Source organism: Pelophylax lessonae, assembly GCF_965119305.1.
Source record: "Pelophylax lessonae genome assembly, chromosome: 4".
Taxonomy (NCBI): domain Eukaryota; kingdom Metazoa; phylum Chordata; class Amphibia; order Anura; family Ranidae; genus Pelophylax; species Pelophylax lessonae.
In genome coordinates, this window is record NC_138771.1 from 56170680 (window position 1) to 56314858 (window position 144179).

At 43.4% G+C, this 144179-nt stretch overlaps 1 protein-coding gene and 1 pseudogene across 2 annotated transcripts; one reads left to right on the top strand and one right to left on the bottom strand.

Moving 5' to 3' along the window:
* Positions 1–46475: 46475 nt before the first annotated feature.
* LOC309555254 lies at positions 46476–47279 on the bottom strand (annotated as a pseudogene). The gene has a single exon. The product of its transcript is annotated as an uncharacterized misc_RNA (transcript).
* Positions 47280–65302: 18023 nt separating this feature from the next.
* On the top strand, positions 65303–121200 carry LOC309552339 (aminopeptidase N-like). Its single transcript, XM_082253252.1, has 20 exons — positions 65303–65936; positions 68564–68706; positions 70154–70278; positions 72106–72235; positions 74384–74538; positions 75708–75821; positions 78176–78319; positions 82631–82696; positions 83636–83701; positions 86866–87044; positions 91773–91849; positions 95742–95875; positions 99493–99548; positions 102687–102834; positions 105153–105244; positions 106839–106946; positions 109181–109348; positions 116473–116610; positions 119063–119144; positions 120683–121200. The coding sequence occupies exons 1-20, from the start codon at positions 65320–65322 to the stop codon at positions 120836–120838; spliced, it is 2898 nt and encodes a 965-aa protein (XP_082109378.1). The 5' UTR covers positions 65303–65319; the 3' UTR covers positions 120839–121200.
* The last annotated feature ends 22979 nt before the right edge of the window (positions 121201–144179 follow it).

Genomic DNA, 144179 nt, shown 5'->3' on the forward strand with positions numbered 1-144179 from the left:
AGGTTGGGACTGAATAGGGTTCAGACCGAACCCAAGCTTTTCCCTAATGAACAGCAAAAAAAACACTAGGTCTAAATAAGACAGGTTTTGCCTGCATACACCTAATCTGAAACACCAGATTCTAATTCCATGGGTATTAGGTGATGGAAAAATCCCACCTCTGACAGTTCTCACTGGAACAAATATCCCTACTGGAAGATATCCTCTCAACTCCTGTTCTGCTGACAACTGTAAAGTTTTCAATTTCCTTTTCCTTTCTCCCTTGATTACAATGGTCCCAGAAACAAACAGCGAGGTTAGATCTCCTCAGAGTGAACACAGATAGTTATAGGAACATGACACAGTTCCAAACCCTTTCCTACTCTAGAACTAGAAAAATATTTTACCTGGAGCTCTGTTTGAAATAGATACATATATTTAATGCATTTATGTTTTTTGGATTTATATGGGGGGTTTTTAGCTTAGAGTTGATGATCATTTTCAATGGGTCGTGCCAGTTAGAACTGCAGTACAGTGAAGAACTTTCTGACCCACTTTTATTAAAAGGAAAATCAAAATCTTGACAAAAGGTTACTCGTGCAAGGTTTTCCAACAGCAAAACTAATGCTAAGCAAACTGACTCTCTATAGTAGCACCAATGCTCTTGTCTCCCAGACCACAGGCTCTTTATGCTCACTTAGCTTTAGTAACAGCACCTTGCTGCGTGAGCCCACTCCTGGCCTCTAGATAGGTTTCTTCTAACATCCCTGGGTCTCTTTGTGAGACTTACAGACCCCCCCCCCCCAGTCCCCTGCACTCACTAGTCCCCTCAGCTTTCTCAGTCTCCCCAGACTTACTCACCGGTCCCGACTCTATCAGTCCTGTGGGCCAACAAGGGGTGAAATCTCTTGGAAGGGATACCACTCCTCGCTGGAGCCAATGCTCTATCTTGGCCTAGGCCAACAAGGCCCAGGCCTAGGGTGGCACTTTGCAGGGGGGGGGGGGGTGACAAAAAAGCCGCCCCTGCATGAAAAAAACAGCCTCCTCCCGTGTCCCGGACTTTTTCCGAACTTTACCCGGACACCGAACCCCATTGAAGTCAATGGGGACCCGAACTTTCAGGCACTAAAATGGCTCTAAAACACCAATGGAAAGGGCTAGAGTGCTGCAAATGGCAGCAAAATGTAGTTAAGAGCATGGCAAGTGCTCTGCAAACAAATGTGGATAGGGAAATAACTTAAAACAACAACAAAAAAACAGAAAAATAAAACAATTTTCTTCATCTGTGAAGGACGAGGCCTATATGGAGTAGGAGGGAGGTTGAGGTGGCGGTGGATGTGGCGGTGTAGGTGGAAGCGGCGGTGGAGGGGACGAGGTAGCCAACACTTTTTTTCAGTCATTTTAAATTAGTGTACACCCCAAAAGAGTGAGAAAGATCAAAAATATAACAATGGCTGGGTAAGGTCGGTATCCATCTCTATTCTGCACAAGGTACGAAAAAGTCCCGTGGGATCCATGCCTGGTTCATTTTAATGAATGTGAGCTTGTCCACATTGTCTCTGGACAGGCGGCTGCGCTTGTCTGTGATAACTCCCCCAGCCATGCTAAATACACGTTCAGATAATACACTGGCTGCAGGGCACGCCAGCACCTCCAAGGCGTAAAGGGCAAGCTCAGGCCATGTGCCCAATTTGGAGACCTAGAAGTTGAAGGGTTCTTCTGAGGTGCTGGCGGTGCCCTGGCTGCGTTGGTGACCTCTTCCTCCTCCTCTGCCTTGGCCTTGTGCTTCCACTGTGGCCCGCTGTCAGGTGGGAATGCCAGCAGCATCGCGTCTACCAGCGTGCGCTTGTACTCGCGCATCTTGCGATCACGCTCCAGTGAGTGAATTAAGGACGGTACGTTGTCCTTGTAACGGGGATCCAGCAGCGTGGCCACCCAGTAATCAGCACAAGTTAGAATGTGGGCAACTCGGCGGGCGTTGTGGAGACACTGCAGCATGTAATCGCTCATGTGTGCCAGGCTGCCCAGAGGCAACGAAAGGCTGTCCTCTGTGGGAGGTGTATCGTCTGTGTCTTCTGTATCCCCCCCAGCCACGCACCAGTGATGGCCATGAGCTGGTCTGGGTGCCACACTGTTGTGAACATGGTTCCATCTCCTCCTCCATCTCCTCCTCCTCATCCTCCAGAACTGTGCCCCTGCTGGACAATTGTGTACCTGGCGTTTGTGGGTGCAGGAACCCACCCTCGGAGCCACTTGTGAATGACTGCCCTAAAAGCCATGGAAATGATCCCTCTTCCTCCTCCTCCTGTGCCACATCCTCTTCCATCATCGCCCGATGCGTTTTTTCAAGGAGGCATAGAAGTGGCATAGTTAAGCTGACAACGGCGTCATCGGCACTGGCCATGTTGGTGGAGTACTCAAAACAGCGCAACAAAGCACACAGGTCTCGCATGGAGGCCCAGTTATTGGTGGTGAAGTGGTTCTGTTCCGCAGAGTGACTCACGCGTGCGTACTGCAGCTGAAACTCCACTATGGCCTGCTGCTGCTCGCACAGTCTTTCCAGCATGTGCAAGGTGGAGTTCCACCTTGTGGGCACATCACATATGAGGCGATGAGCGGGAAGGCCGAAGTTACACTGCAGCGCTGACAGGCGAGCAGCAGCAGGGTGAGAACGCCGAAAGTGCGCACAGACGGCCCGCACTTTCTGCAGCAGCTCTGACATATCGGGGTAATTTTGAAGGAACCTCTGCACCACCAAATTCAGCACATGCGCCAGGCAAGGGATGTGCGTCAAACCGGCTAGGCCCAGAGCTGCTATGAGATTTCGCCCCTTATAGCACACCACCATGCCGGGCTTGAGGCTCGCTGGCACCAACAACTCATCGGTCTGCTGTTCCATGCTCCTCCACAACTCATGCGCGGTGTGGGATTTTTACCCCAAACATGCAAGTTTTAAAACTGCCTGCTGTCATTTACCCCTGGCTTTGCTAAATTTGGTGGTGAAGGTGTTACGCTGACCGGATGAGGAGGCGGTAGAGGATGAGGAAGCGGAGTAGGAGGAGTTAGGAACAGGATGTAAACTGAAGCGCCCTGCAATCCTCGGTGGTGGAAGGAGATGCGCCAAACAAATTGAAAGGGTGTATCTCACACGTACACATACAGACTATGCCGCAATTTGATTTTTTTCACCTGTATGGGTGTATATTGAATAGCGGAATAGAACAAAAGTATATAAAAGGGTGTATCTCACACGTACAGACTAGGCCGCAATTGAATTATTTTCACCCGCATGGGTGTATATTGCATAGCGGAATAGAACAATAGTATCTAAAAGGGTGCATCTCACATGTACAGACTATGCCGCAATTTAATATTTGTCACCCGCATGGGTGTATATTGAATAGCGGAATAGAAAAATAGTATCCAAAAGGGTGCATCTCACACATATAGACTATGCCGCAATTTAATTTTTGTCACCTGCATGGGTGTATATTGAATAGCGGAATAGAACAAAAGTATATAAAAGGGTATATCTCACGCGTACAGACTAGGCCGCAATTGAATTATTTTCACCCGCATGGGTGTATATTGAATAGAGGAATAGTTCATCCAGGAGGAAACTGCTTTGCAGGTTTTCTGGGAGTGCCCCTTTGCACAGAGCCTGTTTAGGGCCTTGGAACCTGAACTTAAGGACTTTGTACCACAGACTTCCATCACACACTTTGGTGTGCTAAATGGATTATTTGGTGGAACTTTTTCCCAAGAGGACATTGACAACGCCTGGCAGGTTCTGTGTTCCTTTAAGTACGCTTTATGGTGCGCCAAAAAGTGCCTTATCTACCAACGAGAGAGGATGCCCATTGAGGACTGTCGCAGACTGGTCCATAGTCTGCTCAGAGACTATAACCTAATGGATCTCATGGAGGAAGAGGAGGTCTAGCGATTTCCCCTTCCCCAACTCTCCCTTGTGTGTTTTTGTCCTTTCATTAAAGCTTCGGGCTTGCACTTCTCCACCTCCCTTCCCCCCACTCTTTATTGTTTGTGTGTTTCATGTTTGTCTTTTTGTAATGTGGCGGTACACTTTATTTGCACACATAATCTGATTAGTAGGGTGTAGGTCCTTGGGACTGTCCCTAAACGTCTTGGGGGGGGGGGGGTATGGATATGGCCTTTTGGCTTGGTTCACCCACCTAGTACTTTGCCAGTGTAAGTACACCAGTCCCTGTCAGCAGCCTTGCACCCCGGGGGATCAGGGTCAGGGTCCTTCCTCTTTCGGGAGGAGGACCATGTGTACACCCTGTGTACTTTTTTATGCACCCGCCGGGTGATAGTCTGAGTGTGTTCACACACCACGGGCTTATAAAAAAAAACGGCTGGTGGTCCTGGTTTTTGTGGCATGCCGACAAACCTTTTCCACATTTCATACATGCTAACCCTGCTCTCTGAGGTGCCGGCGGTGCCCTGGGTGTGTTGGCGACCTACTCCTCCTCTGCCTTTGCCTTGTGCTTTCAATGTGCCCCTGCTGTCATATGGGAATTCCACCAGCATCGCTTCTCGACCTTTTGGCTAAGATCAAGTTTAGTATCAGTTTGTTATAAGTTATACAGTGGGGGGGCTGTGATGTCATTCTGCCTGACCAAGATTGGGTGGCAGCTATGGAAACCTGCTGGAGTGATGGGGGCTTGGAAGGTTTGATGTGTGGCCCTCAGGTTCCTTCTTCCTGGGGGGGGGGGGGGTTATGGTGGGGGGGTGGTGGGGGGTCTCTCTTTGGGAGAGCACCCGTGACCTAGTATTCGAGGTGGCTTCGGCTACCATGAAGAACGGGGTTCTGCAAGGCCTTCTGGCTAGGCAGATCATGGAAACCCTATGTCCCCGTCAGGAGAATTGCCAACCAGTAATCAGCACAAGTTAGAATGTGGGCAACTTGGCGGTCGTTGCACAGACATTGCAGCATGTAATCGCTCATGTGTGCCAGGCTGCCCAGAGGAACGAAAGGCTGCCCTCTGTGGAAGGTGTATCGTTTGTGTCCTCTGTATACCCCCAGCCACGTACCAGTGATGGCCACGAGCTGGCCTGGGTGCCACCCTGCTGTGAACATGGTTCCTCATCCTCCTCCTCATCTATCATCCAGCAATTTTTCAAAAAGGTATACAAGTGGGATAGGAACGCTGAGAACGGCGCCATAGGCACTGTCCATGTTGGTTGAGTACTCGAAACAGCGCAACAAGACACACAGGTCTCGCATGGAAGCCCAGTTATTGGTGAAGTGGTGCTGTTCTGCAGAGCGACTCAAGCGTGTGTGCTGCAGCTGAACCTCCGCTATGGCCTGCTGCTGCTCGCACAGTCTTGCCAGCATGTGCAGGGTGGAGTTCCACCTTGTGGGCAAATCACATATGAGGCGGTGAGCGGGAAAGCCGAAGTTACGCTGCAGCGCTGACAGGCGAGCAGAAGCAGGGTGGGAACGCCGAAAGTGCGCACAGGCGGCCCGCACTTTCTGCAGCAGCTCTGACATATCGGGGTAATTTTTAAGGAGCCTCTGCACCACCAAATTCTGCACATGCACCAGGCAGGGGATGTGCGTCAAACCGGCTAGGCCCAGAGCTGCTATGAGATTTCGCCCGTTATCGCACACCACCATGCTGGGCTTGAGGCTCGCTGGCACCAACAACTCATCGGTCTGCTGTTCCCTGTTCCTCCACAACTCATGTGCGGTGTGGGATTTTCCCCCCAAACATGCAAGTTTTAAAACTGCCTGCTGTCATTTACCCCTGGCTTTGCTGAATTTGGTGGTGAAGGTGTTACGCTGACCGGATGAGGAGGCGGTAGAGGATGAGGAAGCGGAGTAGGAGTAGTTAGGAACAGGATGTAAACTGAAGCACCCTGCAATCCTCGGTGGTGGAAGGAGATGCGCCAAACAAATTTAAAAGGTGTATCTCACACGTACTGATACAGACTATGCCGCAATTTAATTTTTTTTACCCCAAAAGGGAGTAGATTGAATAGCGGAATAGAAAATATGATATAAAAAGGTGTATCTCAGATGTACAAACACAGACTATGCCGCAATTTAAATTTTTTTACCCCAAAAGGGTATATATTGAATAGCGGAATAGAAAAAAATTTATAAAACGGTGTATCTCACACATACAAACACAGACTAGGCCCCGATTACAATTTTTTGTACCCTAAAGGGAGGATGAGGAGTAGGAGGAGTTCGGAACAGGAGGCAAACTGAAGCACGCTGCAATCCTCGGTGGTGGAAGATGCACCAAACTAATTTAAAAGGTGTATCTCACACGTACCGATACAGACTATGCCGCAATTTAATTTTTTTAACCCCAAAAGGGTGTATATTGAATAGCGGAATAGAAAAAAGTATATAAAAAGGTGTATCTCACATGTACTGATACAGACTATGCCGCAATTTAATTCTTTTTACCCCAAAGGGAGTAGATTGAATAGCGGAATAGAAAATATGATATAAAAAGGTGTATCTCACACGTAAAAACCCAGACTAGGCCCCAATTACAATTTTTTGTACCCTAAAGGCAGGAAGAGGAGTAGGAGTTCGGAACAGTAGGCAAACTGAAGCACCCTGCAATCCTTGGCGGTGGAAGATGCGCCCCAAAAATTGGAAGGTGTATCTCACACGTAACGATACAGACTATGCCGCAATTTAATTCTTTTTACCCCAAAGGGTGTAGATTGAATAGCGGAATAGAAAATATGATGTAAAAAGGGGTATCTCACACGTACAAACCCAGTCTAGGCCCCGATTACAATTTTTTGTACCCTAAAGGCAGGATGAGGAGTAGGAGGAGTTTGGAACAGGAGGCAAACTGAAGCACCCTGCAATCCTCGGCGGTGGAAGATGCGCCCCAAAAATTTGGAAGGTGTATCTCACACGTACCGATACAGACTATGCCGCAATTTAATTATTTTTACCCCAAAGGGTGTAGATTGAATAGCGGAATAGAAAATATGATACAAAAAGGTGTATCTCACACGTACAGACCCAGACTAGGCCCCGATTACAATTTTTTGTACCCTAAAGGCAGGATGAGGAGTAGGAGGAGTTCGGAACAGGAGGCAAACTAAAGCACCCTGCAATCCTCGGCGGTGGAAGATGCGCCCCAAAAATTTGGAAGGTGTATCTCACACGTACCGATACAGACTATGCCGCAATTTAATTATTTTTAACCCAAAGGGTGTAGATTGAATAGCGGAATAGAAAATATGATATAAAAAGGTGTATCTCACATGTACAGACCCAGACTAGGCCCCGATTACAATTTTTTGTATCCTAAAGGCAGGATGAGGAGTAGGAGGAGTTCGGAACAGGAGGCAAACTGAAGCGCCCTGCAATCCTCGGTGGTGGAAGATGCACCAAACAAATTTAAAAGGTGTATCTCACACGTACCGATACAGACTATGCCGCAATTTAATTTTTTTAACCCCAAAAGGGTGTATATTGAATAGCGGAATAGAAAAAAGTATATAAAAAGGTGTATCTCACACGTACCGATACAGACTATGCTGCAATTTAATTCTTTTTACCCCAAAGGGTGTAGATTGAATAGCGGAATAGAAAATATGATATAAAAAGGTGTATCTCACACGTACAAACACAGACTAGGCCCCGATTACAATTTTTTGTATCCTAAAGGCAGGATGAGGAGTAGGAGGAGTTCGGAACAGGAGGCAAACTGAAGCATCCTGCAATCCTCGGCGGTGGAAGATGCGCCCCAAAAATTTGGAAGGTGTATCTCACACGTACCGATACAGACTATGCTGCAATTTAATTATTTTTACCCCAAAGGGTGTAGATTGAATAGCGGAATAGAAAATATGATATAAAAAGGTGTATCTCACACGTACAGACCCAGACTAGGCCCCGATTACAATTTTTTGTACCCTAAAGGCAAGATGAGGAGTAGGAGGAGTTTGGAACAGGAGGCAAACTGAAGCACCCTGCAATCCTCGGCGGTGGAAGATGCGCCCCAAAAATTTGGAAGGTGTATCTCACATGTACCGATACAGACTATGCCGCAATTTAATTCTTTTTACCCCAAAGGGTGTAGATTGAATAGCGGAATAGAAAATATGATATAAAAAGGTGTATCTCACACGTACAGACCCAGACTAGGCCCCGATTACAATTTTTTGTATCCTAAACGCAGGATGAGGAGTAGGTAGAGTTCGGAACAGGAGGCAAACTGAAGCGTCCTGCAATCCTCGGTGGTGGAAGATGCACCAAACAAATTTGGAAGGTGTATCTCACACGTACCGATACAGACTATGCTGCAATTTAATTTTTTTAACCCCAAAAGGGTGTATATTGAATAGCGGAATAGAAAATATGATATAAAAAGGTGTATCTCACACGTACAGACCCAGACTAGGCCCCGATTACAATTCTTTGTACCCTAAAGGCAGGATGAGGAGTAGGAGGAGTTCGGAACAGGAGGCAAACTGAAGCACCCTGCAATCCTCGGCGGTGGAAGATGCGCCCCAAAAATTTGGAAGGTGTATCTCACGCGTACGATACAGACTATGCCGCAATTTAATTCTTTTTAGCCCAATGGGTGTAGATTGAATAGCGGAATAGAAAATATGATATAAAAAGGTGTATCTCACACGTACAGACCCAGACTAGGTCCTGATTACAATTTCTGTACCCTAAAGGCAGGATGAGGAGTAGGAGGAGTTCAGAACAGGAGGAAAACTAAAGCCCCCTGCAATCCTCGGCGGTGGAAGATGCGCCCCAAAAATTTGGAAGGTGTATCTCACACGTACCGATACAGACTATGCCGCAATTTAATTCTTTTTACCCCAAAGGGTGTAGATTGAATAGCGGAATAGAAAATATGATATAAAAAGGTGTATCTCACACGTACAGACCCAGACTAGGCCCCGATTCAAATTTTTTGCATCCTAAAGGCAGGATGAGGAGTAGGTGGAGTTCGGAACAGGAGGCAAAGTGAAGCGCCCTGCAATCCTCGGTGGTGGAAGATGCACCAAACAAATTTAAAAGGTGTATCTCACACATACCGATACAGACTCTGCCGCAATTTAATTTTTTTAACCCCAAAAGGGTGTATATTGAATAGCGGAATAGAAAAAAGTATATAAAAAGGTGTATCTCACACGTACCGATACAGACTATGCCGCAATTTAATTCTTTTTACCCCAAAGGGTGTAGATTGAATAGTGGAATAGAAAATATGATATAAAAAGGTGTATCTCACACGTACAAACCCAGACTAGGCCCGATTACAATTTTTTGTACCCTAAAGGCAGGATGAGGAGTAGGAGGAGTTCGGAACAGGAGGCAAACTGAAGCACCCTGCAATCCTCGGCGGTGGAAGATGCGCCCCAAAAATTTGGAAGGTGTATCTCACACGTACTGATACAGACTATGCCGCAATTTAATTCTTTTTACCCCAAAGGGTGTAGATTGAATAGCGGAATAGAAAATATGATATAAAAAGGTGTATCTCACACGTACAGACCCAGACTGGGCCCCGATTACAATTTTTTGTATCCTAAAGGCAGGATGAGGAGTAGGTAGAGTTCGGAACAGGAGGCAAACTGAAGCGCCCTGCAATCCTCGGTGGTGGAAGATGCACCAAACAAATTTGGAAGGTGTATCTCACACGTACCGATACAGACTATGCTGCAATTTAATTTTTTTAACCCCAAAAGGGTGTATATTAAATAGCGGAATAGAAAATATGATATAAAAAGGTGTATCTCACACGTACAGACCCAGACTAGGCCCTGATTACAATTTTTGTACCCTAAAGGCAGGATGAGGAGTAGGAAGAGTTCGGAACAGGAGGAAAACTAAAGCACCCTGCAATCCTCGGCGGTGGAAGATGCGCCCCAAAAATTTGGAAGGTGTATCTCACACGTACCGATACAGACTATGCCGCAATTTAATTCTTTTTACCCCAAAGGGTGTAGATTGAATAGCGGAATAGAAAATATGATATAAAAAGGTGTATCTCACACGTACAGACCCAGACTAGGCCCAGATTACAATTTTTTGTATCCTAAAGGCAGGATGAGGAGTAGGAGGAGTTCGGAACAGGAGGCAAACTGAAGCACCCTGCAATCCTCGGTGGTGGAAGATGCACCAAACAAATTTAAAAGGTGTATCTCACACATACCGATACAGACTCTGCCGCAATTTAATTTTTTTAACCCCAAAAGGGTGTATATTGAATAGCGGAATAGAAAAAAGTATATAAAAAGGTGTATCTCACACGTACCGATACAGACTATGCCGCAATTTAATTCTTTTTACCCCAAAGGGTGTAGATTGAATAGCGGAATAGAAAATATGATATAAAAAGGTGTATCTCACACGTACAAACCCAGACTAGGCCCGATTACAATTTTTTGTACCCTAAAGGCAGGATGAGGAGTAGGAGGAGTTCGGAACAGGAGGCAAACTGAAGCACCCTGCAATCCTCGGCGGTGGAAGATGCGCCCAAAAAATTTGGAAGGTGTATCTCACACGTACTGATACAGACTATGCCGCAATTTAATTCTTTTTACCCCAAAGGGTGTAGATTGAATAGCGGAATAGAAAATATGATATAAAAAGGTGTATCTCACACGTACAGACCCAGACTAGGCCCCGATTAAAATTTTTTGCATCCTAAAGGCAGGATGAGGAGTAGGTGGAGTTCGGAACAGGAGGCAAACTGAAGCGCCCTGCAATCCTCGGTGGTGGAAGATGCACCAAACAAATTTAAAAGGTGTATCTCACACATACCGATACAGACTCTGCCGCAATTTAATTTTTTTAACCCCAAAAGGGTGTATATTGAATAGCGGAATAGAAAAAAGTATATAAAAAGGTGTATCTCACACGTACCGATACAGACTATGCCGCAATTTAATTCTTTTTACCCCAAAGGGTGTAGATTGAATAGCAGAATAGAAAATATGATATAAAAAGGTGTATCTCACACGTACAAACCCAGACTAGGCCCGATTACAATTTTTTGTACCCTAAAGGCAGGATGAGGAGTAGGAGGAGTTCGGAACAGGAGGCAAACTGAAGCACCCTGCAATCCTCGGCGGTGGAAGATGCGCCCCAAAAATTTGGAAGGTGTATCTCACACGTACTGATACAGACTATGCCGCAATTTAATTCTTTTTACCCCAAAGGGTGTAGATTGAATAGCGGAATAGAAAATATGATATAAAAAGGTGTATCTCACACGTACAGACCCAGACTGGGCCCCGATTACAATTTTTTGTATCCTAAAGGCAGGATGAGGAGTAGGTAGAGTTCGGAACAGGAGGCAAACTGAAGCGTCCTGCAATCCTCGGTGGTGGAAGATGCACCAAACAAATTTGGAAGGTGTATCTCACACGTACCGATACAGACTATGCTGCAATTTAATTTTTTTAACCCCAAAAGGGTGTATATTAAATAGCGGAATAGAAAATATGATATAAAAAGGTGTATCTCACACGTACAGACCCAGACTAGGCCCTGATTACAATTTTTGTACCCTAAAGGCAGGATGAGGAGTAGGAAGAGTTCGGAACAGGAGGAAAACTAAAGCACCCTGCAATCCTCGGCGGTGGAAGATGCGCCCCAAAAATTTGGAAGGTGTATCTCACACGTACCGATACAGACTATGCCGCAATTTAATTCTTTTTACCCCAAAGGGTGTAGATTGAATAGCGGAATAGAAAATATGATATAAAAAGGTGTATCTCACACGTACAGACCCAGACTAGGCCCAGATTACAATTTTTTGTATCCTAAAGGCAGGATGAGGAGTAGGTGGAGTTCAGAACACTAGGCAAACTGAAGCGCCCCTGCAATCCTCGGTGGTGGAAGATGCACCAAACAAATTTAAAAGGTGTATCTCACACATACCGATACAGACTCTGCCGCAATTTAATTTTTTTAACCCCAAAAGAGTGTAGATTGAATAGCGGAATAGAAAAAAGTATATAAAAAGGTGTATCTCACACGTACCGATACAGACTATGCCGCAATTTAATTCTTTTTACCCCATAGGGTGTAGATTGAATAGCGGAATAGAAAATATGATATAAAAAGGTGTATCTCACACGTACAAACCCAGACTAGGCCCCGATTACAATTTTTTGTACCCTAAAGGCAGGATGAGGAGTAGGAGGAGTTCGGAACAGGAGGCAAACTGAAGCACCCTGCAATCCTCGGCGGTGGAAGATGCGCCCCAAAAATTTGGAAGGTGTATCTCACACGTACCAATACAGACTATGCTGCAATTTAATTCTTTTTACCCCAAAGGGTGTAGATTAAAATGGCGGAATAGAAAATATGATATAAAAAGGTGTCTCTCACACGTACAGACCCAGACTAGGCACCGATTACAATTTTTTGTACCCTAAAGGCAGGATGAGGAATAGGAGGAGTTCGGAACAGGAGGCAAACTGAAGCACCCTGCAATCCTCGGCGGTGGAAGATGCGCCCCAAAAATTTGGAAGGTGTATCTCACACGTACCGATACAGACTATGCTACAATTTAATTTTTTTTACCCCAAAAGGGCGTAGATTGAATAGCGGAATATAAAATATGATATAAAATTGGTGATTTTTCAGTAGCACATGTGAACACAGCAGTGTCTTATATTTTATGTCACGGTCAGCTCAGCAGCAGGCTATGAAGGGAAAAAAAAAATTCCCCTTTAACTTTGTAATTTTTAAATAGCAGATTAGTACAGACTATGCCACAATTTAATTTTTTTTAACCCAAAAGGGTGTATATTGAATAGTGGAATAGAAAAAAGTATATAAAATTGAAAATCACTCAAAAGCACATGTGAACACAGCAGTGTCTTATGTCACGGTCAGCTCTGCAGCAGGCTATGAAGGGAAAAAAAAAATTCCCCTTTAACTTTGTAATTTTTAAATAGCAGATTAGTACAGATATGCCACAATTTAATTTTTTTTAACCCAAAAGGGTGTATATTGAATAGTGGAATAGAAAAAAAGTATATAAAATTGAAAATCACTCAATAGCACATGTGAACACAGCAGTGTCTTATTTCACGGTCAGCTCAGCAGCAAGCAGGCTATGAAGGGAAAAAAAAAAAATTCCCCTTTAACTTTGTAATTTTTAAATAGCAGGTTAGAACAGCAATCTGTAGTAAAATATAGCTGAACGCTGCACACAACAGACTGATAAAAATATATTTTTTTCTCCCTCCTCCTCCTCCTCCTCCTCAGTGGGCTCAAGTGATGGCAAAAAGATTGTTAATTGCACCACCCCCCACACTGCAAAATCGATGTAGATCGCTAACAGACGATTGTTCTGTCCCTGCCTAATCTCTCCAGCCTGTCCCTAAAATGCTCAAATATCTTTCCCTGCCTACACTCCGACCTGTCCCTGCATTCTTTTCGGGCACAATTTTTCACTGTCTGTCCCTAATCAGCAGCCAGCACATATGATGTGTGCTCTCTCCCTGTACTACAGCAGAATGACGCAGCGGCGCTCGGTCTCGAACTTATAAAGACTTGGTCACATGCTTCAGATGGCCAATCACAGCTACTAATACATTAGTAGGCATGGCTGGGATGGCTTAAGGCACACCAGTTAAACGCTTGTTGATTGGCTGTTGAAAGCCTGCCATTAAAAGCGCGCCATTACATACAAAACAGGAAATAAAATTACCGAACACGGATTTTAAACCCGAACATACAGTAAAGTTTTTGGGTCCGTGTCCGGGTAGCAAAAATCCAGTTATCCGGTACGAACCCGAATAATACAGTCCGTGTTCGCTCACTCTTGCGAAAGTATTCGGCCCCCTTGAACTTTGCGACCTTTTGCCACATTTCAGGCTTCAAACATAAAGATATAAAACTGTAATTTTTTGTGAAGAATCAACAACAAGTGGGACACAATCATGAAGTGGAACGAAATTTATTGGATATTTCAAACTTTGTTAACAAATAAAAAACTGAAAAATTGGGCGTGCAAAATTATTCAGCCCCTTTACTTTCAGTGCAGCAAACTCTCTCCAGAAGTTCAGGGAGGATCTCTGAATGATCCAATGTTGACCTAAATGACTAATGATGATAAATAGAATCCACCTGTGTGTAATCAAGTCACCTAATAAATGCACCTGCACTGTGATAGTCTCAGAGGTCTGTTTAAAGCGCAGAGAGCATCATGAAGAACAAGGAACACACCAGGCAGGTCAGAGATACTGTTGTGGAGAAGTTTAAAGCTGGATTTGAATACAAAAAGATTTCCCAAGCTTTAAACATCCCAAGGAGCACTGTGCAAGCGATAATATTGAAATGGAAGGAGTATCAGACCACTGCAAATCTACGAAGACCTGGCCGTCCCTCTAAACTTTCAGCTCATACAAGGAGAAGACTGATCAGAGATGCAGCCAAGAGGCCCATGATCACTCTGGATGAACTGCTGAGGTGGGAGACTCTGTCCATAGGACAACAATCAGTCGTATACTGCACAAATCTGGCCTTTATGGAAGAGTGGCAAGAAGAAAGCCATTTCTTAAAGATATCCATAAAAAGTGTTGTTTAAAGTTTGCCACAAGCCACCTGGGAGACACACCAAACATGTGGAAGAAGGTGCTCTGGTCAGATGAAACCAAAATCAAACTTTTTGGCAACAATGCAAAACGTTATGTTTGGCGTAAAAGCAACACAGCTCATCAACCTGAACACACTATCCCCACTGTCAAACATGGTGGTGGCAGCATCATGGTTTGGGCCTGCTTTTCTTCAGCAGGGACAGGGAAGATGGTTAAAACGATGGGAAGATGGATGGAGCCAAATACAGGACCATTCTGGAAGAAAACCTGATGGAGTCTGCAAAAGACCTGAGACTGGGACGGAGATTTGTCTTCCAACAAGACTATGATCCAAAACATAAATCAAAATCTACAATGGAATGGTTCACAAATAAACATATCCAGGTGTTAGAATGGCCAATTCAAAGTCCAGACCTGAATCCAATCGAGAATCTGTGGAAAGAACTGAAAACTGCTGTTCACAAACGCTCTCCAGCCAACCTCACTGAGCTTGAGCTGTTTTGCAAGGAGGAATGGGCAAAAATTTCAGTCTCTCGATGTGCAAAACTGATAGAGACATACCCCAAGCGACTTACACCTGTAATCGCAGCAAAATATGGCGCTACAAAGTATTAACTTAAGGGGGCTGAATAGTTTTGCACGCCCAATTTTTCAGTTTTTTATTTGTTAAAAAAGTTTGAAATATCCAATAAATTTTGTTCCACTTCATGATTGTGCCCCACTTGTTGTTGATTCTTCACAAAAAATTACAGTTTTATATCTTTATGTTTGAAGCCTGAAATGTGGCAAAAGGTCACAAAGTTCAAGGGGGCCGAATACTTTCGCAAGGCACTGTACCTAGGAGGTCTGGCGCCCACATAAAGCAGCCGCACTTCTGCCAGTATGATAATACTGGTCAGCGGCCGATGACTGGCCTGACGTTTGGACAGACCGGCGGCCACACTTAATACAGCTGGCGGCAGCCAATACTAGTAAGTGTGGCACTGGAAGCAGGTCTTAGCAGCCTAATGCTCCGCCTACCCTCCTCTGCGGCATACCGGGCTTTTGTAGTCTTCTGGATGAGACGTAAAGCTGGAACATATATTTTTATTGCTCATGGTTTTTACAACCTGCTTATTTGTCTTAGGTTTTTCTCTATAGGAACATCTCAATGCCAATTAATCCTGTTTTATTTAGCAAAATGTATTGTAATTAACCATACACAGGTAAAAGATCTTTCAGTCTGTGTGTTGACATATTTTAAGGTCATTTTTGGCTTGATTGAGTGCTAATGCTTTGACTATTAAACTTGTTTGTGTCACATGACCACCTTCAAATGAAACTGTAGTTTGGAAGGTCCCCATCCCCAGTGTTCCTCCTTGGATAAGTGGCACTGACAGCCAAGAGTGGTACCTGTGTTGTCAGATCAGCATTGTATGTCCAATAATCCACAAATATGGATTTAGCCCAACCCTATCTGCTGACCCAATGTGATGTCATTTAGGGGTATTTTAGCAGGTGAAAATTAGCACTTCTGTGTGACGGTGGCGGGTATCAGATCCCTGCCTTTCTCACTAACTCGTGACCAAGGACCAGCCAATCTCACACCCTGCCGTCACTTACGTAACAAAGCCACTCTCAGCTGCACCCGGCACAAAGATTTTCCAGCTTGCGGGACCACCATCTACATGCCAGCAGGCTGAGAGCGCTTGTCACCGGGCTAATTAAGCAATTAACCCTTTCACTGCCCCCACCGCTATGTTATGAGCCCAGTGGACGCTCGTAATTTTAGAAATACCAATTATGATTTTAGAATAATCGTCTGTAACACACACTGTCACCACAGACAGGAATGTTCAGAGGATTTATTCTATACAGCAGCACTCTTCAAGAGACAGGTTCGTTGTTAGTTTGCATTAAGAGCTTAGGGACAATATTAACACTTTTCAAAATAAAGTCTAATAATAAAAAGTTTAAAATTGATGCAAATAAAATATTTACAGAAAAAGCTGTTTCAAAGAAATAGAGACATAATTCAGCAATTAGAGAAATAAGATAGAATTGAGAAGTAAGGATACTTGCATTCAATGTCCTTGGTGTTACCAGAGTTCAGAAGCTGAGCCAGTGTGATTGGTTCTCAAACTTGATAGATGTTCCTTCTTGATGTTACCCTGAGAACTCTAACCCCGTCTGCTTCTCTCTCTTTTTTTCAGAGACCGCAGGGGGTGTTAACAGATGCTCCTGGCCAATAAACACAGTGGCCATGGGCTGCCCCTAAGGTTTATGACACTACCAAGGAACCTCCCGTATAGACAGATTTATAACATAATTCATATCTTCCAATATCTACCAGTTGCCTTCTTGAAACTGATAGATTATTGTGCAGCATTGAATTTTATATCCATAGATACCAAACACCGGCTATCTCAAAGTAACCTCTGACCTGTAAGGCATCTGACAGCTAGCTTGCCTCCCATAGGAGCTAAAGTGGTCATGTATGATCTCGTTCCATTCAGTATTTTATTTAGCATTTAACTATACACTTTCTAGAGACATATCTTGTTTGTGTTTAAAGTTATGAATTTGTGTGTGAATGTGTTCAATTAACAGAGCTCTTGAATGACTCTGTTTAACGACTGTTTTGCTTGTGTATCTAGCAAGGTTACTTTGCGGTACAAACAAGGAAACTTAGACCTTTTGTGGTGTATAAATGTGCTTTTACTATGCAAAAGCAATCTGTACATACAAAAACTATTACAATATTAGGAGCATACTACAAGACTAGCAGATACAGATAAAGATAAAGCAAATATACTTAACTAAAAGAAGTTTGTAGCCATGGAGTCCCCTTTGCTTTCACGCACATGGCACAGAGAAGTCAGGATCTCAGGTTCTTGCTTCATGGATGTTTCTGTGTGAGACTGACTTCTTGCAGCTTTGAGCAGTCATTTAGACTTGTGATTAAGGAATATACCATCCCCCCAAACCAACACCCTTTGTCCTGAGGAGAAAAGGGCTTGCTTCTCCATTGTTTGACTTCACCTTAAAGGTGGGGAGGTAGGCTTTGTTATATTGCATTCCAAGTCTTAAGGAAAAGAAAGGTATATGGCTTCTTGACCAGAGATTACAATGCATTGGTGAGCCACTGTATTAAATGAGAGAAATATGTAATATGCAATTTCCACAACACTTCACCCCTTGGCTTACAAATGTCATATAATGCCTCCAACTTTACATAAAGACATCTAATAGTTCTCCCACCCCCTGGTTTATCTTAAATAAAACACAATGGGGGAACTAACTAAAATACAACCCCCTCCTATAACTATGAAGGTGTTTCAGTCTTTGGCTAAAAGTTCATTAGAAAAGTCCAATCTAACTTTCTTTAGAAAACAAGTCCAGGCTTGTAATACATCAAAAGGCCTTGCTCTCCATAGCTCTTGCGGTCTTCCATCATTCTGTCCATCATGTAACCACTTTCTCTGGTCTTTCTATGGATTAAATCGGAGACAGCCTGTGGAGTGGAAAACAAAGCAGATTATCTGTTCCTTCTAATAATACAAATACAGTAGACCCCGGCCCTTCAGCTACAATCTCTCCTCTAACTGACTTCTTGCCTGGATCTCTGACCAACACTTTTCCACCTGCCTGTATCCACTTCTGACCCTCCCAAAGAACATCAATAGGCAGGAGAAGACATATACTGATATTTCCTAGAAGATCACTGCGGTTTATTTTGGAAGGTTTGATATTATAGAGCCTCACCTTCCACTCTTGCTGGGAAGTATCCACTAACCAATCAGAGTCCCAGCCACTGTCCTGAAGCTCATCTGCCAATGCAAATATAACTTCAAACCTTCCTGCCAGATTCCCTCTCATTCCTAGATAGGCTTCAGCTTCAGATACGTTGCTCTTGGTTTCTATGTCATGGGAAGCAGTAACTTGGTACCTGTTAAACCCTGTTCTTTCAGGAACCTTGTGTAAATACTGAACTCTGCACTCTAGTTGTGGAATCTGCACCCCAGCCCCAACCATCCTTTCATATGGTGTGCTTTTTGCTAGTGGCCTAGAATTTAACAACATGACTGCCTGTGTGAGGACCCGATCCCACCCCCTTAGTGTACGTGTGGGTGTAAGTTTGCGTATCTGGTCCTTCAATAACCCATCGTATCTTTCAATCAAACCAGCTGCCTGTGGATGGTATGGGATGTGGCACAACCAGTACACTCCAGAATCTTTGGCCCATTGCTGTACTGTTGATCCGTTGAAGTGTGAGCCGTTATCACTTTGGACTTGTTTGGGACAGCCATACGCAACAACAATTTTCTGTAGCAGTTGAAGTGTTGCGGCTTGATCTGCACGTTTGCAAGGATGAACAAACAAAAGTCCTGAATAGGTGTCCACTGCAGTGCAACAATACCTCAGTCCATTGTTTCCCCGGGGCAGGGGACCAATGAAGTCAATCTGCCAAATCTCTGCAGGCCTCTCTCCACTCCTAATCGACCCGGTGGAGTACTTTTGCAATGGCCATTGTCGCACTTCTCCACACACTGTACAGTTCCCTATTACAGTCCTTATCATGTCCATTGATATGGGCAATCCTCTTTGCTGTGCCCATTCATATGTGGCTTTCTGCCCCAAATGTCCAGATTGCTTGTGGGCCCAGTTGGCCAAGTTCATCAAGACAGGATCAATTGGCAGAACTGCATTCACCTTGACAATTTTGTCTGCCACTCTGTTATAGTTCTCAAAGTCTGGGACCAGGGGCACATGTGCATCAACATGCCCCACTTTTATGGTGCGGGAGTGAGCTTCCTTACAGATGAAGTCCCAGACTTTCTTGCCTCCCCACACCACCTTTCCATGAATCAACCATTCATTGGACTTCCATGTGGGCATCCAAGTTGTCAGTCCTTTAAAGACCGCCTAGCTGTCAGTGTAGATAGTGACATGGGAAGAAAGATCCTCCTGAAGAGTCTTTACAACAGCTTTGAACTGTGCATACTAACTGGACCCTCCAATTCCGGTCTCCTGCAGGACTGTGTCTGTACTCAGGTTGTAGGCTGCTGCTGTCCATTTTCGTCCAGACGAGGTGACTATGGCTGAACCATCAGTGAACCATGCTGACTCCTTCATCTTATCTGACAGAGACTCAAAGGGTGGAGCCTCTTGAATGGGGGATGACTGCAGCACAGGAATTTCTTCTTCTGTATGGGTGCTGGTAAAAGTGACAAGCCCAGCCAACTGTTTTGAAATGTCTCTGACATCCCCAGCTGCAATACCCCCTCTTTCTTGAAGGTACCACTTCCATTTCATCAGTGTTTGGTTCTGGGCTACAGCTGCCCTAGTGGTCAGTCCATTATCTCTCACCCATCCTGCTATTGGCAATGCAGTATGGATGGTGACTGTGTCCTTTCCTGGAATGGTCTCTACCTGTTGAAGTACTGTGTAGGCCCCAAACAGGTACTTCTCTAGGGGCGTGTATCTCTTCTGTGCCCCTGTAAGTTGTTTGGACCAAAATCCAATGGGTATTGCTCTCAGACCCTTCTTTTCATTTGGCTGCCACAGACTCCAAGATATTGTACCATCCTGCTCAACTACCTCCAGCTGAAATGGTACTCCTTGTCTCACAGGTCCCAATCCTTGATGCTGCAAAATGGCTTCTTTAGCAGCCAGGAATGTGGTCCGCTGCTCTGAACCCCATGTGAACTCGATCTTTTTCCTTGTAAAATTGTATATAGGCCTCAGAATCAGTCCAAGATGTGGGGTGAAAGATCTCCAGAATCCCACAACTCCAATGAACTTCTGCGCCTCTTTTTTGGTAGTAGGTGGCAACAATGCCTGGATAGTTTGCACAACAGTCTCTGGAATTTTCCTCTGTGGCCCAGTCCACATCATTCCCAGGAATTTCACCTCTGTGGCAGGTCCTTGGACTTGTCTCTGTTGATAGCCCACCCTCTGTTCTCCATGTGCTGTATCAGCAGGTGCAGTGCTTCAGTTACATCTTCCTTTGTTCCAGAGATCATGATGTCATCAATGTAGTGAAACACAGCGACTTTCAGATTCAGGGTGCTTAAATCTCGGGCAATCAGTCCATGACAAATCATTGGAGAATGAAGGTAGCCTTGAGGGAGGACAGTGAAAGTGTACTGGCGGCCGTTCCACACAAAGGAAAACTGGTTCTGACACTCTGGGTCTATTGAAATCGAAAAGAAAGCATTAGCCAGGTCTATCACAGCATGATATTCTCCTGCCTCTTTAGCAATTTTCTCAATGATTGAGATCATATCAGGTACAGCTGACTTTAACCACTTTACCACTAGAGCATTTTGCTGTCTTACATCTGGGCCACTTTTTGCGATTCGGCGCTGTGCGACTTTAACTGACAATTGCGCGGTCGTGCGACCCCATACCCAAACTAAATTTACGTCCTTTTTTTATCACAAACAGAGCTTTCTTTTGGTGGTATTTGATCACCTGTGCGATTTTTACTTTTTGCGCTATAAACAAAAAAAGAGCGTAAATTTTGAAAAAACAACAATATTTTTCACATTTTTTTTTATATGAAATTCCCCCCAATTTGTTTTCTGCTACCTATGTTTGGTAAAAAATTCACAATAAGCGTATTTTGATTGGTTTGCGCAAAAGTTATTGCGTTTACTAACAAAGGGAAAGATTTCTGTCATTTTTGGTGGGTTTTTTTTAACGCGTAATGGCGGCGATCTGCGATTATTTTTGCGGGACTGCGACATTGCGGTGGACAGATCGGACCCTTTTGACACTTTTGGGGGTACCAGTGACATTACTGCAGTAATCAGTGCTATATATATGCACTGTTACTGTAAAAATGACACTGGCAGGGAAGGGGTTAATTTTATTGGAGAGGGAGGGGTTAATGTATGCCTGGTGCTTACTGACGTGTGGGGGGGGGAGGTGACTGTGTGACACAAGGACAGATCCAGGGTTCAGCTATGCTGAACCCTGCAATCTGACCCTGCCTGTCACTTGGGAGATCCGCCCGCTTGTGTTTACACAAGCAGGCGGATCTCCACACTAGATCCCCGACGATCGGGGAAGAGCAGAGGCGATCGCCGCAGCTCCTCCCCTGGCCCGACTCCCGCTGTGACTGAAAACAGCGGGAGCAAGCCTCAGGCGGCGCGCGAGCGCCGCCCACAAGGGGAGTGTCTGACGACGTAGTACTATGTCGTCAGACGATAACGAGCCACTTTGCCGCAGTAGTACTACGGTACTCAGCGGTAAAGTGGTTAATGGAGGTGCCACTTTTTTTAGCCCTCTGTAATCCACGGTCATTCTATATGTCCCATCAGGTTTCTTTACTGGGAACACCGGAGATGAGAATGGACTTACAGCAGGTCTAAGGCTCCCTACTCTTAACAGTTCATGAATAGTCTCCCCAATTTCTTTGTGGCCTCCAGGAAGTCTGTATTGCTTGAGACAGACTGGCTTCTCTGGTGGAGGAATAAAGACAGGGGTCCATTTTGCATGACCTCTGACCACAGCCTTCACCGCCCTGACCAGATACGTTTTATCAGGATACCCGAATGTGAATGTACCTTGTTCAGTCTGAATAGACTGACCTTGAAGTACATCCATCCCAAGAATATTTTCAGGTAACTCTGATACCAAAACATTTGTCCAAAATCCTGGTCCCTTGCCAATAGCCAATTTCACCCGTGTCCTAACTGCTGGTGTGGTTTGCCCTCCCAAACCTTCTACATAAATCACTTCTCCTTTGTGATGGGAAGGATCTCCTTGCAAAAGTGTAACTTCAGCTCCAGTATCCACTAAAGCCATGACATGTGTAGGAGGAGACGACTTCCCCCACCATACAGTGACAGGTGCATATGGGCGTCGGCTTCCTGCTGTCACTGTTCTTATTGCTATTACAGGAGACCCACCTTCCCTTCATAAACGATAAGGGACCTCCCAATCCCCTTTTCTAATTCTCTCTAACTCCTCCCCAGGATAAAGGGATTTGGGTTTGGGTTCATGTTCAGTTTTGGGAATGGGTTTGGGACTAACAGGAGGGGTCTGCTCTGTTGTCTCTAAATCTAGGCTGATGTTATCTTCACTAGGAGTAGTGTTTCTAACCCTGACAGTTTTCCCCACTAAATGTTTCCACCGCTTAAAAATTTCTGCAGTAGAGATCCCATCTATCTCACTTTTAGGTACTCCTGTCTTTAATAGGTCCACCCACATTTGTTTCCTAGAGATAACTAGCCTGGTTTTCTCTTCACCTCCTGTCTTCTCGCCCACATTCCCTTTCTTCTCTTTAAAAGTCCCTTTCAGCCTGTTCTCTGCTTGTCTGACCTTATCTACTGCCCTGACAGGTTTTGTTTTAGTCTTCTCTAGCTCCCCCAACTGGCTTAAAAGGGTTGTTGCTTCGTGAATCTTGCTGTTTAAACCCAGGCCTCCCAACAAGGACAATAAAGGAGCCCTGAGATTAAATGGTGCAGACTTCATTAGCTTAGAGCGCAGAGCAGACGTGAAGGGTTCCATATCTGGACCCATCCATTCTGGAAATGTGTTTAGTCCGGTTATACAACCCATCTCACGTAACCTGGTAGGTATTTTCCAGGTCACTAGGATTAGCGTATACTCGGACTATACCATCTCTCACGAGGTCTAAGAGTGAAAAATTCACACTAAACTCTCTGGCTTTTCACATGGCCTGACACAATTGTGGATCATGGGTTAACACTCCCAACGCCACTGCTTCCTTGCCTGACAAAACAACCATGTCCACCCCTTCATCCCACAAACGTAAGAGCCAACTCAATAGGGATTTCCCGGACCTTTGTTTGTATTGTTTTGTTTTGCCAGCTCATGGAGTTCAGTTTGTGTAAACTCCCTGACTTCTTCAAATTCAACATCTCTGGGGTTGCGATAATGCACCTCCCCATCTGCCATATCCTCTCTATCATGTTTGCCTTTTCCTATGCTTAGTAATGAGAGGTCTGGCACACTTTTTCTTTCCCATTGGATGATCATCATCAGAAACATCAAATTCTATCTCCTCATCCTCACTATCATTGGAGGAGACATCCTCACAATCCCAGTTTTGGGATGTGACAATGGCACGTACCCTGGCTTTACTAGGGTAAAGAATGGATCCCCAGGATTAGGTCTCCTCAAAAGAATGCATCCCCAGGATTAGGTCTCCTCAAAAGAGGTCCAGAGACAAAGGCCTGTGAGTATTGATTGAAACTCCACTCCAATCCACTGTCTAGCTTTTGTCTAGATATTTTTTCTCGCGTGGTTTCTTCTCCGTGATACAGAGTAGGGAGCCTTAGACCTGCTGTAAGTCCATTCTCATCTCCGGTGTTCCCAGTAAAGAAACCTGATGGGACATATAGAATGACCGTGGATTACAGAGGGCTAAACAAAGTGGCACCTCCATTAATCACTTTACCGCTGAGTACCGTAGACTTTTTTCGAACTTTACCCGGACACCGAACCCCATTGAAGTCAATGGGGACCCGAACTTTCAGGCACTAAAATGGCTCTAAAACACCAATGGAAATAACTTAAAACAACAAAAAAAAAACTGAAAAATAAAACAATGTTCTTCATCTGTGAAGGACGAGGCCCATATGGAGTAGGAGGGAGGTTGAGGTGGGGGTGGATGTGGCGGTGTCATAGGCGTGCGCACAGGGTGTGCCGGGTGTGCCTGGGCACACCCTAATCACCTAGGGCACATTAGCATTATCGCTCTGTTTGCCAGTGAGGAGATGGGAAAGATCTCCCTCGGACCTGCTCTGCCATAAGAGAAGTGCCACACACTTCTATTTTACTTTGCCAGCAGGGAGAGTAATGTACCGGGGCCATATACATGTAGGAAAACACATGCATGTGTATTTAAACTTTGGGGTGCACACCCTAATGCAATAGGCTGAGCACACCTATGGGCAGTGTAGGTGGAAGCGGCGGTGGAGGAGGACGAGGTAGCCAACACTGCTTTTTTTCAGTCATTTTAAATGAGGGTACACCCCAAAAGAGTGAGAAAGAGCAAAAATAGAACAATGGCTGGGTAAGGTCGGTATCCATCTCTATTCTGCACAAGGTACGGAAAAGTCCCGTGGGATCCATGCCTGGTTCATTTTAATGAACGTGAGCTTGTCCACATTGTCTCTGGACAGGCGGCTGCGCTTGTCTGTGATAACGCCCCCAGCCGTGCTAAATACACGTTCAGATAATACACTGGCTGCAGGGCACGCCAGCACCTCCAAGGCGTAAAGGGCAAGCTCAGGCCATGTGCCCAATTTGGAGACCCAGAAGTTGAAGGGGGCAGACCCGTCATTCACTACATGTAGGCGTGTGCACACATACTGCTCCACCATGTTGGTGAAATGCTGCCTCCTGCTAAGACGTTCCATATGAGCTGCTGGTGCTGCTGTTTGTTGTGGCGTGCTGACAAAGCTTTTCCACATTTCGGCCATGCTAACCCTGCCTTCTGAGGTGCTGGAGGTGCCCTGGTTGCGTTGGCGACCTCTTTCTCCTCCTCCTCCTCCTCCTTGGCCTTGTGATTCCACTGTGGCCCCGCTGTCAGGTGGGAATGCCAGCAGCATCGCGTCTACCAGCGTGCGCTTGTACTCGCGCATCTTGCGATCGCGCTCCAGTGAGTAAATTAAGGACGGTACGTTGTCCTTGTAACGGGGATCCAGCAGCGTGGCCACCCAGTAATCAGCACAAGTTAGAATGTGGGCAACTCGGCGGTCATTGTGGAGACACTGCAGCATGTAATCGCTCATGTGTGCCAGGCTGCCCAGAGGCAACGAAAGGCTGTCCTCTGTGGGAGGTGTATCGTCTGTGTCCTCCCAGCCACTCACCAGTGATGGCCATGAGCTGGCCTGGGTGCCACCCTGCTGTGAACATGGTTCCATCTCCTCCTCCATCTCCTCCTCCTCATCCTCCAGAACTGTGCCCCTGCTGGACAATTGTGTCCCTGGCGTTTGTGTGTGCAGGAACCCACCCTCGGAGCCCCTTGCGAATGACTGCCCTGAAAGCCTTGGAAATGTTACCTCTTCATCCTCCTCCTCCTCATCCTGTGCCACATCCTCTTCCATCATCGCCCGAATCGTTTTTTGAAGGAGGCATAGGAGTGGGATAGTTAAGCTGACAACGGCATCATCGGCACTGGCCATGTTGGTGGAGTACTCAAAACAGCGCAACAAGGCACACAGGTCTCGCATGGAGGCCCAGTTATTGGTGGTGAAGTGGTGCTGTTCCGCAGAGCGACTCACGCGTGCGTGCTGCAGCTGAAACTCCACTATGGCCTGCTGCTGCTTGCACAGTCTTTCCAGCATGTGCAAGGTGGAGTTCCACCTTGTGGGCACATATCACATATGAGGCGGTGAGCGGGAAGGCCGAAGTTACGCTGCAGCGCTGACAGGCGAGCAGCAGCGGGGTGAGAATGCCGAAAGTGCGCACAGACGGCCCGCACTTTCTGCAGCAGCTCTGACATATTGGGGTAATTTTTAAGGAACCTCTGCACCACCAAATTCAGCACATGCGCCAGGCAAGGGATGTGCGTCAAACCGGCTAGGCCCAGAGCTGCTATGAGATTTCGCCCGTTATCGCACACCACCAGGCCGGGCTTGAGGCTCGCTGGCAGCAACCACTCATTTGTCTGCTGTTCCATGCTCCTCCACAACTCCTGCGCGGCGTGTGGTTTTTTCCCCCAAACAGGCAAGTTTTAAAACTGCCTGCTGTCATTTACCCCTGGCTGTGCTGAAGTTGGTGGTGAAGGTGTTACGCTGACCGGATGAGGAGGCAGTAGAAGATAAGGAAGCGGAGTAGGAGGAGTTAGGAACAGGAGGCAAACTGAAGCGCCCTGCAATCCTCGGTGTTGGAAGGACGTGCGGCAAATTGCTATCCGCCTCAGGCCCATCCAGGACTGCATTTACCCAGTGTGCCATTAGGGAGATAAAACGCCCCTGACCGTGCTTACTGGTCCACGTATCGGTAGTTAGGTGGACCTTGGCACAGATGGCGTTGCGCAGTGCACACCTGATTTTTTCCCTCACTTGGTTGTGCAGGGAAGGGATGGCTTGTAGTGGCGGCTGGGCACGACGTACTGTGGGACAGCCACCGACATAAGGCTTTTAAAACTGTGCGTCTCCACCAGATGGAATGACAGCATTTCAAAGGCCAAGAATTTTGAAATGCTGGAATTTAGGGCCAGGGATTGCGGGTGGGTAGGGGGGTACTTCCTCTTCCTCTGAAGTGTTTGGGAGATGGAAAGCTGAACGCTTCCACTGGACATTGTGGAGATGGTTGGTGACCCAGGTGGTGGTGTTGCTGACAGATCGTCTGTTTGCGGGGTGGCAGGTGCCGGTATCACTACAGAGGTGGATGGAGAGGCCGAGACTGCAGCAGAAGAGGAAGCAGGAGGAGCCAGAGACCTTTCTTGGTTTTGAAGGTGTCTACTACACTGCAGCTCATGTTTTGCACTTTGATGCCTGATCATGCAGGTTGTGCTCAGGTTGAGAAGGTTTATGCCTCGCTTCAGGCTCTGATTGCACAGGGTGCAAACCACTCGTGTCCTGTCATCAGCACATTTTCTGAAGAACTTCCACGCTAGAGAACTCCTTTGAGCTCGCTTTGGTGCGCTTGTTCCCTTGCTGCGTTGGGCAGTAGCAGGCGTAGTGTCTAGGGCACGGCCGCTCCGCTTCTGCACCCTGCTCCCTCTTCTGCTGTGCTGGTGGCTCTGTGCGACCACCGCCTCTTCCTCCAAACTACTCAGGTCACCTGCATGACCTTCATTCCATGTGGGGTCGAGGACCTCATCGTCCTCCACATCATCTTCCACCCAGTCTTCACCCCTGCCCTCCTTGTCGGTCTCCACAATTCTGAATGCCGCAGCAGTTGGCACCTGCGTTTCGTCATCATCGGAGACGTGCTGCGATGGTCCTTGCATGTACTCATCTTGAGAAATAAGTGGTTGGGCATCGCTGCACTCAATCTCTTCCACTTCTGGGGCAGGGCTAGGTGGATGGCCCTGGGAAACCCTGCTGACAGAGTCATCAAAAAGAAGAAAAGACTGCTGTATGGCTTGGGGCTCAGACTGCTTGCCTGATTTGCAAGAGGGTGAGGTGAAAGACGGTTGGACATTGGCTGCAGGTGCCAACTCTGACCTTTCTGCAGTAGACTGGGTGGGAGACAATGTGAAGGAACTGGAGGCACTGTCAGCAACCCAATCTAGTATCGCCTCTACTTCTTCTGGCCTCATCACTTCTAGAGGCGTATGATGCCCTACCAAATACTGCTGCAGGTTCTGTCGCCTACTCACACTTGAGGAAGGCGTTTCACTTGTGCATGTAGCTGGCACAGATCGATCACGTCCTCTCCTTGCAACAGGAGCTCTACCAGCAGCCCCTATTTGATGGTCTCCTCATATTTCTGTAATTTATGATCTTGCCCTAGAAAGGTGTTTATTGAATAGCGGAACAAAACAACAACAGTATCGCACGGGTGTATCTCACAGTCAAATATGCAAACTATGCCGCAATTTAATTTTCTTTTACCCCAAAAGGGTGTATATTGAATAGCGGAATAGAAAAAAAAGGATAAAAAACGGTGTATCTCACACGTACAAACACAGACAAGGCCCCGATTAAAATTTTTTGTACCCTAAAGGGAGGATGAGGAAGAGGAGTAGGAGGAGTTCGGAAAAGGAGGCAAACTGAAGCGCCCTGCAATCCTCGGCAGCAGAAGGAGATGCGCCAAACAAATTTAAAAGGTGTATCTCACACGTACCGATATAGACTATGCCGCAATTTAATTTTCTTTTACCCCAAAAGGGTGTATATTGAATAGCGGAATAGAAAAAAAGGATAAAAAACGGTGTATCTCACACGTACAAACAAAGACTAGGCCCCGATTACAATTTTTTGTACCCTAAAGGGAGGATGAGGATGAGGAGTAGGAGGAGTTCGGAACAGGAGGCAAACTGAAGCGCCCTGCAATCCTCGGCGGTGGAAGGAGATGCGCCAAACAAATTTAAAAAGGTGTATCTCTGTAACGTTCATGCGTTTTTGTTAGTGGATGGATTTACAGCTGCAGAATTATTACACTCAGTAGCCTTGTAGAGAATCTGTTGAACAAACATATCCAACTCTCAGGACTTCATCACCGTGTACAGCCTGTTATATACCATATATATATTAATAGATGTTTAATGGAGGGATAGAATATATGAGGATATATAGATGAGAGACAGGCTATTGTATGGTGAGCACTAGAAGTAGTATTAGGAGAGTTGCAGGTGATGGTAAAGCAGATAGGTTCTGATGTCAAGTATAGTGCAGATGGTAAGAGGACACAGATGGAGTATACTTAGTAACCTAGTGCAAGGATAGTTGAAGGTAGTCCCAAGAGCTAACAGTCTATGCAGATGATAGTGAATAGATAGATACAGATAGTCTTGGTAATTGCAGTAGATGACAGTAGGAGATTGGTTAGTAAGAATCCCCTGCGGGGTACTTATCACTTAGATAGGTTTAGGAGTAACAGTGTCCATTGGAGAGGGGTGATCCCGTAGCGAGATACGGATCACCAGCGAGGTCTCCGGCTTCAGTTCAGCAAGGGAGAATGTCAGCAGCTCCGACTTCACAGGAGTAGGTGCGGTGAACATGCGGTTTGAACGAGCGATGAGTGAGAGCAAACCGGAGATTGAAATAGCCGCTCATAGCGGCGCTCGGCAATGATGTCATCCGGTCTTAAAGGTATATGCGTCCCTTGTTACACAAGATGGGACGCAATTAGGAGAGGAGAAATATGGAGACAAGGGTACCAGAGGTACCAGAACATTACAATCTCACATGTACCGATACAGACTATGCTGGTGTATATTGAATAGCGGAATAGGAAAAATTTTACAAAACGGTGTATCTCACACGTACAAACACAGACTAGGCCCCGATTACAATTTTTTGTACCCTAAAGGCAGGATGAGGATGAGGAATAGGAGGAGGTCCGAACAGGAGGCAAAATTAAGCACCCTGCAATCCTTGGCGGTATGAGATGCGCCCCAAAAATTGGAAAGGTGTATCTCACACGTACCGATACAGACTATCCCGCAATTTAATTGATTTTACCCCAAGGGTGTAGATTGAATAGCGGAATAGAAAATATGATATCAAAAGGTGTATGCATCTCACACGTACAGACCTAGACTAGGCCCCGTTTACTATTTTTTTGTACCCCCAAAGGCAGGATGAGGAGTAGGAGGAGGTCCGAACAGGAGGCAAACTGAAGCACCCTGCAATCCTCGGCGGTATGAGATGCGCCCCAAAAATTGGAAAGGTGTATCTCACACGTACCGATACAGACTATTCCGCAATTTAATTGTTTTTACCCCAAGGGTGTAGATTGAATAGCGGAAAAAAGAAAATATGATATCAAAAGGTGTATGTATCTCACACGTACAGACCCAGACTAGGCCCCGATTACAATTTTTTGTAACCCCAAAGGCAGGATGAGGAGTAGGAGGAGGTCCGAACAGGAGGCGAACAGGAGGCAAACTGAAGCACCCTGCAATCCTCGGCGGTATGAGATGCGCCCCAAAAATTGGAAAGGTGTATCTCACACGTACTGATACAGACTATCCCGCAATTTCATTGTTTTTACCCCAAAGGTGTAGATTGAATAGCGGAATAGAAAATATGATATCAAAAGGTGTATGTATCTCACACGTACAGACCCAGACTAGGCCCAAATTACTATTTTTTGTACCCCCAAAGGCAGGATGAGGAGTAGGAGGAGTTCGGAACAGGCAGGAGGCACACTGAAGCACCCTGCAATCCTCGGCGGTATGAGATGCGCCCCAAAAATTGGAAAGGTGTATCTCACACGTACCGATACAGACTATCCCGCAATTTAATTGTTTTTACCCCAAAGGTGTAGATTGAATAGCGGAATAGAACATATGATATCAAAAGGTGTATGTATCTCACACGTACAGACCCAGACTAGGCCCAAATTACTATTTTTTGTACCCCCAAAGGCAGGATGAGGAGTAGGAGGAGTTCGGAACAGGCAGGAGGCACACTGAAGCACCCTGCAATCCTCGGCGGTATGAGATGCGCCCCAAAAATTGGAAAGGTGTATCTCACACGTACCGATACAGACTATCCTGCAATTTAATTGTTTTTACCCCAAAGGTGTACATTGAATAGCGGAATAGAAAATATGATATCAAAAGGTGTATGTATCTCACACGTACAGACCCAGACTAGGCCCAAATTACTATTTTTTGTACCCCCAAAGGCAGGATGAGGAGTAGGAGAAGTTCGGAACAGGCAGGAGGCAGACTGAAGCACCCTGCAATCCTCGGCGGTATGAGATGCGCCCCAAAAATTGGAAAGGTGTATCTCACACGTACCAATACAGACTATCCCGCAATTTAATTGTTTTTACCCCAAAGGTGTAGATTGAATAGCGGAATAGAAAATATGATATCAAAAGGTGTATGTATCTCACACGTACAGACCCAGACTAGGCCCAAATTACTATTTTTTGTACCCCCAAAGGCAGGATGAGGAGTAAGAGGAGTTCGGAACAGGCAGAAGGCAGACTGAAGCACCCTGCAATCCTTGGCGGTATGAGATGCGCCCCAAAAATTGGAAAGATGTATCTCACACGTACCGATACAGACTATCCCGCAATTTAATTGTTTTTACCCCAAAGGTGTAGATTGAATAGCGGAATAGAAAATATGATATCAAAAGGTGTATGTATCTCACACGTACAGACCCAGACTAGGCCCAAATTACTATGTTTTGTACCCCCAAAGGCAGGATGAGGAGTAGGAGGAGTTCGGGACAGGCAGGAGGCACACTGAAGCACCCTGCAATCCTCGGCAGTATGAGATGCGCCCCAAAAATTGTAAATATGTATCTTACACGTACCGATACAGACTATCCCGCAATTTAATTGTTTTTACACCAAGGGTGTAGATTGAATAGTGGAATAGAAAATATGATATAAAATTGGTGATTTTTCAATAGCACATGTGAACAGCAGTGTCTTATATCAGTGAGCTCTGCTGCAGGCTATGGAGGGGAAAAAAAAAGAAAATTCCCCTTTTAAGTTTGTAATTTTTAAATAGATTAGTACAGACTATGCCAGAATTTAATTGTTTTAACCCAAAAGGGTGTATATTGAATAGTGGAATAGAAAAAAGTGTATAAATTTTTAAATCACTCAATAATAGCACATGTGAACACAGCAGTGTATTATCACAGTCAGCAGCACTGAAGGAAAAACGCTGCACACAACTGACTGATAAAAAATATTTTTTCTCCCTCCTCCTCAGCGGGCAAAAAGATTGTGTTCCCACCACCCCACACACAGCAAAATCAATTGTAGAACACTGACCCTGCCTATCTCCAGCCTCGCCCTAAAATGATCGATAAGATCGGTCACTGCCGGCACTGCAAACCCCCCCACACAGCAAAATCGATTGTAGAACACTGACCCTGCCTATCTCCAGCCTCGCCCTAAAATGCCCTAACAACTCGCCCTGCCTGCAGCACTCCGACCTGTCCCTGATTCTGAATTCTTTTCGGACACAATATAATTTATGACTGTCTGTCCCTAATCAGCAGCCAGCACGTATGATGTGTGCTCTGTCCCTGTACTACATGTGACCAAGTCTTTATAAGTTCGAGACGCAGCGGCGCTCGGTCTCGAACTTATAAAGACTTGGTCACTTGCTTTAGATGGCCAATCACAGCTACTAATACATTTGTAGGCATGGTTGGGATGGCTTAAGGCACACCAGTTAAAAGCTTGTTGATTGGCTGTTGAAAGCCCACCATTAAAAGCGCGCCAATACATACAAACACGGAAATAAAATTACCGAAAAAAATCCAATTATTCGGTACGAACACGAATAATACAGTCCGTGTTCGCTCAACACTAGTCATGAGGGCTGCACACCGCTCTTGCAAATCATCAGCCCTGCTAGCTGATCTTTTAATACCTTAACTTCTGCCTCTGCCTTCTCCCTTCTCTGTAATTCTTTATAGAGAGCATGAAGAAAATACCAACCCACTGTGGACACTGTCCTCTTCTCTGCTTTACTTAAATCCAACCCCTTAAGGCTAAAATCTACAAAGTGATCTGAGATTTCATCACCCCAAGTTTTATTCAAGGGAGAAGCATACTTTACAAATACTTTAGCAAGAGGCTCCCACTCATTGAATCTGGCCCAGATAGGTAAGCTGCACGCTTCCTTCTGGACACCAGAAACCTCTGCAGCCTTGCTTTTCCTAAACAGCTTACGCAGCATTTTTTACCTAGCACAAGCTACACAATACACCACAGAAAACAGGTCTGTTTCAGTTGAATTTATAGCGCAATACCAGCATGAGCCCCCAACTGTTTTGCTTGTGTATCTAGCAAGGTTACTTTGCGGTACAAACAAGGAAACTTAGACCTTTTGTGGTGTATAAATGTGCTTTTACTATGCAAAAGCAATCTGTACATACAAAACCTATTACAATATTAGGAGCATACTACAAGACTAGCAGATACAGATAAATATAAAGCAAATAAACTTAACTAAAAGAAGTTTGTAGCCATGGAGTCCCCTTTGCTTTCACGCACATGGCACAGAGAAGTCAGGATCTCAGGTTCTTGCTTCATGGATGTTTCTGTGTGAGACTGACTTCTTGCAGCTTTGAGCAGTCATTTAGACTTGTGATTAAGGAATATACCATCCCCCCAAACCAACACCCTTTGTCCTGAGGAGAAAAGGGCTTGCTTATCCATTGTTTGACTTCACCTTAAAGGGGGGGAGGTAGGCTTTGTTATACTGCATTCCAAGTCTTAAGGAAAATAAAGGTATGACCTTGTATGGCTTCTTGACCAGAGATTACAATGCATTGGTGAGCCACTGTATTAAATGAGAGAAATATGTAATATGCAATTTCCACAACACTCCACCCCTTGGCTCACAAATGTCATATAATGCCTCCAACTTTACATAAAGACATCTAATAGTTCTCCCACCCCCTGGTTTATCTTAAATAAAACACAATGAGGGAACTAACTAAAATACAACCCCCTGCATGAACCAACAAGCTGATCCTGACTCCCCTGAGCCATGTGCATGAATGGGACTCCATGGCTGCAAACTTCTTTTAGATAAGTATCTATCTTTATCTGTATCTGCCAGTCTTGTATTATTGTAATAGTCTTTGTATGTACAGATTGCTTTTGCATAGTAAAAGCGCACCACAAAGGTCTAAGTTTCCTTGTTTGTACCGCAAAATAACCTTGCTAGAAACGCAAGCAAAACAACGACCCAATAGCCATTATTCTTCTTTGCCCGGTTATGGCTTTACGACCGGCCTGAGTATCAGAACAGATATCCGTCCAGACATCTGTTCAGATAATGGCTTGTTTGAAGTCAAAACTCTCTGCATTCCAGGAATTAATTGAGGGAGGGAGAGGGGGAAGAAAATCACTGAGTACACATTTGGCTTGCTAGACTGTGTTACTGAACAACATGGTTGCCCGTGGTGACAAAATGGTTGCTTGCGACAGCTTTTAGTATATCCAGTGCAGGATATCATTACACCTCCCCCCTTAGGCGGTTGCATAAGAGGGAACTGCAATTTCCCTCCTGACGCAACCAACTGTTGCAGGCTCAATTTGTCACCCCACAGGTCCACTTTGCTACGGCGTTCACCTGTGTGCGGTCTGGTCCAATAGTATTGTTGGAGAACCAGGTTCCCTCTGAGGAGTGGGTTGTTCTTCCTAGCAATAATTTGGCAGAAAACGTGGTTTGTGATGGGCGAGCTTCCGTGGTCGTCACCGGAAGTGACGAAACGCGTCAGCTTGGACCGCACAGCGCCATTGCATCACGACGTGGGTGGAACGCAAGCCGGAAGTGAGTTGCCTTTTTGTTTGCTCCGCGAGGAAGACGAGCAACTCGCACCGCTAGACCACCAGTGACGCTGTATTTTTAACTTTTGTTCACCTAATGGTAAAATAAACATTTTTCAAAACGTACTATACCATTTGGAGCCTTTTCTCTTCTCCCCTTTATGGTGTTTGAGACCGAATACCCCAGAACACAGAGGCATTCCAGGACTCCGGAGGACTGCAATAGAGGGAAAGGTATCCTTTAATCCCAGAGGGCTTTACAAGCCTGAAAGGTTCTGGTGCCACATGGCACTCAGAACCCACTTCATCTGGTAAGTGATTCATTTCACTCATTCATAAAGGAAACTTTGTCAAGGATAGACTATTTACACCGTGAAATTGAGGATATATTTGCCATTAAGGACATTTCTGGGAGCACAAAAGTCATTTTAATATTCTGGAGTCAATGTAATAATTTGGATTTTATCATTTTGGAGCACAGCAGTCACTTTATATATAGTGGACATTTTTACATATGGTGGACATTTTCTCTATGACTATATATATATATACAGTGTGAAAGAAAACCCCAAACTAAATGGTGACTTCAAGAAAAGATAAGATGTAAACTCACCAGATGTGGTGGGTCTCAACTGCCTTACGACAAAGAGACCAATAATGCTTTATGACCCTCCAGGTCAGAGAAATGGTGACTGCTGGGCTCTGATCCCCCTAGACCGGAATCCCCCACGCTGAACGAATAGGGTCCTCAAGGTCCTCCAGGTCAGATTAGGGAAAAAAGATAAAAAGGCTCCGGATGGTGCAGTACCATTTTAAAAATTCCTTTATTCAGGTTAAAAAGGCAAACAAAGATAAGACACGCTGTTCACCGCCCGCCGGTAAAGTGTCTGTAGCGTGGGGAGCGGTTTGCGTTCCAGGCTGACTTCCGGGCTGACAAAGCATTATTGGTCTCTTTGTCGTAAGGCAGTTGAGACCCACCACATCTGGTGAGTTTACATCTTATCTTTTCTTGAAGTCACCTGTATGTTTGGATTTCCTGGACCATTGAAGGATCCAGCACCAAGCACTTGCACTTTTTTCTGGCACTTTTTTGGACTATTTATCACTGAGTCACCTATGAACTATTTTGGACTTCACTTGGCACATTTCTTGTATTGATATATATTTATATATTTTCTCACTGTGCATATTTTTTAAGGGTATAGATTTTAGATATTTATGATGTTAGCCTTATTTAATTGTAATTTTATCCCTACTTGCTCCTGATCCTACCAGGAAGCGCTATATTATCCCATTTAGTTTGGGGTTTTCTTTCATACAATCACTTTGCACTTTATAGCAGCTGCTTTTATACTCAATATAATTTTATTAATATTTCATATTTATTAGTGTATCCACCCGTTTAACTAGGCACTCCTAGGCACGAGGAATATATTCGTTTGAATATATATATCTTTAATATATATACAGTGCCTTTGCGAAAGTATTCGGCCCCCTTGAACTTTGCAACCTTTTGCCACATTTCAGGCTTCAAACATAAAGATATAAAACTGTAATTTTTTGTGAAGAATCAACAACAAGTGGGACACAATCATGAAGTGGAACGAAATTTATTGGATATTTCAAACTTTGTTAACAAATAAAAAACTGAAAAATTGGGCGTGCAAAATTATTCAGCCCCTTTACTTTCAGTGCAGCAAACTCTCTCCAGAAGTTCAGTGAGGATCTCTGAATGATCCAATGTTGACCTAAATGACTAATGATGATAAATAGAATCCACCTGTGTGTAATCAAGTCTCCGTAGAAATGCACCTGCACTGTGATAGTCTCAGAGGTCCGTTTAAAGCGCAGAGAGCATCATGAAGAACAAGGAACACACCAGGCAGGTCCGAGATATTGTTGTGGAGAAGTTTAAAGCCAGATCTGAATACAAAAAGATTTCCCAAGCTTTAAACATCCCAAGGAGCACTGTGCAAGCAATAATATTGAAATGGAAGGAGTATCAGACCACTGCAAATCTACGAAGACCTGGCCGTCCCTCTAAACTTTCAGCTCATACAAGGAGAAGATTGATCAGAGATGCAGCCAAGAGGCCCATGATCACTCTGGATGAACTGCAGAGATCTACAGCTGAGATGGGAGACTCTGTCCATAGGACAACAATCAGTCGTATACTGCTCAAATCTGGCCTTTATTGAAGAGTTGCTAGAAGTAAGCCATTTCTTAAAGATATCCATAAAAAGTGTCGTTTAAAGTTTGCCACAAGCCACCTGGGAGACACACCAAACATGTGGAAGAAGGTGCTCTGGTCAGATGAAACCAAAATTTAACTTTTTGGCTACAATGCAAGAAGTTATGTTTGGCGTAAAAGCAACACAGCTCATCACCCTGAACACACCATCCCCACTGTCAAACATGGTGGTGGCAGCATCATGGTTTGGGCCTGCTTTTCTTCAGCAGGGGCAGGGAAGATGGTTAAAATTGATGGGAAGGTGGATGGAGCCAAATACAGGACCATTCTGGAAGAAAACCTGATGGAGTCTGCAAAAGACCTGAGACTGGGACGGAGATTTGTCTTCCAACAAGACAATGATCCAAAACATAAAGCAAAATCTACAATGGAATGGTTCACAAATAAACATATCCAGGTGTTAGAATGGCCAAGTCAAAGTCCAGACCTGAATCCAATCGAGAATCTGTGGAAAGAACTGAAAACTGCTGTTCACAAACGCTCTCCATTCAATCTCACTGAGCTTGAGCTGTTTTGCAAGGAGGCATGGGCAAAAATTTCAGTCTCTCGATGTGCAAAACTGATAGAGACATACCCCAAGCGACTTACAGCTGTAATCGCAGCAAAAGGTGGCGCTACAAAGTATTAACTTAAGGGGGCTGAATAATTTTGCACGCCCAATTTTTCAGTTTTTTATTTGTTAAAAAAGTTTGAAATATCCAATAAATTTCGTTCCACTTCATGATTGTGTCCCTCTTGTTATTGATTCTTCACAAAAAATTACAGTTTTATATCTTTATGTTTGAAGCCTGAAATGTGGCAAAAGGTCGCAAATTTCAAGGGGGCCGAATACTTTCGCAAGGCACTGTATATATTTATTAATTTTGAAGCCCAGAAGCCTTTTTAACATTTGGAATAAGTATTCTTGGTTATGTGTAGAATTTATTAACTGGAAGCACAGCAGTCACTTCATACATTGTGGACAATTTTTTCTGCCATTTATACATTTATAGAGAGATTTATCATTTATTCTATTATATTTATTGTATGGTGTTTTACTCTCTATTTATTCAATTTTGTTTTTATATATTTATGCTGTGTTATCTTGCACTGATTTGCACAACCTTGCACTGACTCGCAATAGTATCTTGTGGTAATTGTATGCTCTGATATTTATATTGGCATTATATTCACCGAAAATAGAGTTTTTAAGCAAGCGCTGTATTTGATCTCTCATCGAGATCATATATATTTCATTCACTCCCCATACATACAGCAGCTGCTACTTTTATCTCTTTTTAGCCAGAGTCTATTTTTTAATAAATATATTTACCATTTTAAAAAACTCCTAGGCGCGTGGAATATACTCTGTATATAATTTTTGAGCTTACGTGGTGCCCACACGATCACAAGACACCTCTGCTCAAGGATGGTATATGCTAACTTCCTAGAAGGTGCCTTCTGGCATAGGTAGAGGATGAGATTTTCCTCTCCTTTCACATCCCTCTGGCCCTGGGCTGCATCTGGCCCAAAGGTAGTGGCATAGGGTTGTGCCGGGACTGGCGTTTAAATTCCGGGGCCCATGTCCCAGGTGCACTGGCCAGTACCTTCGTCAGGGCGGGACGGTCCTTTTTACACACTGGCGTCAAGGATGCCATTTTAGTCATGGTACCGTTGGATTGGTCAGTCCCAGGTTCAGCTGAGCCACTATAGTCGCACCCCAGCATCCTCCTGTAGCCAGCTGTACCCAGGAATGACGTAACCAATGTTTTGGTTTGAGGAGTAGGCCAGGTCCCGGTAGCCTCAGTTCCAGATCTCGGGGTGCCCACTCCTCCCTGCTGTTCCCAGTACAAAACAGCTGACATGTCCATCTGACAGTTACTGGGCAGAACTGTCAAACCAGGCCGTGCCAGATTGTTTGGGACTGCTGACAGGAGCCCTGGGTGTTCTACCCAGAAAGGGCCAAACACGACCAGGCCCCTAAAGCAGGCCACTGCACAAGGTTCAACCCCTCACCGTAGATCACACATGACCCTTAGGGAGGTGTCTGATGCGTTCTCAACCCCATCTAGCATTGGCGTAGATGCAGTCAAGCCACTTGGGGTGGTGAAGGCTGGCTTGTCCTGAGCCTTCCGGGTTAGAGGGTTTGGTCCACACCCAATGCTCAGGTTCAGGATGATTAGACAGCGGGCACCAGCCAGCTGCTTTGACACCTCATGGTTCCTGGGCACGTGGTAGGCCACAATTGCAGGGCTGACGTTCAGCCTGTTAAAGGCTCCACAAAGCCTTCTCTCGGTCTCCCTTTCCCCATCTGCCTGCGCCTCCTGTGAGACAAGGGAGGTTGCAGGTATGGGGGGAGCAGACACCCAGGCGCCCACCTCGTGGAAGTCATGGTGTGCCCTCCCAGGGTCTTCAATATCTCTGACGCGGCATGCTGTAAGCACTACCAGCAGCATAGATACCTGGAGGGAGAAGGGTGGATTCAGCTGAAGGCCCAAGCCCCCTCCCTGAGTGTCAGCTACCGCTAGCAGGACACTTGTCTTTCCCAGTTCAGGTGTACTACTTATGCCCATGGCATGTGCTGTGCTAGGATGTTGTGTAAGAATCTGGTTAGGCCACTAACCATTGTGTTCCACTCCAGGCCTGGTCCTCCTGATCTCACAGGGATCCTTACAGACCAGATCAAGTGACACCTTCAATGCATGCCTTTGAGGTTGACTGGACACAATGAGCAGCTGTTTAACCCTTTCAGTCTCCAGGCCTCCTGCCTGTTGGCCTGTCATACCTATCTGCTCACTGTCCCATTCAAACTGTTGTTTACTCTCCTCAGCAGGGGGGCGATCAGCTCCACTCCTGAGTTGCTTGAGAGCTTGGTCTATCTGCAGTGCTGGCTTAAAGGCGGAACAACAAGTCCCAGCCAGCCATCCTGCGGCAAACAAAGACAGCTGCTGAGGCTTAACAGAGGTGGAGTCCACTGGGTCAGAACAAGGAGAGGGCACAGAGACCTCCTCCTGCTGTTCTGCGACCAGGGCCTGTATCTCAGCTGCCTTTGCAGCACTGCGAGTGGCCACCAATATTGGCAAAACATCATTATCATGTCATCATCATCATTAGCATCATCATTAGCATCATCATAAGCATCATCATCAGCGTCATCATCAGCAACATCATATTTACTCTTTGTAGCATTATTAAAGCATACCCCTGGTAACTTTACAGGCAAGGGGGCCTCCTCTCCTTCTTCAGAAGATGGAGGACTTTGTAATTCAACTCTACCCTTCCCCTCCCCTTCCTCTGTCCATCCATAGGTTGCCCAGACATTAACCCAATATTTGCACACAGTACCTTGTTAAGTCCAGAGAGTTCCGTGGAGGCATCAAGGGTGCTCTTAGCAGGGGTGTAGTAAGAAACAAGGGTACCTAAATCGGCACCCAACAAAACAGCTGTGGGGATCTCATCTGAGACTCCCACCTCTCTCATCCCACTTCCAGCACCCCAATCAATGAAAACATAGGCACGGGGTACTCGTGAGCGGGTCCCCCTGACTCCCGTGAGGGTAAAAAACTTTCCAGGGATGATGTCCCTTCTTCTTATCACCTCTGGTCTGACCAAGGTGACTTCAGCTCCTGTGTCCCGGAAACAGTGGCGATCCGGTTGCCCACGGTGACTGGCTGCAATTTGGCGGCGGTCACCCGGGATTTCCTGCGGACAAACAGCACTGAGGAAGAGTTACTGGCTGGCTGACCAGGTGATGTCGGCTTCTTCTGCTCAGGGCACTGCATCCTGAGATGTCCAGCTTTCCCACAGGTGTAGCATCTGCGGGTGTCAGTTGCAGTTGAGGTGACACCAGAGACTGCAGGTGCTGGTTGCTGGGGAACTTGACTCATAGGTGCAGGAGGTGTTGCCATGTGTGATTTCCCTCCTTTCAGGGCCATACAGAGGAGCCTTGCGATGGTTAGATACCCGAGTGTGGATGTAGGTATCTGCCAATTCTTCTGCTTCTTGGGCAGAGGTTGGCTTCCGTTCCAACACAAACTGTCTGACGTCTGTAGGACAGATGTGCAAGAGTTGATCTCCAATCATAAGATCCTCCAGGGACTCAAAAGAAATGGCTTTCAAGCCTTTAGTCCACTGCCGGAATGTGATGCGTAAGCGACTTACCACATCCATATATGAGTCCCCAGGCCCCTTTTGCAGGGACCTAAATCGCTTCTGGTACACTTCTGGGGTCAACTGGTATTTTTGAATGATCGCAGCCTTAATGGCCTCATAATCGCCATCCTGCGCTGCGGGCAATTCGACATAAGCATCCAGGGCCTTGTCTCGCAGCCCTGGCGTCAGGTACCGGGCCCACTGTGCTTCAGGCAGATGGTACTGACGGCAAGTCTTTTCAAACGACAGTAGATACACATCAATGTCACTGTCCTTTCCAATAACTGGAAATTTGGCTGCCTGGATTACAAGCAGAGAGGTGTTCCTGTGCTCTAGGGATCCGAGGTTCGGAGCCTGTCACTGCGGCTGGAGCTTAGCCATCTCCAGGTTGTGCCAACGTTCAGCCTCCCTCTGCGCAGCCTCTCTCTCAGCCCGGCGTTCCGCAGCCTCTCTCTCAGCCTGGCGTTCCGCAGCCTGGCGTTCCAGAAACTGCAGGTACGCCATAGGATCCATCTCCCTGATACGTTGTAGTGTTTCCTGCATTTGAGGAGAGTCTATGCTGGTTGCAGGCAATCTGGGGCTGGTCTGCTCATGCTGTGGGTTGGGGGTGACTTCCAGTGGTACTCCAGTGTCAGTCTTTGCTGGCCCATCCTGCAAGGCCGTTCCTGAATCACTGGGCTCTGAAGTAACGGAAACCTCTTCTTCTGGTTCCGCCAGGTTCTGGCTTGGATGGATATCATGCTCCTGCAGGGCATGAATCATTCCTTCACGATTTTTGCCACTGACGTCAAGTCCTCTAAATGTGCACTCAGTTCACTTTTGCTCATTTTCTTCTATTCCGATAAACCAGGCATGTTTGCAAGCAGAAAAGATAGAACAGAAAGCAGAGATAGGAAACAGCTGTAGAAAGTAGAGGTTGCTGTATGTCTCTTTTAAAAAACAAAAAATATGCAACGGCTTGTCTCTAAGGACTGTTTTCCACAAATGTTACAATCCTTCAGTGCAGAGCTAATTCCTAACAGTGCACTGAATGATCTTAATGCAAGACTATCCCACATACGCTGACAGCCAATATGTGACAGTGGCGGGTATCAGATTCCTGCCCTTCTCACTAGCTCATGACCAAGGACCAGCCAATCTCACACCCTGTCGTCACTTACGTAACAATGCCACTCTCAGCTGCACCCGACACAAAGATTTTACAGCTTGTGGGACCACAATCTAGATGCCAGCAGGCTGGGAGCGATTGTCGTCAGGCTAATTAAGCAATTAACCCTTTCACTGCCACCACCGCTATGTTATGAGCCCAGCGGACGCTCGTAATTTTAGAAATACCAATTATGATTTTAGAATAATCGTCTGTAACACGCACTGTCACCACAGACAGGAATGTTCAGAGAATTTATTCTATACAATAGCACTCTTCAAGAGAAAGGTTCGTTGTTAGTTTGCATTAAGAGCTTAGGGACAATATTAACACTTTTCAAAATAAAGTTTAATAGTAAAAAGGTTAAAATTGGTGCAAATTAAATATTTACAGAAAAAGGTGTTTCAAAGAAATAGAGACATAATTCAGCAATTAGAGAAATAAGATAGAATTGAGAAGTAAGGATACTTGCATTCAATGTCCTTGGTGTTACCAGAGTTCAGAAGCTGAGCCAGTGTGATCGGTTCTCAAACTTTTTTTTTTTCATTTATCTAAAATATTTTATTAAAAAACGAATAGTTTTGATAAGATACAGAGTCAGACTACACAGATTTTTAAACCGTAGGGTTCACATGTTTAACAATAGTGCATATAATAAAACCACACATTTTCGTGTCAGCCATTTAAAAAAAATAAGTGGTCCTTCAACTATTTTACAGGTTATATGCAAATTAAGAGCCAACCACCATTTGTAGGTTTGTGAAGAGTGCATTTGTGCAGGAGGGGGCGCAATTAAACCAAAAAAAAAAAAAACACCATACCAAACACATGGAAAAGGCATGAGAAAGTCATAGTACATTTATACCACCTGTGCGAGTGCAAAAAAAAAAAGTGTAAAATAATGTGCATGCAATCAAAGCTTCAACAGTGAAATATGTGATATTGATGGTATGGCTTTTAGTAGAGATTCCCAGTGGTCAACCCAGACCTCAGGCAAAAAACACTGGTTTGATTTTAAAGACCAGTCTCCCAGTACCATATAAGCATGTTTTTTCCCCTGTCATGAGTAACTAAAATACCCGATAGTTTGATTCCTTATGATGGGGGCCAGTGCCATCACAGAGGAGCAGGAGACAAATGTGCAAGCTCTGACTTGAGATTATACCCAACAGCTAAGCAAAGACTGGTTCTTTACCTGGACATTTAAGTTGAACTGTGCTTGTCCATGGAGGGCAAACTAGGAGAGGAACCATGAAAATGTATTTCTGCACTCTACACTTGACAGGTTAGTGCACAATTGCAGGTTCTCTGAAATCTAAAAATATTCAAAAGACATTTACAGTAGAGGCAACTAGACCTGATTAGATCAGGTTCCCACAATAAATATTGACTATAGTGATTTAGGGGGGGGGGCTCAAAAACAAGTAGGTACACACCAATCAAAAACATATAGACATGATCAGGAGCAATCTTCTGTGCTTAATCAGTGAGCTTTTGTGTCACGGCACTGCCGCGTACTCACCTGCGTCTGGGCGCCTGCGGCGTTCTTGCAACAGAGTCTCGGTGCTTGCCGGTCACAGAGACAACCCCTCCGGGTCTGCGGTGGCTCCTTCTCCTCCCCTCACCTCTGAGGACTGCAGCAGCACACTGTCATGGCAAGATGGCAGCCGGCATGCGGTTACAGTGTTTTACACAGAGGGAGAGAGGAGAGTTGAAGATCTGGTAAGATCAGGTTCTATGAAGCAAACCAAGATGGCGCTGGGTCTCTGACCTCCCTTTATAGCCCCTGGCAGCCCCACCTACTGGTGGGAGGTGGTGGATCATGTGATCCTGGCTCCCTATATAAACCAAGCACACCTTCCAGTCAGTGCTTGGTTATTTTCCTTGCTCCTGTGTGTCTGCTAATTGCATTGTCTGTGTTCCTGGTTCCTGATCCTTTCTCCCTCAGGTGGATACTCCTTGATTGCCTGCCAGACCTGACTCCAGAGTTGTCGACCTTACCTCCTCCTCTTCATTAAAGGCCACCACAGACCCTACGTGGCCCTGTTCCCACTTCCAGGGACTCCTGAGGGTCGTGATTGTAAGGGAGTGCTGTTCCACTGCAACTGGGTTCCCTCTCCACTGCAAGACCCCAGGTGGGTTGTGACATTTTGTGAAGGTTTATGTGTCAGATATGGATAAATTAAGTGCTGCGCTAAAAAGATATATATGCATAAAAACATAAACACCTTCAAATAAAATGAAGAAAAATTATGACACATTAAATCTCATAACCAGAGTGAAAATCCTTGTGAGAAAATGTCCATAAAGAAATGTCCTTATAAGATTGCAGAAAAAAAGTTCCATGTGAAAAAGGTGACTTTTGAAGTAAATACTGGTGACAATTGTGATATAATCCAACACCCATAGGTAATAAGAATGCGCTCACCAGAAGCAATGGACCCAAAATTCCATATAGAATATGGGTCATTAAAGCAGATTATGGTAATACGTCCTCTCTCTCAGCATACAGTTGTCCAATGTACATGCCAGGATGGATGGGGTGGTCAGCAATGGAACGCCCGAACTTCCCAACCGATGGTGTGCACATGAAAATGACCAAACGATGCAAACATAATCTGTCTTTAAAATTTTATTAAAAAAGAAGAAATACACTTACAAGGTCATCATGTAAGGCAACGCATGTAATGAGGAGATGGCAGAGTGAGGTGGTTGACGCGTTTCATCCAATAGGATATAATTATAGGAGAATTGCCATGCGTGTGTACCATAATCATACAGGTATATATAGATTAAAGCCAGGAAGTTGTTTACACAACACACTTCTGCCCGCCCATCCAAGATGGCGGCGGCGTGCGGTCCAAGCCTCCTTGTCATACAGGAAGTGACCTACGATTAACTTAATAATCTAAGTCATGTTTGGCTAATTAAATCGTTGGAATAATCATATGCTGCAAAACCTACGTTTCCCCTACAGCGATCTTTGTACTTACTGAAGCATAACGATAGACATAACAGTTTTTTTCATAACAACAGGCGCCAACAGCCCCGTGTTTCCCGGAAGTGATATCATGAATTGCGTATTTCCGGAATCGCCGCAGGCCGGAAGTGACGTCCTCACAGGCGTCACCTCCACAGGGTGCCAGCATACTAACTCGGACCGGACGTCTCCTCCCAATTGGGAGGAGCCTAAATCCGGAAACGGCGAAGGTATCACCACTGAACCGATTTATATACTTCCTTCTAAATAGATAGGAACCAAACATTTGTATCATCCATTTGGACAAGGAGGTTGTCTTAATGTGGATACAACTTCAAGGCTTAATTGAATTCATAAAAAACAAATATATAAACTAGTTTTAATAATTATAAAAATTTAAAACTTATTTTAAAACTTTATGCAACAGACAGTTTTTTTGTGCAAAAAGTCCTATGCAAAGATAAAAGGACTAAGGAAAAGGAACTAGTGAACGAAAAAATTGGTCATATTTGTAATTATTAGGGTAAAAAACACTGGATGTACATAATGATGCACATTATTTACCTGAAACAGGAGAATGGGACCTTTATTCATAATCAGCATCTAAGCAGTGCTAATAAATGAATTTATGTCCCAATCTATATTTAGTCCATATGGCGCATAACTCTGTAATGTGTAGATCCAGTATGTTTCGAGGCGTGAGACCCCTCGTTTCCTCGAGCCCCCCCTCCATGGGGCCACATAGTGGTCTATCACTTGAAAAAGGGTCCCTCTAGGGTTTTTATTGTGATGGAGTAAATAATGTTTTGGAACGCTATGATTGGTCTGTCCCTTTTCTATGTTTGCAATATGTTCATTTACTCGGATTGCAAACGTTCTGATAGTACAACCTATTGCTTCTTACATGGACAAGTAAGAAGATAAACAACATGTGTCGTATTACAGGTAACAAAAAATGTTTTATGGGAAAAACAGATTTTGTAATTGTAGACTGAAAGGAAATTAATTTTCTCCCATGGTGACAGTTGACCTTACATACGTTACATCCTTTGCAGAGATAGTAACCAATAAGATTGTGAAAAGGTTTAGGTCTCACAGGTGCATCCAACACATTGGGTGCCAAACGGCCATGCAAGGAAGGAGCTCCTCTGAGTTATGTGTCAGATAGGTGATGAGAAAGCTAGATGATCAGGAGCCAACTGGGGTTAATTCACCAGAACTGGAGAGTGCAAAATCCGGTGCAGCTCTGCATAGAAGCCAATCAAAGCTTAATTGAACAGCCTGAAATTAGAAGCCAATTGGCTACCATGCACAGCTGCACCAAAGTCCGCACTAGCCCTAGCAAAATCAACCCCAGTGTGCCTAGTGGAGTAGGTGATTTTGACAATAGTAGGTCTGACTGATAGTAGCTGTGACTTGGAACTTTGTAGATCTAAATTCTGGCTATGGGCTACAGTTAGGTCCCCTATACCTATAGATTAACGGGACATATTACAGATGTACATAGCCGAGTCCTAAAAAAATGCAAGACACTTTTTTCTTCTACTAATCCATGGCATAGAAGATACCGGTTCCGCTCTCTCTTCGGATAGTGTGGATACATCCATGAGCATCAAATCCTCAAAGCTGCAGAATTCTTCATTTGATGTGCTCCAGTTTTTTTCAGGCTCACACGTTTTTTTCCTTGTTTGGATTTGTGGAGATCGTAACTGTTCCAGAAGATACTAGGTGTAGGAGTAGCATCTATTCCATCTACATAGCTCAGTAAATCATACAAGGAGATTTCTGTATCACCATCGTCCAAGGTTTGTATGGTTTCATTTCCAAGCACACAACTCCTTTTCTTGTTTGATTCGTAGAGATCATAACTGTTCCTTAGGATACTAGGTGTAATATCTATTTCTTGTACACAATTCAGTAACTCATACAAGATTTCTGTATCACAATCCTGTATGACAACATGTGAAATTAAATCTGCAGGAACCAAGAAATAGAAGATCTGTTGTGTAGCCTGTGGCTCAGTATTACTCGCTGGTTCTTCCTCTGCAGCCATGCATGGCAAGGAGCTCCCATCTAAAGCTGGCAATGTGGCTAAGCTTTCTGTTAAATCGGGGTCTGTGATTTCGGGACATTGTGAGTGTGCACAATTGATCAAAGTTTTCTATATCCCAATAATAGCTTTGACTTGGTGTAACAAAAGAGGGAGAGTTTATACAACCAAAGAGTTCAACCGCTGTGTTCAACAAAACACACTTTAAGAGCTTGTTTGAGGACAAACGCTTGCCAAGTGTGTTTATCATTTTCCTTAAACGGTCCATGATTTCCTTCAATGTTCTGACTCTATGTCTGCTGGTTCTCAAACTTGATAGATGTTTCTTCTTGATGTTACCCTGAGAACTCTAACCCCGTCTGCTTCTCTCTCTTTTTCTCAGAGACCGCAGGGGGTGTTAACAGATGCTCCTGACCAATAAACACAGTGGTCATGGGCTGCCCCTAAGGTTTATGACACTACCAAGGAACCTCCCGTATAGACAGATTTATAACATAATTCATATCTTCCAATATCTACCAGTTGCCTTCTTGAAACTGATAGATTATTGTGCAGCATTGAATTTTATATCCATAGATACCAAACACCGGCTATCTCAAAGTAACCTCTGACCCATAAGGCACCTGACAGCTAGCTTGTCTCCCATAGGAGCTAAAGTGGTCATGTATGATCTCGTTACGTTCAGTATTTTATTTTGCATTTAACTATACACTTTCTAGAGACATATCTTATTTGTGTTTAAAGTTATGAATTTGTGTGTGAATGTGTTCAATTAACCAAGCTCTTGAATGGCTCTGTTTTACGACCCATTAGCCATTATTCTTCTTTGCCCGGTTATGGCTTTACGACCGGCCTGAGTATCAGAACAGATATCCGTCCAGACATCTGTTCAGATAATGGCTTGTTTGAAGTCGAAACTCTCAGCATTCGAGGAATTAATTGAAGGAGGGAGAGGGGGAAGAAAATCACTGAGTACACATTTGGCTTGCTAGACTGTGTTACTGAACAACATGGTTGCCCGTGCTGACAAATGGTTGCTTGCGACAGCTTTTAGTATATCCAGTGCAAGATATCATTACAACTTCCACCACTGGAACTGCTTTTGTTATCACTTAGCACTGGCATTTGTTCTGACATCAGTTTGAGATGTTTCAGTGATCATTCAGAATTCATTGACAGGTGCACTTGACCTCCTTCTGACCTGCATTTACCTGAACTTAATGCAGATTTTGCATTCCAATAGACTTGCATAGGTATGGAAAACCTTGATGCAAGCAAAAGCCCCTCAACACAGCTTAGGGTCCATTCACACTAGCTGCTGCGTTGGTGAAGCCTAAAAAGGAAGGGGTGTGGTTTGCAGATGACAGGGGGGTCTTAAACAGGAAGGGGTGTGGCATTGACAGGAAGGGGTGGGCCATATTTAAATGAGGGGGTGCACGAGTTTAGTCAGGCCTAGGGCAGCACAAAACCTAAATACACTACTGGCTGGAGCATACCACTATCCTCAAACAAGGGCTCTGTCTCCAAATGGGAGCTTTGAGCTTTCTTCAGGCGTGGCTTATAACTAATCTGCACACCCATGCACTCACACTGCCTGCAGGTCTCCAGCAAGACCTTATCACAGGATTGAAGGCTCCATACCACCCAAGACACTTTGAAGCCTTCAAGCTCCAGGCCTGGATCCGGGATTAAAAAACCTGGTCAATACTGACAAGCCAGTCTTCATCATTTCAAATACAATGCTCTGAGCTTTACACCCTGAATTAATGTAAATCATGTGTGCCTTTTGCCTATAAACACACCATGACTGGACCGACCTTGGACTGTCACAATGTATATACACTGCTCAAAACAATTAAAGGAACACTTTTTAATCAGCGCATAGCATCAAGTCAATTAAACTCCTGGGATATTAATCTGGTCAGTTAAGTAGCAGAGGGTGTTGTTAATCAGTTTCAGATGCTTTGGGGTTAATGAAATTAACAACAGGTGCACTAAAGGGGCAACAATGAGTTGCCCTGCAAAACACGAATGGTTTTACAGGTGGAGGCCACCTGCATTTTTTTTTCCCAACTCATCTTTTCTGACTGTTTTTCCCTAGTTTTGCATTTGGCTAGGGTCAGTGTCACTACTGGTAGCATGAGGCGATACCTGGACCCTATAGAGGTTGCACAGGCAGTCCAACTCCTCCAGGATGCCACATCAATACCTGTCGGTGCCAGAAGGTTTGTTGTGTCACCCAGCACAGTCTCAATAGCATTAAGGAGATTCCAGGAGACAGGCAGTTACTCTAGGAGAGCTGGACAAGGCTGTAGAAGGTCCTTAACCCATCAGCAGGACCGGGATCTGCTCCTTTGTGCAAGGAGGAACAGGATGAGCACTGTCAGAGCCCTACAAAATGACCTCCAGCAGACCACTGGTGTGAATGTCTCTGACTAAACATTCAGAAACAGATTTCATAAGGGTGACCTGAGGGCCTGACGTCCTCTAGTGGGCCCTGTGCTCACTGCCCGGCACTGTGGAGCTTGATTGGCACTTACCATTAAGCACCAAATTTGGCAGGTCCACCACTGGAGCCCTGTGCTTTTCACAGATGAGAGCAGGTTTACCCTGAGCATGTGACAGACACGAAAGGGTCTGGAGAAGTCATGGAGAACATTATGCTGCCTGTAACATCGTTCAGCATGACCGGTTTGGTGGTGAGTCAGTGATGGTCTGGGGAGGCATATCCATGGAGGGATGCACAGATCTCTACAGGCTAGACAATAGCACTCTGACTGCCATTAGGTATCCGGATGAAATCCTTGGGCCAGTTGTCAGACCCTATGCTGGTGCAGTTGGTCCTGGGTTCTTCCTGGTGCACGAAATTGCCTGGCCTCATGTGGTGAGAGTATGCAGCCAGTTCCTGGAGGCTGAAGAAACTGATACCACTGAATGGCCCCCAAACTTGCATGACCTAAACCCAACAGAATACCTCTGGGACATTATGTTTCGGTCGGTCCAACGCCGCCAGGTTGCATCTCAGTCTGTTCAGGATCTCAGTGATGCCCTGGTCCAGATCTGGGAGAAAATACCCCAGAACATCATCCAACGTCTCATTAGGAGCATGCCCCAACATTGTCGGGCATGCATACAAGCATGTGGGGGCCGTACAAACTACTAAGTACCATTTTGAGTCGCTGCAATGAAATTTCAGCAAAATGGACTAGCCTGCTGCATCATTTTTTCACTTTGATTTTTGAGGTGTCTTTGAATTCAGCCCTCTGTAGGGTGATCGTTTTTATTTCCATCAAATGATGTGGCATCCTTTAGTTCATAACACATTACCCAGTCCATATCAGTATAGATATCCAGAATGATATTTTTCCCTATTGAGATCTGTGAGATCTGATATCTTTTCAAAGTGGTCCTTGAATTTTTTTGAGCAGTGTAGATATATATATATATATATATATATATATATATATATATATATATATATATATATATAATATTATATTATATAAAAAAGGCTATGTAGGGAGGTGAAGAGAAAAAACCCACCTCTTCAAGGAATCTTATCATAATTCTCTAATCTTCTACTATATTGTCTCAGCTCCATCACAGTGTTGTCCATTGAGCACCCTTTGTGTCTACTTTTCCGCCTCTTGGACCAATTTATTAATCCTAAAGAACTTTATCCTGTTGAATTTTTATTACCTGTCCCATCAGAAGATCAGAATTCGTTGTACCCCCAAGCAGTTTTACTATATTGATATGTGCCAGCTGCTTTCCGAGTGTTGCATTGACTGTATGTCAATTTCTGATGCAGTATCTCATGAAAGTGAGTACACCACTCATATTTTAGTAAATATTTTATTATATCTTTTCATGTGACAACACTGGAGAAATTACATTTTGCTACAATGTAAAGTAGTGAGTGTACAGCTTGTACAACAGTGTAAATTTGCTGCCCCCTCAAAATAACTCAACACACATCCATAATTGTCTAAACTGCCGGCAACAAAAGTGAGTACACCCCTAAGTGAACATGTCCACATTGGGCTAAATTAGCCATTTTCCCTCCCCGGTGTCATGTGACTAGTTAGTGTTACAAGGTCTCAGGTGAGAATGGGAACCAAGTGTGTTAAAGTTGGTGTTATCACTCTCACTCTCTCATACTGGTCACTGGAAGTTCAACTAACACCTCATGGCAAAGAACTCTCTGAGAATCTGAAAAAAAAGAATTGTTGCTCTACATAAATATGGCCTAGGCTATAAGAAGATTGCCCTGAAACTAAGCTGAAGCACGGTGGCCAGGACCATACAGCGGTTTAACAGGACAGATTCCACTCAGAACAGGCCTCGCCGTGGTCAACCGAAGAAGTTGAGTGCATGTGCTCAGCGTCATATCCAGAGGTTGTCTTTGGGAAATAGACGTATGAGTGCTGCCAGCATTGCTGCAGAGGTTGAAGGGGTGGGAGGTCAGCCTGTCAGTGTTTAGACCATATGCTGCACACTGCATCAAATTGGTCTGCATGGCTGTCGTCCCAGAAGGAAGCCCCTTCTAAAGATGATGCACAAGAAATCCCACAAACAGTTTGCTGAAGACAAGCAGACTAAGAACATGGATTACTGCAAACATGTCCTGTGGTCTAATGAGACAAAGATTAACTTATTTGGTTCAGATGGTGTCAAGCGTGTGCAGCGGCAACCAGATAAGGAGTACAAAGACAAGTCTGTCTTGCCTACAGTCAAGCATTGTTGGGGGAGTGTCATGGTCTGGGGCTGCATGAGTGCTACCGCCACTGGGGAGCTACAGTTCATTGAGGGAACCATGCATGACAACATATACTGTGACATACTGAAGCAGAGCATGATCCCCTTCCTTCGAAGACCGGGCCGCAGGGCAGTATTCCAATATGATAACGATCCCAAACTCATCTCAAAGACAAACACTGCCTTGCTAAAGAAGCTGAGGGTAAAGGTGATGGACTGGCTAAGCATGTCTCCAGACCTAAACCCTATTGAGCATATGTGGGGCATCCACAAAGGGAAGGTGGAGGAGCGCAAATGTCTCTAACATCCATCAGCTCCGTGATGTCGTCATGGAGGAGTGGAAGAGGACTCCAGTGGCAACCTGTGAAGCTCTGGTGAATTCCATCCCGAAGAGGGTTAAGGCAGTGCTGGAAAATAATGGTGGCCACACAAAATATTGACAATTTAGGCATTTTCACTTAGGGGTGTACTCACTTTTGTTGCCAGCGGTTTAGACTTTAATGGTTGTGTGTTGAGTTATTTTGAGGGGACAGCAAATTGACACTGTTTTAGAAGCTGTACACTCACTACTTTACATTGTAGCAAAGTGTAATTTCTTCAGTGTTGTCACATGAAAAGATGTAATAAAATATTTACAAAAATGTGAGGGGTGTACTCACTTTTGTGAGATACTGTACTTACCTATTTCCTGACTTCTACCTGCAGTGCCAGCATGCTCCTTCCAACAAGATCCTGGGGAATGCTGCATAGCTCAGATCTTGCAGGGAGACAGTTCTGCACTGTGCTACAGCGTCTTCTCATCTGATGTGTGCTACTCAGCATTCCTAGGATGTTGTCGGCAGGATGGTGATGTTGTCCCTACAGTACGGAAGACGGGGAAAGATAATTTGGATTTTAATGCAGTGTTGTCTTGTCTTGCAGCACTAGGGTCATTTGTGAGAATCAAAACTAAGACACTACCTACATGGAGTTTGAACTTTTTTTCTGTGCTTGTGTGGGCATACAAGCTGTACACTAACTACTTTACATTGTAGCAAAGTGTAATTTCTTCAGTGTTGTCACATGAAAAGATATAATAAAATATTTAGAAAAATGTGAGGGGTGTACTCACTTTTGTGAGATACTGTATATTTCCATATTCAGATACACATGACTGTCTCTTTCTACTCCATATTTGTTTTCTTTTTCTATCTTTCCCTGTTACATTGTAAGGATGATGGAAATGTAACAAAGCCCCAAATGCATTAGCTATGCCACCTAGTGGGTATTTTGCACTATATTCTATTTCCTTTAAAGTGTATACCGTCATCCAGGTCTTATTCTGTTAATGCAAAGCTGAACTCCAAGGAAAGTAAAAATCCTTCCTTGAAATGGGGCTGCCTCCCGCACTTCAAGGATTAATACTGAAATTTTAGTATGGATGCATTTGCATAGTTACATTGGTCAAGCTTGGATCAATGTACAGTGCCTTGCGAAAGTATTCGGCCCCCTTCAACTTTGCGACCTTTTGCCACATTTCAGGCTTCAAACATAAAGATATAAAACTGTACTTTTTTGTGAAGAATCAACAACAATTGGGACACAATCATGAAGTGGAACGAAATTTATTGGATATTTCAAACTTTGTTAACAAATAAAAAACTGAAAAATTGGGCGTGCAAAATTATTCAGCCCCTTTACTTTCAGTGCAGCAAACTCTCTCCAGAAGTTCAGTGAGGATCTCTAAATGATCCAATGTTGACCTAAATGACTAATGATGATAAATAGAATCAAGTGTGTAATCAAGTCTCTGTATGAATGCACCTGCACTGTGATAGAGGTCCGTTTAAAGCGCAGAGAGCATCATGAAGAACAAGGAACACACCAGGCAGGTCCGAGATACTGCTGTGGAGAAGTTTAAAGCCAGATTTGGATACAAAAATATTTCCGAAGCTTTAAACATCCCAAGGAGCACTGTGCAAGCGATAATATTGAAATGGAAGGAGTATCAGACCACTGCAAATCTACGAAGACCTGGCCGTCCCTCTAAACTTTCAGCTCATACAAGGAGAAGACTGATCAGAGATGCAGCCAAGAGGCCCATGATCACTCTGGATGAACTGCAGAGATCTACAGCTGAGGTGGGAGACTCTGTCCATAGGACAACAATCAGTCGTATACTGCACAAATCTGGCCTTTATGGAAGAGTGGCAAGAAGAAAGCCATTTCTTAAAGATATCCATAAAAAGTGTTGTTTAAAGTTTGCCACAAGCCACCTGGGAGACACACCAAACATGTGGAAGAAGGTGCTCTGGTCAGATGAAATCAAAATCAAACTTTCTGGCAACAATGCAAAACGTTATGTTTTTAGCGTAAAAGCAACACAGCTCATCACCCTGAACACACCATCCCCACTGTCAAACATGGTGGTGGCAGCATCATGGTTTGGGCCTGCTTTTCTTCAGCAGGGACAGGGAAGATGGTTAAAATTGATGGGAAGATGGATAGAGCCAAATACAGGACCATTCTGGAAGAAAACCTGATGGAGTCTGCAAAAGACCTGAGACTGGGACGGAGCTTTGTCTTCCAACAAGACAATGATCCAAAACATAAAGCAAAATCTACAATGAAATGGTTCACAAATAAACATATCCAGGTGTTGGAATGGCCAAGTCAAAGTCCAGACCTGAATCCAATCTAGAATCTTTGGAAAGAACTGAAAACTGCTGTTCACAAACGCTCTCCATCCAACCTCACTGAGCTCGAGCTGTTTTGCAAGGAGAAATGGGCAAAAATTTCAGTCTCTCGATGTGCAAAACTGATTGAGACATACCCCAAGCGACTTACAGCTGTAATTGCAGCAAAAGGTGGCGCTACAAAGTATTAACTTAAGGGGGCTGAATAATTTTGCACGCCCAATTTTTCAGTTTTTTATTTGTTAAAAAAGTTTGAAATATCCAATAAATTTTGTTCCACTTCATGATTGTGTCCCACTTGTTGTTGATTCTTCACAAAAAATTACAGTTTTATATCTTTATGTTTGAAGCCTGAAATGTGGCAAAAGGTCGAAATGTTCAAGGGGGCCGAATACTTTCGCAAGGCACTGTAAGTATGTACAGTATGTGCCATGCCTGTGGGATTACTGTGGAAACTGGAAATCACTGTGTTATGCACCGATACTATCATGAGCACCATTAGGTTCCAGGTCCAGTGCCAAGGAGGTCGCTCGCTCGGCATGGCTGCCATTTAGAGAACACTTTGCATTTTCTCAATTAATGCAAAGAGTCATCCAATCAGAGAGTGATTTGCATTCATTAAGAAAATGTAAATTATTCTCTTAATGTCACCGCTTGGCACGGGCCTCAGGTGACCACAGCAATCATTGTAGTAATGATGTCTACTAATGAGATTTCCAGCTTCCACAGGTATGGTACATAAATAATTACATAGGTCCAAGATGGACTAATATAACTATACTAGACATTAAGCCCGTTAAATTAACGGGTGCTAGAACATATGTGGTCAAACATTTGTGCGCGCACCCGCCGCGAGCCCGCGCACACACGCCGCTTAGCGCACATCCGACACGTGCCCGCGCACACCCGCCGCTTCAACATTTTCACCCAGCTGCCCGAAGTCTCTGCGCTCCAAGTCCCAAATGCTCATTTACATCTAGGGTGCTGGGAAAAAACTGTTTTACTTACCCGATTCTCTGCTCCTGCAGCTGCAGGACAGATTCTTGCAGGTTCTTCCTCCCCTATACACTTGTGGTTGGAGGCCTCTGACATCATAATGATCAATGCAGGTATCCTAGCCCTGTACTGGGCACGAAGGTGCCAAGAAACAGTCTACTGCCAGAACATAGGGGAGCTTCGCCTGTGGGGGAAGCACTGGTAAGTAAAACTGCTTTTCCTGTCCCCTAGATCTAAACAAACAATCCTTGAAGAATGGGGGCAGTCCCACTGCAAGGAAGGACTTTTACCTTTCTTGGAGTTGGGCTTTATGTGTAGTAACCTACAGCAACAAATTAGAATTCATCTTTATGTTCCATCTCATCTGGTCTGGTTTCATCAATATAATTTCTGCCTAAATGGTAATGTGTTAATTTATTTTGTAATTATCACCTAAGATCGCTTCATTAAATATAGCCACGGTATTTATGTTTTTACATGTTCACAGTTTCTACTGATTTCTAGAAAGTACCATTTTTTATTTTTTTTTTAAATTATAAGCACCTACAGAAACATCTTGCATCATCGTGTGTGTTAAAGTATAACTAAAGAAAAACCTTTTTTTTTTTTTTTTTTACATGGTGGTGGGAGAGCAGCAGAGTTAGAACCACTGTCAGGTTTTTATTGCTGTCTGTGTCTCTGTAGGGGCTTGTTTACCTTGCTGATCCTCTGAAAAGCAATGCACTGCAGCATTTGAAATGTCAGCTCAGGTTTGACAGTTTCACCACTTGAAAGGCTGCAACATCCTACTGCAACTGCGTGTATTTCAAACAGTCACAGGCAGTGGCGGCTGGTGCTCAAAATTTTTTGGGGGGCGCAAACAGAAAAATGTAATAGGCATTGCTTTGCGGCAAAAAACGCAGCAAAAAATAGCTGGAAGTGACAACAGAGGAGCCGCCAGGCTCCGGTTTATGAATACCAATACCCCAAAGGGATCAGGAGGTGTAGATTACCTATTCTAAGCATCCAGAAGAATACACATGATTACCCAGGGACCCACTTGCTGCTTAAGGCTTCTTATCCCTTTATGGGGAACTATTTGCGGTGAGTTCAACACCATAAGGGGAGCAGAGCACCATATTAAGCACAGCAAGAATTAAGGAAAGCACCAAGCATTCGATTGTGGGAATTTTTCCTTGCACATAGCACTTTGTTCATATTGTATAACACAGTTATTGGCATATATATATATATAAACATTTTTTGCACATAGCACTTTGTTTGGCAAGTTGTCTGGATTTTTGCACCATATCTGTGGGTATATTAGCGTTTACATTTCCACTGCATCAATTAATGTGCACCTAGACACAGTTATTGACCAACCCACTTATTATTTTATCACCCAGCACTGGTTATTTATTTATTTATTGATCTATTTATTGGATTCATTTATTGCATTTATTTATTCATTTACTGGTTACTGGATATATGTACCACATTATGTGCATCGAACAAGAGGGTATACAGAATACACATCTCAGCTCCAGTCTCCTATTTCTTCCTATTTATATTGAAGTTGGGCACAACTGATTTTTACTCTACCCTTATTATTACACACAGTAGCGCCATAGCCCTTATATACATACTCTACTTCGTTTTTAAAAAAATCTGAATAAATCACCTAGGCAAGCGCTGAGGCTGGCCTCTCTACTGGAGGCCTACTCCACCTGCTAAATTCTTCCAGTCTGCCCATTACATGATCCATTCCCTTCCCTGGCAAGCTGGTGATGGGGGGTTGCTTCCACTCACCTTTTGTGTTCAGCAGCAGCAGAGTAAGTAAGTAAGAGTTGAAGTCGGGGATCGACTGTGCTCCCTCCTGCTCTCAGTCTCAAAGCTGTCCTCCTGGCTGGCTTGTTGTAGCGCTGTCTTTAATCTGTAGCGGTCCGGTGTGTAGCAGAGCCAGTGGATGTCCGCATGGGGTGAGGCTCAGGCAGGCTCTACCGCGTTCTGGTTCCAATGCGGGAAGAAGACAGTGACGCCCAAGCACTGCCCTACGACGTCGGACGTCCTATGGACCACTCACAGGATGGCAATGGTACAGTGGGAGGACACTCTAAAGGACACCAATCAGCTTCCCAGAAAAAATCACAAGATACCAAAACCCCTAAACCTCTCACTATAGACAGCAGTGTGTCCGGCGCCCCGCGCACACTTAAAGGAACACATTTTTTTTTTTCAATGGTGATGTACGGATGACTAGCCTTGGGGGGGGGGCAGCGCCCCTGCGCCCCCTATTAACAAAGCCACCACTGGTTGCAGAGCAGCTGCGGTACGTTCCTATTCACTTGAATGGGTCTTGTTTGGCACACAACAAATCCCATAGTCCATAGTCTATCTCGGGGTTGGTCAAGAGAGGGTGACTATGTTCTTACATACAGTGGGACCATGGAGAATCAACGTAACCATCCTCTAACAAGAAGTCAGATCACAGCAAGAAAAAGTTAATTTGAAGATTTGGTGGAGGCTGAGAGCAACTGAAGGTACTTTTTGACTTAGGAAAACTCTTGAATAAACCTATTTTTTTAAAACTTAAAACTTTTTTAAGAGTTTAGTGTCATAAAAGGATATGATTCCGGATTTGCACTTGCTTGCTCAGTGAGTTCATCTGCCTATTACCCCATGGATTGATTCAATTTGTGTGGTGACACGTTTATACACACACTAGGAGGTCCTATTTACTGATTGAATGTTTGCAATATGACTACTGACTGTGGGGATGTTGTAGCAGGGGAACCGTATAGTAGAACCTTGAGGACCATACATGACAATCCTTTAAGATCAGATACAAGACAACAGCAACAGGCAGCGGTGGATGATAATGCTGGGACTTTTTAAATGGCTGTTCTGGAAGCTTGATCAATGGTTAAAGAAATGAAGTCCTACTTGGACAAGTGCACCCTAACGGAGTATTTGGTTGTGGAACGAATCCCCCGTGGATTGCGCATTAAAAAGTTCCCGACTTTTGAGTTAGCATCAGAGAATTTGAAAAGGCAGTGGACTGACGCTTTGTTGGCAAGCTCATTTGAACTGATGCGGATCATCATAGCATCTGAAACTCAGGACCTGGAAAGGCTGCAGGATGAAATTGCACAAATATAGAAAGAAATCATACCCTACAAGGATTCACCTATGTTTGAGAGTCTGAATGTCAAGCTGAATGAGAAGCTTGATAGAATGGAAAAAGAAGTTATAGCTGGAAAAAAGAGAAATTACCAAGTGACAGGCTTGACTATGAATCCAATTCAGTTTATGTGTGCAGAAAACCCCAACATTTTAGGATGCCTAATAAAAGGAACAAAAAGAAAACAATGGCCCGGATGGCATCATCAAAAAAGTCAGCTTTTCAGAAATGGAAAATGAGACTTTGGATCAAACCCTGGCAATGTCTGCTGCTGATTCATCAACTGATTCTGGTGATAGAGATGTGTCGGATATCAGACAAGGACAGCCACAGCATTTAAAAGAGAAGTCAGGGTGTGCCAACAAGAAAAAGAAACTGATAAAAAAAACATTTTAGAAAACCCGACGAGGAGGCAAGAAGAAAAGAAGATATGGGTGGCAGGGATCGTTACCCCTTGAGAAGACTACAACAAAAGCACTGACAGAGGTTGATCTCTCTTTGCTCTCTAAAGGGATTAAACTTTTGTCCTTCACGCCATTTCAACTTTTTTGACACTATTTTAGATCTGAATAAATTTGCACATTCCTTTACTTTACGTAAACACTATTTTTGTGACATTAAAAAGAAGCGAAAAGAGGATAAACATGTATCACCAGTTGATCTTGAGTTAGATTTTAGGGATTAGTGCAATTTATGGGATTTGATTGATCTGGCCCATGAGTCTCAATTAGAGGAAGGGGAGGATTAGGGATTAATGGATTCGGTTTCATTTAAATCTCGTTCAGATTTTTACCCTATCCAGTCTAGGAGGTAAAGAGATGGATTGTTTCCAGAAAGCTATTGAACAGGAACTTACTAGACTGGCTTCACGGTTGGTGTCTGGAGGATGAGTTCTGACCGACAACTTGAGCACCAAGGAAAAATATTCACTTGAGCAGTTAAGAGAAGACCGCTCTATAGTTCTAAAGAATTCCGACAAAGGGGGCTTGTTGTTGTTCATAACACAGACACATACATATATTTTCCATCTAGTAATAAGCGGGGGACCACTCAACTTAATTTTAAGGGGAACCACAAGTTTGGCACAAAAGATTGCCCTGGTTGTCCACGTTTGATTAAGGGAGAGGGATTGAAGTCTACAGTTAGTGGTAGAAATTATAGTGTCAAAGATTTTATAAATTGTAACACCAGATACTTATTATACTTGATTACGTGTAAGATCTGTCACATACATTATGTGGGCAGAACAACAAGGAGATTGGGGGATGGCCTCCATGATCATGTGTATGATATACAGAAGAACCACTCTACAAATGTTGCCAATCATTCTAACAGATCACATGGTGGCGATCTCACAGCTCTACAACTACAGGGGATTGAAAGTAAAAAGACCACCTTGGTTGCTGCGCAAGCTGGAAGTCTTCTGGATTTTCACAAATGCCCAAAGGGCTAAATTTAGAGTGGGATCTTACCTATTTTTATGATTGACTTCCCCTTGCTGAAGAGAATCTTCCCTTTTTTTCAGCTAATTTCATACAGTCTATTAGCACCTATTTCCTTTAATTTTTTTCTAGTTGCCTTCAGTCTCTTAGCAACTACTTTCGTTTTTTTTTCCAGCTAACTTCCTGCAGTCTTTTAGCACCTATTTCCTTCATTTTTTTTCCAGCTAGTTGCCTTCAGTCTGCTAGTACCCACTTCTGTGTGTGTGTTTTTTTATTAATTTTTTTAGATTTTTTGCAACCTTCCTTTAGTGCATCTAATGCTCATGATGTTCACCCGAGCATGTGTGTTCCCCAAAGGTCCCGGATCCGGAAGTGATGCAACTACGCTGGACGCGTTTCGTCATAGACGTCCTCAGCAGCACTTGTGCAGGATCAGCAGTGCTGAGGACGTCTATGGCGAAACGCGTCCAGCGTAGTTGCATCAATTCCGCATCTGGGACCTTTGTGGAACACACTGCGTTCCGGAACTACAAACTTTTTGGCGTGTGCGCCCACACGGTCCCCCCTATTTGGATTTTATGTGCAATACCTGCTACAACATTGTGAGTACCCGATTTTATGATATTTCAATAAATTTATACTACGGTATCACACTATGTGTCCCCCCCTTGTTCATTTATATACACACCACTGCTGGAGTACCAACCAGGAAGTACACTGAACGCTGTGGAACAGCACTTACTCCCCCACATCCCTTTGGTACCGAGACGTACAGACATGTGAGCAGTGTCCAAGATCCCCAGGACAAGCCATCTCTACGCTGTGGTATACAGCTTATATATACCCCTGCCTAATACGCCTTTGTGGGGTTGGGCACTCTGGTGAGTGCAATCTATTTCATTACCACCCTGGGCACCCCCTTTAAATAGAAGACCTATGGGATTGCCATATAAAGATTAAGCACCATCACCTATGGACTTTGATTTAAGATTTATGCACCAAGCATTGGATCACTTTCACTGTGCATAACTTCAACTGGGCATAAGAGCATTTGCACTTTTATTTTTTATTTATATAGCCCACTTTGCACTTCACTTTTGTTACTATTTATCCCCCACAACATCACTGCACTCAGCACTTTATAATATTCTATACGGCATATATTCTATATAATTACAGCTGTCTCCATTTTTTGATTGTCGACATTTAATTTTTTTTAATGTACATATATATATATATTTTTGGATACTAGCCACCATAGTCACTGCTATATACATTTGCATCTTATATCACTGGATCACTTCATTAAGAGACTCATCGATATACGTTTATATACGTTTGCACTTTATGCCACTGGATCACCTTACTCAGATATTTATTTATCAAGCTACAGCACCAAGCACTTTATGATTATATGACTGTTTATGTATTTATATCTTATTTATGCTAGCGTGTCATTGGATGTATATGCAATTTTCAATTAGCATCTGCTTCATTTATTTACTTTTAGCTGAATGCATATTTTCTTAACTACTTATTTATTTGGGTCCATATAGCAGATTCGTTTACTCATATATTAGCCATTAGCCACTTTCCCTCCCCGTTGTCATGTGACTTGTTAGTGTTACAAGGTCTCAGGTGTGAATGGGGAGCGGGTGTGTTAAATTTGATGTTATCACTCTCATATTGGTCACTGGAAGTTCAACATGGCACCTAATGGCAAAGAACTCTCTAAGGATCTGAAAAAAGAATTGTTGCTCTACATAATGTTGGACTAGGCTATAAGAAGATTGCCAAGACCCTGAAACTGAGCTGCAGCATGGTGGCCAAGACCATACAGCGGTTTAATAGGTTCCAACTCAGAACAGGCCTCGCTATGGTCAACCAAAGAAGTTGAGTGCACGTGCTCAGTGTCATATTTAGAGGTTGTCTTTGAGAAATAGATGTATGAGTGCTGCTAGCATTGCAGGAGAGGTTGAAGGGGTGGAGGATCAGCCTGTCAGTGCTCAGACCATACGCTGCACACTGCATCAAATTGGTCTGCATGGCTGTCATCCAAGAAGGAAGCCTCTTTAACAGATGATGCACAAGAAATCCTGCAAATAGTTTGTTGAAGAAAAGCAGATCAAGAACATTCATTAATGGAACCATGTCCTGTGGTCTGATGAGACCAAGATAAACTTATTTGGTTCAGATGGTGTGAAGCGTGTGGGGCGGCAACCAGGCGAGGAGTACAAAGACAAGCGTGTCTTGCCTACAGTCAAGCATGGTGGTGGGAGTGTCATGGTCTGGGGCTGCATGAGTGCTGTCGGCACTGGGGAGCTACAGTTCATTGAGGGAACCATGAATGCCAACATGTACTGTGACATACTGAAGCAGAGCATGATCCCCTCCCTTCGGAGACTGGGCCGCAGGGCAGTATTACAACATAATAACGACCCCAAACACAAATCCAAGATGACCACTGCCTTGCTAAAGACCTAAACCCTTATGAGCATCTGTGGGGCATCCTCAAATGAATGGTGGAGGAGCGCAAGGTCCATCCACCAGCTCTGTGATGTCGTCAATGTGGCAACCTGTGAAGCTTTGGTGAACTCCATGCCCAAGGGGGTTAAGGCAGTGCTGGAAAATAATGGTGGCCACACAAAATATTGACATTTTGGGCCCAATTTGGACATTTTAACTTAACCACTTTTGTTGCCAGAGGTTTAGACATTTATGGCTGTGTGTTGAGTTATTTTGAGCGGACAGCAAATTTACACTGTTATACAAGCTGTACACTCACTACTTTACATTGTAGCAAAGTATCATTTCTTCAGTGTTGTCACATAAAAAGATATAATAAAATATTTACAAAAATGTGAGGGGTGTACTCATTTTTGCGAGATACTGTATATATATATATATATATATATATATATTTTATTTTTTATTTTATTTTTTTATTGAGAATATGTTAGTATTGGTCTTCATGATGATCTAACACTTTGCTTTTAAAATCATTTGTTCTTAACATCACTTGATTGTATGTATGTACTGTATATATATCTATATACACATGTTTTTTTCTATTATTTTATATATTTTGTTGCTACTATACAATGATTTTGAATGATGTGTCGAGTTTGCTCCATGGCTGTATCAGATTCTTCCTATCAGTGGATCTGGACCGAACTCTTCACACAAGATTTAAGTGTATGTACCGTGTACTGCAGCTGGGTTTTCTTTGTGATACCAGCTGACTACTATTTTTATCTGCTTAGTTCACCTGTAACCTAATGATGATCCTCTAGAGCTGTATATAGGTGATTGTGGTGACCAGTTCCAATAGGTAATGGCTAAGCACTAATATTTGCAAAAATGCGTCTACCTCTTTGTCTCCTGCTCTGTCTGTCAACCACTTGTCATATGAAGTTTCAATAAAAGGATTTTTGGATATGCAGCCGTCCGGAATCATTTCCCTTATTCATTACAAGTGTGTGTGGGAATTACCTAGAGACTCACTTACCTGGAGCGGCTTTTTTTGTTTCATTGAAGAGTTTAGTGTCACTTAACATAATACATGAAATAAATAAAAGACAATAAAGTAGTGACAGATTTGCTATTAAAAATACTTTGAGCATCTCCGGGTGGGCTATGCTCATAAAGTGCTAAGAGACCTATAGGGAACTGGGCTACCTTTGCTGCACCTAATTCTAAGGGAACACAGCTAGATTCTAAAGAGTTATGAGAGGATCAAATCCACAAGTGGACACAGGTAGTCTTCATTCAAACCCCAGCACAGCTATACTGTATATGTGCACCCCTCCCCCCCAGCACAGCTATACTGTATATGCGCCCCCACCCAACACAGCTATACTGTATATGTGCCCCCCAGCACAGCTATACTGTATATGTGAACCTCCTCCTCCCCCTCCCACCCCTCTTCTGGGTCCTGTGTGATTGGCTCATTTTACTGATGAGAGAACACTGGGCAGGAACCTATGATCAGCTCCTCCCATTCTGTATATGCCCACTGGCTACACAGGAACAGCTTCTGGACCGCCTGCCGCAGCCCCTCCTGCATGAACCTACATAGGTCTACGTGGGTTGTGCGCCTGCAGCTAGGGGGCGAGTGCGCGTCAGCGGGGACTCAGATGTACGAGGCAGGCGGCTCCGATTGCTGCCTGCCATCCGCAATCCCTCCCCCGCTGAGAGAGAAGGACGGTCAGCTGTTGTAAACACACCTGACCATTCTTCTCTCTGGAATGATCACAGAGCGTCTGTGATCCTTCTATGTAGGAACACAGGTCTCTATGATCATTTCAAAAGCCCAACCCCCATACAGTTAGAATCACGCCCCTAGGTACACATTTAACCCCTTGATCACCCAGTGTTAATCCCTTCCCTGCCAGTGTCATTATTACAGTAACAGTGCATATTTTTAGCACTGATCACTGGTCCCCCCAAAATGTCAAAAATGTCAATTAGGGGTTTGATCTGTCCGCCGCAATGTTGAAGTCCCGCAAAACATCGCAGATCGCCGCCATTACTAGTAAAAAAAAAAAACTATAAAAATGACATAAATCTTTCCCATAGTTAGTAGACGCGATAACTTTTGCGCAAACCAATCAAAATCCGCTTATTGCGATTTTTTTTACCAAAAATATGTAGCAGAAAACAAATTGGCCTTAAATGTTAAAAAATTTAGATTTTTAACTTTTTTTTTTTTTGGGAATGTCATATAGCAGAATGTGAAAATTATTGTTTTTTTTTTTCTTTTCAGAATTGTTGCCATTTTTTTGTTTATAGCACAAAAAATAAAAATCGCACAGGTGATCAAAAACCACCAAAAGAAAGATCTATTTTATAGACCGCACGACTGTGCGACCGCGCAATTGTCCGTTAAAGTAATGCAGTGCCGAATCGCAAAAAATGGCCTGGTCATTAAGGGGGCAAATCCTTCCGGTCCAGAAGTGGTTAATGAAACGGAAAAATGCATAGCTTTAATTTCTTAATTTGACAAAAAATGATAGAGTGATAAAGTATATGTAATCCTGCCTTTTTTCTCTTTTAGGTGTACTTTTCACATCAGCTTTATTTCGACAGTTTGAGCTATCAATGCATAGAGCAAAAGCTGAACGTTTGGAAGGACAATAAGATTGATCTACTTTCAGCCTTTGCCCCAAGAAGTTAATGTTTCACCAAGTAACTGTACTGCATTAAAAACCCTTGGCTTGCCAGAGTATATAAGGACTTACATCTCCATCCCCTGTTGTGGCATCTCCTATCGACACCATGGGAAAGGGCTTCTATGTTAGTAAGCTTATTGCCTTTGTTACCATCTTTTTTGCCATAGCTGCAGTGGCAACAATCATTGCACTGGCGGTAGTTTACTCTAATGAAAAATCCAATAATAATAAAGTAGAGAATGGAGGACCAACAAGTGCAGCCTCCCAGAGCACCCCCACCAGTACTCGTACCCCCACCACCACGATGAAACCTACCACACCTGCATCAAATGAACCTTGGGACAAATACCGGCTTCCAAAGAGTCTGGTACCTGATCACTATGATGTTGACCTCAGACCGGTCCTGGAGAAGGATGATAGAGGACTCTATGTCTTTCATGGAAAAAGTGTCGCCCACTTCAGATGTGTTGTGTCCACCAATCTTGTTATTATCCACATCAATAAACTTAACCATAGTACTCCTGTGCTCAAGGATGATACGGGTAAAACTATTACCATCAATAATTGGGAGACAGTAGTGAGGACCAACTACCTGGTGCTGCATCTTGCTGAGCATCTGCAAACTGGTAAAACATACCAGCTTCACACAGAATTTATTGGAGAACTGGCAGATGATCTGGCAGGATTTTACCGCAGTGAATATGTGGAAAATGGTGTAACCAAGTAAGTAGCTATATAAAATATTATACGATTGCTGTGGAATAAGAACAAAGCTTTGCAAACTGCATCATTTCATGAGCATAACTATAAATATAACTGTGAATCTACGTAATGTTAACTTTGGTAATGCTGTAAGTTTGATGATTAATCTTCCTACTACTCTCACCAGTGGTGTATTTAGGTTTTGTGCTGCCCTAGGCCTGACTAAACTTGGGCACCCCCTAATTTAAATATGACCCACCCCCTTCCTGTAAAGGCCACACCCTTTCCTGTTTATGACCCGCCCTGTCATCTGTAAACCACAGACCACAACCTCAGTGTATCAGTGCCCATCAGTACAGCCTCATCAGTGCCCATCAGTACAGCCTCATCAGTGCTCATCAGTGAAGCCTTATCAGGGCTCATCAGTGCAGCCTCATTACTGCCCATCAGTGCAGCCTCATTACTGCCCATCAGTGCATCATATCAGTGCGGCTTCATCAGTGGCCAGCAGTACAGCCCCATCAGTGGCAAACAGTGCAGCCTCTCAGTGCCCATTAGTGCAGCCTATCAGTGCATCATATCAGTGCCCATCAGTGCGTCCTTATCAGTGCAGCCCTATCAGTGCTGCTTATCAGCCCTGCCTCATCAGTGGCTATCAGTGGAGTCTCTTAGTGCCCATCAGGGCAGCATATCAGTGCAGCCCCATCAACTTTTTTCTGCCCCCCTGCAAAGTGCTGCCCTAGGCCTGGGCCTTGTTGGCCTAGGCCAAGATACAGCACTGACTCTCACAACTACAGTATATATAACTAAAACTAGGCTAAACATAGATTTGGATTCAGTGAAATTAGTTATGTTGCAGATTTGTTCTTGAATCCCTATCGCATTGTGGAAAAGCAAGCGGCACCTTGTGCGTTACTACAGTGAGGCGATGCATCCTACGCGTGATGGTGCGATGTGGTGCAGTTCATTCTGAATTGCACCCCAACGCACCATGCCACCAGAGGTGCGCTGCACGAACATGCGCTGTCAAAAAATAAGGTGTAGGTTTGGATTTCTGCATCATTTAGCTCCATACCAGCCCATTCATTTTGAATGGGCTGCCTAACACTGCACATACTAACGTGTGCAAAAACATGCTTGCTTTACTGCACTGCACCTCAATAGTAAGGTGTGACCAAGTCTATATAGAAGGAAACTACTGCGCTTACTAAAGGTAAAGAACAGCCGTGGGCGCAGCAACACAACAATATTGTTGGAAGCAATTCAGAAAGTATAGTAAAACAGTAAAGGAAAAGGAATTGGCAGCACTCCGGGTTGAGTCAAAATCCAGATTTATTGACTGGACATCCAAATAATGACAATCGTGACAAGGTAGACGCGTTTCACACACTGACTGTGTGCTTAATCATAAATCTGGATTTTGACTCAACCCGGAGTGCTGCCAATTCCTTTTCCTTTATCAAGTTTTCACGGAGGCGAGCCGGGGCATGCACCTGTGTGAGTCATCAGGCAATTACACCACCTCGAGCAGTGAGTCCTTGTCTGTTCAATAGTAAAACAGTGCTGTGCTAAAATCATGCAATATGGTTAGATTGATTCAACATATAAAATGCTATATATAAACACTGAGAAACTAATATTGTAATATCACCTAAATTGATAGGTATAAGTAAACCTTCTTAAAAGTGCAAAATCAAAAAATGTAAATTAATGTCCAAATCAAAAATAAATTCATATCCACACAGTGCAATATCACCTTAAGTGCAGAGTGTAACTATTAAACTATTAAACATATATATGTAAATAATGTCCAAATCAAAGATTAAATTGGTGTCCACAAGAAATAGTCCGTGTTCCGAAGCGAAAGGAAATCACCACTAGTGCATCAGTCACCAAGGGGAGAAGTCCGGAGCTCTTATCAGAAGTTGTGGATTCTACTGGCAGTAGCAAAGAATCTTATGGGCAGTAGGCTTGAAGCCTTAAGGCCCGTACACACTTGATGGAAATCGGACGAAATATCCTCCGATTTTTCTCTCTCTTGCTCAGCGTCCATTACTGTTTTTAGTTGACAATGCATAAATGTTCACAAAATTTCTCGTCCAATTTTTTTTTTTTTTTTGAGACATTTGTTTCTAGACTTCCGGGTTGTCAGCAACTTTAGATCATGTGCGGTCTTTTGTATCCGATTTTTCACGGACGTAGTGCAAACACATTAAACAAAAATTGGTCGTCTGGGGACGGACGATAAAAATTTTGGTGTTTGTCCCTCCATTTTTTTTGTTGAAATCTCGGCATCGGCTGCTGAAAGTTGTGTACACACTAGCCGAAAATTGTACGATTTTACCTGGGACGGGAATTTTCGGAAGATTTTCTACTAGTGTGTACCCCACTTTAGTACGACCCCTGGTTATCAGCACCTCTTCTGATCTTTCAAGTGCTCAAAATATAAAGAATATCCACAAGTGAAGTACCCTTGTACAATCTGCATGTCATAACATAGTCCCACTAAATGTTTGTGTTTCCAGCACGGAAACTGGTTGAGCACTAATAATTTTGCGTGACTATAAAGATATATACTGAATGTAACTGAAATTGAGAACTAGCAGTACAGTAGATGATTTTTCAGCTAATGTCTTTTTTGTTACCAGAATTATCGCCACCACCCAAATGCAAGCACCCGATGCAAGGAAGGCATTCCCATGCTTTGATGAGCCAGCAATGAAAGCAACTTTCAGCATCACCCTCAGATACAGGCCCAACTATGTGGCGCTCTCCAATATGAATAATATCAGTAAGTCAAAGAGTATTTTACCATTCCATGCACTAGCATACAGATATGCAATAGACAAAAAATGGTAGCTCCACTAAGCTACATACAATGGAGGGAGCGAGTGTGTGGTGTAGAGTATTATGACAATTAGTATTAGACAAAATGAGTATTAGACAAAAAAATGTTAGCTCCACTAAGCTACATATGATGGATACCTTTTTTAACTCAAAGTAACTCTTGAAAAAACTTTCCAGTCTCTGGGAACCCCTACTAACAATTATCTACAGCTTATGGTACACGGTACATTAATATGATGAACACTAAGAAGAATGCTTCTTACAACTTTCAGTAAGTGTGAAGAATTCTCCCTTACAGATAGGTAAAGATCATTAATGGCAGTGGTTACTTATCTGAGAGGCAGAAATTGTTATTTGCTAAAGGAAGCCCTAGCAACCTCTGGAGGAACCCCAGAGTTTAATGGAACCTTGGTCGAGAAAAGCTGGTCTGTAGAAATCTATGGCTCCAGCACAGGCAGAGGGAGCTACAGGAACCCACCGCGCAGACATAATTGGTGTGTAACTCTAAACCAGTAGATGAGTAGGCAGAAGATAAATCCACATTCTCCTTTAGCTAAGTGCAAATTCCCTTCCAAAAGTGAATAGTCTTTTAGTAAATTGCCCCTATTGAGTGAAGAGCTTAGTACAGATGTTTTTTTTTTGTATTTGCTTAGTGTATAGCTTGGTAAGGCTGAGTATGTAACATTCACAAGTGATGCAGGTGATGCTACAATTACTTGTGACAGTTGTTTAATATTATAAGGTATCTGATTCCCAAGTATTTTTCCTTTTTTCCTAACTAATGTTTGGTTATACAGCCATAGTAGGTAGAGTAGTACTTGGGAACACTTGAAGGATAAGTATAACTATGAGATTTGCCTATGTCCTAAAGAAAGTACTCAGAGTTAGGCCAAGAAAAAATATTGTGATTTATTTTTTTATATAATTATTTTAGTAGATTGAAACTTCCATGTATATCATGATATTATCCAATGTCTTAGGCGTCTTTCACACATACGGTCCGTTCAGTTCATCAGTTCAGTCACGTCAAAATGTATCAGTTTTTCATCCGACTTTTTCATCCGTTTTTCATCCATTTTTTTACATCCACTACCAAATGCAAAAATGGACGAAAAACGGACCGTTTGTCCGTTTACATCCGTTTTTCGTCCGATCCATTTGTTTGAAAAATAGGGCATTCATTTGTTCTAAAAAATGGACATTGACAGAAGCGGATGAAAATGGATGTTAACGGATGATCATCCGTTGTCATCCGTTTTTACATAGAGATGCATTGATGTCCGTTTTTCATCTGTCAACGGATGGATGAAAAATGGACAAATGGACAGCGTGTGTGAAAGGGACCTTAAGCTTACAGTTGCCTATTTTCTAACGCAGTTATTATCTTCTAGGTACAACAACTGAAACGTGGTCTGGTCAAGATTGGTTGGTCACAGTATTCGATAAAACTCCAAAGATGTCCACATATCTGGTTGCCTTCATAGTCTCAGAATTCAAGTCAGTTGGGAACGATAAGGTAAATGCTCTTCAACTTTGGCACCTATGAGTAACAAGGTTCAAACTGAACAATCTGTAGTCTGGGAACTACATGAAATCCTCAAAGCAAATTATTAATTCATTTACATATGAAGACTGTTTTAGGGCAGAACAAGAATGTTAATGAAATTGAGTTTTCCATTGTTGATCTGTCATCCTGAAAATGCTAGTCATCTGGCTGTCTCACAGAAACAATGGTTTTAGTACTTTCAGAGGAAATTAACTCAAATCAATGGCTTTCTTGATCTGTATGTATACTGTGGGTCAGTGTCTTAAAATACGCTGACATAAAACTCATATGTTACAAGGCAGAGGCGTAACTAGAACCTTCAGGGCCCCGATGCAAGAAACCATGAAGGGCCCCCAGACCCCTGGCCGGGGCCCTTCCCTTTAAGCCCGGGGCTCTTCCCACTAATCCTGGGGCTCTTTAATCTCATTGCATGGCCTTTTATTATGGTCCCGCATCAGGATCCTTTCACAAGTTCTGCAGTGGGCCCCCTTCCTGCAATCTTGGGGCCTCCCCACAGTGGTGAAATGCCAGGGCCCGGTCGCAAGTGTGACCTTTGAGATCCTAGAAGTTCACCCACTGGTTTGCAACCCCTGCAACCCCTGTAGTTACGCCCCTGTTACAAGGAGAGAGACAGAAAGAGTGTGATAGAGTGACAGAGAGAGAGAGAAAGAGAGAGGGGGGGGGGTGAGACAGAGGATGATAGAGAGAGATAGTGATAGTGAGAGAAATATATATATACAGTAAACCCCCGCTCCATCGCGGTTCAGTTTTTGCGGTCCCGGTATATTGCGTTTTTTTTTGTAATGTTATTTTACTATGTAAATCAATAAAAATGAAATATTTTTGTGTTTTCCATAGCTCTTGCTATGTCTCTCAGTATCTTTTATGTGTTTAAATGAGTTTCTATTGTTTTAAAAGTGTGTTTAAAGACCCTAAAATGCTTTTACATGTACAGTAACAGTAAAAAAAACATGCCTACAATGCATTTTAATAGGGTTTTTCTATTTCGCGGATTTTCACTTTTCGCGGCTGGGTCCGGAACGTAACCCCCGCAATGGAGGGGGGTTTACTATATATATATATATATATATAGATATAGATATATATAGAGAGAGAGAGAGAGAGAGAGAGAGAGAGAGGGGGAGAGAGAGTGATAGAGAGATTGTGATAGAGAGAGAGAGTGATAGAGAGAGAGAGTGATGAAGTGAGATAGTGTTAAAGAGAGCAAGAGAGTGATAGAGAGAGAGAGAGAGTGATAGCGAGAGAGATAGAGTGAGATAGTGATAAAGAGAGAGAGAGAGGGGGGGTGATAGAGAGAAAGAAAGAGAGAGAGAGAGAGAGAGAGACAGTGATAGAGAGAGGGACAGTGATAGAGAGAGGGACAGTGATAGAGAGAGAGAGAAAGAATGAGAGAGAGTAAGAGAGATCATTTCCTTACTCATTGCACTGTGTATATAACATTTCAGGCTATTCACAGATTAATATTAAAATGACTCAGAATTATGTACTTGCTGTAAGTGGCAAATATGATATATTATTTTGCAGTGTTTTTCTGTTATTTGGCTAATTTGAAGTTAAAGAAATATCTGATTTGTAATTTTTAGTATTGGACTTAGCCGTCATTTTTGTACGCAAGTTGTACGTTTAGATTAATTTCCTTGACAGCTCTCTTGCAAGCCGTATGTCATTATTTGCCACTTGGTTTCATAGTCTGTATTTGTGGATGGTCAATGACATGAAAAAAATACAACTCTTCTGTGGTTGTCCATGATATTTACATTTAACACAATTTTTTAGGTCAAAATTTGGGGACGTAAACAAGCCATTGAAGATGAGAATCAAGCAGAATATGCACTGAATGTCACAGAGCCAATTCTGGCATTTTTTGAGAAATATTATGATGTTCCCTACCCTCTGCCAAAATCAGGTGAGTGGTTGATGACCTACCTGTGTAATGTGTTCTGTTTCAGACTGAAGCAAATTATCCATCTTTCTATCTATCTATCCTGCACAGAACAGAAAATATAACGTGCGTCAATATTATGCACTACATATAAAAATGATGATTATTGTTTCCATGTTTACGCAGTCTTCTTGTTTTGCTGCCTGCTTTGCTAGGCTCCTGTCACACTTTGATAGCTTGAAATTGGCAGGGCCCTTGATGACAGCTTTTAACAGAAAATGTATAAGGATAAATTTGCAGGCCTGCTTCATTTGCCTGGATATAAAAAAGTGATTATGCATTAAAGTAGAAGGCATTTTATTTTTACATTTGGATAGAGTAAGGGAGGGTTATACCGCTGCCTGTGTGTGTTTTTTTGTTTTTTTGCCATCTGGGTCCAATATGGGAGATTTTCATGTCCCATAATCACAAAAATTAAGAAGAAATTCCTCTAAAGTGAGGGAATCCCTGGTTGTCACCAGGGTCACCAGAATTAGTGTCATCACTGGAAAATGTCCCCTTTACTACTGTTGTGGGGACAACCCAATATTTGGGATCTTCTTTATACTTTAAAGCAGAACTATATTCACCTTGGCTCCAGCGATGCAACATCCTGGAGCTCCCTGCCGGCCACAAGCCATTAACTTCTGCATATCGAGGATTAGCTACTTTTACTGGCCAACATGATGTCGCACCTGCACATGCACGAGAGATAAGTCTGCTTTGGCATTGCAGAATCTCTACAGCTGCGCATGCATACAGGGGCGGATAGGCAGGTAGGTAAGTTTAAAGCAGAAGAGTCAAAGCATGTCCCTTCTGCCTCAAAAATCCTGCCTGTTCACCCATGTTTATAATTGAAAAAGTTCAATTTTAACCATTTCCCGTCTGCCATATAGCAAAATGAGGGCCGCGAAGTGGTTAAGTTATCCTGACTGGGCATCATATGACGTCCAGCAGGATAAGCCGCTCACGCGCACCTGCGAGGGTGCACAGAACGGCAATCAGTGGTGTGGTGTGTCACTCTGACACATCGCATCTCCAATCCCGGTAAAGAGCCTATGACATAGGCTCTTTACCGTGTGATCAGCTGTGACCAATCACAGCTTGTCACATCGTAACTAGGAAGTGCCTTTTATCGACTTTCCTCCATTCGCGCTGACCAGGCACGAGTAGAGGAGAGCCGATCGGGGGCTCTCCTGACGGGGAGGGGGTCTACACTGATAATCAGCGCATTGATTATCTGTGCAGACCCATCCAGGATGCCCACTAGAGCCCACCAGGGATGCCAACCCATGCCACTAGGGATGACAACCCATGGCAACCAGGGATGCCAATCAGAGCCCATTAGTAATGCCTGTCAGTGCCTCATCAGTGCTGCCTTTTGGTGCCATCTATCAGTGCCCATCAGTGCCGCCTATCAGTGCCCATCAGAGCCACCTATCAGTGCCGCCTATCAGTGCCACCAACAGTGCCCATTAGTGCTGCCTACGAGTGCCCATCAGTGCCCATCAATGTTGCATATCGGTGCCACCTATCAGCGCCACCTATCAGTGCCCATCAGTGCTGCATATCAGTGCCGCCTATCTGTGCCCATCAGTGTTACATATTAGTGCATCATCATCAGTGCCACCTCATCAGTGACTATCAGTGCTGCCTCATCAGTGCCCCTCAGTGCAGCCTCACCAGTGCCCGTCAGTGCAGGAGAAAACTTACTTATTTACAAAATTGTTAACATAAACAAAGAAAAAAAATTTTTTTTTTTTTCAAAATTTTCGGTCTTTTTTTATTTGTTTAGCAAAAAAGAAAAAACCCAGAGGTGATCAAATACCACTAGAAGAAAACTCTATTTGTAGGGAAAAAAATATACAAATATTGTTTGGGTTCAGCGTTGCATGGCCACGCAATTATCATTCAAAATGTGACAGCACTAAAAGCTGAAAATTGGCCTGGGCAGGAAGGGGGTGAAAGTGCCCGGTATTGAAGTGATTAAATAATGGAAGAGTAATTAACCATATGATCACAGCTTCAGGACCATTTTTTCTAACACTGCATCAGTAAACTTACCAAAAACATCTTCAGTGCAACAAAATATTTTTTGGTCTATTTTTAGTTTTTTTTTTATTTATTCTACAGACCAGGTCGCTTTACCTGATTTCAGTGCCGGAGCCATGGAGAACTGGGGGCTGGTGACATACAGAGAGACTGCTCTGCTTTGGGACAAAGCAGAATCTTCCATCGGCAACAAGGAGAGAGTTGTCACAGTTATTGCTCATGAACTTGCTCATCAGGTGCTTCCTTTATCTATTCTTTAATAACAAGCATTTACTATACAACAGCAGCTAAGTGATATCAATTAGAATTAAATATATAAACAATTAAAATAAGAATTCAGTCTAAACTGAGGCATTTTCATAGCTTCTAGCAGCAGATCCATTCCAAATACAAGAATACAAGAATTTGTGGCTCGGTTTCTGTTGGAATGGCTACTAACTTAAAAATACAGTAAAACCTTGGCTTGCGAGCATAATTTGTTCCGGAAGCATGCTTGTAATCCAAAGCACTCTTATATCAAAGCGAATTTCCCCATAAGAAATAATGGAAACTCAGATGATTCGTTCCACAACCATTTATTCATAAATCCTTCAATTTATAGTCCATATAAAAAGATTATAGCATTGGGATAGGCTGTGTAACCATAAAATGTCCATCCACAAATAGCCGCTTCCACAAGGGGATTGGAAGCAAAATCCAGCAGGGTAGCAATATGGTTCCATTTAATGAAGGTACAACATTTAGCAACTCACATGGTTGATGAATAACAGGCACATCTAAGTATGCAGGCATCCGGGGTAAAGCTGTCCACATAGACCATCTTCTGCACCGCCGGCTGCTAGTCTGTAATCCTGACCGGGAAGACCACCCTGCAGTAAAGCGATCTGAAAGCGAGGGGCAGCATGGTAAGGATGACGTAGATGACGGTTCGGAGGATGGTCCTATGTGGACAGCTTTACCCCTGATGCCTGCATCCTTAGATGTGCCTGTTCCAATCATCAACCATGTGAATTGCTAAATGTTGTACCTTCATTAAATTTAACCATATTGCTACACTTAGAGGCGCTTCTCTTCTCTTTTATACTCAGCTGTGACTTGAGGCTACTTGTATATCAAGACATCGCTTGTATATCAAGTCAAAATTTATTTGAAAATGTTGCTTGTCATGCAAAGCGCTCTTAAACCAAGTTACTCTCAAACCAAGGTTTTACTGTAATCTAATTTAAACCACAAAAATAATTTGTTGTCTTTGTCCACTTTGCTTTAGGATCTGATAGTCAGAGAGAGGCTTGGCATTTGTTTGTCCCACATGGGAAATATACATCTGTGTTCTAAGGTTATGTAATGCCAAGAAAAATAAACTTTGTTATTATTTGCTAATGTTTGAAATCTGCTTCCATTTTAGTGGTTTGGAAACCTTGTGACAGTTAAATGGTGGAATGATCTTTGGCTAAATGAAGGTTTTGCCACTTACGTTGAATTTCTGGGAGCGGATTATGCAGAACCCACCTGGAATATAGTACGTTGAGCATTTTTGCCTTTATTTGTGTTCAAATAAATGATGACTTAGCGACAGAGATAGAAAGAGAGGTCAATTTTGCTAGAAACTAGCCATGATGATACGGCATTGCATTATTTAGCTGACTATTGCGCGGTTGTGCGACACTAAATCCAAATAAAATGTATGTCATTTTTTCCCTCACACATAAAGCTTTCTTTTGGTGGTATTTGATCACCTCTGTGATTTTTATTTTTTGCACTACAAACTAGTGATCAACCGATATTGTTTTTTTAACGCCGATACCGATATTTTGGTCATCGGATATCGGTATTTTTTTTTTTTTTTAATGTCTACAGGTACTGTGGTGGCGGGATCTGGAGGTCTAAAAGACCCCAAAACCCTCCTCTGCATTTAAAGCATTCAAAATGCCAAGTTTGGCTGTTTTGAATGCTGTAAGTTTTTGAATTTGGCGCCGCCAGTACCCGGAAGTGATGTCATGTCATCACTTCCGGGTACTCGGCAGCACCGAATTCAAAGAAATGGAGACTCGGTCAGACGGCGGCGGTGAAAGTAGGATGCCCGGGTCTCCGAGTGGGACAGGAGACCTGGGCGAGCCACGTAAGGTGGCGGGAGAGAGGGACGTCCCCTCCCGCTCCTTGGAATGTCAGCCATATTGGTTATCATTACAAAACAGCCGACCGTCGGCTATGGACACTGGTACCGGGGTGATGCCTCTAGCTGCAGGCATCACCCCGGTATATGCACTTTCCCGAAATATCGGTAAATCAAAAGGCTGATTCCGATATATAGGGGAAAGTGCATATCGGCCCTCGATATATCAGCTTTGCCGATAATCGGTCGATCCCTACTACAAACCAAATAAGACCGACAATTTGTGAAAAAAAAAGATATATATTTCTTACTTTCTGCTATGAAATACATCCAATAAAAAATGTAAAAAATCTAATTTCTTCATAAGTTTAGGCCAACATGTTTTCTGCTACATGTTTTTAATATAAAAAAATTCCAATAAGCGAATATTGATTGGTTTGTGCAAAATGTATAGTGTCTACAAACTATGGGATAGATTTACGGAATTTTTATATATTTATTTATTTATTTTTACTAGTAATGGCGGCGATCAGCAACTTACAGTGGGACTGCGATATTGAGGCGAACAAATTGGACACTATCTGACACTTTTTGGGGACCAGTGACACTAATACAGTGATCAGTGCTAAAAATATGCACTGTACTAATGACACTGGCTGGGAAGGGGTTAACATCAGGGGTGATCAAAGGGTTAAATGTATGCTTAGGGAGTGCTTGATAACTGTGTGGGGGTGCTTGTGCTATGGGAAGGCAGAGATCCGTGTTCCCGCTTTGTAGGAACACAAGATCACAACCTTCCCTTCTCACAGAAAGGCGGTCTGCCTTGTTTACATAGACAGACCCCTGTTCTGCCTGTGTCCCGAACGATTGGTGGGTCCCAGCGGACATCGCGCCTGCCTGACCCGCTGATTGGCTCCTGATGTGTCCAGTCACAGCTGGAGCGGTATGCCGGCGGTGCATGTGCGCACCCCAGACTTGGAAGTGTAAAATCAAGTACAGGTACATGATTTTGCACAGGAGAGCTGCCTTGCCGCCGTATATATACAGTAAACGGTTGGCAAGAGGTTACACAAGAAGTCCATAGCAAGCAGCTTCATTCCAAAACATGGCTGGCTGGTATAATGTATGCAAAACATTAATTTTTTATCGCTTCTAATTGTGAAGAGTGATAACAAAGCCACTCTGATCTGCTTGTTGTAACTGCCCCTCTTTGGGGACGGGTGATCTAAAAATGAAAAAAACTGTATACTGTACATTTCAAGATATACATATCAAAATATACATATCAAGATATAAATACTGTATGAGTGTCAGGGAGTAATCAGCTTGCTGAATTGTAAACATTTTCACAATGCAGAATTTATAGAGAGCTGTGCATTTTACTAATGAAAATTATAATTTGTGGGTGTTGACACCGCTGACTCAAAAGCACCAAAGAAATAATTATACATTTTGGTAAATTGGAATTAATGTTTGCTTTTTATTATCTAGTCAAATGCAGGAAAAGACTTCTAAAAAATGTCTCACCTAGAAAGTCCATCATCCATTCTAACATGATGAGATGGAAATGATAGCCCAGCCAATAGCTTTCCTTTCCAGAAACATATATGTAGATTGATTGACTGATTGGTGCAATAATTACAATATTCATGTTTCAATAGAATTTTTTTTTTTTTCATTTTTTTTATTGACATACCTTTATTTTAGATGCAGTTATGCTATTACATCACTTTATCTGTGTTATCTTCCATCTTTTACAGAAAGACCTGATAGTACTCTATGATACACACAGAGTGATGGCAGTTGATGCCTTGGCCTCCTCCCACCCTCTTACATCAGATGAAAGTGAAGTACAAACCCCAGCAGACTTAAGCGGACTATTTGATTCCATTGCTTACAGCAAGGTGAGTGCTGTAGCCTCTGCCACTCCACAATTCCCTATGCTGTACAACAAGTTTAGTACACTCTCAACAATATTAAGAGACATAAGAAATTGCATTAGCTATTTTAATCCTTCCATTGGGGTAACAGCATGAGTACAGATCTGCTTGTGTAATCAAAAAGAGTAGAACTTAAAGTACAACCAAAGCTTTTTTTTAGCTGTACTTCTCCTATAACCCATTTTTCTATGACTTATTTTCCTATGGCCTGTTTACTTGTGACCTGTTTTCCTGTGACCCATTTTCAGCCGGCAGTGGGCTAAGGCTCGATGTCGTCTGATGTCACAGAGCTGGTCCAGCCTCTAAAAAGAAGCCTGGACAGCAACCTGGCTCAGCCTCTCGGTGATCGGCGAGAGCCTGAGCCAGCCACTCCCACCTACTCCACAGCCCAGTGAGCTCTCCAGTGAGCTCTGGAGGAGCAGAGAGTCAGAGACTGACAGTTCCGGCTCTCTGCTCAGAGTGGAGGGGGAGAACTGAGCAATTAGCGGTGTTTGATTGCTCAGTTCTCACTGCAGAGGCAGCAGGGGATTAATGATACATCACCTAGGTGAGTATAATGTTTTTGTTTCTTTTGCAAAGCCCATACTTCTCTTTTAAAGTGGAACTTTAGTCAGAAAAGTCCTGCTAGATCACTTCAGGCTGGTCCCTTTTGCAGGTATAGCTATGTAAAACATTAAAAATAAGTGTATATACTGTTTAAAAGCACTGCTCTGTACATGCTCAGTTGCGCTCTATTTTATTGGCACTGTGCCGAAAATTAGAGCCACTAGAGGGTGATCTGCTGACAGCCTAAAGATATACTGCTGCTCAGAAACTGAGCTTCATCAAAATGGCAGCCTCTGGCAAAAAGAAAAAAAAAGAGCAACTGTGTAGGCAATTTATAGCACACACAAATTTTTGTAGTATAACCAGGGCTTTTTTTCAGTTGGAACTTGGTGGAACTCAGTCCCACCACCTCTGGCTCAGGCCCTCTGCTCCCTGCTCACCACTATCACTTGTAAATACAGAAGTCTTCTGTATTTACAAGTGACAGCATGTCTCCCAACAGCTCACACATATCGTATCTCCTAAACAGCTCCTGCTGAGTGCAGGATGGGGACAAGGAAGATACAGGTGCCTGGGGTGCAGTGCAGATGCCTACACCCCTACTGGATGATCTCCCTGCACGTAAGAGAGGTGGAGCCCCCTACAGTGTATGAGGAGGTAATAGAGCCAGCTGAGTGCTTCAGCTTAAAGAAGAAACAAAAGTAAGACGTGGATGTGGAAGATGGTGAAGCTTTTAAGGAGGAGGGGTGGAAAAGATGGGGCAGTAGAGGTGGGGTTGCATGCAGAGGTCAGAGTTGAAGAGGGGTGAAAGTATGATGTGGATAGGGGTGGAGAAGATGGGGCAGTAGAGGTGGGGTTGCATGCAAAGGTCAGAGTTGAAGAGGGGTGAAAGTAAGATGTGGATAGGGGTGGAGAAGATGGGGCAGTAGAGGTGGGGTTGCATGCAGAGGTCAGAGTTGAAGAGGCGTGAAAGTAAGATGTGGATAGGGGATGCAGCTTTGGAAGAAGGCTGAACTCTGCAGTCTGTATTCAGTGCACTCCTGAACTCTACACTATGTACATAATGCACCCCCCAAATTATGCATGTAGCACACCCCTGAACACTGCACTCTATGTGTAACTCCCACCCCAACTCTGCTCTTGGTATTTGATGCACTCCTGGCATTTAGCGCACCTTAAGAATCCTCCCACTGTTAGTGAAATTTGACCACAGCCCCTATTTGATGCGGTTTGGAGGGTGTGTGTGTGTTGTGGGGGGGGGGGGGGGTTGAGGGGGTCGTGGTTGAGTTTCTGCACCTATATTCTGAGAAAACAAGCCCTGAGTATAACTATTAATGTGGAATTTATGTTCTTTTCTAAAGAACATTCATTTTTATCATGCTGTTATGGGTAATGTTATGCCTTATTTATGAAAGGTACAATCCAAATTCTAGTTCTTCTCTTAATGTGAAAATCTAGGTAAATTGCTAACTGTACAGTTGATGTGTTGTACCTTTTAAAAAACCTGTAAGCTTAACCAGAAGCTATTGTCATTTACATATTTCTTCCACCATTGCAAATCTAGGTAGGTGATCGCCCTAGTTTATGATTCTGCTTTGCAGCTTCTGGTGTCACCTTTCTGAATCCAGTCTTCTCTTTTCTTTTAACCCCAGTCTTCTCATTGGTCATTAAACCAGCATTATCATCTAGTTGTAATGACCAAGTTGATGACCCAAGAAGCTGTAATGAAAATATAGGAAATAGTGGAGTCATATTCCTGGCTAAAACGTATGGCAAGGGTGATTAAACAGAATTGTGAAACCTTGGAAAGTATAATGGTTCATATTTGTGTATATGACTGAGGACTTAGCTGTTTGCCTGGAGTTCCACTTTGGATCTGCCTACTACAGGAGAATGCTAATAATGGATATTATCTTTGTTTTTAAGTAGTGTAGCTTTGCAGATCTTCAAGCTTTCACTGGACATCAAGGCACCAGAATCAAGACATAGGTGTTGATTATTATTGATCTATCATTAAAGGAATCACCAGCAGTAGGGTGGAGGTCCCGATTTTGCTTTACAGATATTTAGTTATACCCCACTTAGAATACCGGGGTTAATTTACTATTACTGGAGATTGCAAAATATGGTGCAGTTGTGCATGTCAGCCAATCAGCTTCTAACTTCAGCTTCTTTAATTAGGTTTTGACAAATAAAACCTGGAAACTGATTGACTTCTATGCAGAGCTGCACCAGATTTTGCATTTCCCAGTTTTAGTAAATCAACCCCAGTGTGTCAAGTACTGGAGATTCCACTCACAAATATCAAGAAGATAGAACAAGTCCAGAAACGGGCAACAAAAATGGTGAAAGGTCTGAGGGATAAAACATATAAGGAGAGACTTCAGGAACTTAAAGGAGTTGTAAAGGCAGAAGGTTTTTCTGTGCATTAAGATAAAAAGCCTTCTGGGTATAGCAAACTCTCCAGCACCCCCTAATACTTACCTGAGCCCCATCTCTATCCAGCGATGTCCACGAGTCCCTCGGCCGTCTGGGACTCTCACTCCAGATTGACTGAAACACAGCAGCGTCGCCACTGGCTCCCGTTGCTGTCAACCAAAGTCAGTTAGCCAATCAGGAGAGAGAGGGGCGGGGCCAAGCTCTAAATCTGAATGGATACACGGAGCTGCAGCTCGGCTTGGGTGCCCCCATAGCAAGCTGCTTGATGTGGGGGCACTCGACATTAGGGAGGGGCCAGGAGCAGCGAAGAGGGACCTGAGAAGAAGAGGTTCAAATCAGAGTAATAAAAACATTACACAGAGGAGGTAAATATAACATGTTTGCTATTAAAAAAAAAAGATGAGACTTAACAATTACTTTAATATGTACAGTCTGGAGGAAAGGAGGACAAGAGGATTAAAACGTTTAAATACATCAAGGGCATGAATAAGGTTCAGTGGGCCGTAATGAAGCAGAGATCAAGAACACAGAGACATAACCTCAAACTAGCAGGAGGAACATTCAAAGCTAATCTTAGAAAGCTTTATTTTACTGAAAGAATAGACTTCCAGAAGAGCAGAAGAGGCAGTGAGTGAGCCAACAGTACATGTATCTATACTGTATATATAAATAAATAAATATATATACATATATATATATATATATATATATATATTTATATTACCAGAAATATTGGGACACCTGCCTTTACATGCACATGAACTTTGATGGCATCCCAGTCTTAGTCTGTAGGGTTCAATATTGAGTTGGCCCACCCTTTGTAGCTATAACAGCTTCAACTCTTCTGGGAAGGCTGTCCACAAGGTTTAGGAGTGTGTCTATGGGAATGTTTGACCATTCTTCCAGAAGCACATTTGTGAGGTCAGGCACTGATGTTGGATCAGAAGGCCCCTCTAATTCATCCCAAAGATGTTCTATTGGGTTGAGGTTAGGACTCTGTGCAGGCCAGGCAAGTCCACCCCAAACTTGCTCATCCATGTCTTTATGGACTTTGCTTTGTGAACTGGTGCGCAGTCGTGTTGGAACATGAAGGGGCCAACAGGAAATGTTTTTTTCCTCCCATCCCTCTACAATCTACATTTCTATGATTTTACTGTCAGGGCTGAAAAAAATCAGTATAGTAATCACAATTATAAAAATAACTGCATCAATAATAATAACAACAATTTAAATCTAATATTGCATGTTTTCTAATTAACACTTATACATCTTATTTTCTATTTTGTGCAGGGTGCATCAGTTATTAGAATGTTGTCCTCGTTTCTCACTGAACCTCTTTTTGTTGAAGGGCTGCAAGTAAGTATCTCCTATCAATGATCAATATGGTAAAACATTCATAATCTGTGCTTTTTTAAGGTAAAGGTGTAAAGACATTGCCAGATCTGCTTCTCAAAAAAAAAAACACCCAAACGTCTCTCAGCTGAGTTTATTCACATTCACAAATGCAATTTTTATGATGGCCATAGACAGGAAATACTATTGAGGTGTCCACCCATCGATAGATACATTGACTGGACATTATAGTGGTTATAAATAGAAACCATTTTTAATACATGTGTATTTTTTTGTATTACGCTTTACTGTCCAGGAGAAAAATATGATCGTAAGAGCAAAAAGATTGTTTGGCCATATGCTGATCAGTTTTGCACAAAATTAATCAATGACACAGTGTTTTGATAATTCTTAGATCTGATCATATTGTCTATGAAGAGTCGTTCAACCAGATTATTACATGTGCAGTCACCCCTAGACCCCCCCCCCCCCCTTGATCGGTTTCTATCTATAAAATTCATGGACTGGAAAGATGTTTGGAGGATAACTACGTTTCTTAAGGGCCGTAGAAACTTTGGCTATGAGTAAAGACTGAACTCATTTGTCTAACCTTTGTAAAGGGATATTTAAAGCATATCTAAACCAAATAACAAAAGTATCCCACATAATTGGTTCTGGCATTTTCAGCTTCAAAAACTGGTTGTTTGCATTTCCAAAAGTACAAAGTATCAAAAAAAATCACCAATGAGATAATGAGTTATGTCACTGCTTCTGGGTTCAGGAATTACTTTTCAAATGAATGGGCTGCCCTAATACAACGCATATCAAAGGGAACAAATGTATGTACAATTAATGCACTGTAGCAGACTGGTGTGAATGGGCTCTATCAGTTTTCAAAGTCTTTTCATGCCACCTATATATACTGTATACTAATACTGACTTTGTTTTATTTTATTTTTTTAGACCTACTTGAAAGCTTTTGCAAATAATAATACGGTATACACTGATCTATGGAATCATTTACAGGCGGTAATTTAACCTTCTTTATTGTAGTGCATATAAGAACTGAAGAACTCACTGTGAATATTTAATATGAAACACATAGATTGTTCCAGTAGAAAGTTTTATGGGCCACAAATATCAAGCTGGTTTGTGGATCATGAGTCTTGGGATAAACACATTTGTCATGTTACAGTTGCTAAATAGTTATGAGACCCAGTAGTTCTAATGATATCGTCCTAACCTTATACATGTAATAGAACATACCAAATACAATTAATGCAAGGTCATACTTGCAAACTACATAGATGATTACAACCTTGGAAATAGTTTGGTTTGCTCTGACAGAACCACATTATCTCAGGAAGGCCTGTGTTAGAGATATGTAAACCCAGACATATTCTGACCTTTTTTTAGGATAGGACACATCACTAGCAATTGGTTAAAATAGCAAACGCTTTTTTAAATGATTGTTCTGCTGGTCATGTGACCACTTTTTTTCCTCCCCACTCCACATTGCCCGGTTTGGTAGATGGAGCTAAGCTTCCTCAGCAGAACACGTCCTCCTCCCCGGGTTATCAGAGTGTAGCAGAGATCTCGATTAAGGCAATGTATCCACCCTGCAGGCATTGCTTCCCTTCACATGTGCAGCAGAATGGATCAAGCCCTTTAGTATGCCGATCTGCTTACTTGTAAAAAAAAAAAAAAACAGAAGCGTGCGCACTGTGGTGGCAACCAGTGGCAGCCCGTCAACGAGTGATGCAGGGGCGCCGCCCCCTCTGGGGTTTACCGGGAGGAGGGCTACTTTGACATGTTGAAAGTTGGTTAAAGATATATCGCAAATTGATAACGAGGGGAAGTAGTTTAGTCGTACTAGTCTACTCCACTGTTGGTCATGTTGTCATTTATTAAAAAATGAGAAGATTGGAAACCGTATTTCATTCATATCATATGTGTGTGCAGGGCGCCGGACTAATGGGTGCCTATTGGGTCCGTAGACTTTTAAAGTGCATGTGATTTGAGGCTGAGCTCTGGTTGGTTTGTTTTGGATTGTCCTCCCACTTTTTAATTTTTGGCGAATCAATGTTGTTTTTGTGTTTTGGTCTTCTGTGATTAGACTGTTCTCAGTGAGTCTCATTCCCGCTTAGCAGATTGTCGTTTGACTGGCAAGTGCTGGTCAATGTGGAGGCAGGCGAGGTGTCTCGAGGTGGAGGAAGGTTCGGTTTTGTCTTTGTAGCAGTGCCCCTTTATGATGCGTTCAGATGAAGAGGAGAAGGGGAGGATGGGGAAGCTTTGACAGGGTTGATTCAGCATCAGTCGGGTGGTCACGTGAGTGATTGCCTTGATTGCTTGGCTCATGCTGATAGTACTGCTGTAGGGCTGTTACTGATGATAAGGCTACTGCTGATAGTGGGCCCACATTGGGCTCGGATGCGCTGATTCATGGTGCATTTGTTGCATTCTTTGACAGTTGACTTTGACATTTACTATATCTTGCCTGGCAGTGATGATGCATGGTCACCTTATGGATGGCTATTTGTAGTCTTGCATTGCTAGCAGTTTAACTTTTCAGTTTGTTTGCGTTCCCCCAAATTTTTTTTAGCACCAGCCACTACTGCTGGTGGCAACGCTGCAGAGGCTGAATGAGCCTGCAGATCATCAAGAAAGATATATTGACTGGCAGAATTAACACGTCATTTATCTAAAAGCAAAGAATAAATATTAAATATTTTTAGGGATGTTTACTGGATGTTTAATGTTTTTTGAGTGTGGGGGGAGGGGGTTTACAACCATTTTAAATCTACCCTTGCCAGGTGATAGGCATCACAGTCTCATTCATGAGTGTAAAACACTGAAGCCAAGATTCTCTTTATTCTGCTTTTGCACTCCTCAAAACACTTAAGACTTGGTTCACACCAATGCTTGTTGTGGTTGATGTATTTTTCCGATGCATTTTGCGTTTTTTTCCCATGCACCTTTGACGTGTATTTATTGTTTTTAAAATACGTTTTGCATTTCTGGGAGGTGTCCGTTGTGGGATAAACCAGCAAAAACATATAAAAAATGCAAGCACTGCATTTTTAATTCTTTCTGTTAAAGTCATTGGAACCAAAAATGCAACCTGCTGTGGAAAAATAAGTCCCTGACCCTTTTCCAAAAAACGTCCTGGTGGAAAAGGCATAGATGTGAACGTGACCATAGGAAATCATGTTAAATGAACTGTAGAGCATTTCTGCAAAAACACACTGAAAAATGCATAGGTGTGAACCAGGCTGATAAAATAAAATAGTAATAGTTTAAAAGTTAAATCCACCCTTTAGAAAAAATAAATTGCATTTGTCATTTTTTTTTTTCAATTGGATCCTGCAGACTCTTCCTCCAGCTCCTTGCCCTAACCAAGGTTTAGACTTTCAGTTAGAGACCCGGAGGGTGTGTCAATGGACTATGAGTGAGGTAGTCACCGCATTTATGTTTCATTGATAATTACTCTAGCAACTAGTCTGTCTCTCGCATTGCCAGATAGGAGTTGTAGTTCATTCACAGATCTCTGTAAATAAATGACAGAGCTGGCAGGGCGAAGCCCTGCACAGTTACACAAAATTCAAAACTGTCAGCTGCCGTTGGGAAGAAGAACCCCTGCATGCTGTCAAAAGAAGAGTTTTTTTGTAGGGGGTGGGCAGTTTGGCACCATGCTACATGGCATACCCTAAATATGGTTGTAATATGTAAACATGCTTCAATATGTGGAGTTAGCCTTTAATTTGCCCTGCATCTATAAGAGCTCATAGCAGAGCACAATGTACACTTAGCATAACCATGTACTGTTTCACGCTCTAGAACATGTACCAGGAAAGTGTGTTATCTCCCAAAGTCTGCCAAATGCTGCACTAATGGTTGATGCCTTGCAGTGCACACTCAATATAACAAGCAAATGACATCATAACATCTGATACTTAAGATTTTTGCATTTAGTCCAATGGGAGACAACATATTCTAATGGGTATAAATGAACATTTGATTTTGGACCAAACCAAATATACCTGAACCAAAACTGCAACTGGACAAATTCTCACTAACTGTTCCATTACCTATCTAGTTTTCAATGTTTGTTTCTTTTTCTTTTGTGTGATGGAAAGCCAACAAATTACATTGTGCAGTATCAGTAACAGAGCCTATTTTTTATTTATTTTTAGGCTGTAGATAAGCAAGACAAGGTAAATCTTAGCAATATGACCATTAGTCAAATTATGGACACCTGGGTCTTGCAAATGGGTTTCCCGGTGGTAACAGTGGATACAACAATAGGTGCTTTACAACAGAGGCACTTCCTTCTAGATCCAGATTCAGTCGTGGATCGTCCATCACCATTTAAGTAAGTTGGTATATTTTGAAACAATAGACTAATGCATGAGTATTTATGTTTTAGAATTATAAATGATAGAAATGTTCAGAGGAAGAAAAAGAAGAAAGCTTGTAGCACCCTCTTGCTGTGGGTTGTTAAGCCAGCTCCCATGCCAAGGTCTGCAGTAATATTTTAAGTGATGACAGGTCCTAAACTCTAATACCCATCCCTCCGGTTCACTGATTTTGTCCGGGTTCCCGTGCACTTTGACCCTAGGAAATCATATGCTTACACACTTATGAGAGGCCTCTCTGTCTCCAATACACCCAGGCTCAGTCCACAGAGGGTTCTGTTGGACCCTAAAGCCCATGAGACATGGTAAACCAGGTTGCTGGGCGCGTGCACCCAGGGAAACCAAGCAGGTGAACCAACAACTGGACCACACTGATCCCTGATTCTTAGACGGCTCTCCACCCACTTTTTTGACAAATAAGCATGCCTTCAAAGACCCTCAAAAATTGAATTCTCCTTTAACCCTATAACTGCCTGTCACCCTTCTACCCCGTTATATGGTCCCTTTGCCTATGCCATTGTCTTAGTTTTCTCCAGGCCCTTTTAACCTTTTGCACTTTCTCTAATTTTTTTCCTGCCTATAACTCTGAAGTTTGTAAATATAATATTTTCATGGAGGAGGTTCCAATAGTAACAAATAAAGCACTATTACATGAACATATAAAAGGACAGTATTTGTTCTGGTTATTTATTTTCTCTCCTTCTTCACATCAGGGTCCTCCACCCTCCCCTCTTTCACATCAGAGTCCTCAGCCCTCCCCCTTCACATCAGAATCCTCAACCCCCCCCTTTTAACATCATAATTCTCAGCTCCCCCCCCAACCCCCAAACATTTTGTACCTTCCAATCTTCATCACAGCACAGCTGTGGCAGTATGGCAGTGGGCGGGAAGTGGAGAAGGTCTAAACAGAGGCAGACTTCCATCCCCTTCTGAATGCTGGTGCTGCCCTAAATGCCATCTGCCCTGGTGTGTTTCCATTAAACTGGTGGCTGGCCCGCCTGTGATGCTGTGCAAAACTACTGGACCCAGCATGCACCCCTGACAACCCCAAATGGAACATCAGGGTGCCGTTGCATCCAAGTTGATAAATATTGCTGTAGGTGAATGGTCAGTGAATGGTTTATTTGGTGGTGTGTTCCTTCACAGTGATCTTTACAATTATATTCATGGCATGTTTTGCTAGTATATGTACAAATAGAAATATCTCACTAAATAGCTGATGCTTAAGGCTTTCTCATCCCAAAAATATATTTAACTTTTTCAAGGGGTCTATTTAACCACTATTCTTTTTATCTCTGTTTTTTTTTTTTGTAAATATAATATAAATGCCCTGAGTATTATGCTAAATCAAGCTTTTTTTTAAAACGACAACCTGGGCTGATATTTGACATGAAATGCTCATTTATTTTCTTTTTTCTGTATGTACTAAAATGGATATAAATTTAAAAAAAAATTAAAAAATAGATATTCAGTGTCTCTATTATATCCATGGGGATGAAGTATGTTAGGACCATCTAAAAACTTGACTCTGTTATGGCCATGAGGGTGGCTGGTCATATTGCCACTGGGGTCCCACATAGCAGGAAAAACCCAATTGATATTTAAAGTAGATCTATGGTCGCATCATAAACTTTTTTTAAAAATAAAATCAGCATTGTAATAAAAATACAAACATTAGTTATTTTTGACAATCCAATTTAAGCTTACATGAAAATGCTCCATACATGTTGACTTCTGCCTGTCTGCTGGCCATCTCTTTCTTCAACCTTATGGATTTCCTGCATGCTTGTTTTCCTTTAAGTTCTAAGAACTACATATCCCATGGCACCTTGCTGCCGGCAAAGCTTTAATTTCTGTATTGACTCCGCCTCCTGAAACTCTTCCTCTCAGCACCTTTGTAGTTCAGAGGGCAGGCTCTGTGAAATGTGTGGCAAAGCAGTGCCTACTCATAGTGAAATGAATATGTGTCAAAGAAAGAAAAATGTGTGGGATCCTCACAAAGTAAGTGTACAAAATTCAAGATAATTCAAAACAATAGGAGTAGGCTAGAAATTATTGAAAATCAGTGTAGAAATGAATAGATGATTGTAAATTTTGACCATAGTTTAAATCTGAACCTCACCTGCTCAAAACAGAGTAACCAGTATTAGGTGATGTTACGATTTAAATAGGATTATCAAACAGATAATCACTGGCTAAATCTTGCAGCCTCAACCTCTGCCCACATTTCCAGAATTCACCTCTTCCTGACTAATGGCACCACAAAACAACTTATTCACGGCTTGGTTATATCGCACCTTGACTACGGCGACTTCCTGCTTACTGGCCTGCCTTTACACAGGCTATCCCCCATTCAGTCTAATAATATTGCTACTGCTAGACTTATACACCTTACTAACCGATCCTTGACCACTGCCCCTCTCTGTCAATCCAATCACTGGCTTCCACTAGCTCACCGTATAAAATTCAAAACACTAACCACAATGTAATAACTATCCGCAACATCGACCCCAGCTACATCACCAACCTCATCACCCAAATCATCCTCTCCACTCTTCCCAAGACCTCTTGTTTTCTAGCTCCCTCATCACCTCTAGGGATGATCGAACTTTTGAAAAGTTTGGTTCGGCCAGAACATCCGAACTTCCCGAAAGTTCGGCCCGGATTTCAGAACCCCATTGAAATCAATGGGACCCGAACTTCGGTAACCAAAAACACAATTTTTAAGCCCTAAAACCAAATAAATGCCCCTAAAAAGTGCCTAGGGTTCTGGGTCATGCTCCATTAACTATTAATCACACAAAAAAAGTTCTTAAAAATTGTCATTTTTGATAAAATAGCCAATTATTGAAAAAAAAGAGAGATTTTTTGATTTTGACTTTGGATTTAGTATCTGGGGGGTCTAAAAAGTGTACATGTGAAGTTTCAGCTCTGTAGCATGTCCAGAACCATGAAAAAAAAAAAGATAATTTTTCAGTAGAACAGGGATGTGGGACCCTCCTTTTACACCTATATGATCTTTTGTTCTGGTTCTGGACATGCTACAGAGCTGAAACTTCACAGGTACACCTTTTAGATCCCCCAGACACAAAATCACACAAAAAAGTTCTTAAAAATTGTCATTTTTGATAAAAAAAAGCCAATTATTGAAAATTTAAAAAAAAAAAAGAGATTTTTGGATTTCGTATCTGGGGGGTCTAAAAAGTGTACATGTGAAGTTTCAGCTCTGTAGCATGTCCAGAACCATAAAAAAAAAGATTGTTTGTATTAGAAAACTTTCAGCACAGGAGGTTGGCTTCGCTGCTGTAACACCTGGCCAGTTTAATAGCAGGCATTTTTTTGGGTTCTTTGCAGTCAGGAAAAACATCTGAACTTGTGTATAGTGGTATATATACACACATAATTATATGTATATAGACACCTAGCCATATATAGGTGTGATAGTAGCAGAAATATATTACTGTAAATGATTTCATTAGCGCAAGCATATATTTCTGCTACTATCACACCTATATATGTCTAGGGGTATATATACAGACATATATGTGTATATATACCCCCTATACACATGTTCAGATGTCATGTCTGACATCAAACATGTCCTCAAAAAAGCACTGGCAGTGGCAGCCCTGCAGCATGAAAAATGCTTGGCTGGTGAGAAGCCATATTCCTGTCCCGAAGCAATTCAGAGAAATGATCATTTCTCTATAGCGGTCACCCTGCTATGGAAGGGTTTTGTCACCCTTCCACAGCAGTCACTGTTAGTTAACCCTACACTACACTACGGTCCCTTTACACTTAACACTTTCCCTACAGAAACTAAATTTTTGAAGCTAACTTAAGTGTAAAGGAGCACTCTAACTACACTAGATATCCCTTTCCTCACACTAATAAATGCTAAATGACACTTTTAAAGTAAAATTAACAGAACTGCTTCCACTCTCTTCCATGTCCAGTATAACAATGCTAGGAATATGGCGGGGGCGATCTTATATACTGGGGGGCGTATTCACTAATGATTGGTCTAGGGACCCCCTAGTCACTCCAATCACATTCCTAGCATTCTCCTGCCCCCTCAATTGGCTTTTGCTAATGGTTCTGGTCCAATCACAGGCTTTTAAAGCCCATTTCCTGAAGCATTGCATTTTGGTCGGTTCTGGTTGCCGAATTCCGAACTTTTTGGGCAAAAAGTTCTAAATTCGGCCAAACCTCGAACACCCAATGTTCGGGCCGAACCAATGGTGGACCTGAACCGTTCGATCATCCCTAATCACCTCCTCCGATGCTCGCCTCCAGGACTTCTCTAGAACCTCTCCCATTCTCTGGAACCACCTACCTCTGTGTCCGGTCAGCTCCTACCCTGTCCACCCTTGGGTGATCTTTGAAAACCCATTGCCTATCCAACCTCCACCTAAAAACTGTGCTTGACAACAAATCATCCCCTGCAGCTATCACCCTTTGTACCACCTCCCCCTCCCCCTCCCTTTAGATTGTAAGTTCCATGAGCAGGACCCTCCTATTCCCTCTCTATTGAACTGTATTTTAAATGTGCTTCCTCCATTTATGCACAAACTGTTGGAGCTATATAAATCATGTATAATAATAATAATATGTTTAATATTCCCATAAACAAACCAGGCTGTAGTTTACTAAAGTTTAATTGAAATGTTTTAAATCTATTTCAGTTATGTCTGGAAGGTACCTATTTCATATCTTAAGAATAATGGACAAAGTGGAACTTTCTGGCTTACCGGGAACATAGGTATGTAACATATTATCAGGGGCAATCCAGACAAGCATTACTGACACATGCAGAAACTTCAGGTAGTTCTTACTACTGTACTTTAAGAATCTGTTGCTAAGGCGGCAACAAATTCTTAATGAATTACTGCCAGTTCTCAATTTAGGAAACTGGTTGTATTTAGGACTATCTCTGAGCTGGCGTACAGAAGGTAGCAGGTCATGTCTGTGCTTGGGATGGTGTCATATATCTGACAGCTTCCACACAGTGCTTTGTCCCTGGCCCCATTCCAACTGTTGGATGGAGATTCCCTGGTCCAAAGCTCATCGTAAATGGAGACACAGGTGATGTCATTACCCAAATATGGACAATGCGCAAGGCAGTGAGTGGATTTGAAAGCTGTTATTGAACTGCAGTTAATCATAGGTAAAGCAGGCCTGATGGGGAATTAGTCTCTCATTTCCCTATCAGGATCCACCCACCCCAGTGCAAAACTCATCAGCCAGGTGCCTGTTAATGTGATGGGTTCAGTGGCTGGGGAGAGAGGGCTAAAGGGAGGGCACTGAGGAGGGAGTGCCCAGTGTGTCCGGGGGCAGACATGGACAGATTCATGTACTTGTTTCTGACACCCTGAAGGATCTCTAAAGATTTTGCATTACTCCATATTTGTGCTTAATGCAAATCCAAAAAGCACATAAACACCCAACACATGCATCATGCACCTAAGGCTGGCCATAGATTAAGCAAATTTCTTTCCTGCAACCACTGATCGAGTCATTGTGTTCTCCCGCTGCTGGGGCAGGGGAAGCCGTCCTTGCCAGGAGAACACAGTGAATATTGCTAGTGGCTATAACAGCCACTTGAAATAATCGCATGTAAATCTGGCAGGCTGGTTGTACCCAAGTTGATTAATCGATCAACTTAGCTACATTCAGCCTGCCCATATATGGTTTGAACCGTCTATGGTCAGCTTAAGTGCAACATGTTGGAGTGAATGGGCTACATTACAATCATTCAATCAATAGATTTTCCAATGCTTAAACATTTTGCCTTTGACAGAAAATTCTGCTTGGAGAAATGCACGATGCTGGCAAAACAAGGCAACTGCTCCACTATCATTTTGATTCCTGCAGCTGCTCATACTTCCTTTGTTCCCACAACACTCCATTTAGTGTTGGAAACAAAAGAGAAATACCTGCTACTTCCAGATACAGGGGAGCATGTCATTTTTTTCCCTCCAATGTGCCAGCTCTGTTACTTGCTAATTGGCCACTCAGGCACCAGCGCCATCCCATGAGGACAGGTGGATTTCTGTGTAAGTTCTGATTAGGACTGCCGTGAAGCTTACACAGGGATATTTCTCCTTGCTCCTGTCCCATGAACAGAATGCAGACAAGAAAGGAGATGTTTAGCATAAGCTACTTTAGATGCTTTAATTTGTACCTGTTGCTTTGTACTGCTTGGGCAAAAGCACAGTTTCCCTTTAAAGCTGAAGCTTAGTATACATTTTTTGGGGGGAATAAAGTGTCATACACATTAGTAATGTGTAATGGCGTAATGGGGGGTGATGTACTAAATGCAAATATGAGAAAAATCCCCACACTATCATTATTTTTCACCATTTACTTAGCGCAGGACTCTTCTGGTTTTTATGTACTAAATGCAAATAGACTGTGCACTTTGCAAAGTGCATTTGCACTGTGCAACTGCAGTTGCTCCAGAGCTTAGTAAATTAGGTAAAGATTCACTTTGCAAAGAATACCGGATCACATGCATGGAAAATAAAAAAACATAATTTTTTCTTACACATGATTGGATGGTGGAAATCAGCAGAGCTTCTTCTCATTTATTAAGGTCGGGAGCAACTGCTCTTGCAGAGTGCAAATGCACTTTGCAAAGTGCACAGACTATTTGCCTATATATATATATATATATATATATATATATATACACACATATACACACAAATAATGTGTAATAATAATAGTAATAATAATGTGTAATGGTGTGTATCCCTTTACCTGCAGGTGTCTGTCTGCTACATATCTCTCCTCCTCAAAGGTGCTTGATACTCAACAACTGTCTTCTGGTGCTATAAAAGTATATTGCAGCCTTGGCTACACAGTTAAGTTGTGCCGCCCGCCCCCTCTGCCTTCTCTACTATTTATAGAATTCATCTTACTATAATTCCACATTGCATCACTGTGTGTGAATGGGAGGAGGAGATCTGTCAGTCAACTGCTCCATCACCCATTCACAGAACACAAAGCATTGTGGGATTGAAATAAAACAAGTTTTGCAAATAGCAGATAGACAAGGGGTGGGCAGAAGGGATGGCTGCCCTGGGCACTGTGCTATCATGTGAGGTGAGGGGGGACCATGAGGATATTGAGGGGGGGGGGGATTTATGTTGGAAGGGGAAATCTGGGGCAGCAGGAGGTAAGTATTGTTCTAGGAGAGGACATTTTGGGGGAGTGGTGATTTAGGGGGATTTGTGTTAGGCAGGGGATGGGGGAAGAAGGTTTGTGCTAGGCGGGAGGATTTGGGGGGAATTTGTGCTGGGAGGGGGAAATTTGAAGTGGGGGAGAGAAGATGAGTACCAGGAGGGCACATTTTAGGGGTAGAGGATTTGTACTAGAAGGGGTACATTTTTTTTGGGGGGGGGCATTTGAGCTAAGGGGATTTGGGGGGTGGGAATTTATGCTAAGGGGGTAATCATGCAGATTAGTGCTTAGTGTTTTTGTGGGAGGGTTTTTGCTGACACACAATGCTCATACATCTTGGGGGGGGGGGGGGGGCATTTTGGCATGTTCGCCCTGGGCTCTAGATGACCGGCACTGGCCACGGCTTGGATAAGGCACTGGAGGAAGATTTGTAGCAGAAGAACCTGCCTGCTAGTAACAGGATATATAGCATTACACATATTAATGTGTATGGTTCTGTATTCCACTCCCCCCCCTCCCCCTCAAGAAAAAGAGGATACTAAACTTCAGCCTTGTAGAGAACATGTTCCCAGGCTTTAGTCATAAAAGTATTTACATATTCTCTTTAAAACCATCCAGAATCCACCGACAAAGCATTCAACCTGCAGTTGACCTCCTTCTCACCTGTTTTAAATGGGTTTTGCATTCTCATAGACTTGCAGGGTCTAAACAGGCTTTAAAGGATATGTTTATTTTTTAAAAAAAAAATAAAATAATGAATGCACATTTTCTTTGCAGGTAAAAAAAAAAAGGGGCATTTATTTTTTTACGAGCCTGCAGAGCATTGTAGGTGCAATGTCAGGCTCCTGCAGACTCTCAGAATAGCTTTCTGTCAGTACCTCCAATACAGGCAGGCAGTTACTTGAGAGCAGGAAGGTCAATGAACTACGAGAGAGCTCACCAGACACTATGCAGTTTCTTTGAGAACTGCAAGTTGTCATCCGCCATAGATGATGGTACTTATATGCTGTTCATTCACAGAAACTGTGAATGAATGACATGCCCATTTGTTTTCAAATTGGGACAGTAGGTGCGGGGAGAACATTCCCTGCTGTCACAGGAAAGGGGGGGGGTTGGGGGGAGAGAGGAGGTGGATAAATATGGGATTAACATGTAACATTTTTAGAAATGTGAACTTAGCCTTTAAAACAAGCCCTTACTGACCAATGTAGCTGCAAGTACTGTGGAGTAAATAATTCTCAATTATTTAAATCAGAAAAAAAATGTAGAGGAGCTCTGATTTCAGTGCTTTTGTTGTAAACTGTGAAGATGCAGTTAGAGAAGTCAGGGATGGCTGGTTTCACAGATTGAAAAAAAAAATAAATACTTTGAAGTCCATAGTCTGGTCACAGGCGCACTTAAAGGGTATAATATGATTTACCGAAATAACTTCATCAAAACATCTAATTTGTGTTTCTTCTATATTCCAGATAGTGATAATGCATTTAGCGTAACTCAAGATGAGTGGATTCTGGTTAACCTTGATGTTGCTGGATACTACAGAGTTAACTATGATGACAGGAATTGGGACAACCTTCTGAAACAGCTAGAAAATGATCGTTCTGTAAGTAGACGATATCCTAGTAATTGGGTAGTACTTCATCTGACTATGCTTAGTAGGGTTGATTTCTTAACCTCCCTGGCGGTATGATTATGTCAGGAATTACATACCAAAAGCGGTACAATTGTTTTCATGGAAATTTGGCGTTATGTATTATAGGCCTACAATTCTTAGTAATTACTGACTTAAACCTGACCAAAACAAGACTCTAGTAGACATCCCAGATGTGATAAATTTGAAACACAAACGCGTGAATTATAATCGAATCAATAATATTATTTTATTATTTAATATATAATATATATAATAAAATTATATTATTGATTAGATTATAATTCATGCATTATATATAGATATATGTGTGTGTGTATATATATATATATATATATATATATATAAAATATATAACGCATGAATTATAATTGATTCAATAATATAATTTTATATATATATATATATGTGTGTGTGTGTATATATATATATATATATATATATATACACACATATATATATATATATATATATATATATATATATATACCGGTACACACATATATATGCATATATATATATATATATATATATATATATATATATATATATAATATAAAATGTGTTTTGTGTTTTGTGCAACGTTTTTTTTTTTTTTTTTTTTTTAATTTCCCTCCCTAGTTCCGCTCCCATGCAGCATTGCTGCTGCAGGGAACGGAACTAGGAAGTGATCATACCGACGGAGGACGGAGGAGCGGCGGGACTCTCGGCTGGCGATCTCAGCAATGAGAGATCATCGCTGGATTGCCAGGAGAAGGTAAGAGAACACCGCTGCGCTCTCTGCACATCCACCCCGAGCGTGACTCGGGGTTACCGCTTCTGATAGAAAAAATCAACCCCGAGTCACGCTCGGGATTACCGCCAAGGTGGTTAAGCCCTGGTTAACACTAGAATGCAGTGCAATCCGTTCAGGTTCCCCACACAGCATTCAAACCACACTGCCCTTGCGATCTGCAGAAACCCCCAATGACACCCCAAATGCAGTGTGGATCACGTGGTACAAAGCAACAAAGCAAACCGGTTGCAGTGCATTTCTAAAATTGGTTCATGCACTACTTTGGCATACCTCCCAACTTTTGAACTTCAGAATGAGGGACACTTGAGGGAGGAAGTGACCTGGGGCACGTGTAGAGTGCAGAGTTCCAATCGGAACAGAAAAGTCTATTAAATCCCCAGTTTCTGGAATTGCTGAAAGTTCAGGACACAGACTGGTGGCACTTGGGCCCAGTGCCAACACTTTTGTAGGTGATTTATAATCCAAATCCTCTTCCGATGGAAAGTCCATTAAATTTGTAATCCGTGGTTTGGGAATGAAGATGGCTTCCTCTTCTCCCATACCTTTATCCAGCGGCTGATCAGATGCATTCCTCCATCCAAGCTCGTCCTGTGCAGAAACAGGTTCGTCAAGGTGAGTCAGCACTTGCTGCATCCGCCATAAGACCACTGCATCCAAAACCGTGGGTGCAGGTGTGCAAAGCACACTATCACTGTGCCACATTGCCGACTCTTCAGTCAGGATTTCTGGACTGTCAGCTGGTACTTCTGGATATTCCCAGGCAAGGGGAGCCCAGGCCTGGTACTGAGCAGAGTCTAGCAGCCGTCTGTAGGTGTTCTTGTACTTAGAAAATATGCTTAGATTGCTGTGCCACAAGCTGGAGTCTCACGGACACAAACCCCAGCAAAATCATAAAAAAAAAAAAAATAGAATAAAAAGCTTCCATTGCAAATGGTTTTGCACAAACAATGAATGAGTTACGCTAAGTGTGGAAGGATTTAGGAGTGCGTTTTTTACAGAGTGCAAGGTTCAGGAGTGCATTGTGTACAGAGTGCAAGGTTCAGGAGTGCATTGTGTACAGAGTGCAAGGTTCAGGGGTGCATTTCATACAGAGTGCAAGGTTCAGGAGTGCGTTTCATACAAAGTGCAAGGTTCAGGAGTGCGTTTCATACAGAGTGCAAGGTTCAGGAGTGTGTTTCATACAGAGTGCAAGGTATAGGAGTGCATTTCATACAGAGTGCAAGGTTCAGGAGTACATAGACTAACAGCTAGCGTTTATACATTGCTGGCCGGGGAAGAAGGTGGCAGGGGTCAGGACCAATTGTAACTACTACATGTGCACCCACAGCGGTGTATAATAAAACTGAATTATACATCGCTGTGAGGGCACATGCAGTAGTTTTAATTGGTCCTGCCCCCTGCCACCTTCTTCCCCGGCCAGCAATGTATAAACGCCAGCTGTTTGTCTATGCACAGGTTGCCTGACAAAGGGGGCGGAGTCCCTGAAATGCATATCGGTTCCGCCTATCCCCGACATCAAAGGTTGGATTTGACAGCTGCACTCACTCTCACTCTCATTACGGCCGTACACCCGCCGACTTGCCCACCAATCCCTTGCTGTGCTGGATGGATGTTCACACTGCTGCATGTCCCACTAGGCTGTTAGTATATAATGGAGAAATGCAGGACAAGGCCCCTGTACACCAGGACCACGGGGCAAAGGTTGAAATGCAGAAAAGTCCCGCCCAATCCTGGACTGTTGGGAAGTATGCCTTTGGTGTGATGCAGTTTGAGCCCATTCAAAATGATGCACAGATGAATAAGCCCTGTGTGAACAAGGCATAATTGTCATGTGTGTCAGATGGCAGGAAAGATAAGATGTCAGATATTTATTATATCTTTTACACAATCTATCTCTGCTCCCATTTGGCATTACCTGCACAATAGCTAAATGTGCCCATATATGTTGTGAACTCACCGACTCCAGGTCTTATCCTCCAGTGACCAGAAAGGCTCTCCCTCAGTCCACCCTTTAGGTCCAGGCTCTTTCTTCCTGAATTAGGCAGGGCCTCCAAGGTACCTTCTATTCTAGCCCAGGGTCTTCAGGCACCCCACCTCCTAGTCTGAGGCCTCCAGACAACCGTCACCTAGTCAAGGGTTTCCAAGCACCCCCCTTCCTAGTCCAGGGTCTCCAAGTACCCTCCTTCCTAGTCTAGGGTCTCCAAGCACCCTCCTTCTTAGTCCAGGATCTCCAAGTACCCTCCTACCAAGTCCAGGGTCTCCAAGCACCCTCCTTCTTAGTCCAGGATCTCCAAGCACCCTCCTTCCTAGTCCACAATCTCCAAGCACCCTCCTTCCTAGTCCAGGGTCTCCAAGCATCCTCCTTCCTAGTCCAGGGTCTCCAAGCACCCTCTTTCCTAGTCCAGGGTCTCCAAGCACCCTCCTTCCTTGTCCAGGATCTCCAAGCATCCTCCTTCCTAGTCCAGGGTCTCCAAGCACCCTCCTTCCTAGTCCAGGGTCTCCAAGCACCCTCTTTCCTAGTCCAGGGTCTCCAAGCACCCTCCTTCCTTGTCCAGGATCTCCAAGCACCCTCCTTCCTAGTCCACCAAGTTATCCTTCTCTTAGTCCAGAGCCTTTATGTGATGAAATAAAACCATTCAAATTATTATAATGACCTTTATAGAAATGAGCCTACATACATACAATTTATAGGGTTGATTCACTAAAGGTATACAGTTTACCTAAGGAATTGTTTCTGACCATGTATAACATTTTATCTTATTTTTCTTTGCAGAAAATTCCTCTTATCAACCGTGCACAGATCATTGATGATGCTTTTAATTTAGCCAGGTCAGTCATAAAGTATAAATATTTCTGCAGAAAATATTTTCTTTGACAATTCACTGCCGTCTTACACTTCACAAAATAAGATTCCTTCCCTAACCACTTTCTCATTTACTATTCAAGAAGATTGGGATCTATAGATTTACAAAACTTTAGAACATTTTGTAGAATTATTTACACAGAATAGAGTGAATTGTGAAAATACCACATTACGACCACAAGACGGAGCTGATGATCATAGCAAATAAATACTTGTTTGCTTTGATCATCACCTCCTTCCAGGGGTGTAACTACAGGGGTTGCAGGGGTTGCAATTGCAACCTGGCCCCATGCTTCTGGGAGCCTGTGCGGCTCCCTTGTACACCTGGATAGGAGGGACAGCATTTAGAAGAACCACTGTCCTCTGTTTTCCTCCCGTAGCTGCAGGAGGAAAATGGAGGCGATTGATTTCTCTATATGCTGTCCCACCGCCCCTCTTATCCAGTTCCCTTTTCTTCTGCTGTCTCTGGGCACCGGTGTTCTCCCCTGGTCCCCCCCACAGCGCTGCCTGCTTTCCTTCTCCCCTTTCCTGCCCGCTGCTGCAGGGGATGTGTCACAATGGAGAGCTTGAAAGGGGTCAGTAAATATGTAATTTACCAGCTCCTTCTTTTCTGAATAGAGTCAGTGAAATTGTAATAAATTAAATAAAATGATCAAAAATAATACAATTAAAAAAACATAAAATTAAATGAGTTTATCCTCACATGTTTAATGTAATGCTGTTATGAAACTGGATGTTTTGTGAGACACCCAAATGTCACTAACGTCTATGCTCTTTTTCTGTTTCTCTGTTATAAAACAATAAAAATTATTTGAAAGAAAATAACAAAAATTAAAAACTACTGACACCAGTGGGTGAACTACAAGGATCACAAAGGTCACACTTGCGACCGGGCCCTGGCATTCCACCACCGTGGGGAGGCACCAAGATGGCAGGAAGGGGGCCCACTACAGAACTTGTGAAAGGGTCCCGCTGCGGGACCGTAATAAAGGGCCCTGCGATGGGAGTAAAGGGCCCCTGGATGAGTGGGAAGAGCCCTAGGCTTGAAGGGAAGGTCAGGGGGGCCCTTCGTGGTTTCTTGCACTGGGGCTCTGCAGGTTCTAGTTATGCCTCTGCCTCCTTCTAGTGGTATAATATGGTGTTTTCTTGAACCACTCAAGAAAATAACCTAGAAACATTCAATTTTGCCCCCATCCACATAGAACAATTGTACATGCAGTTTCACAGGATGAGTAAGGCCCCTTTCACACTGTCCGTCCGTCGGCGGACTCAGTTTTTCTCAGCGGGGGATCGGTCCGCCGATCCCCCACTGAGCAGGCGGATGGCAGTGTGCCGAGACAGAGCTATCAGGTCCCGCTGTTCTCTATGGGGGAATCGGATGGGAATGGACTGCCTGTCCATTCTCATCCGATCTGCTGGACGGATGGAAAATAGGGTTTCCATTCGTCCAGATTTGACGGATCAGATGTCAGCGGACATGTTTCCGCTGACATTCGATGCCCCATAGAGATGCATGGGACATCCGTTCAGATCCGCCAAAAAAACGGACAGGCGGATCTGAACGGTCCGTCTGTGTGAAAGGGGCCCTAGTCTGTATTTTTTAACAAATACACCTGTGACACCCCTGAGGCCTTGTGTTGAAGTAAATGTGTCCTGAGTGATATACAGGTGTTTCCACCAGTTCTAACCTTCATCTGAAAATGCAAGCTGCTGGCTGTTATATTGAACATCATAACAAGTTTTCCTTCAAATATTTCTTTCCTACCGTTCTTATTCTGCCACACTTCACTTCACATATTATAGCATAATAAAGTAGTATTAAACTCTCAGCAGTTTATAGTTTAAGAGAAGTGAGGGAATTAAAAAAAAAAAAAAAATACTCACCTAGATGGCTACAGCATTGATGCAATGCTGCAGCTGTCCCCTGCTGGCTTTACACCGGGATCTGAGCGATCCCATGACTGCTGATTGCTCATTTTTGGGTCTGCTCTGAGAACAGAATGGTGACTGTCAGTCACCGACTCTGTGCTCTGCCCCTCCAGCATTCACTGGAGTGCTGGGCTGCCAAGGAGGGAGCCCACTGCTGAGAGGCTGAGCCAGCTGCCAGTCAGGCATCTGAGTGGATGCTGAGAATTATTGTCAGGATCCGGGCTGAGACTGGACCGGCTCTGTAACATCAGCTGACAGCGGGCACTTGCCCACTGTTGGCTGAATCTGGGTCATAGGAGTGCAGAACTATATGCACTCCTGTAAACTAAAGGGAAAGTATGGCCAAAATAGTTTTGGCCATACTTCTCCTTTAATACACTGAGCACAATAAAATAAACATCCCCCCCAGTAAACTAGATGTTAAACTTTTTACAACAACACTTGCAGTTTACTTCTTTCAATGCTGCTTCCCTAAACTGAACTCTCAGTGCTGCTTACCTGAATTTCCAGTCACCACAGCCAATCTGTTAGTTTGGAGAAGGGAGGAGGAGGGCGGAGCAAGGGAGGTCCTTGACTTTCTAGGTTACGGGGCTGTATGTTTCTGTGGGTGTACACAGTGTAGGGAGACACAACTCTTGTCCCTGTGTGCAAAGGTGGCTCCGTAGGATGCTGCAAGACAAAGGAGTCACCCTGAAACAGGAAACCTGGGGCAGAGGTTATGGCACCAGTTTAAAACTGGAACATAAGCAAGTAGTAAAAGATAAAGAAGATGCATACACAGTAATGGGCTATACACACTATACAATTGTCTTTAGATTTTTTCCTTTAGATTTACCAAAACCATATAATATGAGGTCATACCTAAACACTTTTAATTTGTATGCAATCAGGCAGGTCCCTGCACTACATAGTTGAAGGTAAATCTAAAGGAAATCTAACAACAAAAGTTGTATAGTGTGTATCCAGCTTAAGTGAATAAATGAAAGTCCAAAAAATAACCTGAGGATTTATTGTCACTTTAATTGTTAAATGGCCTTCACTTTTACTGTTCTGTTGAGACCCTGACACCCCAGTCTGACAGCATTGGTGTGATGCAAATAAATGTAATGTTTTTGGTAGATTTGCAGTTGTAGAATGTAATGTACATAGTGTGATTGTGTTATACTGTATTTTAGAGCTAAACATGTAACTACGACAAGAGCACTTGACACCACCAAATTCCTATCCAAGGAGGTCGAGTACATGCCTTGGGAGGCAGCCCTGGGCAGTCTCAGCTACTTTGTACAGATGTTTGATCGTACGGAGGTGTACGGACCAATGAAGGTAACCAATCAGCTACTAATAGGAACACTGAGATTTACTTAGGACAGCTTCTGAATTTTTGCACCTTTTCTCTTACTTCTAGCAGGAAGGTTTAGTATACCTTTCATTTATTCCATGCAAATGTACTATTTTTTATCTTTGTAAAGAAGGATGATGACCAAATTATGGTACAGAAAATGTTTTTTTTTAAATATTTCACATTTAGGAGAACTTAGTCATAGGGCATGTATATCTAACTAGCATGGAATGCATTATGGAATAAAGACCAGGACCAAAATCTCCACATTCTATCCTCCCAACATGAATGCAGTTAAAGGACCTGATAATTATCAGATTATATTACTATTATTATAGTATTATTATTACTTTACTATATTTATTATTATTACATTATATTATATAGTATATAATATTATATATTATATTATGCCTATTATACTATATATAATAGTTATATGTAATTTATTATTATTTTACTACCAGCCAATAATACATGACATATGTCCATCACAAACCTATAGTAAAGTAGTAAATCAGTGCCGTGCTGCCAGTATTTTGACCAAATAGTCCTCTCTACCTCACCATATGCTTGTGCATAATTATATAAACATAATATCAATAAACAATATAAAAAAAAATTGTAATGCAAGTGAATAACATTACATACTTACATACATACATACATGTATAATATTATACATAATATTATAATATTTATAATTAGAATATTATAACAATAATAATAATAATAATAATAATAATCAATATCAATAAAAATTGTAATGCAAATGAATAACATTACATACTTACATACATACAGACTTGTATAAAGTACTCGAAATTTCTACTTGAGTAAAAGTACAAGTGCTCGATCAAAAAGTGACTTGAGTAGAAGTGGAAGTGCTCGCAGAAAAAGTTACTTAAGTAGAAGTACTAAAGTATTCAACATTTTTTTTACTTAAGTATTGCAAGTAGTTTTTTCAAAAAATTTGCTACTTAAGTACTAAAAGTAAAAAGTACCAGTAGTTTTGAAAAAAAAATTTCTACTCAAGTACTGAAAGTAGAAGTACAAGTACTGTGTTATGTAGTTATTAAAGAAAGAAGTCAAAAGTTTGAACATCATATTGTTTTTTATTATTTCAAATGATTTATTCAAATGATTAACCTGTGTTTGTTAGTAGTTTCTTGATGCACTTTAAGCGCTGTAGCACCATTTATTTGTTTGTTTCATATTTTCTTTTTATTGGAAAGATTTGGTATAGCAGCTTTTATTATACACAGCCTTTATTTTCGTATGCGCTGATTTACAAATGACATTATACACATTTTTTTGAGCTTTATGCAACCTGCCATCTACTGTTCTGGCAGTGGTAATTTTTTTAAAAGTAACGAGTAACTATGCAGCACAAAAAAAAAAATACTTGAGTAGAAGTATCGAAATCATCGAAAAAATGTAGTGAAGTAAAAGTAGAAGTAGGAGAAAAAAATTCTACTCTAGGAAAGTACAGATACTGCATTTCGGTACTTAAGTACAGTACTTAAGTAGTTCTACTTCGTTACTATACATCTCTGCATACATACATGTATAATATTATATATAATACTATAATATTTATAATTATAATATTATAATAATAATAATATGATAATAATAATATAATAATATAATATTATACATACATGTATAATTACATACATACATACTCCTTACATACAGCATATCCTATATGCAAAATCTAAACCCTCATGCATTGATATTGTTGATTGATATTATGTTTGTATAATGATGCATAAGCATATGGTGAATTAGTTAGGGAGTATTTTTTTTTTTCAATATTAGCAGTACGACAAGAGTTTAATACTTTATACAAGCCTTTCTCAACCCTTTCACCCCAGAACAACCCTTGAAATAATGTTCAGGTCTCAGGAAATCCCTGGTAAGTTTAGTCCATTGGCGGTCCTTGGAAAAATGGCCCTTACATTGGTGGTAGGAGGGAAGAATGCCCTCTTACAGGGGTTGCCAGAATGACACTCTTGCAGTCATGCCGCTGGCTCTACCAAGTGGAGTTGGACCCGGAAGTATGTAGGCACCATTAAATGGGAGGTCACTTAGCCAAAGCTCAAGGAACCCCTAGCCACCTCTGGAGGGACACGAGAGTTCCACGGAACTCTAGCTGAGAATGGCTGCTTTATACATTTGTTAGTGTGGGAACACATAACAGTGTCAGTTGGCTGCATAATAAAAAGTCACATAGGGATAAGGTACCGGGTGAGCACAATATTTATTTATAAGCCAATAATATAATATATCTTTACAGAGCTACATGGTACAGCAAGTTGGACCATTGTTTCAATACTTTAAGAACAAGACAAATAACTGGACCCAAAGACCAGATACTTTAACAGAGCAGTAAGTACAATTGAATAGTTATCAGTAGCTTTGTGGTTAGCACTTCTGCCTTGCAGCACTGGGGATCCTCGGTTCATAATCCCAGCCAGCACACTATCTGCATGGAGTTTGCATGCTCTCCCTGTGCTTGCGTTTGTTTCCTTCCACACTCCAAAGACATGATGGTTGGTTAATTGGCTCCTGTTTAAACTGGCCCTAGTATGTGTGTATATGTGGGATAGTGATCTTAGATTGTAAGCTCATTGAGGGCAGTGACTGGTGTGATTATATGATCTATAAGTAAAGCACTGTGTAAATTGTTGGTGTTATACTGGATACATGCCTGTAATAAATGAATACTAAAGGCCCGTACACATGTACCGATTGTCGGCCGAAAATATTCGGCCGCCGACTGATCGGCCGATTGTCGGCTTGTTAGTATGATGCTTCCGACAGCCGACAGCACACTTTCGGCCGAAAAGAATCTGTCGTGCAAGCATTAAAATTTTTGTTGGCCAACACCAGAACGGCCGATTGTTCGCCAGTCAGTACAGATTTCGGCCGACAGACAGCAGATTTGCAAGACTGGGCATGCTCAGAAAAGAAAAAAGACCAGGAAAGTTAACCATCACATGACATCACTTCTGCAGTCGGCTGTTGTTGGCCGACAAAATTCGTGTGCAGTCTTTTGCAGTTTTCAACACACAAGACAGCCCTTGGACAAAAGACGGCCGATCGTTCGGCCGACGATCGGTATGTGTGTACGGGGCTTTAGTCTGGTTCTATAAAAGATGCAAATGACTCAGGAACTAAACTAGAAGTCCTAGGCCAATAAACTGCGGCACACTTTTCTAATCAATAACTCGATGACAATCCCTAGGGCATTCTTCCTTTCAAGAATCCATGGAAGACGTAGCCTACCACACAGTACAATTCTCTACTTTAAATGCATTAAAAACATATTTTCTGCACATAAGTTTCTGACTCCACATAACAAGGCAGAGGTGTTTATCACACTTATATGCCATTTATAATATGGAATTGAATATTGCTCAAGCTTCAAATGGATAAGTCCTAAAGCATATCTAAAACCAAAATGAAAAGGGTGAGGTTAGTGCCTATTGGTCTCTTCGAACCATAAATGCATCCTTCTACCTGTCAGCTGTCATGTTCACTGATCTGCGCATGTGCAGCTCATCGTACATTTATGGCCCTGATCGGCCCCCGATCCGTTCCGCGGTAATGTGACTTCTGTGCACATGCATGGGAGTGGCGTCATCGTGGCCTTGCCTAACAAGTGGCCAAAGGGACAGGGCCAGAAGGAATTGCTGGCAAAGATGGAAGCACTGGGGACCCGCCGGATCTGTCCCAGTGCTGTGCTAGGAGGACACCATATAACAGGTAAGTCTGCCATATTGTACTAATATGCTGTGCATACTAATACCTTATGGCATAACCCACCTGGGGGGCCTTAAATAAAAATAAAAAAATTAGAGCGGACTTTACTCCCACATGGGGCATGGCTGCATATGCACAAATTCTCAGATATGACTCAAAAAGTAACCTATATAGCTCTCCACAATGGCTTACTATTTTTGTATATTTTTTTCCACAGATATAATGAAATTAATGCAGTCAGCACAGCCTGCACCTATGGTATTACAGAATGTGAAGAGCTAGCAGTTTCACTATTCAAAGACTGGCGTGACACTGGTGTAAACAAGTACGTATTACCAAATACAAAGAAATGGTGCCTTTCATACACAGCCTACTACGCTATACCCTGCAGTTTTAAAGTATATCATTTTTTTACATTTATAATCTTGGTGAAGGAAGTTTGCAATGAATGAGCCAGTCATTTTTATTGGCACATGGGCAGAGCTTGCATGTGGCTATGGTGCAGAGGGATCAGACAGCGGAAGAGTTGCTGTTTGACTCTACCGAATAGTCAGCTGGCAGTCAAAAATGATCATTACAATAAATGTTCAAATGGGTGTCAAAGGCAAGGCCCCTAATGTTACAGGCAAGACATGTCTTCAGCAATACAGAATACCACGCTTACTGTATGCATTGGGCTGACTGCTATAGGCTTGTGTCTTTAAAAGGCCCAGTTCACCTGTACCAAACAACAGCCTATGCAGATAAGGGGCATCTGTAGATAAAAACAAACTGTGCAGCTTTGACTAAAGTTGAATAATGGCCTTTGCTATGGGTGTAGGCCATTTATGTATCTGATGAACCCTGACTGGAAAACTCCCAGAGATCACATCTCCCCATCCTGCCTTGTTGTTAGGATGTTGCTAAGACGCTCCCAGCTATAACTGTTCATCTCCACCCTTAGCAATAATGCCAGTGTCGGGGACCCGAAGACCGGTGAAGAACTGGCTTGGGTGAGGATCGCTGGACAGGTAAGTGTCCTTTCATTAAAAGTCAACAGCTACAGTATTTGTAGCTGCTGACTTTTAATTTTTTGGTGGAGACAGAAACTCCTTTTTTTTAATGTCTCTGACAAGACACGTTCCTCGCTCCCACACTGCTGTTGCCCCTATGTGGTCTCAGCAGTGTATTTATATATCTCCTCTGGGTCCAATATGACCGACAAAATCTAGAGAGAAGTTGTGTCCAATAGGGATATAAGGCTTCCCCAACATGGCCTAGGGGAGCTAATACAGAGGATATGCCAGTCTTCAGACAAACTTCCTTGGAGAAGTAAATAAGTCTGTGTTCACTATTGTGTTTACTAGGGGCTTACTCAGCTACTACCTGTCTGCATAATACTTTTTTGCAAGTCTGTGTTCACATATATGCCAATTGGATGCATTTTAAACCATATCCAATTCGCATGACATGCGAATGTGACCGGCTCTCAATGAAGCTGGTCCACACATGTCCAGGATGGCCACGGTGTGGTTTTAAACAGGATCCCAATGCGTTTTTGGGTCTAGTTCAAGTGCGAATTCAGACAAAAATTTACACCTGAATTGCACCTTAACCAGTAGATAAAAACACACCGGACCCCGGACTGCAAACCTCTCAGCATATATGTGAACCCGGCCTAATAGCAGTCACCTGACTTATTTGATTACTTCCCAAAAAAGAAAGTGAGTGAAGGATCTTACGATCACTGTCTCACTCCTGCCAATCTGACCCAGCAGCAGCTTCACTCCTTTGCTTAGCAGCGGCAGCCAAGCAAGCAGCACCTGTTTACACTTTCTTCCCTTTTTTTTTCAAGCCAGGCTAATACATTTTTTAAAAAAAAAAAGTAAAATTCCCACTCTGACCCCGATTCACACATATGCGATGCGGGAACCTTGCAAATCCACTGCGCGTTCCCGCATCACATGCAGCAGGCAGTTTACACTGCCATATGCAAATCGCTGGGGGTGTCAATACAAAGTTAACGACACCCCCAGATCAGTTTGCATATCGCAGTGCGAATTGTCCATTCGGACATGAATTGGATTGCATAGGTGTGAACACCCATGCGATCCGATTCTGGTGCGGACCCAAAAAAGGGTCCTGTGCGAGTTGTGTCCGAATGCGCAAGCAAGCAGCACCTGTCTACACTTTCTTCCCTTTATTTTACAAGCCAGGCTGATAAAAAAAATGTCCAAATGGGAGCCTAGATATTACTGTAAGGCTTTGTTTACAATTCTGTTGCCCTCTGAATAGCAAACACATATACTGCATGCGGTTGCAGGGCGCTCCCACTCAGTTGGATTTTGACTTTTAATTTTTGTGCATTTCTACCATGGCATATGTACACCCCCCTCCACTGCCCATGCAGCTTAAGTAGGAGCAGTTGAAGGGCGTTAAAAATGAATCTCAGCTGCACGTTTTTAGGCCCCTCTATCCCAAGTGTAAACGAATCCTAAAGGCATAATGTCAATGACCCTATCTGAATATAAATCTAGAACTGATCTATTATAGATGAATATCATTTGTGTGTATCCACAGGATTCATCCAAACCTGAGAACCACCATCTACTGCAATGCAATAGCAAAAGGAGGAATTGATGAGTGGAACTTTTTATGGGAACAGTTCCAAAAAACAACTAATGCACAGGAAGCAGACAAACTGAGAGCAGGCCTGGCCTGTAGCAAGGAACCTTGGATCCTTAACAGGTAAGAATTCTAATTGGAATATTCTGAACAATCTTCTACCGAATGACAATGGGTTGCTATCATGCCTTCATTCATTTGCAAAATATTAAAGTGATTGTAAAGTTTCATTTAAAAATAAATAAGTGGCCGGGATGTGAGCGGAACAAGACGTGCGGCTGCAGAGCTCCGTGTCCATCCGAACTAATCCTCCGGTTATAGGGCAATCCTGTCCCCGAGACTCGGCTGGTTGGCTTGCTATCCTTCCCTGGATCCTCCTGGTCCAAACGAGATGTCGGCCAAGCCCAAGGGGAAGCTACCCAAGGATCCGAAGCCTCAGCGCTCGGGGCATGTCACGTGTGCTCTCGGCGCCATTTTGCCTGTCACAGACGGAGCTCGGGCGGGACGCGGCTCCGGAGCATCGGCAGGGATGTCTTCTCCCGCAGGCTCACAGACTCCTGAAAAGAGCTCCCTGGCTGCAACGGAGGTGACGGTGGAGGCGGCGGCTATCACGGCTCCCATCCTGGCCGCCATCGAGGGCTGTAAGGCTCCCCTCATGATCCGAATAGACAGTGTGGCATCAGAATGTACACTGATCCGCCACGACTTGGATAAAATCCGGGGCAGGCTGTCTGAGGCGGAGGGGAGGATTGGAGAGGTGGAAGACCGCCAGGGCTCACACTCAGCTCAGATCTCTGAACTACAATCCCTAGTCGCCACGCTTACATCCAAGATGGACGATGCTGAAAACCGGCAACGCCGCAATAACGTGCGGGTGGTGGGCCTGCCGGAGGGTGTGGAGGGCGATCACCCTGAGACATTTGCGGAGACCTTCTTTAAGTCGCTCTTGCACCTGGATAATCTTCCCGCCACCTACGTGGTCGAACGGGCCCATCGGGTGCCTACGGGCAAGCGGCCCTCCGGTGCCCCTCCTAGGCCATTCCTGGTCAGGCTGCTGAACTATCGAGACCGGGATATGATCCTGGCAGCGGCCAGGAAGCATGCGGAGTTGCCATATGAAAACACCAAAGTGATGCTATTCCCGGATTTTTCTTTTGAGGTACAGAGACGCCGCCGATCCTTCAATGATGTGAGACGTCGCCTGCGGGAGAGGAACATCAAGTACAGTATGCTGTACCCCAGCCGCTTGCGGGTGGCCCATCAGGGTTCAGTGCGCTTCTTCGAGACCCCTTTGGATGCCAGTGACTGGATTGATGCCCTGGGTGCTGCTGCCTGATCGATGTTTAGTCCTTGGGTCCTCTCAGTCGTGTGATGTCCTGACGGTGGTAGGATGGCTCCTGTGCTGACTCCTGTATTCCCCTGTCCTTCCTTTGTCTACCCTCCTTTTTCTTTTTCCTGGATCGTCCCTCCTGGACCATGAGAACTTACCCCTGCTCCCCTATGGGTGCAGAACACACGTATATCCTTATTTAGCCCTTGTGCCATTACTGACTTCCCACGGAGCTCGGGTGGAATGTGGTTTTGCTTTTTTTCTCTTCAACCCCCCTTTTTTTGCTTTTTGTGTTTTTTTGTGTGTTTTCCTTCTCCTTTGCCCCATTCCCTGCGCTGTGCTACTGACTGCTAGTATTTGGCCGGACTACTGTGGACCCTAAATTTCCAGTTTCCTTGTTCTGGGTCTTTGTTTCTTTTTGTTTTCTTTTTCATCGTTTTTCTTTTTGGGGGTATCTGTGGGTCCCTCGCTGCGGAGCTAACTTGTCGCGGCGCGGGCCCCACCGGAGCCCTGGCGGAGTTCCCGCCACAGGACTCGCTCCCACGATAGGCCCAGTCGGTTGAACGGCTGGCGCCTGCTCGTGCTCTTTTTTATTAGTTTTTGGGACTAAACTGGCCCCGGTCTCCCCCTTCCGTTTGTTGGGGGTGCCGGGATACGGTAGGGTAAGACTTCTGTGTTGGGGGTATTGTGCTCTCCCCGTTGGAGAGCCTACATTGTTTGTACGAGTGTTTGTTTGGTCACATAAATCTCCTACCTTTTCGGTGCTATCCTGGAACGTGCGGGGTCTCAATTCCAAGTTTAAGCGGGCTTTGCTCTTCCAATATGTACATCTATGCTGATCCTGCAAGAAACTCACCTGGTGGGCAGTAAGCTCCTGTCTTTGAAAAAGCCATGGGTGCAGAGGGCCTTCCATGCCTCCTATTCCACATATGCCAGGGGCGTCTCCATTTTGATAGGAAAGTCCTTGCCCTGTGTGGTGGAGGCGGTACATACTGACCCCTCTCGTAGATATGTTGTACTGGTGCTCTCCTTGTGGCAGCAGAGGTATGTGGTGGTGGGCGTCTACGTGCCCCCGCCGTTTAGGGCTGAGGTCTTGTACACCATCCTGGAGAAGATTTCCAATTACTGTCTGGCCAAGCTGCTTCTCCTGGGGGACTTCAATGCCATTCTCTCCCCGGACCTTGATAGGCCCGCGCCTCCCAAGTCCTTCTCCGGGGACCTACTCCACTGGTCCACGGCCGCCGGGCTTCAGGAGATTTGGCGTTGGAAAAACCCACAGGAGAGAGTTTATTCCTGCTTCTCTGCTACTCATAAGACGTCCTCCAGGATAGACTATGGTTTCGCCAACCCGTCCATGCTGACTGATGTAGAGGATGTTTTGTACCTTCCCAGCGGCTTGTCGGACCATAGTCCCCTGCAGGTCGTCATCCGGGCGGGGTGGGACCGTAGTAGCTCCATGTGGCGACTCGGGGCTCAGTGGATAGACCAACCCGAAATAGTGGCCCAGACCCCGCCTGTAATTCGGGAATTCTGGAACATTAACGCGGGTACATCCTCTCCCGGGGTGGTGTGGGATGCCTTTAAGGCAGTTACCAGAGGCCATTATATTTCAGCTATTAAAGCAGTTAAGGTACAGCAGGCGGCGGCGGTGTCTGCCCTGGAGGCGGCGGTTGAGGAGGCATCGGGCTGCTATGCCCGGGACCCCTCGGCCGTCAGCTTCGAGGAGATGCAGTTGACCAAGCGGGATTTGCATCTCCACCTGTCTGAGGTTACCCAGCTATCCATGTACCAATCCAAGCAAAGGTTTTTTGAACATGGGGACCGGAATGGGAAGTTGTTGGCGGTGATGTCTCACCATGATGCCCCCCTCACCCTGGTACCGGAGCTCACCTCCCCTACTGGGGAGGCTGTCACATCCCCGGCGGAGATCTTGGGGATGTTCTGCGCCTTCTAATCCAAGTTATATGCCACCACACTTCCCGCAGATCTCCGGCCGGAGGACCTGCAGCAGCTTCTTGACCCGGTGGCCCTGGGCTGGTTGTCGGATTCTGAGCACGCTAGTCTGGTTCGGCCAGTCACGGAGGAGGAGGTGGAGGTCGTCATTCGTTCTATCCCTGGAGGCAAGGCTCCCGGCCCGGATGGGTTACCCATCGAATTTTACAAAACTCACTCTGGTGCCCTGGCCCCTCTCCTGGCGGTGCTGTATAACGACTGCCTGGCCATGGGCTCGCTACCGCCCTCTATGGCGGAGGCGCACATTATCCTGATTCATAAACCTCCGAAGGACCCTAAGCTATATGCCTCATACCGACCGATAGCACTACTCAACAACGACCTCAAAATTCTTACAAAAATACTTGCCTCCAGACTCCGCCCCGTCCTCCCCTCCGTGATAGATCAGGACCAGACCGGGTTTATGGCCCATAGGTCCACCGATGTCAACCTGCGTAGGCTTTTTACCAATTTGCAAACACAGCACCTGGACTCCGGTACGAGGATGGTTGCCTCTCTAGACATAGAGAAGGCTTTTGATTCTGTGGAATGGCCCTTTCTGTGGGAGGTCCTCAGGCGGATGGGGTTCCCTCTCTTGTTCATCGAGTGGCTACGGACTATCTATGGATCTCCGGTGGCGCCGGAGGTTCGGGGGCTGCGGGTGGCATGGCTGGAGGTGAGGGTGGCGCTGTACGCAGACGACCTCCTCCTGTTTTTGCAGGATGCGGGTCCCTCGCTTAGGGGGGCGCTTACTATACTGGATGACTTCTCCAAGGTGACTGGACTGAGGGTAAATTGGTCAAAATCCCAGTTGCTCGCGATCGACGGGGAGGCCAGACGTGGCGCTCCGTCGGATCTCTCGCTACAGTGGGTCGAGAGTTTCATGTACTTGGGTGTGAGAGTGTCCAAAGATCCTACGGAGTTCATATCCCTCAATCTGGACCCGGTGGTGCGGGACATACGGGCCAAGCTGAGGGCATGGGAGAACCTCCCCCTTTCCCTACTGGGCCGTATAAATCTAGTGAAAATGAAGATCCTCCCTAAATTGACTTACCTCTTCTGCCACTCGCCCCAGTGGATCCCCAAATCTTTCTTTACCAACTTGAACAAGATCTTTTTCTCCTTTCTATGGGGCTCCCGTCCCCCCGCTACAAATTCTCCACACTGATGAGACCTCAGTCTCAAGGGGGCCTGGCCTTCCCAGACTGCCATAAGTACTTTTTGGCTTCCCAACTGGTCACCGCGGTATGGTGGTTATCTCCCGATGCTTACAATTCCACAGTGGTGACGGAGGCATCGGTGTTGGGGTCCGTGGAGGCACTGTCGCATCTGTTATTTAGGGGCCCCAGGGCTCCATATGCCTTGACCTCTTCCATGCGGACGACGCTCAGAGCCTGGAGCCAGGGTCTGGCATTAGAGGTGTACCCGAGCACCGCGGTCTCCCCTAGTGCACCACTGTGGATTAATCCTACCCTACCACACCTATACAATATCCCTGACCCAGCAGCTTGGACTAAATTTGGAATCAAGAGGATCTCGGATCTGTCCGCGGACCTCTCCCTTCCCACGTTCCAGGGCCTCATAGATTCCCATGGGATACCGCCATCGTACCTATTCCGCTACCTGCAGTTGTCCCATGCCTTCAGGGCTCAGTTCCCTCCTGGGGGGGTGGGGGCGGTGCAGTCGGACCTCGAAAGGGTCCTCCGTTTTGACTGCTCCGACCGTGCCGCCTCCGTCCTGCATGCCCATCTCCTTCGGGTGTTCTCTCCGGAGCTCTCGGGCCTTCGGGCCCGGTGGACGCGGGACATCCCGGACATGGACGAGGAGGACTGGCGACAGATATGGGATTCCCCCTTTAAGATCCTGATCTCCATCAGAGATCGCATGGTCCAATACAAAATTGCCCACAGAGCATACATCACCCCCCACCGCCTTCACATGATGCACGATTCCCACTCCCTGGAGTGCTGGCGGTGCGGCCACACTCCCGGGGACTTTATACACATCTTCTGGACTTGCCCGGATCTGGCAGACTATTGGTCGCGCATATTTGCAGTTGCGAATGGCGTTCTGCAGGTTTCGCTCGACCCCTCGCCTAAAATAGCTCTCTTGGGTCTCCTGGACGACCTGCTGCCTAGGGTGGTGGATCGCACCCTCATGGGTCTCCTCTTTTTCTTCGCTAGGAAGAATATAGCCCTCCACTGGAGGCAGCGGTCCCCTCCCCCCTCGCTGCAGCGGTGGAGAGCACTGGTGGACTCAGTGATACCGTTGTACAAAGATACCTACTTTCATAGGAGATGCCCCAAGAAACATGACAGAGTCTGGGCCAGATGGCTGGCGGACTCTTCAGTACCGCTGCTGGCTGACTGCCTGGGTGGGGGTGGCCCAGGGGTCACCTAGCCACATCTTGGACTTGGATGAGCTGCCGCCCCGGTTAACATCTCTGACTGGTACAGTTTATTGATATGTGATTACATCTTGATGTCATGTCGTTCCGCCCCTGCGTCAGCACTCCATGCTCCTGACTGTTATCCCTGCTGCCGGTCGCCTGTAGTGGGGCTGTTGATGAACCTTTTGCACCTATTGTTTGTATATTGTTGTTTATACTGAAACAATAAAAAGATTTTCAAAAACATAAATAAATAAATAAATAAACAACAAGCATGTTCCTCCTCTGTTCAGTTGGTTTTGCACAGAGCAGCCCGTCTCCTCCTTTTCTCGGGTCCCTCCTTCCTGCTCCTGGCCCCTCCCTCCTATTTAGTGCCCCCCACAGCAAGCAGCTTGGTTTGGTTTTACCCCCTTAATGACCAGGCCATTTTTTGCGATACAGCACTGCGTTACTTTAATTGACAATTCTACGGTCGTGCGATGCTGTAAATAAAATTGATGTCCTTTTTTTCCCACAAATCGAGCTTTCTTTTGGTGGTATTTGATCACCTCTACGGTTTTTATTTTTTGGGCTATAAACAAAAAAAGAGAGACAATGTTAAAAAAAAAAAAAATTTTTTTACTTTCTGCTATAAAATACAGCCAATGAAAAAAATAAAAAAAACACATTTTTCATCATTTTATGTCCAATGTGTATTCTGCTACATACACAAGCCCATTCATCACTAGTTCTGTTTAAATAGTTGGCTCTACAGGGAAGATTGTTCTGTCTCTCATTTATAAATCGATAGGAGAAATTTCTATTCACTTTTCACTCATAATGTAAACTGAGGTCAGGGGCAGTAATAAAAGCCTGACAGAGGTTGTATTACTCTGCCACTAGAATTCCACTGATGTTATTACTACAATCGGTCAGAGGATATAATTTTCTTAAACTGACAAAAAAATATTATTTTTTACTTGCTGCCATTACAACATTACAGCGTTACACAGGAATCACAAAATCCCCATCCTCCCCAGTCCTTCTTCAGTAGCGCTCACTCACTAAGAGACCTGCTGGTGGACCCAAGGTTCTCTCCCAAGCTAGTGTACAGTATTAGCAGCCAGGCACACAGTCTCAGTCACTCTTCTGGCTCAATAAATAGTCTAGGGGTATCCTTTTTTGATACTTTATTATAGCTTGAACTTGGATGGGGTTTAGGGTAACGGTGGTATACTCCAGTAACGTAGCAACCTGAGGACATGTAACTCTTTCTCATAACTTCCTAGCACAGTCCTTGCAGCAGCATATGATGGGCTGAACCATACAGAGACAATAAAGAATGTCCATGTTTTAGCACAGGCTGACACTGGTGCAAAAAATCCTTAAAGCAGCATTAAACCCAAAAGCCAAAATGTACTATGTTCCAGCTAACCAATCCTTTAGCTGTGATTGCTGCATTTGTTTTCTTTTTTATGCTTTGTTTCTTTCATTTTCCTCTGCTTTTGTTTCAACAACGCTGACGATTCATATAATCTGTACTGTACTGTTTTTCAGACTGCTCCAATTCTCCCTGGATGGCAGAATTCGGAAACAGGACGCTATTTCCACAGTTTCAAATGTTGCCAACAATGTAGTTGGTCAGACTCTTGCCTGGGATTTTGTCAGAGCCAACTGGGGGACATTTTTTGACTAGTAAGTCTCCAATCCATTTTTCTCAGCAGATAACATAATCACAGAAGCAGGCAAAAAGGACGTACATTGCTGAGGTTCTACTATTCCTGTTGGAATTAGGTCACTACTAAAGGGGATCAAGAGAAGCAAAAGAAAGCAAATATGTCCCATATTCCATAAAAGATACAAATGTTACTGTATAGAGCAGAGTTTCTCAAACAGGGTTCCTCCAGAGGCCAGGGTTCCTCCAGAGGTTCCTTGAGCAATGAGACATTTCTGCCTCTCAGATAAGTTCCCACTAACACCATTGATATTTTTTAGCTACCTGTGCGCAGGGTTGCTGATAAGGGGGGATGTAATTTACTGGCCCCATCCTTTCCTGAATGAACACAGTAAGCGATCAGTACTAATAACGCCTGTGTCCATTCATCACTGAAGCGTAGTAAACTGTGTTTACTATGCTTCCATTTTTATATGCGCAGGAAGTCTCAGAGTCTTTCCTATCCATTCGTCTGTGCAGGCTGTAGAGAGAGGGACTGAAAAATGAAGGTCCTCAGACACTTTGGGTCGGGTGGGGCACAGGGCTGGGCCTATCAGTTAGGCTGTATGGGGCCCCGTCATTTCTAACAGCAGCCCTGCCTGTAAGGGGGTAATTCTCCCCAATGACCACAAAAGTAAGGAGCATTCTTCCCACACTAATGTGTTGTGAGTTGTAGATAAAGTAATTTTCCCTGAGACCTGGTAAGAACGGTTGTTAAAAAGTTGTATAGCACCTTGCGCTCTGTTGCAGATTTATAGCTAAGCCTTAAAGGTGAATGCTGGGCGACTGTCATTGGAAAGCTTATCTCTGACATGAAACACTGCTCAGAAGTGTCTGTAGCTGGCCATTCACTATTAGATTTTTTTTAAAAGACTCCTCCATCCAAGCTATGCATTGTGGCTGGAGGAATCTCATGCAGTCAGCCAGCCAGCACCAGTGGCGAACAGCTGAACTTAAGCTGGATACACACTATCCAACTTTTGTGGTTAGATTTCCTTCAGATTTACCTTTTCTATGTAGTGCAAGGGCCTGCCAGATTGCATACAAATTGAAAGTGTTTAGGTTTGACATCATATTATATGGTTTTGGTAAGTCTAAAGGAAAAAGTCTTCAGAAAATCTTATAGTGTGTATGGCCCATTAGGGTTTTTGGCAGAGCAAACCTTCTAACCTCGTCGCAACAGGTTGGAGGAGGTCCATTTTTGTTCCAGCATGACTGTGCTCATGGGGCCACAGAGTCAGATCCAAAAAGACATGGTTGGATGTGTTTGGGGTGGAGGAACTGAACATTTTGGGAATGAACTGAAACACTGATTTCCATCCGAATCTTCTTATTCAACATCATTATCTGACCTCACGAATGCTCTTTTAGCTTAAAGCCCCGTACACACAAGTCGAAATTCGGCCGGGAATTTTCGTCCGACGACCGATCTGCCAATTTTCGGCTTGTTAGTATGGTGCTTCCGACAACCGACTCCGACTTTTTGGCCGAAAAAATCCTGGTGTGCAGGCTATAAAATTTTTGTCGACCGTCAAAACACGTCCGATTTTCATCTCATTAGTACAGATTTTGATGGGGAAAAATCTTATGAGCAAGACTAGGCATGCTCAGAGATGAAAGAACACATACAAAGCAATCCAACACATGACATCACTTCTGAAGTAGAATTCTGTCGTGCGGGAAAATTAGTGTGCAGTTTAGAGCACATTCCAACCAACGGACACCACTCTGGACAAAAGACGGACGACCGGTTGGCGGAAATTCGTTGCGTGTGTACGAGGCTTAAGGGGCCCACATCTCCATAGAAACTCTACAAAATCCTGTGGAAAGCCTTCCTAGACGAGTTGAGGCTGTTATAGCCACAATGGTGAGGTAAACTCCATATAAATGTTCCTGGTTTTAGAATGGAACGTCCAACAACCTAAAACAGCTGCGATGGTCAGATGTCCACAGACTTTTCACCATATACCGTAATGATTCCTGATATGTAGTTAGGAAGCTAAAATGTATGAGACTAATGGGCCATACACACTATACAATTGTCTTTAGTTTTTTTCCTTTTGATTTACCAAAACCATATAATATGAGGTCAAATCTAAACACATTCAATTAGTATGCAATCAGGCAGGCCCTTGCACTACATAGTTGGGGTAAATCTTAAGGAAGTCTAACCACAAAAGTTGTATAGTGTGTATCCAGCTTTACAAAAGGAGAACTCTCTGGATCATTGCTTTTTTTTTACCTGCCAAGTAAAGCAGAAAAAAACCTATTCATTCTAAGGTCTAATGAGCAGGGCCCTCTGATTCCTACTGTACTGAATTGTATTGTAATTGTACTGTCTGCCCTTATGTTGTAAAGCCTTACCTAAACTGTTGGCGCTATATAAATTCTGTATAATAATAAAAATAATTTGTTCTTATTTTTTCTCTCTAGCTTTGCAGCCACCATATCTTCCTTTGGCAACCTGATTACAGGAGTGACTAGAAGATTCTCCACTGATTTTGACCTGCAACAGGTGGGTATTTTATTTCTAAAGTAGTAGTTAGAAGTGCATCGAATTTAAATCTTGGTAACGAAAACTAGGGATACACTTGGAGGAAATCGAAAATTACAGTTTTAAAAAAATATATATTTTTTCATATATAATTGTATTATATTCGACTTTTTAATTATTCTCATGAATTTAAATAAATATGAATTTTTGTCGCCCATTATTGGCACCTTTAGTGCAAGAAAAGCTCAAGAAAAATTCATCCCTTTTTGTTCTATTGGGTCACACCATAAGCACAGTAAAATCGTGGTAAAATTGCAGCAAAATCGTTGCAAAATCGCATGCATTTTTGGAGCCATTATCGGCACCTTTTCTCTATCGACAGAATCCTGAAAACACTATTTTCAGGCCGATAGGTTTCGGCCGCTGAAAATTTGGTGCCTCTCTAGTAGTAGTAGGTAATAAGAAGAAATTGGTGCTGCAATAGATTATAGATTATAAACATTTACAGCTAAGTGGATCAATGATCTATTTAGACTTGTTTTGATTCAAATGCAACTTTAGGCATTGATATACCTCCTTCGACCCAGGGTGTCTGTCCAGACAGTATGGTCGCCTACTGACTTGCCACCATCAACAGGCAGCTTTAAGTCTATGTTTAGTCAAAAAATGGTTTAAAAAATCAGCACTAGGGATATTAATTACAGTCATTACAGTGTGTCCCTTTAGTTGAAATCTTTAGTCATCTTATTCTCCCCTATCCTCGCTGCCATCATTTTCCAGTGAAAAACAATCTATGAATGAGTGATTGAATGAAAGCTCCTCCTCCTCCACTCATACACAGTACATCTTCTATGAAAGGAGGAGAGTGGTGGAAAATGTGGGCATAGTTGGCATTCTGGCCTGATTCATAGGGCCTACTTATCCGTACATCTGTGCAAAGGGCTGTCACACTGTCTGCGTTTGGCGACCCGTACCTGCATGGCTGTCACATTGGGACTAGCGGCTGTATCCATGCAGCCATTGTTTACAAATAGACATGCATGGTATTGCCTGCACATGGATGCATGGAATACCTATGCGGACAAAGACTACCTGTGCATGGGTGCATGGACAGGTACGCCTCCTGTAAGCCTGTAAGCCACCGCTTACATTGGAGCGAATTGTCTTGCGATTTGACAGGTCAAATCGCATGACAAGTAGCACCCTGATGCCAGCGATGACACTGTTCAAAACAGTGCGACACTGACTTTGCGGTGCCGGATCAATTTGAAAAAGTAGTACATGCATTACTTTTGGCGATTTCTGGTGCCACTTCAATAGACATCTGTGCATGAAGCCGCACTGATGTTTTCAAAGTCGCACCCGAAGTCGCACTTAGATGCAGGTGAAGTAGCACGATTTTAAAGTCGCAGTCGATGTGAACGGGGGCTGAAGGTCACTTTTATTAAATGAAAAATATTACCATGCACATTACATGTCATAAATACATAGATGCGTAAGAATTCATTTAGAATTTTGTTATTTGATCGTTTATGGCAATCATTTACCTTTCTCGCCAGCTTGAACAGTTTAAAAAGGATAATGAAGCAATTGGATTTGGCACAGCCACACGAGCCGTGGAGCAATCAATAGAGAGGACCAAGGCAAACATCAAATGGGTAAATGAAAACAAAGCGATCGTTCAGAAATGGTTTGAAGATGCAGTGAAGCCTTAAAAGTGTATACTGTCACCTCTACCTGATACTTGTGAAGATCAAGTTTACCAGCCACACGTGCCTCCGACAAGGACTGCTTGCCACCCCCCACAATTTATAAAGCCACAATGACAACAAAGGGGTTTTACAACGTATTCTACAAGATATAATCTACATTGATTCCTTCTGCTAGTTCACGATTCTGTCATTGGTTTCTATGAACTTCCTTGCTAAAGTGACTGAGAAACCGTTTTGCCAAATCTTACTTGAACATTTGCTGTAAACCTTCCATGTACATATAGCGGGGAACTTGCTCTTATTTCTCAGGGTTTAAACAGTATGCTAATCTTTTTTGGAAAATGATCCTGCTCTCACACACACACATATATATATATATATATATATATATATATATAATGTTAGGGGGTTTAAATGACATGAAATGTCACCTTGAAGCAGGAGGGAATGACCATAATATAATGAACTGGAACATCTATTTTCATATGCTGCCTTCTGGGATTGTCTCCTTCCTAGCAAATCCTGTCTTAGACATAAAGAAGAATGCCAGGTCTTAAGAATCCCAGGGTGGTATTACTTACCACCATTGCTGATGTAAAAGTCCAGCACAGAGCAGTCTTCACCATTGAGGGGGTGGGGGGTGCATACATTCCCAGACACAATGGGGTCCATGTATAAAAAAAACTTGCTGTGCAAATGTCTCAAGCAGTTGCCCAGCCGTGACTGTCATTTGCCTAATTAGTTATTTCCCATGATTGTCAGCTCCCTCTACTGGCCATAATTCTGTACTGTCCCGATTGAGCTACTTCAGGAAAATACAGCATTATGGCCACTAGATGGAGCTGATGATCATAGGAAATAAACATATTAGGCAAATTACATTTAATTATTTGTGGCGGCTGTGCAAAAAACATGAGTCATTCGCACAGCAAACTTTTTATAAATAGACCCCAAAATGTCTTTTACAGTTTACAGCAGCCTTTCTCAACCCTTAATACAAATACAGAGGAACCCTTAAAATAAAGTTCCACTCTCAGAGAACCCCTGCTAAAAATGACTATAGATACAACTAATAATACATAATTGTGATGATCAGTAGGAAGAATGTTCCTTTCACTTGTGGCAATTGGGAAGAAGTCCCCCCCCCCCCTTTCCAGATAGCTAAAAAGATGAATGGTGTCAGTGGGAACTTATCTGAATTTCAGAAATTGCTCATTGCTCAAGGAACCCCTAGTAACCACTGGAGGAACCCTGGTTGAGAAATCCTGGTTTACAATATGACTTGTGAAGTGCTTCATCTGTCCAATATACCATCCAGGTTGGTGGATGCCCTAATGCAGCCTTTCTTAATTAGGGTTCCTCCAGAGGTTGCAAGGAGTTCCTTGAACAAATGGCAACTTCTGCCTCTCAGATGAGTAACCACTGGCACCAATGATCTTTTTAGCTATCTGAGGGGGGTTCCTGCCAACGACCAGAAATGTAAGGAACATTTTTGTAATTGACCATTACACTAACATTAATGTACTGTGAACCTTTGACATAGTAATCATTATCAGGGGAGCATGGGAAGTTAAAAAGATTGAGAAAGGCTGCTCTAATAGGTTAAGGGGAAAATATATGAGCAATATTGATATTGCGTCCGACTTGAGATCCCAGGATCAAGAAGTGTCTGGTACCTCCACCTAAGTCATTCTCTCTCTGCAATAACTATACTGTATGTTGGACCAATTCATATTCCATCTTGCTTAATAGACCTCACCAAATACATGGTTATATATCTGAGAGCCTAAAGAGATGTATATTTCTTTTAAAAACAAACAAATATATTGTACCATTATTTATACCTTTACAATCTTTATGTAAATAATAGGATATCGTCTTTTCATAAACCAGAGAGAGACACTGGGGAAAAATTGTTATTTTGTTTTACATTTCAGAATGTAGAAATAAAATGTTAATAGTAAACCTTTATTTTGTCATTTGTTTTTCCAATCAGGAAGATGTTATGTTATGATGTTGATGCAATAAAAGAAATAACTTAGAGGTTGAAAGCAGAGAATGATTTTATTGTGGTGTTTTAGCTGTCAATGCACACTTAAAGACAGGAAAAAAAATGAAATATAGAAAAGGGGGGTTCAAGGATGACCACCAGGTAGGTATTCAAAAGTATAAAATTTACAATTTTTATTATTACACAGATTAAAAGTTTTACATAATCATATAAAAGTTTAAGGGCTCTTTCACACGGGCGATCCGATCAGATCCGCCTGTCAGTTTTTTAGGCGGATCTGATCGGATCCTCCATGCAGCTCTATGGGTCAGCGGATGTCAGCGGAGACATCTCCGCTGACACCCGCTGCCATCCGCATCCGATCTTGTCTGTAAAATCCGGACGGATGGAAACCCTATTTTTCCATCCGTCCAGGGATCTGGTCGGATGAGAGCGGACAGGCGGTCCGCTCTCATCCGATCCCCCATAGAGAGCAGCGGTAGCTGTGACACCTCCCTCCACACTGCAGGCGGAGACGGAGCTGTCATCCACCGGCTCAGCGGGGATCGGCGGATCGATCCCCGCTGAGCAGCACAGATCCGCCTACGGAGGCGGACCGTGTGAAAGAGCCCTAACAATAAAATATTGCATAAAGCACTTTGTTCGAATGTGTCTACGTGTTTTGTGGGTTGTCCTCTTCTCCAGGACTACATCCAGGAGTGTGCGTAGATTGAGTACTTATCATAATCTTTAATCAAAGAAGAATTTCATTTATTATAGAACAATACCAAAAATACATAATAAACAATAGATCAAATAATCTGTATCACAGAGATCTCAGCATCATAACAGAGAATATTTTCTGTCTGAAACGGAGATAAAAACCAAGAAAAATAAACAAAACACACAACATAACACACCATAAAGCAAAACATATATAACCCTCACCCCAGACCCAGGTGGACTGGTTTTATAGTGCCTTGAAAAAGTATTCATACGCCTTGAAATTTTACACATTTTGTTATGTTACAGCCAAAAATGCAAATCTATTTTATTTGGATTTTATGTGATAGACCAACACAAAGTGGTACATAATTGAGAAGTGGAAGGAAAATGATAAATGGTTTTCATAATTTTTTACAAATAAATATGTGAAAAGTGTGGCGTGCATTTGTATTCAGCCCCCCTGACTCAATACTTTGTAGAACCACCTTCCACTACAGTTATAGCTGCAAGTCTTTTTGGGGATGTCTCTACCAGCTTTGCACATCTAGAGAGGGACATTTTTGCCTGTTCTTCTTTGCAAAATAGCTCAAGCTCCTTGAGATTGGATGGAGAGCATTTGTGAACAGCAATTTTCAAGTCTTGCCACAGATTCTCAATTCCATTCAGGTTGTGACTTTAACTGGGCGATTCTAAAACATGAATATGCTTTGATCAAAACCATTTGATTGTAGCTCTGGCTGTATATTTAGGGTATTTGTCCTGCTGGAGGGTGAATCTCCACCCCAGTCTCAAGTCTTTTGCAGACTCTACAGGTTATTAACAGGTTTTCTTCTAAGACTGCCCTGTATTTGGCTCAATCTATCTTCCCATCAACTCTGACAAGCTTTGCTGTCCCTGCTGAAGAAAAGCACTACATGATGCTGCCACCACCATGTTTCACGGTGGGGATAGTGTGTTCAGGGTGATGTGCAGTGTTAGTTTTCTGCCACACATAGCATTTTGCTTTTAGGCCAAAAAGTTCATTTTGGTCTCATCTGACCAGAGCACCTTCTTCCACATGTTTACTGTGTCCCCACATGGCTTTCTCGCAAACTGCAAATGGGACTCTTATGCCTTTCTTTCAACAATGGCTTTCTTCTTGCCACTCTTCGATAAAGGCCAGATTTGTGGAGTGCACGACTGATAGTTGTCCTGTGGATTCTCCCACCTGAGCTGTTGATGTCTGCAGCGCCTCCAAAGTTACCATAGGCCTCTTGGTTGCTTCTCTGATGAATGCTCCCCTTGCCCGGCCTGTCAGGTTAGGTGGACAGCCATGTCTTGGTAGGTTTGCCAGTTGTGCCATACTCTCCATTTTTGGATAATGGATTGAACGATGCTCTGTGAGATGTTCAAAGCTTAGGATATTTTTTACCCACATTACAGAACTTCAATCATCCTATGACCATCTATGAATGAAAACCTATAGTTCAAACAGATTTCACCAGTAACAGCAACAATCATGAGTAACTATCCATTGCCCCCCAAATTTACCACCATAAAGTTAAGTAATCTATCAAGCACCGGCCCCCGGTCTGGGCACCGATCCTCAGGAAGGATGTGCTGGAACTCTCTGGAACTGGAGAGAGTCCAGAGAAGGGCAATAAAAATAATTAGGGGAATGGAGGACATCAGCTAAGACAACAAGCACTGAACGTATTCTCTATGGAGAAGAGACGATTGAGGGGGGCTATGATATCAATGTACAAATACTGTACTGGGGACCCTAGCATAAGGAACAAACTATTCAAATAAAGGGAATACAATAAGACACGTGGCTACTCACTAAAACTAGAGGAAAGGCGGTTGAACCTTAAAATACGTAGGGGGTTCTTCACTGTAAGAGCAGTAAGGATGTGGAAAGCAGTGGTATCAGCAGGAAGCATCAATAGTTTCAAAAAGATATTAGATGGGCACCTTAAAGACCACAACATAGAGGGGTATACAATGTACGGTTAACAGCAAACACATACACACATCATAGGTTGAACTGGATGGACGGATGTCTTTTTTCAACCTCACTAACTATGTAACTATGTAACTAAGATAGTGGACTAACTATTGCACACTTAACACTGAGAGATTATCATCCCTCATTCTTCTTTAAACATGAGAAGTGGGATCACACTAGCCTCTCAAACCAGGGCCTCCAACATAAAGACCTAATATCCTCACAAACCCTATAAGGAGCATAACAAACAAAAGAATAATTAAATATGAAGCTACTGGAAAAGAAAGTCCAAGAGGTCACGCAAATCAACTAAGTAAATATTTCCACTAATTACCACTAGACTGCCTAATTCACAGGCAAGTTCTTACCTAACTTCCACCAATATCCTCATATACTTCGATCACTGCCATGTGCTGTTGCTGTCACCAGGGAGGAATCATATAGCTTAACCTCCTCCCTATATATCGCCTGGGCCTCTTGAGGACCAGCCCTTCCAAAACACCACATGTAAGATAGGAACCAATGAACTAGAAACACCACCCACACTGGTAGGAGAGGTCCCCTCTCTGCTGGGCAAAACCAAAGACCGCCATATAGATGAACGACATCCTCCAAATAAGGAGAACAGCGATCATAAAGGAAACTATACGATGGTCTTTGTTTGGCTTTGCCCAGCTGGGAGGGGACCTCTCCTACCACTGTGGTTCTGTATGTTCACTCGCACAATAAAGTCATTCTCTGCTTTAAACCTATATACTGTATATAGTATACAGTAAACCCCCGTTATATCAGTTTTTGCGATCCCGGTATATTGCGTTTTTTTCTGTAATGTTATTTTACTAATTAAATTATTGATAATTAAATATTTTTGTGTTCCATAGCTCTTGCTCTGTCTCTCAGTATCATTTATGTGTTTAAAGAGGTTGTAAACCGAGAAAAAAATTTTTTCTCTTCTTTACATCCTGAAAGAGAAACCCATAATGAGCTAGTATGCATCGCATAGTAGCTCATTATGAAATACTTACCTTAGAACGAGCCCCCGCCGTGCCGTCCGCTTACCTGTATGACGGGCGACATGTATAGTCGCCCGTCTTCCGGGATCGCGGCATCCGGCCATCTGATTGGCCGGAGCCGCGGTGACGTCACTCCCGCGCACGCGCGCGGGAGCCGACGGTCACGGCACGGGGCTCTGAAGGAACGGCACGATCTGCCGTTCCTTCAGAGCGCATGCGCCAGTGACGTCACTGGCTGCATTAAAGGTAAATATCTCCTAAACGGTGCATGTTTAGGAGATATTTACAGTACCTATAGGTAAGCCTTAATATAGGCTTACCTATAGGTACAACTTCCTGAGGAGGGTTTACTTCCTCTTTAAATGAGTTTCTATTGTTTTAAAAGTGTGTTTAAAGACCTTAAAATGCTTTTTAAAGTACAGTGAAAGTTACAAAACCATGCCTAGGGTGTATTTAAAGAAGGTATTTCTATTTAGCAGATTTTCACTTTTTGCGTGTGGGTCCGGAACGTAACCCCCACAATGGAGGGGGGTTTACTGTATATATATATATATATATATATATATATATATATATATATATATATATATATATATATATATATTTGTTTGCTTTTGCTGTTACGTTTTGTGGGGGAGGTTTTTGTGGATGATGACCCCCAGGTTACCCTTATAATCTTTTGGCTTGTTATATCTCCCTCAATATATAGTTATGCATTGTCAATGCGCATTTAAACTAATAACACAGCATTAAATATGAGCAGTACATTCCGACATGCAGTATGTGACGTGTTTATAAAAAAATGATCTGTGCCAATGTTTTAGTTTATGATCTGTGCCAATGTGTCAATGAATGCCCTAATGAACCTTTACTGTAATTTGCCTAAAGCAATTATTTTCTATGATTGCCAAACCCCATCTAGTAGCTCTAATCATTGATACATTCACACAGCTACTTTTTTTAGTGTGACTGCAGTACATAAAATTACATATCAATCAGCCATTTTGTCTTATCTTTAAAAATATACACAGAAGATTATATATGATTTTAATAGACGATGTACATGTAATATCTAGCATTCTGTTTGTGGTGCAGCTGTCTAAAGCTGAACTAAAGTGGCAGAAAATGTTATCCTACTTCTCCAAAAATAATCCACACGCTCCCAATACTCAATGGCCCTGTAATCTAGTAGTAATGAAATTGTTTCTTACTGTGTTTTTCTGCCTCCCTACATTGTTCTCTGTGAGGTTCTGAACTTCTTCTTTTCTCACTTCCATTTGTTTGGAAGTGCTCACCAGAAATTCTATAGTTCGTAGTTTTAGTGCATCAAGCTGCTTTTTTTTTGTTATCATTACATTACCTTCTCACAGAACACCATCACACCCCCCCCCCCCTCCACTTCACTGGACCACACCGTCAGTGGCAGGGTACACATGAGCACCAACAGGCAATTGTGGGCATAGATGCTAAGCATAATTTACTAGGTGAACCCGTTGTGGTTGGAAAGGATGTAGCAAGGAGCACACCACTTGATTTTTTGATGCCACCACATTTGTTGGGATAGGCTTTCAGCTCTAACTCTTGATCATTGTTGTCCTCATGCTGTAAGTCATTCCCCAGTGACACCCCCTCTATAACATCACCACCAGGCCCTTCCGAGGACCCCAGGGCCTATGCCACAATTAAAGCCAAATTAAATTCTCCTGTTCTTCTGCTTAGGGGAAAGGAGCAATATTGAACCAAAGCCACTGGCAGCTCTCCAGGCAGGGCTGGCCCTACCATGGGTCCCGCTGGGTCCATTGGAGCCAGGCAGCACTTGGAAAGGGGCAGCAAACTGACTTCCAAGATTTTTTTTTCTAGCAATTTTGTGTGCTTTCAGTTTGTGGCACGTTACGGGCGGCATTTCTCCTCTCATACTGCCGCCCCTAGTGCAAACTGATAAATATGAGGAGGCGGAGTGTCTCCTCCGGGGAACATCCCTCACGTGATCAGGGTGTGCGCAATGATGTCAGAGATCAGCGCAGTCCATCTCATGCATAGCAGACTGGATCTTCTAGGGCGGTGGGCACAGCAAACACAGGAGCAACAGAAGGACTAAGGACAGACAATGGGTGTTTGGTGGACCTGTCCGGTGGTAAGTTATGGAAGAAGATAATAGTATATATAATATCTTCTAATTTTCGGGGGGGGGGGGGGGGCAGCATTTCATTCTTGGACCCAGGCAGCACAATGTCTTGGGCCAATCTGTCTCTAGGTTATCCATACCACCAGCAGCCAGGTTGGTTGCCCTTCACCTAAGGAAGATCACACATAATGCCTTCCCTGGCCCATATCCTCAATTTAGTTATCCTAAACAAAAATCCAGGATTACTGGACCTGCTACACCAGTTCAGAAAGGTTTGCAGACATACAGTATATGCTGCACCCACCCAGCCAAAGATCACCTGGTGGAACTGCAAGTTCGACTCGAACATTGGGTGTTCGTGTGTTCCCTGAACACACAAACAAATGGGGCGCTCAGCGGGAAGTTCACCCGCCGATGAGCGCCCTATAATGCACTGTGCGATTGCAATGCATTAAGTGCTTGTGATTGGCCAAAGCATTGACCTGACCTGTATGCTTCGGCCAATCACAGTACAATGTCCTGTCAGAGCCATGATTGGCCAAAGACAGGGTGCTTTTAGCCGATCATGGCTCAGGGGCTAAGTCCACGCCCCACACTATATAAGGCTGCTTACATGGCAGCCGTGTTGTGTGTTAAGAGTGGAGATTAGGCAGGGTAGTCAGTGGATTGTGCTTTAATGTTTAATGCAGTTAGTGCAGTGTAGTGTAGGGCTGATTTATCTTGTGTAACACAGTGTACTGTGGTCAGTGTAGTGTAGTGCTGTACTGATTCTTGTGTAACACAGTGTAGTACACAGTGCAGTGCAGTGCTGTGCTTTGATCCTTGAGCCACTGGAGTGTTGGTCTATACAAATCTGTGTCACCCCACTGATCCCATTTTTGTTTTCGTTCATTGATATTTTTTTTTTTCTTTTAATTTTTTTTTTGCAGAATCAGGTTCTGTTGCTGCAATATTAGTACTCCTTCTTATGTATCGCAGGTGCTATTACTTCTGTTTCAGCAGTGACTTTTTTTGTGGTGCAGCAGTAATAATTTTATTTAGGGCATAATTTCTGTCCCCCCTTTTGTGTCGTAGGTGCTATTCCTTCTGCGTCAGCAGTGGGTTTGTTTTTGTAGTGCAGCAGCACTAATTTTATTTAGAGCATAATTGCAGTCCCCCCTTTTGTGTCGTAGGTGCTATTCCTTCTGCGTCAGCAATGGTTTTTTTTTTTAATTATCTTTTTCATGGCACAGCAGGACTAATAATATTTAGGGCATAATTGCTGTCACCTCTTTGGCATCGTAGGTGCTATTACTTCTCCAGCGATTTTTTTGTGGCACAGCAGTACTAATTTTATTAAGGTCATAATTGTTGTCCCCCTTTTGTGTCATAGGTGCTATTCCTTCTGTCACGCCATGTTTTGGATTCGATCCTGAGACCTGGTGTTCCTTGGACAGTGCTACTGGGGAACTTCCTTTTTGAGTACACACTTGTTTTTCTACTCCTTGAGTTTGGAGGCTGGCCCCATCCTGTGTCCATCTGTTGGCTGTCATCTAATCTAGTGATCCTATAAATCTTCACTTCCCCTTCCTGTTTTTGCCAATAGTATAGGTCTCGTTCCCTGGGTGTTGTTGGTAACTTGGATTTCATTGATTGCTGTTGCCGACTTTGCCTGTTCCCAACCTTGCCTCTTGGACTACCCCTTTGGATTTCGTTGATTGCTGTTGCCGACTCTGCCTGTTCCTCACCTTGCCTCGTGGACTACTCCTTCGGATTTTCGCTGATCTTGGTTTGCAGACTTCTCTCTCTACTAACCGTGAGTGCTGGTTTGGGGTTCCTTGATATAGCCTGTGTGCACTTTCTATTGAGGTTCCATATTTCTGGCTGTAGGATCTCAACCGCTCTTCCACCTGATACTGGGATAAGAAGACTACCGGTCAGGAAACCGGAGGGACGGTTAGTCTCCTGACAGACCTGACACCTTCTGTGTCAGCAGTGTTTTTTTTTTCTTTTCGTGGCACAGCAGGACTAATGATATTTAAGGCATAATTACTGTCCACCTTCTGCATCACAGGTGCTATTACTTCTGCATCAGCTGTGATTTTTTTTGTTGTTGTGCAGCAGCATTCATTTTTTTTAGGGCATAATTTCTGTCTCCCCTTTTGTGTCTTAGGTGCTATTCCTTCTGCATTAGCAGTGTGTTTTTTTATTCTGAATTTTTTTTGTGGCACAGCAGCATGAATAATATTAAGGGCATAATTGCTGTCCCACCTTCTGCATCAGCAGGTTTTTTTGTGGTGTATCAGCACTAATTTTATTTAGGGCATAATTTCTGTCCCCCCTTTTGTGTCGTAGGTGCTATTCCTTCTGCATCAGCAGGGGTTTTCTTTTTTTTGGTTTTTCTTTATTAAAAAAAATATAATAAAACAGTTTATAGTGCACCAATTAAAAAAGGATTGCACCCAAGCACCATATTCCCTTCCCACACTCTATAATAAAACGCTATAAAAATCCCCCCAAAAAATAGAAAAGAATAATAAAATGGTTTATAGTGCACCAAGCACAAAAGTATTTCACCCAAGCATCATATTTCTGTCCCACATTCTATATTAAAAAGTTATAAACCCCCCCCCCCAAACCCCCCCCCCCCCCATCATGCCTGAAAGGCCAATAAGTAGAAGCAGACGCTCACAGGCCACTAAAAAAGGGCAAGCAGCCTCTGTGTCCACAGTGAAAAGTGCTGGTCAGGGACATGGTGCATCCTTTGCAGGCGGAGCACACTTGTCCTTCTTTTTCCTGTGCTGGCCGTGTTATTGAGCTACAACATGCAGAAGAGTTGGTGAAGTGGATAACTAAGCAGTCCTCATCCTCTGTCACCCAGGCTCATACTAGTTTGCCTTCCAACACAGCTGCCCAAGTGGCCTATTCCACAGGCTCCTTGTCCACAGCTACTCCTTCCGTAGCCTCACCATCATGCACGGAGGAGTCACCTGAATTATTTTGATCATAGTGTCAGTTACATGATGCTGGAGGATGCGCAGCAATTTAAATGCTCAGATGTTGGTTCCCAGGTTGAGGAAGGGAATACTGTGAGCCTAGAGAGAGGGGGTGACAATGACGGACAAGAAACTAGCATGTTCCCCCAGCTGCAGCATACTGCCAAGTTTGCTCCAGTGACGAGGATGGAGGGGATGATGAGGCCACTGGATGAGGCGTACTTGGATGCCTGAGAGAATAGAGGAGGAAAGTGAGGAGGAGGAGGCGGAACAACTCCAACAAGGCAGGATGTCCTAAAGGGGCCGGGTTAGGGGCATCTGCCCTATTACATTACACCACAGAGCTCCACAGGTGCAGGGTGCTGCTAACTCCCCGCTGACTTCCAAAAGTTCATTGGTGTGGGCTTTTTTCAACACATGTGCAGCAGGCGGCAGCGTTGTGGTTTGCAATCTGTCTGAAGTGGATCAAGTGTGACCAGAACACCAGCCGCTTGGGGACCACATGCTTGACAAGACATATGACGACCTGCCATGCAGTCCTTTGGCAACAGCTGAAGTGAAAAAATACTTCCGCCAAACTAAATTATATAATACAAAAAAGGGGGAACTGTGCTGCTTCAAAATCCCTAAGGGTAACAGACCATAAAATAAATCGCAAAGTGCAATTTAGCAGCGCAGACTCCACAAACAATATATTGATCCCAGTGCAAATACATTTGTGATAAAGTGCTCACGTGCAATAAATTAAATATATACATGCATAATTCGTGTAATTGATGGATAAATGGGGATTATTGTAAATTCAATCCAAAATGCATACATTTATAGTGAAAAGGCATATATATGAAAATGTGCAGAAACCAGTCCAAATACGGTATTTGTGCAAAGTGCAAATAACAATCCAATGATGAATACAGCCAAAGAGAAAGGAGAGGAAGCCTTGCAGGCACACTGCTCAGCTCTTATGCAGCTGAGAACAGAGAATATGTGATCACGTATAAAAAAAGGGAAAAAGAACTATATAGAATATCAGCATCACAACCAGTCTGTATAAGATCCTTATACAGCAACTTCTTCTACAAGGACGCATGGATCGTTGGACCAGAGACCACAGGAATCTCATAAGTGCGTTTTGATCTTGTGTTGCCATAAGGTAACAGGGGTCAAAAACATTTGGTGAGTTTGCATTTTTCTAATCCCGCGGAACACGGAGGGTGTCACAACCATTACTTCTTTGTCTATTAGCAACTTGCTCATTTGAGGAGTGTATTCACCTGGCTGTGACATTTAAAGAAGCCAACACTACACTTTGGCTGTATTCATCATTAAATTGTTATTTGCACTTTGCATATATAGTTGGACTGGAGCCACAAGGCATGCTGGGTGACTGTATTTATATCGGAGGAGCACATGTTCAGCCCAGTCCAGCCCACCTCTACAGAGGGATGCCCAGGTGGGGAGAGGGTTGCTGTCTCTCCCCAGCACAGGTTCCCATGTGGCCTCAGATAGGAGACCTGAGGAGGAGGAGGGCCTGAAACTTTGAAGTTGAAACCCATGGTTCTCTTACAAGCTGATTGATGGAGGATGTCCACAGATCTAGTCTGGTATCATGGAGGAAGGTGACCTGCGGCCAGGGCCTTGTGAGTACAGACCCCCTAAAGGGATCCCAGAGACTGTTGTTGCTAAAATCCCTCTCTTTGTGCTAGAAATCAGCATACTGGGTGTAAGCTAAAAGACACTGTCTTGAAGACGCAAAGTCCACTAGATTTCTTCTGCTACAAAAGGACTTGCTTTATTCTGTACAGCCTGCTGCATAGAGCTACTGACAGTCTGCTACACTGTTCTATTGAAGAAGCTGTCCTCGCATGTGAATAGGTAATTTGGAGTATCCTAGTAAATCCTTTCTCCTATCCAAGTTCTCCAAATAAAATACAAAAAAACACATCCCCAGGACTGGTTATTGGAGACAACGAGCGGAAGAGTGGGTGCACCTGGCTGTGTGAAAATACACTGTGACTAGCTGTGGATTAATCAGTGAGAGACTTGGGCACAATTATTCAAGTGGCTCCTGTGGGGGTAGCACTACAGTAGATAGGTAGGTAGGTTGGTTATTATTAGAACATTGTAGAGCCAGCAAATGTTTTGGCAAGATTACCAGGAGTGCAAATATACTTGTTTATTACTTACAACAAGACATTGTTTGCTTTGGAAAGCAGGAGGGATTTTTCAAACATAATAATGAATAATTGTAGCAATGTCAGCAAGGCCAAACTTCTTAGGCACATCTACAGGATGAATTCAGAACATTAAATTACAAAGCTGTTCACCACTAATTCTTTTTTCTTTTTATTTGCAATGGAAGAGGAAAAGACACAGGGGGTTTGATTTACTAAAGCTTCCTTTGCAGTTCTTGGAATTCAATCACATGACATCTCAGAGCTGTAATAGGAAGTCAGTGATGGAAGATTTTCTTCTAAAAAGGTGCTTTGGTCACAGAACACACCAGCCCATCATATCTTACTTTTACTGGCTCTGATGGCAAATGGCTCCTGCCCCCCAAGCCAGGTGTGACGGTATTCACTGTCATTGGGAGTGAAAGACTGATACTTAATAGTTTGAATCGCTTCAAGTGGGACAGTAATATTTGTCAGCTGTTTGATTCTGAACATGTTCATTGAAAGAGCTAATCACATTGGCTTCTGTTCCATGTCCTTCAATGTCAGACAGGCTCTCCCTATTGTTCATGTATTGAGATAATGTGTATTGTGTTAAGTCTGCCTATCCCATTGTTAAATGTTAACGACCTCACATTGTTCTGTCCAGGTGGCTAGATAATCAGTTCAGGTTAATTCTGTTTCTGTATACAATTTCATCTGCATATGATAATGTAATCAGGCAGATGGGAGGGATTGTGCACACTGTATGGGAGTGACTGAGTGCAAAACTCTGTTTTTATTGTATTGTGAATTTCATGTCCTGTTCCCCACAAGGTCCACCTGGGCGGTAACCTTGTGGGGGAAAACTGTATAAAAGAGCAGCTGTATCATTAAACCTGGAGTTCTACTTCACCCTCAATCTAGAGTCCTGTCTCTTATTGGGGGAATTTGCTACAAGGGATTTCTATGCTCTTCATACTCCCTTGGATAATCACTCTTGTAAGAGCTTCTTCCTGTTCCTACTTCACTCTCTGGGGAAAAGGGAGGTTCACCCACTGGAACCTGGAGTCTTGTCGTAGGTCCAGGGTGGGTAGGAGACGGCGAGACCCCAACCAAGCTGCGGCGGTTCCTGGGGTCTGTGGTGGTTATGGTGTCTGGAGTGCTTGGAGCCCTCAGGAAGCATTAGGAGCATCCATCAACGGAGGTACCCAGTCGTGGTGCCAGTTCATCTGTTACACCAGGCATAACCTAATCTAGGCTTTAAAGTGAACTTTTCCCTCCCAATAGTAAAGTTTCATGCATGAACATGTACACCATCTCTGCAGCATCTCCAAAACATCTGCAAAACATTTGTTACATAAAAGTTTTATTATGTTACTCACATTTAGTTGATTTCCACTTCCTGGTTCCTTAAGGCACTGGTGACGTAGCCAAGGCCTCAGAGCTGCACCCTGGGAAGGTTACATCAATGCCTTCCAGGGATATTTCATCTGCAAAACAGAATATTTCCCAAAATCTCAGGTAAAAGGCATTTTTTTCTCTTAGATCACAAGGTCTGGCACCGACGGTATTGGTGGGCCGGTTAAAAAAAATGCAAAAAAAAAAAAATGCCGGCCACCAATAATGTCAGGTTTTAGACTGCAGCATGGTTTTACAGGAGGGAGTGCAAAACAGTATATATAAAAGGAAAGCATGCAATGGATGAGGTAAGCAATAATAGTTTATTTATTGAACTCTAGCATACTGATTTCTGTAATGCTGATGCTTTCACATAAGGAGGAGGGAAGGTATGCTTTAAGGCCACATCTTTATAAAAGTAAGCTGAGTATTCTATCCCAGCTGGCCACATTTGTTATCCAGGAGAAACTTTCCATGAACAATGATTGAACAGCACAGGCACAGTGGCTTTGTGGTTAGACCTTCTGCCTTGCAGCACTGGGATCATCAGTGCAAATCCCAACCTTGACACTACCTGCATGGAGGCTGCATGTTCTCCATGCAGCTGCCCCGACTAGGAGAACACACAGTGCTGCTGGCAATAATCACATGAAAAATCAAACAGGTTGGTGGTACCCAAGTTGATCGATTGATCAACTTGAATACAGTCAGCCTGCCCATACATAGTTTGAATCTCGGATGGTCCCTGCTGAACTGGTCAAGATTCAAACTGCCTATGGCCGGCTTTAGATTATAAGCTCATTGACGGCAGGGACTGATATGAATGTACAATATACTGTATATAAAGTGTTACAATAATTTTTTAGTGCTGTAAAAATACCTATAATAAATACATTCATTCCCATATGCTTTGACTATATGCTGTTGTGTGTCTGCTGTCTCTGACACTGAATGTACACTGAGGCTGGGTTCACACTATTGCAAATTGGATGCGAGTTTCTCCGTATCCAATTCGCATGTCAGGAGATTGGGACCAGCTCTCTATGGAGCCGGTTCAAATATCTCAGGGCAGGCTCCAGAGCGAATTGCACAGGAGTCCTGAGCATCTTCTGGTCCGTTTCAGGTCCGAATTCAACCAAAAATTCGGACCTGAAACAGTAAACAGGGATGCACCGGACCCCTGCTGTGAGCCACTCCGTGCGTCAGTATGAACCCAGCCTTAATGTTATTTGTGGCTCTTTTATGTTAGGAGATTCACTTGAGGCCCCCATATTAAGAAAGTTGACCACCACTGCACTGCAGCATCCAAATATAGACAGCAATTCTCAGATCTGCTTGATTCAGTAGTAAACAACAGTAAGTTGATCAACAGGGTTAGCTAAAGTTGGGAATATTAATGGAAAGAAACAAAGGCAATGCTCTTTTAGCCCTTTTACAGTAGGTAGGTTGGTTGGTTATTAGAACATTTTAGAACCAGCAAATTTATTGACAAGATTAACAGGAGTGCAAATACAGTATATATTACTTACAACATGCAGGGCCGCTGATAGGGCAGTACAACCAGCCCTGTTGTGTCGGGCCTAATCAGCAAGACAGGGGGGCCTGGGCAGCTTTATTGTTCGTTCCTGCCTATAACCCCCCTTTTTATTACCTGAGCCTGATCCCATCCAGCGACGTGCACAAGCGCAGAGGCTCCCCAGGTAAAGCGTCTTTCCATGGAGGGCACCCGATGAAGAGGAGAGGCCTAAATCGCTGGCGGGCACCCCAGAAGAACGAGGGGATCGGGGCTGTGCAAAACCGTGTCTGATCTCCAGTGCTGTGCACAAGAGCTAAAATTCTCTGAGTAGGGATAATCGAACTTTTGAAAAGTTCGGTTCGACCAGAACACCCGAACTTCCCGAAAGTTCGGCCCGGATTTCAGAACCCCATTGAAATCAAAGGGACCCGAATTTCGGTAATCAAAAAACACCATTTTGAAGCCCTAAAACCAAATAAATGTCCCTAAAAACTGCCTAGGGTTCTGGGTCATGCCCCAGGGATTATTGCTCACACAAAAAAAAGTTCTTAAAAATTTTCATTTTTGATAGAGAGCCAATTATTGAAAAAATTATTGAAAAAAAAATTGAGATTTCTTTGGATTTAGTGTCTGGGGGGGCCTAAAAAGTGTACCTGTGAAATTCTCAGCTCTATAGCATGTCTAGAACCAGAAAAAAAAGTTTGTTTGTATCAGAATTGCAGTACAGCAGGTTAGTGGCTTCGCTACTTTCACACCCGGCTTTTTGTTGCAGGCGTTTATAGGGCTTTTTTGTGGACGTGTTTGGAGGCAGGCATGGCATCTGAACTTCTGTGTAGGGGTATATATATACACACACACACACACACGTATGTATATATACACATATATAGGTGTGAAAGTAGCAGAATCCTATTTCTGCGCTAATTAAATAATTAACAGGCATAGGGGCTACGCTCCTATCACACCTATATGTGGGTATGTGTATAAATACATATAAGTGTGTGTGTATATATACCCCTATACAGAAGTTCAGATGTTATGCCTGCCTCCAAAGACGCCCCAAAAAATGCCTAAAAAAAAACGCCTGCAACAACACACCTGGGCGTTTTTGTAGCAGGCGTTTTTTTGGGCATTTTTTGGGCGTCTTTGGAGGCAGGCATAACATCAGAACTTCTGTGTAGGGGTATATATACACACACACACATGTATGTATATATACACATATATAGGTGTGAAAGTAGCAGAACCCTATTCCTGCACTAATGAAATAATTAACAGGCATAGGGCTACGCTCCTATCACACCTATATGTGTGTATGTGTATAAATACATATAAGTGTGTGTGTATACATACCCCTATACAGAAGTTCAGATGTTATGCCTGCCTCCAAAAGACGCCCAAAAAAAATGCCTGCAACAACACACCTGGGCGTTTTTGTAGCAGGCGTTTTTTTTGTGCGTCTTTGGAGGCACTTCTGTATAGGGGTATATATACATACTCACTTATATGTATTTATACACATACACACATATAGGTGTGATAGGAGCGGAGCCATATGCCTGTTAATTATTTCATTAGCGCAGCAATAGGGTTCTGCTACTTTCACACCTATATATGTGTATGTGTATATATACCCCTACACAGAAGTTCAGATGTCATGCCTGCCTCCAAACACGTCCACAAAAAAGCCCAATAAACGCCTGCTACAAAAACGGCAAGGTGTGAAAGTAGTGAAGCCACTATCCTGCTCTATTGCAATTCTAATAGAAACAATCTTTTTTCTATGGCGGTCACCCTGACATGGAAGAGTTTGGTCACCCTGGCATAGCACAGTCAGTTCACCCTACAATACTTTACGGTCACCCTGACATGGAAGAGTTCGGTCACCCTGGCATAGCAGAGTCAATTCACCCTACACTACACTATGGTCACCCTGACACTTAACACTTTCCCTACAGAAACTAGATTATTAAATCTAACTATAGTGGAAAATAGTACCCCAACTACACTAGATATCCCTTTCCTCACACTAATAATTGCTAAATGACACTTTGAAGCAGGAGTAACAGAACTGCTTCCACTCTCTTCCACAGCCCTGTATTACAATGCTAGAGATTTAGCGGGGCTATCTTATATACTGGGGGGCGTATTTACTACTGATTGGCCTCTGGACCCCCTAGTCACTCCAATCACATTCCTAGCATCCTCCTGCCCCCTCAATTGGCTTTTACTGATGGTTCTGGTCCAATCACGGGCTTTTAAAGCCCAGTTCCTGTCCCATTGCATTTTGGTCGGTTCTGGTTGCCGAATTCCGAACTTTTTCAGCAAAAAGTTCGAAATGCGGCCTAATTTCGAACAGTCAATGTTAGGGTCGAACCGATGGTCGACACGAACCGTTCGATCATCCCTATCTCTGAGCACTCTCCCTTCTCATTGGCTTAGAGACAGCAGTGGAAGACATTGACTCCCACTGCTGTAAATCACAACTTGTGAAGAGGGAGCAGAGGCAGACCCGAGTCATGTTCTGTGAGTCGAAGGACACACAAAGCTGGCTCAGGAGCGAGCAAGCCCGAGTGCCCCCATAGCAAGTAGCTTACATAGGTGGACACTTAGCGGGGGGAGGAGCCAGGAGCGTCACGCGTGGGACCCTAGAAGAGAAAACCATTGCACAGAGCAGGTAAGTATAATAGCTTATTTTTAAAAAATAAAACTTGATCCCTTACAATCACTTTAAGGATTGGTAAGCTGCAATATAATACATTTTTGTTTTGAGTTTTAGATACACTTGAAGTTCAGTCACCAATGCCTTCTGCTATTTTGTGGTTTAGTTAAGTAGACTGTAGCTGTAGTGGCCAGTGCATGATAGTAAATACAAAGACTGCCATCTTGAAACAATTATGTGTCCTCAGTTTAGACACGCATGCCTATAACAAAAGTCTAAAATTATTCTCCATGCTCAATACTTACATTATAAAGAAACAAACTCTAATACTGTATACAACAGGAGAGTGGCTATATATTACCGCCATAACTGTAAATTTATAAAAATAAGGACTGATATTAAAAATCAAATGTATCATTACCTAAAAAAAAAAAAAAGGAATAAATTAAAAACTGATTTTGAACTTCCCCTTGCCCTTAGATCTGTTAATATACATTTACATTTAGTATCTCTTAGAGTCTCACACTATTAAAGATCTGATTTTTCAATGTGCAATGCGACAAATGATTGCACTTTAGAATATTGGAAAGGAGTTTAATTATTTTCTAAATGTTCATAATAAAACTGGATACTAACATTTAGGGGTAAAGTTGATCCGGGGAATACCTTATTGCCTCTCGGGAGATCAGAAATTATTTTTTTCCCCTGCTGAAGCAAATTGGATCATGCTTTGCTGGAGTTTTTTTCCTGCTTCTGGATCAACTATGGGTATAGGATTGAGTATATCAGATTGTATGATCTTTGTATTTCTCTTTTATTGGTTGAACTAGATGGACTTGTGTCTTTTTTCAACCTAATTAACTATGTAACTATGAAAGTCCCCTCCACCTGGTCTTTGTGGTTGTGTAACTCTAGATGTACAGTTTAAAGTGATTGTAAAGGCTCGTGTGTTTTTTTTTCCCGCATCTCTGCTGACACCTGCTGCTATCCGAGCCGATCCTGTCCGTGAAATCCGGATGGATGGAAACCCAATTTTCCATTTGTCTGGAAGATCGGATGAGAACGGACAGGCAGGAGGAGAGCGGGGCTCTGACAGCTCCGTCTCTGCACACAGAGTGGAGACGGAGCTTTCATCCACCTGCTCAGTGGGGATCGGAGGATCGATAGCGCCGCGGCTGTGTCTCAGCCAATCAGGAGGGTTGGGAGAATCCTGGACAGCCGAGGGACTCGTGGACATCGCTGGACAGAGATGGAGCTCAGGTAAGAATTAGGGGATGCTGAGGAGGCTGCATAGAATGCATTAAGATAAAAAACCTTCTGACTTAACAACTACTTTTAAGGATGTTGACTTGTGTGCTTCTCAAGACGCGGACTGGTTTTTGTTCCTCTTTGTTCTCCCCTTCCCTTGTTGCATCCCCTTTTCCATGGCAGAGTCACCATGACTTTGATAATATGTAAGAATATCAGCATCCTAAATCTCAATGTTCACGTCTTCTCTACATTATTTGGTGTCTATGTATACTGTAGATAATCTATGTATGTATTGTTGTGTTAACTAGTGTTGAGCGAACACGGACTGTATTATTCGTGTTCGTACCGAATAATTGGATTTTTGTTACCCGAACACGGACCCGAAAACTTTACTGTATGTTCGGGTTTAAAATCCGTGTTCGGTCATTTTATTTCCGGGTTTGTATGTAATGGCGCGCTTTTAATGGCGGGCTTTCAACAGCCAATCAACAAGCGTTTAACTGGTGTGCCTTAAGCCATCCCAGCCATGCCTACAAATATATTAGTAGCTGTGATTGGCCATCTGAAGCATGTGACCAAGTCTTTATAAGTTAGAGACAGAGCGCCGCTGCGTCATTCTGCTGTAGTACAGGGACAGAGCACACATCATATGTGCTGGCTGCTGATTAGGGACAGACAGTCAAAAATTATATTGTGTCCGAAAATAATTCAGGGACAGGTCGGAGTGCTGCAGGCAGGGCGAGTTGTTAGGGCATTTTAGGGCGAGGCTGGAGATAGGCAGGGTCAGTGTTCTACATCGATTTTGCTGTGTCGGGGGTTTGCAGTGCCGGCAGTGACCGATCTTATCGATCATTTTAGGGCGAGGCTGGAGATAGGCAGGGTCAGTGTTCTACATCGATTTTGCTGTGTGGGGGGTTTGCAGTGCCGGCAGTGACCGATCTTATCGATCATTTTAGGGCGAGGCTGGAGAATAGGCAGGGTCAGTGTTCTACATCGATTTTGCTGTGTGTGTGGGGTGGTGTGAACACAATCGTTTTGCCCGCTGAGGAGGAGGGAGAAAAAAATCTTTTTTATCAGTCAGTTGTGTGCAGCGTTTTTCCTTCAGTGCTGCTGACTGTGATAATACACTGCTGTGTTCACATGTGCTATTATTGAGTGATTTCAAAATTTATACACTTTTTTCTATTCCACTATTCAATATACACCCTTTTGGGTTAAAAATTTAAATTGTGGCATAGTCTGTACTAATCTATTTAAAAATTACAAACTTAAAAGGGGAATTTTCTTTTTTTTTTTCTCCCTTCATAGCCTGCAGCAGAGCTGACTGATATAAGACACTGCTGTGTTCACATGTGCTATTGAAAAATCACCAATTTTATATCATATTTTCTATTCCGCTATTCAATCTACACCTTTGGGGTAAAAACAATTAAATTGCGGGATAGTCTGTATCGGTGTGTGTGAGATAAACCTTTCCAATTTTTGGGGCGCATTTCTCATACCGCCAAGGATTGCAGGGTGCTTCAGTGTGCCTCCTGCCTGTTCCGAACTCCTCCTACTCCTCATCCTGCCTTTGGGGGTACAAAAAATAGTAATCGGGGCCTAGTCTGGGTCTGTACGTGTGAGATACATACACCTTTTGATATCATATTTTCTATTCCGCTATTCAATCTACACCTTTGGGGTAAAAACAATTAATTTGCGGGATAGTCTATATCGGTACGTGTGAGATACACCTTTCCAATTTTTGGGGCGCATCTCATACCGCCAAGGATTGCAGGGTGCTTCAGTGTGCCTCCTGCCTGTTCCGAACTCCTCCTACTCCTCATCCTGCCTTTGGGGGTACAAAAAATAGTAATCGGGGCCTAGTCTGGGTCTGTACGTGTGAGATACATACACCTTTTGATATCATATTTTCTATTCCGCTATTCAATCTACACCTTTGTGGTAAAAACAATTAAATTGCGGGATAGTCTGTATCGGTACAAGTGAGATACACCTTTCCAATTTTTGGGGTGCATCTCATACCGCCGAGGATTGCAGGGTGCTTCAGCGTGCCTCCTGCCTGTTCCGAACTCCTCCTACTCCTCATCCTGCCTTTGGGTGTACAGAAAATAGTAATTTGGGCCTAGTCTGGGTCTGTACGTGTGAGATACATACACCTTTTGATATCATATTTTCTATTCCGTTATTCAATCTACACCTTTGGGGTAAAAACAATTAAATTGCGGGATAGTCTGTATCGGTACGTGTGAGATACACCTTTCCAATTTTTGGGGCGCATCTCATACCGCCGAGGATTGCAGGGTGCTTCAGTGTGCCTCCTGCCTGTTCCGAACTTCTCCTACTCCTCATCCTGCCTTTGGGGGTACAAAAAATAGTAATCGGGGCCTAGTCTGGGTCTGTACGTGTGAGATACATACACCTTTTGATATCATATTTTCTATTCCGCTATTCAATCTACACCTTTGGGGTAAAAACAATTAAATTGCGGGATAGTCTATATCGGTACGTGTGAGATACACCTTTCCAATTTTTGGGGTGCATCTCATACCGCCGAGGATTGCAGGGTGCTTCAGTGTGCCTCCTGCCTGTTCCGAACTCCTCCTACTCCTCATCCTGCCTTTGGGGGTACAAAAAATAGTAATCGGGGCCTAGTCTGGGTCTGTATGTGTGAGATACATACACCTTTTGATATCATATTTTCTATTCCGCTATTCAATCTACACCTTTGGGGTAAAAACAATTAAATTGCGGGATAGTCTGTATCGGTACGTGTGAGATACACCTTTCCAATTTTTGGGGCGCATCTCATACCGCCGAGGATTGCAGGGTGCTTCAGTGTGCCTCCTGCCTGTTCCAAACTCCTCCTACTCCTCATCCTGCCTTTGGGGGTACAAAAAATAGTAATCGGGGCCTAGTCTGGGTCTGTACGTGTGAGATACATACACCTTTTGATATCATATTTTCTATTCCGCTATTCAATCTAGACCTTTGGGGTAAAAACAATGAAATTGCGGGATAGTCTGTATCGGTACGTGTGAGATAAACCTTCCAAATTTTAGGGGCGCATCTTTCACCGCTGAGGATTGCAGGGTGCTTCAGTTTGCCTCCTGTTCGGACCTCCTCCTACTCCTCATCCTCATCCTGCCTTTAGGGTACAAAAAATTGTAATCGGGGCCTAGTCTGTGTTTGTACGTGTGAGATACACCGTTTTATAAAATTTTTCCTATTCCGCTATTCAATATACACCCTGTTTAAGTGTAAAAAATTAAATTACGGCATAGTCTGTATCGGTACATGTGAGATACACCTTTTTAAATTTGTTTGGCGCATCTCCTTCCACCGCCGAGGATTGCAAGGCGCTTCAGTTTGCCTCCTGTTCCGAACTCCTCCTACTCCTGTGGAGACCGACAAGGAGGGCAGGGGTGAAGACTGGGTGGAAGATGATGTGGAGGACGATGAGGTCCTCGACCCCACATAGAATGAAGGTCATGCAGGTGACCTGAGTAGTTTGGAGGAAGAGGCGGTGGTCGCACAGAGCC

What these genes read in the sequence shown, in the direction of transcription:
- LOC309552339 (XM_082253252.1), top strand. Translation starts at nt 65,320, where the DNA reads ATGGGAAAGGGCTTCTATGTTAGTAAGCTTATTGCCTTTGTTACCATC. An exon ending in CTCCAATATGAATAATATCA is followed by an intron (nt 68,707 to 70,153) that starts GTAAGTCAAAGA and finishes ATTATCTTCTAG; the next exon opens with GTACAACAACTGAAACGTGG. An exon ending in CCAGATACTTTAACAGAGCA is followed by an intron (nt 105,245 to 106,838) that starts GTAAGTACAATT and finishes TTTTTTCCACAG; the next exon opens with ATATAATGAAATTAATGCAG.